Source organism: Pleurodeles waltl, chromosome 8 (genome assembly GCF_031143425.1).
Source record: "Pleurodeles waltl isolate 20211129_DDA chromosome 8, aPleWal1.hap1.20221129, whole genome shotgun sequence".
Classification (NCBI taxonomy): Eukaryota; Metazoa; Chordata; class Amphibia; order Caudata; family Salamandridae; genus Pleurodeles; species Pleurodeles waltl.
This window is the reverse complement of record NC_090447.1, coordinates 1,168,756,151-1,168,900,329: the sequence shown is the minus strand read 5'-3', so window position 1 is coordinate 1,168,900,329 and position 144,179 is coordinate 1,168,756,151.

Here is a 144,179-nt window from a genome sequence, read left to right as displayed (position 1 = left end):
CCTCCATGGCTCCCTGTTGCTGCTCTGCTGCTCTGCTGCTCTGCTGTTTGTTCTGTGTGTTCTGATTAAATACAGGTGTGTTTGCCCAATTTTAACACCTGCCCTGACCCAGGCGTTAATTTTTTACGCAAATCGGGCTGTGCGTCGTTTTCTGGCTCCGCCTCCCGGCTGTGCGTAATTTTTGCCCAAAAGCATAAATACGACGCACATACGTTTAAGCCATTTTTTGGACCGGAACGCCTACCTTGCATAAATTAACGCAAGGCGGGTTGCCGCATCCACAAAATGACGCACACACCGGAATTTTGTCGTCCGCGGGCTCGGGCGTCAAAGTTTAAATACGGGGCAACGTTTGCGCTGATTGTGCATGATTTTTTTTTACGCACAATCAGCGCAGACGGAGTATAAATATGCCCCTATATGACTAGTAGAAGAGCAGTCACAGCATCCTGCTCTTCTGCAGCAAGCTCAGCTTCTTTCTCTTCTTCTACCCCTGCAATATCAGGGGTGGCAGCATCTAGTTTATCTGAAGATTTGGTCTGCTGTCGAAACAATTCAATCACAGATTCACTGCTCTCATCTATGACTGCAGTCATTACAGAAATGAGAGGCATCTGCTCATGTTTTGGTAGTGGTGCCATTGATGAGCCAAAGGTGATCCTCCTCATAGCGTCTTGTTGAAAACAGAGTTCATTAGTTATGCTGGACAAAAAGATGAGGACTTGAGGGCAGTGGTAGCAACAGGCTTATTCCCCTCACTGGCCACTTTCTTGGCTGGAGCCTGCTTCTTTGGGACAATCTTCCTTGCTTCTTCTACTTTTGGCCAGCAACACAAGCAGGAGAACTGAACAGGGAGGTCTCTAGGCTCTGGGGGCAGCTAATCTACAGACTTCTCTCCATCTGTATCCTGTTGTGCATCTGTAGGCAATACAAAGTAAGAAGGAGGAGAATGAGACTTGAACATTCCATAATACTAACTCCAGCCTCCACATTCCCAAAATATCCATCATCCCTCAATCTCACATGGCCTACCAGCACCTTCCTTACTCCAAACTCCAGGCCATCAGCAGCAAACAAACAAAATACAACAAATTAACAGAAATCGTGGTGCCTTGCATCACAAACATTTTGCACAGAACTATGTTAAACGTACTTGATTTTCTAATGACAAAGGAAGGGCCCAAAGATGGATAATGCACCAGAGATGCAGCTCTCCCTCCAAAATCCCAAAACAAAATGACCAGGGGATGGACATAAACCAGGGAGGAGTCTTCATGTCATGAAGAGGAAGGTGATATTCTATGTACAGCAGCTTCTCTCTCTATGGCGCTTGTACTGTAAACAAAAAAATTATTTTGCGCTTAATAATTTCCCAAAGAGTCCACTCAGGTAAAAAGTTTACACAAAATACATTTTATCATTGGATGAATTGTTCCCATGCTGTTTGCTAAGGCAGTGTAATGGTGTAATCTCAGACTACCTGGTTGATCCTAGCAGTAGTATGTAGTTGTCATAAATGTTAAAGGAAGCATGTATAAGTAAACATGGCTGGCATAGTGGAACAGTGAATGCCTCATTAAGTCAGTTATGATTCCTTTGAATGCTCCATCTGTTACTTGGATCTGGAACTGTGATAATACTAGAGCTCATACATATTAAAGAGCACTGACATCCAAGGATGCATGAATTTATCAACCCAAGACCAATTTGGACTTGCATAAGAGTCCCTACCTGGTCGGGAATTTCAACTTTAAAGACTTAGGATTGTGATTAAGATCTGGTACACAAGACAATAGCTAATGTGCAGTCCTTTGGGACATTTTCTAATTGTATGTACAATATGGAATCTAAGTATGTTTTGTTTATTGTTATGTTTATTCACACCCTTAAGACAGAGAAGAATCCTTGAAACATTACTGCAATCTCTGCTAGGCAAAAAAGTACTTAATTTCTGCTGAAGGATTACTTTTGCCAGGGCTGTAATAACTTCTACGCCTGGAGATACAAAAGCCTTTTGTATTCAGTGAAGTTTTCTGGGATAGCATTGCTTATAAGGACTTCAGACCACATTTAAAATTTGGCGAGTGGCATGCAGTTCATTAGGGTGGCAGAGGTATTTCCTTTTAGACCTTCACTGGGCTACCACCTGCCAAATGGGGAACTGACTGCTTGTTGTCATAAGAGACGGTTCAAAACTAATTTGTATTACAGAGATTGTCACAAGGTATACCACACTCCATATTAGAGTTAGTAGATTGGAATTTAAATGGAAAAATACTTAAAGCATTTGTTAGGAATGGGGTTTCTGGTTGGCTAGGATATGCACCTCAGCCATGCAGAACGCACCCACTCTAGTCAGGGCAAGGGAGTTACACGTCTGTTATAACCCCTGCTCACACCCTTGGTAGCTTGGCACGAGCAGTCAGGCCTAACCCGGAGGCAATGTGTAAAGCGTTTGCACAACACACACAACACACGTGACACACTATCTTCACCACAAAGGAAACACAACACCCAGTTATATGAAAATATACTGTTTTGTACACAACACAATTATTAGACCAAACATCACATATCAATAGTATCTTGCTACCTTAGCAGTTGTCAGAACGGTACACATTAGTTACTCTGCAAACTAGCAGTAGTCACATGTAACACATACGTTACTCAGTATTCTGCAACATAAGCAGTAGTCAGGAAACACGTTATTGCACAAAAGCACTTGTCATAAGAATATCATAAACACCCATATTAGCAACATTATAAAACATATGGCAAGTCAGAAAAAAAACATATTAGCATGTTATGCCCGTAAAAGGAACATTGGCATACACATATGCAACACTTCATCAAAGTGGATAGGTTAGCATAACATTTTCAGCATGCCCAGACCAGGAACATTAACAACACATGGGTCATATCAAAAACACAATGTCCCAACCGTCATCATGCAGGGTATGGAACATTCTCATATGCCCATATTATCAGCAGTACCTTCCTAGGAGTGCACCAACCACTACCAGATAAGCACCTGCGCCTATTTTACCAATGGCGTGGCAAACTCCAGCCTCCTTCATGAAGCGCAGGAGCTCCTCTTTGGGGAAATACAGTACTCTGAGGAGCACTCGTATACTGGGTGTATTTCCAGCGGAAAAAGGGAGCTCGGCAGGGACGGGGCCCTCGTGGGGTTTCCTTCCCGCCCTCTGCACTGCCCCGAGTGTAACTTCCGAGAGAAGAGGTGGAAGTTGGCCCTCAACACTGGGCCACAAAGGGGGACCTTGCTCTGCCTCCCCGGTTTCGGGATTCACTGGCCATCAGCTCTGTCACTAGGAGCACTATGGTATTTTTCTGCTGAGGCTCCACAGCTCGGGAGGCACGGCCGGTTGGGCAGCACATACAGGATTCCTCCTGTAGGGGCCCAACAGACGCTCCCTGAGGCCGTGGTGCCCAGCCGGTCCCTGGCAATTCTGGCACCCTAGAGGCGGTGACCAAAGGGCACAATAGGGCCGCCGCCCTCCTCCTTGAGTCACAGGCCACAGCACTCACCATGCGCTGCAGAACAAGGAATGCCCGGTCACTGCGGTGATCTTCCAAGGCAAATATCGGAGCGCGCCTCCCAAGGTGGGGGCCATTATGGACAGAAGACGCTCCTCCAGGCACCATACCCGCCAAGTCAAAGTGTGGCTCCAGGCACGATACAGCCACAAAGAAAAAACTCCTCATGTGCTTGAAGCAGATAGTTGCAGGGGTCAGGGGCCACGGTACCCTGCCCCTGGGGGGCAACAGTGAAAAGAAAAGGAGCACAGGTGGCAGAACCCAGCAGCAGGCCAGCCCAAGGAGAATGCAGGCAGTGGGCAGTTCCTCAAAGTGACCAAGCAGGTCGCAGGTCATCAAAGCAGCAGCAGTCCATGGTGGTTACTGGTGAGTCCCTCCAGCAGCATTGAGTCTCCAAATTGTGGGGAAAATTCCCATGTACTTATACTCAGTCCTTATAGTGTTTTACAATGTAGGTGTGCCTCGCCTCTCCCTTCTCTCAGCCCAGGAAGGCTATTCAGTAAGCAGATGCACCTCTGTGACACCTCCACCCTCCCTGTGTATAGGCTGTCTGAAAAGTATGCACAAAGCCCCAACTGTCACTCTGCCCAGACATGGATTGGAGTCAAGCTGCAAAACACCAGTCATAAGCACAGAGAAATGTGCACTTTCTAGAAGTGGCATTTTTGTAATAGTAATAAAAAATACACCTACACGAATAAGCAGCATTTATTATCGCCATTACAACCATATGAAACATGCCTACGCTAACCCTCATAAATCAGACAATACCCCTTACACATAAGGCAGGGCATTTCTAATGCACTCATATGAGAAGGCAGCACTCACAGCAGTGAGACACCAAGTTAGGCTGTTTGTCACTACCAGGACAGGCCATGCAACATGGCACATGTCCTGCCTTCTACATAAATGGCGACCTGCCCATAGGGCTAGCTAGGGCCTACGTTACGGGTGACTTACATGTAGTAAAAGGGGAGTTCTGGGCCTGGCAAGTAAATTTAGATGCCAGGTCCCTGTAGCAGAAAACTGCACACACAGGCCCTGCGCTAGCAGGCCTGAAACAGGTTTGAAAGTCTTCTTCATTGGGTGGCGCAAGCAGCGCTGCAGGCCCACTATTAGTATTTAATTTACAGGCACTGGGTATAGTGATACCACTATGCAAGGGACTTGCAGGTAAATTAAATATGCCAATTAGGTATAAGCCAATCATACCAACTTTAGATGGGAGAGCACCTGCCCTTTAGCACTGGTCACCAGTGATAAAGTGCTCCGAGCCCTAGAGCCAACAGCGAGAGGTCAGAAAAACCAGGATGAGCTAGGCAAAAAGTCAGGGGTGAACCTGCTACAGGGGCCAGGTCCAACAGCATTATTTTGCATTTTGAATATTAATGCTTTGGCAGATCAGGTTGATACCAGATGTAAGAACAGGCAGAGGTAAGCTATCCATGTATCGGTTTCTCACTCTTACCTAACTCTCTTCTCACCAGGTAAACTGCTCAATTCCATAGTGCTCCTTGTATGGCTATAAATAGGTTCAGAAAATTGAGAAAATGTACATTGCTCTTGAATCCAGATTGCTGGATTAATTCAAAGCGGATCATATCTTCCTTTTGGAGTATTTTGATAAATTGGTATCTGGTAGGGTGGTGTCTTCAAAGTGCCCTTTGAAAGGAGTTATGGTACCTTCAATTGTGTTATTTGTTTGGATTCTTAATTAGAGGTACTTTGATAGCAATTGCACCACAGGATTTGGAACCGACTGAATGATGCATTGGATAAACCCAGCTGTCTTCAAAGTAGTCAAGGAAAGTAAAATAATTATTTGTTGGTTTTAAACTAGGGGAAGTCTATTAATATGTACAATGATTTACTTCTTATGTAGTTGGCTTAAAGGAGCTTATTTAGAGCTTGGTGGATGGAATAATCCATCAAAACATAGCTTATATCTTGTCCACTGTATTATTATCACCATAGACTATAATGGTCTTGTAATATGGAGGATAGAACATCAGAAACAATTTTGATTGAGTATCCCATTGCCAAACTCTAAATAAACCCCACACGGTGTTCAACCGGTTTATTAATTTTGAAGAATTATGGAGGTCTAAATGTGCCCACAAAAGGAAGAATTATTTAAATGGCCCATCCATGAGCAAAAAGAGAGATTGTGTTAAGGTGAGGAGAATATTTACCGTTGAAAATACATTATTGATTTTTCATTGTTTTAGTTTAGTTACTACACAAGATGAATGAAGTGTTCTTTGGAATGTGTTTATGTGTGTGTGTGGGCATGGGTGTATATGTATGTCAGCAAAGGTGTTTGGCACTGGTGCGGCTTGTCTTTCTGTTCTCTTTTCCTATTTAGTGTCAAGTTTTAGATTTATGGCTGTTCACCTGGGAAAAGGAGGGATTCTCTGATCATAGCCTTTGATAATAGATCCAGTGGGAACAGTAGACTGGTTTGATGCTTCATTAAGTCCTTATGATCTATTTCATACTTCTATCTTGGTCACTGAGGTGAGGCAGTTTTTCTTGCTTACATTTTTGTGGTGTTGTTTATAGCAGTGGCTCTCCTATAGCAGTCATTAAATTAATGTTTGGTACATTTTTGAATTGTGCTATTGTTTGTAGTGTTCTCATTAGAATAAGTATACCCCAAATATGCTAAAAAGGTTTCCCTTTTTGAAAAGTTAGAGCACTTGGCTCTATAGACATTTTGGGATGTGTAGAGGATATACATTAAATAAAAATAGGTTTATTGTGTAGGCTTTTATAAATTGGAGATATTGTATCACAATATAATTTTAAAGCTTTGTAAAAAATATTGTTTTTACACTTACTAGTTTCCTGTTTTTGAGTACTTACGTGTTCAGTTAAAGTTAAAATATTCCTTTTGAGGTAGAAGTCGGTAAATTGCTTCATTCAGAGTAATATTCTTCTCTAATATCAGGTGTATAGGAGCACTGATTATTTTGTGTCTCTTTTATTTATTTGCCTTAATTGTTTATAGTGCCTTCAATTTGGTAACTGACATATTTTTAATGTGATTGGTTTGGGAGTTCTTTTGAACTTTTTGGGTTTATTCATTCTAAGTTAGATAATACTTTATAATTTCTATATGGTTTAAGTTTGTTTACTTGGGTTTTAACACACACACACACACTCTCTCTATGTAGATATATCTTTATACATGTATCTTCGGGTGGTGGGGTTTATATTCTTAATGTTTTTTTTCATGTGTTTTTCTCTGTATAGGTAGAAGATATTGATTGTGATAATTTTGGGCCTCATTACAAGTTTGGATGTCGGACCTCCAGACCACCAGACTGCCATGGTGGCGGCCGCCAAAAGACCGCCATATTAGTAGTCACACAGACCGTCGTATTACGAGTCACGTAACCAGGCCCGCCAAAAGACAGCCAACAACCTGACACTGTCTAGACTCATGAAGACGGGAAATAGGCAGTAAGATCACCGGAACTGCCAGCCTGTCAACCTACCTCCGAATCTATTACAAGTTGAAAATTGGGATGGCGGTCATGCCATGGCGGTTTTCCAATTGCGGTGCGAACCCCCGACGGTCGGCGGTCCCCACAGTAATACACTACACCACAATGGTGGGCTTTGAAAACCACACAGCTGGCACAAATTCACACACTCAACACACATACAAATTACACTATAAAACACACCACAATCCTTTGCATCTACAAGGGCCCAAACAGAAGACAGAGTGCCAATTAAAAATACAGAATCATAGAATAGGCATCCCTCCATCTTTCACTGGACACACATCCCACACCCTCACAGCACCCCCACCACACATAATAGCACCTCTAAACCAAATGTGCTCCCAGTCATTCTCTCGCACAAGGGACGACATCAGGAAGAGGTGGAATGACCTTCGGGGGAGATCCGTTCCATGGCATCCAGCCACTAGCTGGCAGTCCACAAGAATGGCGGTGGTCCCCCACCTACTCCCATACAGCTCACATCATATGGAGGAGAAGGTCTTGCCCATCTGCATCCTGAGGGCTTGACCCAATTCCTGGGTGAGTCTTGTAAGTCCCAACAATACAAATGGCACAAAAATGTATTAGCATGCATGCTCATTGATCACCTTTTGCCACTGTAACTGTCACTCCACTCACCACCCCTGTGTCCAACTGTCCAAATACCCCAGCCTAGCATCTCACATGTGAAGTAGTCTCACCTGGGGGCACAACATCTGTGTATGGTTTGTGTAGTACAGGGACTGACAGCACTACACTTTCCAGCATTACAAACACCACAACAGTGTACCACGCTCAAAATCACATTGTTGTGCAAATGACTGTAGTCACCTGAGAGGGTCCCATCTGTATAGTCTGTGGGTAGGACAGACAATGACAGGAATGTTAAAGCTAGCAGGCACTGGGACTCACACTCTACTCAGCAACAACACTGGCCTCTGCTGCTATGACCTTTCTCCCACTACTTAGCTATTGAACTGTACTCATCTGAGGGGATCTCAACTGTATAGTGTATGGGTATAGGACACACAATGACAGGAATTCTAAAGCCAGCAGGCACTGGGACTCACACTCTACTCAGCAACAACACTGTCCTCTGCTACTATGACCCTTTTTCCACTACTCAGCTATTTAACTGTACTCAACTGAGGGTATCTCAACTGTATATTTTGGGTATAGGGCCCTCTAACTCCAATGACCAGGACAGTGTCCATGTGACATTGTGCAGCTGTCTGAGAACTCACAAATGAGGTTTGCGTACCTGGGAGATACCCAGAGGCAGGTAATGCTACACTCTGTGATGGGCTCAATCAACTAAATCCATTTTGAGGAGCTAAGCCAAGAAGAAAATAATGTGGACAGGAAGGACAGCCCGACCGGTGTGCCAAATCAATGAAATACAAATCAAATGTCACAAGATGCAGCATCTAAATGCTTGTGGCAGAACACATATCCACATATCCACAATGCACTGACCACATGATAACAACTAACAGATACAACAACAAGGTTACTGGTCTGCCTGCAACTAGGTCTTAAGATGACCTAAGCCACATCATGCTCAGTCACCATTTTTTACTGCACTTCTGGAATGATATAAGCCTATGGACAGACCTCCAAGTGCCAAGGTACACAGACATCCTATAGCAAGTTGGCTTCAAATGGAAATGGTCTGTTCACCAAATGTCAGCTCTAAACTTTGATAGCAGGTGTGCTTGTCACATTAGGGAAAACTGCAAAGCGAATGTGTACATGGCCCTAAACAAATGTCACTTTTAACTGTTGTTTGTCATAATACAGCCTGCAACATTCTGTTTCTCACTTCAACAGGTCTACCTGCCACTGGGACCATTGAGATGACTCCAGAGACTGCCCCCTTCCCAAGATGAGGCCATCAGTGAGGATAGCACCCCTGGATGTGTGAATGTTGAGGACCCCTCTGGCCCATCTGGGGAACCTGGTCAGACGACACCTGTCAGCTTCACCCTGCCCACATCGACTCCTCCCAGCCCTGTTGCATCAACATTGCAGGCAACCAGTCACCCACAAACCTGTGTCCCAAGGACAGATACAACCATCTTGAGCCCTCCAGTCCAGGTATCGGAGTCACAAGACACCCCTGACAATGAAGGACCTAGAACCAGTGGTAGGGGGAAACCTATGCCAAGGGTGCAGGCACATGGGGGTACCATGTGTGGGAGGGATGCTGTGGGCCAGCGGCATGAGGCTGCTGGGAATAGTTCTGGCCAGGACACCATCACCCAAGTCTTGGGAGCTTACCAACAATCCCAAGCTGTGATAAACCAGATACTCACCATACTCTGGGAGATCCAGAAGCTGCAGAGGGACACCCACCAGGAAATTATGCAACAGTGGGAGGCCCACAATACTCACATGGCCTCCGTAACAGGGCTGCTGAGAGACATCAACACCACCCTGAGCAGGGATCGCAAACAACACCAGACCCTTTCCATTGGCCAACTAACACCAGCCCCTTCTACATCTGTGGAAGGGAGGCCCTGACAGGAAAAGGGCCTGCCTCAGACACCCCTGCCTCTGTAGCTGAAGAACCACCCCATGCAAGTGGGCACATCCACTGAAACATCTAGGAGGTGCAAATGGCAAGACCACATCCACTGCCAGGACATGAGCTCTTACTGATGGAACCCCATTGTGTGCCACACATTCACTCTGTTGACAGTTCTTCAACCACTTTCCATTTTCCTTGATAGGAGGACACTGAACTTTGGACTTCAAATGCTGTGGCGGCTACTCTAATGATTATATCCATCATTACTGACCCCTTTACTGTTTGACAATTCTTTTTCATATTTTCACCCTCATGTCCTGTGCACTTGTACGTAAGTACAACTAATATATATTCAGTGTATATTAGTCATTTTTTATCATTGTGAGATGATCAATGTGAAATTCATGTGATGCTAATGAGGTACTTATAAGGTGGAAGTGTGAGGATGGATATGTCACAGGTAGTGTCATGCTGAGGATCACTACCAACACAATGACACAAGTGACACTCACACCCAAAAATGTATTTACACTGTGCAGCATATAGGCTGCCAAAAAGTCTGGACTGTCATAGCCAAGAATGACAAAACATTGTTGCTTATGGCTAGATATCTCAAAGTACTGTCCCCCTGGCTACAGAAGAAAGGGCTATGTCAAACCCTGTCCCGTAGAATAAGCTAACATATTAGTGGATTTTGTCATCAGCTTGACCCTTATAACATACCAAAACCATGTTTATCAACTTAACATACCCCACGACAGAGAGGACAGCACAACATTTCCACATTTCCTACTCAGAGGTCAATCCTCTTACAATGGCTAGCCATCTGTTGGCATTTTACACACCTATGTTAGTGTTGTGGCATAGGCACTGTGGCCTGCAATGAGTTAACACATTGACAGTTACATAGAGATCATTCAGGATCTTTGTCAACACAATGTGAAGGTAGAGGAAATGGTTTGCACAGGGTGACATGGGACAATGACACATGATCATAAACATGAGACCATTGGACCAACATACCAAGGCAAATAGGTCTATTGTGTAGCTCAGATATCTCCCATGCCCAGGGTGTCCAGGCAGCCTGGGCATAGGACTCATACACCAGAAATCTGCAAATAACAGTCCCTGTCCACTTCACAAGTCAGTCCAGCAACAGCCACCTGCCAATGACACAACTCTGAAATGCCCACATGAGGATGACACGGTGAAGAAACCTGCAAGGAAAAAGTGATAAACAAAGACTTTAGGCCCATAATGGTAAACCTGAGACTGAAAACTCTTCTCAGTATACTGTGTTTTCTCTGACAATGCAATGTGACTGTCCCAAACAAAGGAGATCCTCAAGAGAGTCACATCTTCAAGTCGGATGTAGCCAGCAAACCTTGGCAATATGATGCATAGCATCAGATGCCCTATCTCATGGTGACAGAGACACCCTTCTCCACAAATCCTGACCACTACATTACTCCATGCAGTCACAGAAATCACACAACATCACATACTTACACTCAAGTGAAGTACTGATTGATGAGATCAGCCCGCAAGTCTCCACCCTCATCCTCATCACTGTCATCCTTTCTTGGCATTTCAGGATTCTCACCCGGTGGCACTGCCAGCTCCCTCTCATCAGGGATTTATGGAATGTTTCAACTCAGGGCAATGTTGTGGAGCATGCAGCAGGCCACAATGATCTTACACACTATTGCGGGTGAGTAGAGGAGGGCTCCACCAGTCTTGTCTAAGCTGCAGAATCTTGCCTTCAGGAGCCCAAAAGCCCGCTCCACGACATGCTGTGTCCTTCCATGTGCCCCATTGAAGCGGACTTCCCCTGGTGTGGGTGGGTACTTCACTGGTGTCAACAACCAAGGATTGTTTGGGTATGCAGAGTCCCCTGTAAGGGAATGTGACATGTGTGCAACCATGAGTCCAGAGTATCGTCTCACTGGCAGCAGACATAGCATACAAACACAAATGACATATGTTACTTACCAACTGGCCAGGCCCTTTCTGGGTACAGTCGTGTCATCAGCTGTGAAATAGTGCTGTTCCGCATGATGAAGGCATCATGGACTGAACCCTGGTACCGGGCACATACTTGGAAAATTTAGAGGTCTGTCAAACAAACTACTTGGACATTGATGGAATGGAAGTTCTTCCTGTTCCCATACACCTGTTCATTGCCATGCGGTGGAAGCAAGGCTACATGGGTACCATCAATGGCTCCCACAACATGTGGGATGTGTGACAAACCATAGAACTCTGCCTTCACATGGGAAAAATCCCCACGATGAGGAAAACAGATGTAGCTGTCCAGGTGTTTCAACATTCCTTCAAGACGAGACTGAACATAGGCTGGGACATCCCAGCAGTTAAGGCCATTGTATTTTGGTAGGACCCTGTGGCCAGGATTGCAACACTGACATGACTTGTGCAATAGGTGGTATTCTATTTGTATGATTGAATGCAGGCATCAGATCTGTCTCCAACTGATGACAGAGATCCATGAGTGTCTGCCGATCCAGGCGATAGATCTGAATCACATGCCTGTTCTCCATGGACTTCAAGTCTGCTAATGGACGGTACACAAGAGGTTGCCTGATCCTTCTCCTCCCAGGGTAGCTAAGTGGGACAAAAGGAAGAAATGGCCATCTCTCATTGTATCCCTTTTAATTTACATGATACATGTCATATACGAACTGTGACATGTCATGTGAGTCAGTGAAAACATGATACACAGCACACACCAAGGCTAACAATAGCACATCTATATGACGTTACCCTCTTGCCTTTCAGAAAATGTGTACAAATCATGGATCTTGACTGCAACATTATGTAAAACTAACTTCTAACTCTGCTTGTGAATCAGTGCCCAAGGTCATGGATTGCCCGTTGGCAAGAGGGTGGTGACTGTACCTCCCAAATGTGTTGTACTATATGCTGGACAACATGACAATATAATCTCCGAACCGATAGGCCTACATGACAGGACAAGGTCAGCACCCAAGATTTGGCCAGACAACATTTTCACAATTGTGACCCTTCCAAAATTAGCGCCTAATAGCAATGTATACCTCTAAAATGGAGGCTGCCTGACCTACTCCACTGGACATTAGGAACCGTCCCCGACTGCCAGAGGAAGTCGTCATGGTGGTACGCATATGCTACCGCTGCAGACACTGCCATTAGATAACATTGCTGCCTGTGGTGGTCTTGGACCAATGGCAGTGTCCGCTGGTGGTGATGGCCATGTACGTGGTGGATGTGACCACCATCTTCTGCTGAATCTCTCACTCGACTCCTGACACTGCTGCCAGCAACACCTCCACAACCTGAGTTGCTGTGTACCTCCTCTGGGAGCAATAATGCTGCGATTCTACAGGTGATGGGCCCCTGCCTTCTCACCAGAAGAGCTGGAGAAGCTTGTGGAGGAGGTCCTACTCCTGAATGAACAGCTCTAAGGTGCACCAGAGGAACAGGTAAGTGCACTATCTGCACACCTTTTTTCTGCACCTCCACTTATCTTATCTTTAGTTAGACCAGGCTTAGGCCCAGTTTGTCAGATTGTGTCCTAAATGCCCTGTAGGTGCTCTCAGTGTGTATCAATGGTAGAGTCAATGGGCATTTACCTTTGTGAAGTGACAGGTTTGGAGTCCTGAGGCAGTGTGGTGAGTGTGCATTGAGTGTTTCCTGACCCAACTTGCGTTTGATGCACATGGCTAGGTGAGGTGTCATGACAGCCATCCCCATGCTGATCTTGCCAGATGATGTAGAAAATGTGTGGTCAGTGTGGTTGCATGACAGCAGGAGGGGTGAATGCATGTTGTATTGGTCGGTTGCTCGTAATTTGTGGCCTTAATGTGCTTACACATTGATTTCTGGCTGCATCTGGCCTTGTCAGACTGTTGTTCTGAAGCCAGGCAATGACTCACTATGCCCCTCAGCTCTGCACATAGAGACCCATAGGTAATTGGCTGTGGGCTACATGATGTTCCGTGATGCGTGTCATTTATTGGACATGGTGTATTGTGTAGGTCTGTCAGCTCAGCCTGCAGAGAACGGGCCTTGTCAATTGTTACTCACTGCAAAACTTGAAACCTGGGCTGATGTAGATTCCCATGTGCACTCCAAGTGTGACTCTGTGCCCAAACCTTGGATCTCTGAACAGCATTTGATGCTGTCAAATCATGCCTCACTGCCTATTTGCAGCTTCTTGAGCCTTTGTCTACTGATTACTATGAACGTTGAATGGGGGGCATGGTGTTGATCTGGGACTAATGTGCTCATATCAACTCTGAAAATGTGTGTCACATATCCTTGACAGGTTCCTTGATCACACAGCCCTGTTGTCTCTTTCATCCAGCTGTGATGTGTCCTGTGCATGCTCCTTGCATTTTGGACATAGCAGAACTAAAAACTGTGTGTTGTTCGCTGATGTGCCATGATACTGGACTCTATATCTGCATCTGTATCTGCACATAACCACACATGGACAGGCTTGCCTCTTTGTGTGCTCTACATGTCACTCCCTTCAATGTGGTCCAAGCATAAAGGGTCTGTCTGTAGGCTGGCTGTGACCTGTAGGGACTGTATGCAAAGGGTGACAATCAGAGGTAGTGCATGTTTCTGTGCATTGTTAGCTGTGTGGTGTACCTATCATTTGCCACTTTCTGTGATTTGTTCAATCGTGTTCCAGGTCAATGCCATGTGGTTAGCTCATGTCCCACAAAAGACACTGTGGGGGTCATTCTGACCCCGGCCGGCGGCGGAAGCCGCCGGCCTGGCTGGAACCGCCAGAATACCGCTGCGCGGTCAAAAGACCGCCGCGGGTATTCTGGGTTTCCCGCTGGGCTGGCGGGCGACCGCCAGAAGGCCGCCCGTCAGCCCAGCGGGAAACACCCTTCCATGAGGATGCCGGCTCCGAATGGAGCCGGCGGAGTGGAAGGGGTGCGACGGGTGCAGTTGCACCCGTCGCGATTTTCAGTGTCTGCATGGCAGACACTGAAAATCTTGGTGTGGCCCTGTTACGGGGTCCCCTGCAGTGCCCATGCCATTGGCATGGGCACTGCAGGGGCCCCCAGGGGCCCCACGACACCCCATACCACCATCCTGTGCCTGGCGGCCAAAACCGCCAGGAACAGGATGGCGGTATGGGGGTCGGAATCCCCATGGCGGCGCCGCCATGGAGGATTCCCCAGGGCAGAGGAAAACCGGCGGTACACCGCCGGTTTTCCGTTTCTGACCGCGGCTGTACCGCCGCGGTCAGAATGCCCAAGGGAGCACCGCCAGCCTGTTGGCGGTGCTCCCGCGGTCGTTGGCCCTGGCGGATTTTACCGCCAGGGTCAGAATGACCCCCTGTATTTCTACCTGATAAGTGCAGGGCCTGATCTGGGGTTGGGGGGATGTAGGGCACCCTATTGGGGAGTGTTTGCAGTTCTGTCCCCGGGTCCAAAGACTGTTCTGTGCCACAGTTGGACATGATGATCAAGACAGAATGTTATTAGATAGGTGCACTGACATTTATGTGACTCAGCCATTTTGTGTGGGACTTCTGGACATAATATCTTGTCTTGTCTTTTGCAGGTCAACACCCATCAGAAGAAGGGGATCTGCTGAGCCATTGCCAAGAAGGTGCAGATCTTGGGAGTCCACAGCCAGTGGAGTGCCCACTGTCGGAAGAGGTGGGAGGACCTGAGAAGCTGGGCCCAGAAGACTGCAGAGGGACAACTGGGGCTGTCCTCCCAACGAAGACCGGGTGCCCACAGGACCATGACCTCCCTAATGGCTTGCATTTTGGTAGTGGCCTACCCGGCCTTGGATGTACATTTGAGGGCAGCACAATAGCCACAAGGGGGTAAGTACAATGCAATTACATTATTGGCCCTTCGCCAGGTGATTGAGTGAGGAACAGAATGCTCCCCCTGACAATGTGTGACATGTCATGTGTCACATATCATCTATGATCATGTTGGTGTAGACAGGCCATGTGTTCTCAACTGGTGTGCTCATCCTTTTGGGTCTAGGACCTGACTGGACTGTGCGGAACCCTCAGTTCAATTGTACAGCAGGGAGTGCATATGACTGTGTTTAGCGTTCAATTATTCTGCTTTAACTACCCTGGTGGGTGCTAGCTTCCATCAACAGATAACTCTTCCAAATGTCACAGTACAAAGGTGGGTAAGATGTGGCTCACTGTCCTCTGCCATGTATCTGGGGATATGTCTAGGTTGAATTCTTTAAGTCAGGGGCAGTTTTCTCCATTGTATGTTGGGTGCTGATGTCTCACGGCGGTCTGTGATACATGGGTGTCCATCATACATGTGACATGACTTACATGGCAAAATCTTGACAGCTGCAGCAAGGTACTTTCCCTTGGTAAGTGGGGAATATACTTTGTTATGGATGATGTCTCATAGGTATGGCCAAGATACCTTTTGCACACCTGTGTGCAAGTGCTCCATTTCCATTAGGATACATATGTATGCATTAGATGTAACCTTGTGCTAGCCTTGCAGATGGCATGATGTCTGAAATGTCTCACAAGTATGTCCATGGTGTCCTGTTGTTGGTATGATACTTCTGCAATGATTGCCCATTCACTGTGAAGCACCAAACAGGACTGTGTCACCATCATATGTAGTCAGACAGATACATTCATGCCTCATGGTGTGTACTTTGTCATGTGGAACTGCATTAGCTATGATGGACATAACAGATTGGATCAGAGTGTTGATTCACTTCATGACCTATTGTAATTGTGATGGGGTATGTTGTTGTAGGTGCACAACACCTGTGTGTTGTTTGGGAAATGTGCCCTGACTATTGTGATGCATCATGGAAAGAATGGCAGTGATGTTTGCATTACTTGTGTTTTGGGGTCAGAGATTCTTCCACAGGCAGATGCCATGCTTGTCATGTCTGATATGTGGGTAGTGATGTTAGTTCTTGTTGGACCTGGCCCTTTCTAAAGGGTCATTCCCCAAGCTTTTTGCCTTCTCCTCCTAATTTTTCTGACCCTTTTTGGCTGAAGTTATGACTCTGGTCACTTTATCACTGCTAAAGTGCATGTGATCTCCATTGTAAACGTGGTATGATTGGCTTATGCCTGATTGGCACATTTAATTTACCTGTACGTCCCATGTACAGTGGTATTCCTATACCCAGAGGCTGTAAATTAAATGCTACTAGTGGGCCTGCAGCTTGCACCACCACAGAAGAAGCCCTTCAAACCTGTCTCAGGACTGCTAGTGCAGGGCCTGCATGTGCAGTTTACTGCCACAGGGACCTGGAATCTAAATTAAATTGCCAGACCCAAAAGTCCCCTTTTACTACCAGTAAGTCACCCCTAAGGTAGGCCCTAGCTAGCCCTAGGGGCAGGGTGCTATGTACAAAGAAAGAAGGACATGTGCCTGGTAGTGACGCCTATCCTGGTAGTGACAGCCTATATGGTATCTCACTGCTTTGAGTGCTGCCTTCTCATAGGATTGCATTAAAAATGCCCTGCCTTATGTCTAGGGAGTATTGTCTGATCTATGAGGGGTAACATAGGCATGTTTGGTATCTTTGATATGGTAGTGAGAAATGCTGCTTACTGGTGTAGGTGGATTTTTTATTACCATTATAGAAATGCCACTTCTAGAAAGTGAGCATTTCTCTGTGCTTATGACTGGTGTTTTGTAGCTTGACTCTAATCCAAGTCTGGGCAGAGTGACAGCGGGCTTTGTGCATACATTTCAGACAGCCTGTACACAGGGAGGGTGGAGGTGTCACAGAGGTGCATCTACATATTAAATGGTCATCCTGGGCTGAGAGAAGGGGGGGCACACTTGCATTTGTAAAGTCTGTGCCCTGCCTCACACAAAGGGCTCGTTTACCCCCAACTGATGTCTGGAGCCTGTAATGGAGGAGAGAGGGACACTCCTAGAACCGGTTGCAACTAGTTGGAACCTCCTCTCCTCCTCATTGAAAATGCTTTGCAAAACTGAGTATAAGTACAGGGATTTTCCCCATTTTTTGAGTACTTTTGGAACTGGGACCAAACCTCTGCCAGAGAGGCTACCGGACAGCGCAAAGGACTCATCTGGACTGCCCTTCTCTGTGTTGCCCTGCTGCCTGGCTTCTACCAGGTAGCATAAAGAACTCATCAGGATTGATTTTCTGCTTGTTGCCCTGCTGACCAGCTGCCTTCCTAGTCTTGGGCTGGACTGCCACCGCTGAAATGACTAAAGAGATCACCCCTGCCTTCCTGTGGAGTGCTGGTCCCACTGTTCGCACCCGCCTATCCCTGTGGCCCCCCTGAGTGCCTCCCAGGAGCCCAACACATGAAGGGCACTGCTTTCCTGCTCCCAGGTAGCCCCTAGAACCACTGCATGGTGAGCGATTTATGGCCTGGGAGAAGTGTGACCTGAGTGCTGTTTATTTACTGGCCCTACTGCTTTGAGAAGCACTTTGCAGTGTGACCTGAGGAAATCAGCACCACGACCCGAGCAATTTACAAAAACCTGAGTGCATTGGACAGTGCCCACAGAGCCAAGGAGAGCTTTGGAGCAAGAATGCTATTGAAACTCACAACAGCGGCCCAGGAATTCATAAGAGCACAGATGCCCCAGGTCGAGTGTGCACGAGTGCCTGTGCAGAGGAGGATGGGGCACCCACCCGGAAAGAGGGAAACCTCTTTGGAGGGCCCTCTCCCTCGCTGGGCTGTCCCGGGCCCCTCTAGGCAGGAACCTCGCACCCGAGGTGAGAAGCGTGTCCCCCCCGAGACACAGGTGGCAGAGCGAGTCTCTGCTTCCCCCACCGTGCGGCGTGGATGCCTCAACGGGGGCCACACCCCGCTGACGGTGAATTAGGCAGGAGCCACCTGATTCCCCCGTTTTTTCGTTATGATGGCGCCTTTCGGTGGGTAGCGACCCCCAGGAGAAGAGCAGGGTCGTTACTATATGTCCTGCCAGGTACCATAGACCTGGTGCCACAGCGCACACACGCTACAAATTTCACGTGCAAAGTGTCCTGGTAACTCGCATGATCTATACTACCTAGGAATGTTTCATTTGGATGGCTGGCAGCCCTAATAATAATTTTATTCTGCCTAGTTCCTGGTTAGCGATCTTGAATCGCCCTTGTGTTCTCTGATGTTCTAACGTTCCTTCAGTGGAATGTGTGTTTTCTAGGACAGGGGCTTTTATGCTAATATGTTTTCATGACTTGCTATCCATTTCCTGATGTTCCTGGTATGGGCATTTATGTTAATTTTATGAGAAGTACGTTTCTTTAGTAATGTTTTCCTGACTACTGCTTATGTTGTAGGATAATCAGTAACCTATGTGTTTTATGTGACTACTGTTGGTCTTAGAAGAGCATTAATACTGTGTAATATTCTGACAACTTCTAGGATAGCAGCGTATTACTAACATGTTATGTTTGGTCTAATGATGTTGTGTACAATACAGTTTATTTTTACATAACTTGGTGTTACATTTCCTTTGTGGTGGGGATAGTGCATCACGTGTGTTGAATGTGTTGTGCACTCACTTTACACATTGCCTCTGGAATAGGCCTAACCGCTCATGGCAAGCTAACAAGGGGGTGAGCAGGGTTTATCTTGGGTGTGTAACTCCCTCGCCCTGACTAGAGTGGGTGGGTTCTGCCTGGCTTAGGCGCATACCCTACTCAACCATAAACCCCATTTCTAACGGTTCTCATTGTACAACAATTCAAGAACAGTACAATTGTCAACTACAAACATACTCAGCCGTTGACATGGAAATGGTTTGTGAGACATTGGTGGGGGCTATCCTGGGCCATACAGGTCCATTTTTGTGTGTAATCTGGAGAATTTTCTCCAAGATGTTTTAGACCTGACTTCATTATTGTCCCTTGCAACACAATATGTGAGACATATCTGCGAGACCTTGCTACTACCTCCTTGACTCAATTAGGGTAGGTGTTACTTGTAGAGCTGAAATTTGTTGGGCTGTGTCCATAGTGACATGGATGCTTCCATGTCACCTAATGAAGGAATAGCATGTTGATACCAGTTTTGTCTGCCTTTCCCTCGCAACATCTGTTTTTGTTGATACGTGATATCAGTGCAAGGTAGATGTGTGTATAGGACCGTGTCTGTACAATTGGTTGGGTACCTTACAATGGTATCCAATAGTTGACTATGGTTCCCTGTATTGAGCTGCATGTGGCACAGGTTTGGGGTGGAAAGGCTCCTAGTTGTGGTATGGTTAGTGTAGTAGCTAGACTTCTTCCCTGCTAATGTAATCACCTGTGACCAAGATTTACTCATGTGTTACTTTTGTAATTCAAGGTGGCATGCATGGTTCTGTGTTGGCATATGATGGTTCCACTGTGCTGTTAATTCATCTGGGGGCCATTTGACGTGAAGGTATGTTTTGTCTCTCAGAGTTGTGATTGATATGTTATAATGTACATCTCGTGACCCTACTTCACTTTCTTTTGGCAGCATCAGCACCGACGGGCGAAGGCGACAGGGTCGAGCCAAGTGGGGAAGCATCTGGCCACGAGACCTCAGGTCACGACACCACCAACACAGAGGGGCCCAGTGGCCCAGAGGGCGAGGGGAGTGCCATGGGGGAGACCAGATTAGCCTTTACATCCTCATATTCCTCCTCCAGGGGCCACTCCCTAATCATGGGGGACCCATTGGAAACCACCCCAGCACCATCTCTGTCCACCCCCATTCTATCATTGCCCTCCCTGTTGCTCCCCACCCAGTTGGCCATGCACGCTCACCCAAAACGGTGGGCATCTCCTTTGTCGCTGGCATTTCTGCCCAAGCCCTGTTAACCCTGCTGCTCTAAGTGAGGAGGCTATTAACCTCCTGAGAAGCATCTTTATGGGTCATTCCACCATTTTGAATTCCATCAAGGGACTGGAGACACAACTCCAGCAGAAGAACATGTTCCTGGATGGTATTCACAGTGCAATGGCTGGCTACAGAGAGCTTTTCAGGCTCTGGCTGCCACACTGATGGCAGCCAGGCACCTCTTGTCTACCACCCCCTCCACCTTCCTCTTCCCAGTCCAAATCCCCCTTCCCCGACCCAGCCAAAGCACACATACAGACTTTCATGCATCCACCTCAAGAGACAAGAGAAGCGCAGACCTAAACACAAGCACCACAAGACACACCACTGGCACGCACACAAACAACATCCACCTGCAGACACTGCAACAGTCACAACTTGCCCTGACACCCCACCACCCCCAGCATCACACACACAACATCTGGCACACACACAGACACCACATCACCAGTCACTGACACAGCCAAGACACCCATCCTACCCACAGACACCACCCCAGAGGACCATCAGACATCCACCCTAGTCACTACACCTGCAGGCACACCTACATGCAGCACATCCACCATGCCTGGAGTCACCACCTCAGTAGACACCCACCCACCACAGCAACCCCTAGCACTGCCACCCCGCCTCAGCCCAAAACACATAAATGCCCTCAGTCACCCATCCAACACACACCCACCACACACAAGCACACCTCCCACAAACACACACCCAAGACATCCACACCTTCACGTCAGACAACCACTCCCTCTAGCTCCAAATTCTTACACCCTACAGATTCCTGTCCCTGTGTGTCTACAAACCTTTTCCTTTGTGGCCTTGACCTTACCCTGTGACACACCCAAAAGGACGGTTACCCTCCCAAAGGCCATACCTTCCACCTCCATGACCTCCCCTGATCCCCTGCAAGCACCCATGCCCCTTCCCCACCAAGAAGAAGCCTATCCCTCCCAAGAAGGTTCCCCCCTCCCAAGCCAAAACCCACACCCAAACCCACCCCTCTCAAGCCCAAACCAAACCCCCCCACCACTCCTACCAGATAGTCCCCGAAGTGCCTGCCTGCCCCCTTTGATGCCCCTACCTGAGGAGGTTACATGGCAGTCAGGAGTTGAGTTGTGGCCACTATTGCGCCTTTTTGGGCTACAGGCTTTGGACTGGCCTATGGCCTAGGACAAAAAGTCTTTTAATAGACTTATTTATGATTAAAGCCAACCAGTTGTTGGTTTTTTGGATACACCTTTGTCCTACATTTCCTTCCCTAGGTTTCTGCTGTTCCAGGCTTACATTTTTTGTGTGTCTGTAGTTGTATTTGTTTGTGCTGCTTGCTGCTCCATGTTGTTTTTGGATGTTTGTGAGTTTGTGTGTAGTGCTGTTGTCCCCAAGGTTAGGATGTGTGTTGTGTGATGGACATGTGTATGTAGCTGAAATGTTGGTGTCATGGAATTGTGTTGTATTTGTAGTGGTATGTGTTTATTTTTGTGATGTGCGATGTGGGCATGTATGGTGTATGACTTGTCCCCTGATATGGCAATTGCCTACATGTGGTGTGTGTGTTCTTGAGTTTGTCAGTGTAGACATGGAGTGTGTTGAATTGTGTTAGTTTGCTTTGCATTTGTGTGTGCATGTGTCTATTTAGGTGCGTGTCCCTCTGAGCTGGTTGATGTAAGGGTATGTCCCATGGAGTGTGAGTTGTGTATGCTTTGTTGCCTTGCCCTTCACCCATTGCGTGACTGTGCATGAGAATTCATGTTGGTATTGCTTGTCCCTGGGATCCCTTTGTGGGCAATTCCTGTGCACATGTTTTTTGGGGCCTTGTTCAACATGATATGTGTCCCAGTGCAGACTCCGTCCATGTATGGTCCTGCTACTCCCATTGCAGCTGTGCAGGTCTTGTTGTGCTGGTGCGCTTTGTGTTATTTGTCTATGGGTCTCTGTGTGTATTGTGCATGGCATTGTTCTTTCATTGTGCAATGTGTGTGATGTGTGTATTGACTGTAGGGATGTTAGATGGTCGGGTTATGTGTTCCATGGAACATGGATGTATATGTGTGTTGTACGTGTGGGCAGTTCCTGGCCAATGTTGGGTGTGTGCGTGGAATGTATTTGTATGTGGGCAATAGTTGTGTTGTGGTTGCTGTGTGTATGTTGTGTGGCATTCAGTGTCTCTGAGCCTGTGCTGTGTAGCCGTGTGTATATGTGTAGTATTGCTATGCAGTGTGTGTGTGTGTGTGCTGCCCGAAGTGTGCAAGTTGGGACTGTGTGGGTATCCTTATTGCAGTAACTGAGTGTGTGTGTTTAGAATGATAGGGGTAGCTGCTGTCTGTCACCCTCCCACCCCCCTTGATGTGTTTGCCAGTGCAGCGTGCTGATTTTAAAGGGTTAATGTTACAGTTGATGTTGTCCATGTCGGCGTTGATTTTGTTTTCTTTCAGCGAACAGGAGCAGCAGCTTGACATCAAGGAATGGCTCAATTGCGGTTATGAACGTGTATGGCTGTCTGCAGGTGAGTGTCTCTATTTATGCTGTTCGTTTCCACCTCCTGATACATGGTGGTTGGATCACCACAGTCACATTGGTGGTGTGCAACCTATCAATAGGCCTGGGGGAAACATGATCTCCCCTGGCCTGTTTGTGGATCAGACAGACTGCGGCGATCTGTGCTACCTGGCGGTGGGGGCGGACAACTGGCGGTCTTGTGTTGCCTCCACTGCCAAACTCATAATATGGCGGTCTGCTCCGCCAGCCTGTTGGCGGCAGAACCACCACCACCAACATGGTGGTCCTCGGACCGCCAAATTCGTAATCAGCCCTTTTGTTTTCTACATTTCTGTAACTCAGAATATGGGTTTAATGATATTTTCAATGACAATAATTTTGTTATTGCTATATTGCATTTTATATGGGGTGTTTAGAAAGTCTATATTATTGTAGTCAGTAGTTAGGCAATGGCATTTTTTTAATCACAATATTTTAGTTGTTGATGTTGTGACATACACCAGAAATAATGAAGTATGACCAACTAAGACTGAGTTTTCATCAAAAAATGCATTGAATCCACTATAGAATCCCTTATATAGGCTCAAAAGAAGTCTGAGAAAATAATGTCTAAGTCTATGTTGACATGGGAAAGTAAAACCAGGGATGGAACCCAGATGGAGGAGATTATCGAAGGCAACACAGCAAAGGGTAAACATACTGAGGGGGGATGGTAAAAACTAGGAAGACTACAAGGGATTATAGAAGAGAGGAATGAGAAAATGGGCTGAAAGAAGCAAAAGAAGAATGTTGAAGGGAATGGGAAGATAGGCATGGGGAACATCTGGATAAGAACCATTTGCAATGAGAGGAAATACAACGAAAGGGGAATGGAAGTAGATGAATAGGGCAAAATTAAAGAATGGTCAAAGAAAGTGATGGGGAAACACAAAAAAGTACGGGTTCTCCCAAACCTACGTGAAAGTTAATGCAAATTGATGGAGGTGTTGGCAAAAAGAAGAGGGAAAGTTGGATGAAAAAAGAAGAGGGAAAGGTGAATGAGAAGGACTCTAAACATTTTAATGGACTTTTTTCTAAAACATGATATAAAAGAATGATCTTCGCATAAGGACTTTGCATAATAAAAATGTGATGAAATTGAATTCTCAGCTTGCTTACGTGATGCTGATGAACAACGAAGTAAATAATTATCACAATCAAATTAAGCATTTTTCTCTGGTCTGTACATGAAGAATGCCCGAGATGATATAAACCATGACTATCTACCGCAAGCAGTTTATGAAACGATTCAGGAACAAGATTCACACTATCATACAATAAACAGCCACTGTAACGTAGTTGCATGGTATATTATGAAAGTGTCACTGTTTTCTTTTATTATAAGACAAAATATTGATTATTATTCATGATGTAAGAGATATTTTGATGCATGCGCACTTCACTGTATTAATTTTGAAAGTGAGCCGTTTTCTGAAAATTATACTTTACTCACAGTTTCTAGAGCTTCCGTGATGTACAGGTCTAGGGTAGGAAAGGCCTTAGACACCTGATCACAAAATACACAGATCTCTTCATTCTGTGTATCCCCTTCTTTCTTCTCGGGGTGCTATGGAAATATAAAACATATATTAGGAGTCTGCAAATTTTTTGCATCATCCATCTTTAAAATGTTATGAAGTCTGCGAAATGTCAGTATATTTTAGGGAAGTATGAATGATTGCACATATGGGAACTATGGAAATGTTTAGAGCAGCTTAACATGGAGAGACTCCCTCCGTAAATTCAATGATGGGATCCTGGTGACACGACTAAGGCTACCATGAGCAAAATTAGGCCCTCAGAAAGCTACTGCAAGTAAAATGCTTAAGCAAGATGTAATTCCTGCCTACTTACATTATTATAAAATATATTATTAAATCATGTACTTGTAAATGCTATTAAGGAGCATATGGATTAAATTAGAATACGATTTAAAGATGAACACTATAGGCATTGCAATAAAAACCCTGAATGCAACAATAAAAATAAGTTATTTCAGAGCAAAGGTTCAATGCACTGAACACGTAGGCACTGTGGCTGGGTCATGAAAGATGGAAAAAAGGTCAAAGATCGGAGCAAATGCAAATGTATTTTTGTGCCAAGAAAGGGGTACCAGAAAACCCTGTTACCAATGTTGCAACTAGATGTTCGCGAACTCGAAAAATAATTTATTTTAGACTCACAAATTAAAGCCAGCTACGGATTGGATTTGGTGACCTACACCGAGTCTGGTGAATCAGTGGGTGATTTATTATTTCCTCACTTGAAAAAGAATCAGACTAGTTCCGGATACGCATGGAAATTCAGTAATCACCCTCTCCTCAGGTCCTCATCCAAGTCCTTACTCCGTGAGGAGAGTCCTCACTCCAGAAAGTCGCCCAACTGCCTCCTAACCTGTATTTGCTTTAAATAATGATTTTCTTTATTCATTTTTGTTTCATTTAGCTCTTTTACTATGCCCATAGCCCATAAGGCATTATAATGCACACATAGTTTACCAAAATCTTATCTTCATACCAAGTATAGCACGATGAGGACTAAGCAGGTTTTGACCACAGTGAAGAATACCTTGATACGCAGTAATGAAGAATACTGGTGTGTGGTCCTAGCATTCCTACTCTGCCTGAGAATGGCCTAGGTGGAAATTACGCTGGATCCTGCTGACATAGTGAAGTCTTTATGGAAATGTTTGCTGACATGATTTAAACGCCAACCCGGAGACTGATTCGGCAGTCTGTTGAACACCTATATATTACCAAATTGATTGAAATGTAGAGAAAAAATAGGAACAAGAATGCTTTATTAAAGAGTTAATTATTATAGATAAGACTGGAGGCCTGAAATTGACTCTGACAAAGGTGTCATGCTGACGTGACTTTTTTATTAGTTTCATTACCCTATGATTAAAAAAAAAACAAATATAGAGAAATGATATCAGGAAACCAAAAATAAAGAAGGAAAAATGGGGAAGAGTAGAAAGACTACAATGTCAGTTTCTTTCCTAGATGTCAGGTATACGACGATACGGTAAGCTTTTTCCCAGACTGATGTGGTGGCCATTTACCAACATGTGTGAACAATTAGAAAGTGTTCCGGAAGTATAACACGCAGTGAATTCTGTGAGCAGATATATTCCAATCTGGGTTTCTTTTGGAATCTTTTTCTATCTAGGCACATCATGATTCCAACATAGTATGATTCTTTCTTGCACAGAAGTAGGAACTTTGAAACATTCGCATTTGTTTTTGATAGTTACTATTGGTTGTTTATGTGGAGCAGGGCAGATTTATGTGGATTAACTCTCCTTTAAAGACTACAGCAGCCACTAGAGGTAGGTTTAGACCAGAGGGATGGGACGAGGTGTCTAAATTAAAGTACATATATTAAAGTCTACCCTATTTTCATTTCAGCTTTTTGTGTTATGCTGCCAAATACCCATACTCATTTACCAGGGTCACTTAGAGCTCAGCGGAGCTGTAGCTATGCTAGAAATCCACAGGGATCCCAATCCACTGAATGCTCAGGTCTCCCTATATAGAGATGGAGGAACCACGGGTTTCTAATGATGTGGTATAATCTGGCACTACTGTTGGAAACTCTTGCCCCCCGGACCGCGTGCCCCTTTCAGCGACTCCATCACCGACTTCGTCTCCCCGCACGCCCTCGCCTCGCCGGACTACATCCTCCTAGGCGACCTCAACTACCATCTGGAGCAAAACAACGACCCCAACACCACTGCCCTGCTCGACAACCTCGCCAACCTCGGCCTCAAGCAACTGGTGAACACCGCCACCCACATCGCCGGACACACGCTTGACCGTATCTTCTCCGCCAGCAAACACGTCTCCTTCAGGCACACCTCCGCTCTACACTGGACCGACCACAGCTGTGTCCATTTCACATTCCGACGCGAGACCCGCCACCTCCGCACTCAACCCATCCCTCGTCGACAGTGGAACAAAATCCCCGAAGAGCAACTTTTCTCCGCACTCGTCGTCAAACAACCTACCCTCACCACCTACCCCAACGACGCAGCCCTCAGCCTCTCGAACTGGATCTCCAACTGCACAGACAACCTTGCTCCCCTCAGACGCACGCATCAACAGGCCATCACCAAAAAACCTCTCTGGTTCTCTGACACCCGCAAAGAATCGAAGAAAACATGTCGCGCCCTTGAGAAAGCCTGGCGCAAGGACCACACCGCCGACAACATGACCGCCCTCAAAAACGCAACCCGCGAACACCACCACCTGATCCGCACAGCCAAAAGGAACTTTTTCACCGACGGACTGGACAAAAACAGCCACAACAGCAGAGAACTTTTCAGCATCGTCAAAGAGTTCTCCAACCCCAACGCCAACGCCGTCACACCCTCACAAGACTTGTGCAACTCCCTCGCCACCTTCTTCCATCGCAAGATCAGCGACCTCCACTACAGCTTCGGACACCAGACCCTACCAAGCATCACCGAACTCACACCCCCGGCCATCACCCTCAACGCCTGGACCCACATCAACACTGTAGAAACCAAAACCACCAGGAACTCTATCCACTCCGGCACCCCATCGGACCCCTGCCCTCACTTCATCTTCAATAAAGCCGACGACATCATCGTCCGCACCTCCAGGCCGTCATCAACTCTTCTTTTTCTTCTGCTACCTTCCCCGAAAGCTGGAAACACGTCGAAGTCAACGCCCTACTAAAGAAACCTATGGCTGACCCTAGCGACCTGAAAAACTTCCGCCCCATCTCGCTCCTCCCCTTCCCTGCCAAGGTAATAGAGAAGACCGTCAACAAACAGCTTACCACCTTCTTGGAAGACAACAACCTGCTCGACCCTTCACAAACCGGATTCCGAACCAACCACAGCACTGAAACCGCCCTCATCTCAGTCACAGACGACATCAGAACCCTGATGGACAACGGTGAAACAGTCGCCCTCATCCTCCTCGACCTCTCGGCTGCCTTCGACACCGTCTGTCACCGCACCCTAATAACCCGCCTCCGCTCCACTGGGATCCAAGGCCAGGCCCTGGACTGGATTGCCTCCTTCCTTTCAAACCGCTCTCAAAGAGTTTACCTCCCACCGTTTCGCTCAGACCCCACCGAGATCATCTGCGGCGTACCGCAAGGCTCATCGCTCAGCCCGACACTCTTCAATGTCTACATGAGCCCCCTCGCCGACATCGTACGCAAGCACGACATCATCATCACCTCCTACGCCGACGACACCCAACTTATACTCTCCCTCACTAAGGACCCCGCCAGCGGCAAGACCAACCTTCAAGAGGGCATGAAGGACGTCGCAGATTGGATGAGGCTCAGCCGCCTAAAGCTGAACTCTGACAAAACAAGAAGTCCTCATCCTCGGCAACAGCCCGTCCACTTGGGACGACTCCTGGTGGCCCACGGCCCTTGGCACCGCACCGACCCCCTCAGACCACGCCCGCAACCTCGGCTTCATCTTGGACCCTCTTCTCACCATGACCAAGCAAGTCAACGCCGTGTCTACCGCCTGCTTCCTCACCCTCCGCATGCTCCGCAAGATCTTCCGCTGGATACCTGCCGACACTAGAAAAACCGTGACCCACGCCCTCATCACGAGCCGCCTGGACTACGGCAACACCCTCTATGCTGGGACCACCACTAAACTCCAAAAACGCCTGCAACGTATTCAAAACGCCTCGGCCCGCCTCATCCTCGACGTACCCCGCAACAGCCACATCTCCGCACACCTGAGACTCCTGCATTGGCTCCCAGTCAGCAAAAGGATCACCTTCCGACTTCTCACCCACGCACCCAAAGCCCTCCACAACAAGGGACCGGAATACCTCAACCATCGCCTCAGCTTCTACACCCCCACCCGTCTCCTCCGTTCCTCTGGCCTCGCGCTCGCTGCCGTCCCTCGCATCCACCGCTTCACGGCGGGTGGGCGGTCCTTCTCCTTCCTGGCAGCCAAGACCTGGAACAACCTCCCCACCAGCCTCAGGACCACCCAGGACCACTCCGCATTCCGGAGACTCCTCAAAACCTGGCTTTTCGAGCAGCAGTGACCCCCCTTCCCACTAGCGCCTTGAGACCCGCACGGGTGAGTAGCGCGCTTTATAAATGTTAATGATTTGATTTGATTTGCTATGATCTCGCCAGCAGTGGAGTGTTGGGTGCTCTAGTGGTGGCCCACTGTTTGAGGTGTGTCCTACACCATTAATTTTCCCTGCTTAGGACTGCCATGCAAAATATGGTGGATCCTGGCAGGGAAAACAAACGATGCAGAATATGTCACTTGAGTGAAAAGTAAATCATACTCATGGTATTAATTCAATGAAACCTCGAACCTAGAAGTGCCATCTAGTGGTCACTGTTCTCACACATTCTGTGCTATTTATCAGGAATATGACTCTCAGGATCATAATTCCCCTCATAGTATTTGTTGTTGATGAAAACAAAATTCAATAGGGTGTCCTTAAAATATCTATTGGCTTACCTGCCGAACATCAAAATGATCATGACTTTGTAAAGGCAAGGCAACCTTTATACCATGAACCTTGGGTGGAATGATGGAAAATGAACACCTTCCCAAATACCTTATAATTAAACCTGGGAAGCAGGCCAGTTGTTCCCTGTTATACTGATTTTTCAACTGCTAAGTAATGCCTCTTGCAAGTAACTCAGATGGGATGTGACATTTCTACCATTCCTACTCCTGTATCGCAATTTAAAATCAACCACTTTTTAGATGACACTATTCCTTTCTTTTCAAATCTCAAGTGGCTCTCGAACCGTTTCTCTAACTTTATGAATAACTTTGGATGAATATCGGGATGAAAAAATAATGGCTTTAAATATGAAAGGTTGAATTAGATATTTTTTCATCAGGCAATACCTCTACAACACCGTTTAGCTATTATCTAAGTTTGAGAATGTGTACATGCCTTAAGCTAGGGCAGCCTCGGCCTCACTGGTAGGAACTTGGCAGGACTCAAGTAGGAACAAGTCACTTTCAGGGAAGGTACAGTGGATGTAAACATTACCAGAAGATGACTTCCTTTGGTGGGGCAGTGGTATTACTGTGTGGTATGGGAGTTAGCACTCCATTCCAATACCAAAAAAGCAAACCATTTACACACTTCAACACTATTTACCTCCACCGCAGACATGCAGAGGTTTACAGGTAGGTCAACTCCCACAGCTGAGCTGGAATACTGGTGGAGGTGGAGAGGATAAGGGATTAGTCTAGAAAATCTGCCACTTACTGACAACAAAAGATGGGTGTCATGGACCAGTTGCAGTGCCCCAGTACTCCACAGGGAATATGAAGAAAGGGTGTTTTATGAGAGGCACAGTTTCTCCTCTTCAGCACTGGCTTATCACTCAGTGGTGGGATAGAACTCCACCCCTTGAATCACAAAATCCAATAAGAAACGAAAGAAGGGGTTAAGGGGTGTTTTATATTCTTCAAGGTCTCTATATACAGGTTCCTCTTGACAGTCAGGGATAAGGAGCTGAACAGAGAAGGTAGCGAGTGACGCCCCCTTCTACCTCTTCCCAGGCAAGTGGTGTTGGATTTGGGAGGAGGTTTATGAACTTTCCAAGGGATGGAAAAAAGAGAAGGAACTGAACAGAGAGAACATAGAGGACAGAGATTATGGTAATCTCAGATGACTGCCCAACCTTCTCCAAAGGGTGTCTGGAACTCTACCTATGATTGGAATGTTTTGTGGATTGTCCCTTACTACATGTATCCCTGTGGAAGTAAAAAAACTGGAAAAGACATTGGGCCTTATTACGACCATGGCGGTCTTTAGACTACCCACGACGTGGTCTGACTGCTGCCAGAGCAGAGGTCCGACAGCTTTGCCAGCAGTCTGACCGCCACATTATGACCGTAATGGTTGCACCACAGTTGGACCGCCAGCACCACCAGTTTACCTCCACAGGAAGGGCTGGCGGTGCTGACAGGCTGGCGGTCCTAATCCTCAAGAGCAGCGCTGCTTGCAGCGATGCCCTGGGGATTACACCCCCCTCTCCACCAGCCTTTACATGGCAGTAGAGATGCCATGTAAAGGCTGGTGGAGATGGGGTGCAGAGGGCACTAGGGGGGCCCTTGTACTGCCCATGCACTTGGCATGGGTAGTTCAGGGGCCCCAATGGCCATCCCTATCGCGCTATTCACTGTCTGCAGTGCAGACTCACTGCAGTGACGCCCTGCAACTTTGCTTCCGGCTCAATTATGTGCCGGATTCAATGTTGTAGGCTGTTCCCCACTGGGCCAGCTAGCGAAAACACAGTTTTCACTCGCTGACCCGCGAGTAACTCGAAATAGGGCCTGCAGGAAGGCACCTGCAAGGGCAGCAACCTGACCACGGGAGTTTGGCGGTTGGCTTTTCCGTCCGCCAAACTCATAGTAACCCCATGTGTGTGTTCCTGAGGCAGTAAGCATTCACTCAAGGACACATGATGTATGCATCATATCAGACTGGAATGAAAAGGAGAGGGAGGAATAAAAGGAAACCAGTGGCTCCACACATTTGTGCTAAAAAAAGGACCATAGTAAGCAGTAGGTACGTAGATTTATTAATGGACAATTTAATAATGTTAGGAACATTTTTAAGGCTTGGTCATATCTACCAGTCCTCTTCAATTGATAAGGACCCAACCTGAAATTTACAGACATTGATGTATTGTTGTTCTTATTTACAGAGTTTAGCGGATGGACTGTCATTCATTCGCTCGCCATGGAGGGACTGACCCATTTATTATGCTGGTAGATATCTGGCAACCATATTTAGGGTTTGGACTGAAAGATCGCCAGCTGTTATGATGGAGTATGGTCAATTGGGTGAACCTCAGACCTCCGTAGACCTACCACCGCCACCTCCTGCTCCCCACTGATGGATAAAACTGTTGACACTGGTATAGTGGCCATGAGTCCAACATATTTAGAGTTGTTTGCCATCGGAGTGGTATGTAGGGACCCTGTCAACAGGAATGGCAATGGTGAATAGGGTTTCTGTCAGCAGGAGCATCAGTCAATGTTAACGGATGTGTCCATCACTGCACACCTGACCAAACTAAAATACAACACCAACAGTTCTCACTACAGAAGACACACTTCTCACCACACAACCCATTTATCACTCAAAACACGAACCACTGGCAGCAGGCCTATGCTTTCATTTTCATTCTCTGAAAATTAGTCATGTTTAATGCAATAATTAGAATTGAGGCCCAGTTGTGTGAAGCATTGGTCCAGACAAAAGCCATTTGGGGGGAAGGGAAACATGGGCCAGAATCATGGATAAGGTGAGTCAGTCTCCAATGTGCATGTACCTAATAGACACAACTTTACAGAAGGGGATTAATGGAGTGAAAGGGAATTGTCTAGCATAGATGTATTTGAATTACATCTGCCTATTGCCTAACAAAAAGATTTACAATATAACACTGTTTTATGTCCAAAACATCATAAGGAGTCATCACAAATGTACATTTTTAAGTGGCCTATACCTTAAATGTTGAAATCAAATTGGCTTGTATATTCTCACTAACCTCCATTAGAAAGCTGGGATTATTCAACATTACAATTATTGACCTGGAAGTGTTTGATTGACTGCTTCACACACTGTACGTAAGGTATAGTACCATTGAACCTGTGACAAGAGAGCTAAATCCTAGGTTTGACACCTCATAGACATTAGCCTAGCCCTGAACTGTGAAACCATAAATTGGCTTTCTTCACTCTCTATCAATCTTCTTAAACATTTTGTAATTTAGAATGAATGAAACAAATGTGAGCCTTTTATCAGTACTGTAAAAATACATTGACATGTCAGCATTGTGTACAAAAACCTGTGTTCAGAGCAATCATGCAAAGAACGCACAACATTGGAATGTGCAAAACAAAATAAAAAAAACACTATCAGGAGGCATAATTATAAAGAAAATATGACTTTTACAATGCAATGTAGATAATGATTCCACCTATATGAAAGATATAATCTAAGTGTTTCATTTTATTCGTTACAGCTCCTCCAAATACATTAGCAACACAAATGGTAGTCTTCAGCCACAGATTGGGTTCACAGACATTGTGCTCAGACACAGTCATAAACAAACGTTATGCTCAGGCACAGTCATAAACTACACTATATTTCACCAGATGTGCTACAGCTGACACCATCAATTCACATTACTAGACTTCGCCAAATATACAATGTGCCAGATACCTTGTATGAAATCCATTTACACTGGCTTCACTGAATGATTGAGAGGAAGTGCAGTACATTTTTTACAAACATTTCACAAATGGTCAGACTTGTTGAACTGCTGATCAGTTGATAACCAGTATCTGTGCAACTCTCCAAAGTATCCACCTAGGACCTGCTACTAGCTGAGCAGATGGCTGGATGACATGAACCTAGAAAGAATTAAGCAGACATCTTAATTAATTTTGACTACTTTTAAATTTTTATTTTCAATCTTGTATCAGTTTGAGAGAATCAAACATGAACAGCTGTAAATAAAATTCTCATAATAGCATGATCTTCATGAAATGCAAGATATTGTCAACATGCTAATGTGCTTTTGAAAGAAATAAAGTAAACAAAATAAAGTAAATGAAAGTTAACCATCCTAAAATTAAATTAGTGGATTATAAACCTAAATTATAAAAGAGGATATGTCAAAATGGAATACAAATACATAATTTTATCCTTACATTCACTTACCATCACTAAAAGTATTTTGATGAATTCACGCCTGAAGTCACTGCCTTAATACTCATTACTGTCAACTTGCTGACACACGTCACCAATCTCACAGTTTTTGTCATTCTGGATGAATGGAATATTTCTCCACATGGCAATGTTGTGAATCATACAACATAATGCAACAATCTTGCAGACCGTCCAGGGAGAGTAGAGGAGGGCCTCTCCAGTCTTGTCCAGGTACCTTAACAGGATCTTTAGAAGGCCAAAAGCCTGTTCCACAGATCCCCTCATTGAAACAAGGGCCTCATTGAAGCAGACTTCCTCAGTGTTGTTGGACTTATCAGAGACAATGAAGGTCATGTACAACTAGGGTAAGCTGAGTTTACACATGTGAAATAATGCTTGGAAGAGCAGAAGTTTCCTACAAAAATTCACATCAACAGATTTTTTTTAACTTTCCAGCAAGCCTGGTCCCTTCTTGGTGCAAGGTCTGCCATTTGTTGTGGTATGAAGCTGTTGCATTGTGCTTGTTAGGTCATGGTTGGAACCTGGAATTATCACACATGCACATTGATGGAGTGAAAATGTTTGTTATAGAGGTACACTTGGTGCTGGGTGTGAAGTGGCCCAATGCAATTGAAGTTCTATTTTTTACACCAACCACATGTGGTATCCGTCCAAAGGCATAGAACTTGTTGTTGATTTTGTTCAATGTAGCATTATCTGTTGGAAATTGGATGTAGTCTTTCGCATCCCTGAGCACAGCTTCCAAGATCTGGCTGAGGGCAGCTGAAACATCCCATTGATGTCACTATCTACTGGAAGGAATCAGTAGGATAGAAATGTTGCCAAACAGTTGCATTGAAAATGTTATGATAAAACAGCAATGGTGGTATGGTTCAGCTTGCACTACTTTATGATATGCATTTCTTGCGTGTTTTTTAGATGTGACAATGTTTTTATTCTTTTTCATTACATTGACAAATCCTTCTTCATCTTCCCTTGGGTGGTTGATGAACAGATCTGCAGCATTTGAGTGGTGTGTTAATGCTGAATATTTTCACACACTTGCTAGACACAATAGAACAAGTTATAACATTTGACTATGACATCTTATAACTTTTAAAATATTGAAACAATGTAACGAGGTTGGCCCATTTCTTCCTTTAAAATATATATATATATATATATATATATATATACATATATATATATATATATATATACACACACACACATATATATATCTTACAAAAAAAGTATAAACATGTATTTTCAATACTACAATTTTCAAAACATCTGGCAAAAGACAAAATTAAAACAATAGGTTAAAGAATAAATATTTTCATTGTTATGAACATCTCCTATTTTTTACATTTTTAAAAATATTTAATGCATAGTCATTTTTCAAAATTATTAAATTTTTTCTAAATATTATTTTCTCAAAACTCTGTGAAAGTTAACATAGATTACACAGCAAACACTGTATATCTACTGTTTGTAATGTTATTGGCAGAAGCATTGTCACTGACAATGAATGCTTCTGTTAATGATGCACTAATGGTCTGCCATATTTTCAGGCACACTCTAGGCTGACAATATTGATTTGGGTTGGCGGACCAAACATGGCAGGTGACTGATGTAACTGTCATTGACGACAGACTACGAAATTCATCTGCACTTATCTTTTCCTGCATCCACTGTCTTGCATTGGTTATAATGATCTATGATGGAAGGAATCCTTCGTCTGTAGTCTAGGCATACATTGATGGAAATCCTGTCACATTGGTGTACTAATTTTTTAAGTCCATTAGGTCTTAAACATAAAATGTAGCAGACTTCCTCAACAGTTGCTGCTTTTTTTAATCTGCTGGGACCCACCACGTGTCAAGTAGCAGGTGACTGGGCCCCCAAATTCACTCCTGAGATGTTGGTTAGCCTTGCAAAGGGGGCCCTGACCAACTACAGCCAACTATATGGTCCAGCAAGGTCATATAAGTTGCAAACATGAAATACACTTACATTTATATTCAGTTGCTCATTAATAAGTTTGTGACTTCACCTCCTGACATTTGTTCTAAAAGTCACATCCACCATATCAAGAGCTATTCACAGCCCTATGATGTGGCAATATGTGATTTAAACACAAGTTCCTACAAAACCACATATTAAAAATGTAATTTTTGTGACCATATTTTTTAAATAAAAACACATAGAGCAGGGTGCCTGGGTGGCTGCCAATCTTTTAAAATGAAGACCCAATGCCTGACCAGAAATGCACAGTTTTATATTTTTTATAATATTTTTATTAGGCATATATGTGGCTAGAACTGAAGTCTGGCCTAATAATATTTTTTTAACTTGTGTATGACAGAATCTAGACTGTTATGTATTCTGCAAATGTTAATGATTGCTAAACAAATGTTTTGCCAGACATATCCCACACTTTCCTTATTTGGAATGATGATAAAGGAATATCTTCCATTTATCTTCTTGCTGTCAAACAATTTTTGATTAACTAGTTGAATAGCAGGCCCGGAAGTAGCCTGCTACCCGTAATGAATGTGTGACTACAGAGACCTGCCCATCCTGTCTCCTGTGGCTTTTAAAGGTCACTAGTTGGGAGTCAAGTTGCAAAAACAGCATTTTTAAACAGGTAGTACCTCACTATGCATGCATGAGTGTGTTGCATACTATGTATGTCTGAAACAACACTAGATCAGTGTTCTGTGTCCTGATGAAAGCCCTGGACCCAGGAGACCTTCAATTTAGGGGCTGAAACATGCTGACCAATTATTAGGGAAATAGGACCATTGTATCCTTACCCCCTTACAACAAAATTTGTTATCATACCAAAACCACCATTAATAATTGGATAACTTGGTTGTTTGAGGTATTTTTATTCTTCTTTGGAGACCCCAGCTCCAGAAATATTGAAAGTGCTGTCTGGAACATGGTTGAGCCCATCCTTGTTTTTAGGGAACAGGATAAGACCCGATGATGAAGTGTGCCGCAACTAGAGTAGGTGAGGATCTAACAAAGAAAAAACAAAAATGTGTTTGCCAATCAAGTGATAATTGGAGGATATACCTTTTTCCTTATATAAAAATAAGTTGTGAAGTGTGTATCATATTCCCTCTATATTCAAAGTCTGTCTTCCTTCACAGGTGGGCGAACTTGTAATATCCTTGTTTGGGTCTCTGTTTGATTATTCTAAGCAAGCATTAAATTAAATTGGTTGCCCAAAATACTTAACCAGACTGATATGTTGTGAAGAAAAAATGAATTAGTCAGACATTGGGAAGAGTATACAGGACCTCCCTTTGGCATGGGGAAGCTGTGTGGTCAACCAGGACTTGCAATGAAAAGGGTTTAGGACATGGCACTATCAGAATCGAGTTAAGGGTGAGTGAGAATGAAAATGACTGAGTGAATGCAGGTAAGCGTGAGTGAGAATGAGTTTGACTGTGGTCAGATCTGTTCTCATTGAACTACATAGGCATTCCATCCCTCATGCTCAAGCACTCTGCGGTGGCTTTACAGCAACTTGCAGTGCCTTATTAAAGAACAGTAATCAATAAACAATTGCCATCCATGTTGAAAGATGTTTAAAACTACAGGTGTGTTTAATTACGTTTAAACAGACAAACGACTTGGCACATGGCCATGAATGTTGTCTTTGACTCCTGCCTGGCATGCATTATGTTTAATGACCCCAATAGGTGTACCTTATTATATACGATGGAGTCCTTTACCTCTTCACGTAGCTTGAATATCAATAGTAAAGGTGTCATTTTTGATTGTTAACTCCTCACCGAGGGCTTAACTATTGGCCTACACCCCTAGCAACAGTATAGCCAGACTGGCTAGGGTTACAGACTGGGGATCCATGTTGCTCAAGTAGTGGTGATCTTTAGGCTTGCCTTTCTGTCAGTCATGTGAATGGTACTCTAACCTGTAATCTCCTTTGCAGGAGTGACATAAATCTCCAGTGACTCAAAATAATTTCATCTGTCCCTGCCGAGGCAACTGCTAACAAAACTAAGCAGGGTAAAGAGGAATGGAATCAAAAGACAGAAGAGACTGAAGCAGGCTGCTCTCATCTTCTTTGGTCCTTGACGTGCTGTTAGTGTTCTAAGGGGGCAGAGGATGTTGTATAAATCTTGACGGTTGTTGCCAGCAGGGGATACACAGAGAATAAACAAAATATCATCAATGCCTTGAACCAATGTTCATGACAGGATGTGGCACAAGGAGATAGGATGCGGCGTAATGGCCAGAGTGGCTGACTTTGGAACTGTGTACCCAGGTTTGAGTCACAGGATTGTCTCAACCTCCTGTGGTTCTGGGTAAAACACTTAGGGCCAGATTTAGATGTTTGCGATAATGGTCCCGCCGTTGAATTGGTCCGAGTACCAGATTTAGATGTTGGTGGTCCCATTGATGAAAGACCGCATTCAAAATGCCATCTCTGCCAAGAAAACACCAACCGTGACAACAGCGGGAGAGGGAAAAGGGGATATTCATGGGACCACTGCCAGCCTTCCCACCGTGCAGATTTAGAGGTGCCTTACCCCCAAGGAAACATTTGCGGTCTGACCTCTATTTCTTAGTTGGTGGATTGGGAGGGAAAGGGGGTGAAAACTCTCCTTTTTCCACTTTCCTCCCCGCCTTCGACTGGACATGACTTGACAACACCTGCCATTGCTGCTTCCACTGATCCACGGAGAAAACACAACCCCGTCGATGAACTCCACGTTAGGGACACCGCATTGCCTGGGTATTTTGGGTGGGCACTGCATATACATGTCACAGAAATCGTTTTTATCATTGTGACATGTAAATGTCGGGTACACGAGTGGGACAGACATGGATCACGACACACTGGTACACAATGCATATTGAACACGTACACAACTGTCATTATGGTGCCAGTATTCATGGACAAACGAATGCTGGCACCACAGTGTCAGTACATTCACACCTGCCAACTGTGTTCATGTCTGCACATTGCCAGGGGACCTGTACCTGTCATGTTGTGCTGTGAGTTGTTTGTGTGAGTCAGTACATGTATCTGTGTATGTGATGCGATTGGCTGGTTGAGGGGTGAGCGGGTGTGTGTTTTTTTTGTGTAGCTGAGTGTGTGGTTGGGTTGTTTGTTGTGGGTATGTGTGGGTAGAGTATCAATGGTGTGTATATGTTGTGTCTTGGATGTATGTCAGTGTGTGTTTTCGGCTTTTACGGGTTGTGTTGTGTCAGTCTGGGTAATTGTGAGGATATGTTGTGTTGTGTAGTGTGTGGTGCAGGGGTACACCAATGGTTAAGGGACAGTGTGTGTGTGTGTGTCACACCTCTCTTCCATAGCCCCTGCCATTGTTTGAAGTTTATAGAGTCCTGCCGCTGTATCCTGCAATCAGCAAACCACCGCCATTCAGACCGCCAGCAGAACTGTAACATCTAAATAAGGTGGTCATAGGACAGTCGCTGTGACAGTAGTTTCTAGTCTGCAACTGATGCCACTTGGCGGTATGACTTCCAAGATTTAAATCAGGTCCTAAATCTTCCCGTGCCTACTAAAATTAATTTGTCCTTGTGTAATGTAACTGGTGCCCATGTAAAGTGCTCCAATACCACCGGGTCAAGTTTGCTCTATATAAAACTGCAAAAGAAAACAAAAACACACTCAACATTGGCAATTGTGACAGCTTAGGGGAATGCAATGTTATAGCTGTTGTGTTGTTGTTTGGAGGAATGTTTGTGGATCATGAAACCCTGAGAGAACAGAAGCCCAAATAAAGATGAATTACAAGAACTCAGGCTCCACAACTTCAACTTATATCTGACAAAAGCAATTACTTTAGGTGTCATATTTACATAAACTGAATAAAAGCCTTTGTCTCAGTATGCCATTCAGGTTCCTATGCATTGTTCTCACATATTCCACTATTGTTAGGAAGCTCAATTTATAAGCTATTTCACATGTATTTGGTTGGCCAACACAGTTCACCTTACTTTATAATTTCACAATAGTTGTTAGCGGGTATAGCACTAAAATCTGTTATTTTTCAGGTGTGGGCATGCTGTGACCTGGATGCAGATGCCACTGCACATACAAGTGATTGTTCATAGTGCAGGGCATGGCGTGTGAGGGTTGGGTATACCAATTTATATATTAAAGCCACTACCCCTCAGATTGGTACAGGCCCTTTAAAGCAGTGGCTTCTGACTCCACCTCTATTAACAATAAGTGGCACTGCAGCTTCATGAAAATATTTCAGTGCTTTGACCTCTGACTCAATAGGGACTGCAGTCCATGTAAGAATTTTAAAGTTTTTGCATTTGACTTTTGCGGGACACCTAGTGATGACTAGTGCAACTGCAAATTGATGTAAGAATTTCAGTGCTTCTACATTTGACTTGTGAGGGACACCTAGTAACAACTTGTGTAACGGCACCTTCACAAAATAATTTCAATGCCTTTGCTTTTGACTTGAACTAGTTCAACTGCGGTTTCATAAAAGAATGTCAATGCTTTTGCATTCTGAGGGACTACTAGTGGAACTGCAGCTTTATGAAAGAATCTCAATGCTTTTGTATTGGTTTTTGATGGACACCTATTGATGACTAGTAGAACTGTGGTTTGATGTAGGAATTTCAATGTTTTTTCATTTGACCTGTAAGCAACATCTGGTAACCACTAGTGAAACTGGAGCTTCATGTAAGACTATCTATAAATATATATATATATATATATATATACATATATATATATATTCAATGAAAAAAACAAAGGTTAAACCATTTGTATAATTAGGAAAACTTTATTTATTCTTTCTATACAAACCAAACACCAAACTTTAAAAAATACACAAACATTACAAATTTGTAAGTTATAGTTATACCTTACATTTATGATTTACACACCACCTTGAAATTAATATGCCTTTATTCTTTATCTACCAACAAAATTTAAACTACACAAAAAAGTTGATTTCTAAGCTTATACTTATATTTTTAATTCATCATTTTGCAACACACTCAAATTATTATAACACACACAGCTCCATACACAGTGTATTGAACTCAGTAGCCACAGTACATTTTTGGGTAGTATGTGTGAATAGTGTAAGTACTGTTAAAGTTATAACTTTTTAAAAATGTAGTTATATATTTTTCCGCAGTGTAGCACGGTTATTTTGTAGTATACCATGGTACATGCACATGAAAAGGCAGTTGGTGATTAGTTAATGGCTGTGTTTACCGAAACGTAAAAGGCAGCCATGTTGTTCTCACCACAGTTCAGCTGCATTCTGCATTTCCTTGTGTTCTGGATTAGGGTTTTAGATATAGGTAAGTAGTAGGTATATTGTTGCTACTTAGCTAATACCGCACTATTAAAGTGTAAACAGGGATAGAAATGTATTTATCATTTTTTATATATTTTTACGGCCCTTTAGGAAGAACTGCACATTTTTGAAAAATTTTGTTAAGTAGCATGGTAATTTGTAGGCATTACTGCAGTGCTCTGTAGACTTTTTTTATAATGATTTAAATATGTTAAAAATAGAAAAGTATGCTGCAGTACACTACATTTGTAAAAGGAAGTACCACTTTTTTTTTTAAATGTACAGAAACCTATAAATATGTTTCCCTACCTATTAGCACTTTAATTAAGTGGTGATAAGTAGTGGAAAATTATCAAACCTGATACTTACCTACATTTAAGGGAGAAACCCAGAACACAGCCAAAGTGTACCTAACACGGAAATAGCTGCTTTTAACTTTTGTAAAGGCAGTGATTAGCCAATCACATAATGTCTTTTCATCGCAAGATATTGCGGTACTTCTGCAAAATACTGCAAACGTTTGTGAATATACCACACCAATAGATGTTGCTAAGATAAAATACATTATACCTTAAAAAATACTTACCTGTATTACCCAAAAGATCATCTGCGCACCATGTCTCATCTTGCCAAATTTCATGTATAGCTGTTTACCCGGCTTCGCGCTATGGGCGAGGCTTTGGGGGGGCTTTACATTGCTTCAGAGCTGTTCTGATGAACACCACACCACCTTAAGACTACCTCAAAGGCAGGGCAGACTCATATCTTGTAGAGCCTAGGTCCAGATGGTTCAAGTCTTTGATGTCCATGAGACTTGGAAACAGGAGGCAAGCTAACAAGCCCTTGGAGATCACTTGTAGTAGGAAGGCAGAGTCCTTCCAGCACAGTCAGGGAGCAGCAGGCAGCACAGCAACACGCAAAAAAGCAGTCCTTCCCAAAAAGCAGTCCTGTTGAGTTCTTTGAGTTGCACGGCAGCCCTTCTAACAGAGTCCAGTTGTAGGTCCAGAAGTTTCTGATTTTATGGGGTCACAGACCCAGTACTTATACCCAAATGTGCCTTTGAAGTGGTGAAGACTTCAAAGAGTAGTCTTGAAGTGCACCAGTTCCCCTTTTATTCCAGTCCTGCCTATCAGAATATCTGTGTGGGGTTATCAGTCCTTTGTGTGGGGTCAGGTCGCAACCGTTCAAAGTTTAAATGAGAGCCCCTCCACCCTTCCCGCCCAAGGAGATCCATTAGTATGCGGGTGAATTCAGATGCAGTTGAGTGTCCTGTGCTTATGGCTATCTGGATAGAATGCACAAGGAGAGTTGTCACCCAGCACAGACCAGACATGGATTGGGGACAAGCTGTAAGGCACAGAGAGCAGTAAGAGCAGAGAAATTCCTACTTTCTGAAAGTGGCATTTCTTAAATAGTAATGTTAAATCCAACTTTATCTGTAAGCAGAGTTTCTTAGTACCATTGCAGTCATACCAAACAAGGCAACACCATTCCTTTCAGATCAAAAATTACCACTTAAAAGTCTGTAAGTGAATTCCTGATGCTAACCTATAACCCTCACAGTAGTGAAAAACAAACTAGGCTGTTTGTCACTAACAGGACATGTAAATCTTAAAAGTACACATCCTTATGTGGGTGACACAATTAGTGCTGCTAGTCCACTAGTAGCATTTCATTTACAGGCAGTGAGCACATGTAGTACACCTTGCTAGGGACTTATGGGCAAATAAAATATGCCAATTAGGTATGAACCAATATTATCATGCTTTAAGGAGAGAGCACAAGCACTTTAGCACTGGGCAACAGTGGTAAATGCACATGGTCCTAAATCCAGCACAAACGAGGTCAGAAAAAGAGGAGGAGGAAGGCAAAAAGTCTGGGGATGACTCTGCAGAAATGGCCATTTTCAAAACAGCCCTCCTCCAGCCTAAAGCCAGGGTGGACTAATCAATACCTTGATGGAATTGATGGAAAGGGCCATTTCCAGCAAAGGACATCTAGTAATTACTTAGTTACATGTAGCTCTAGCTATGTGAAAAGCAGATTGATTGGCTTTACCAATGCTTGTCTTTTGTAGGTGCTGACAGAATGACGGTTGTTCATCCTTTGGTGACAAACTGTATGCTTTTCTGTTGGCTGATGATGGAAATCTCATACCAGGAGAATGCGGTGTTGTGAGGCACTAAAGAATATTATAAATGGCAAGTGAGACAGGGTGTTTGGGAATGGCTTAAAAAGGAAGTAGATGCCCAATGCTCTTGTAGGATGCTGACAACATGAGGCACCCCTATGCTCTTGTACATTTGCTTTTCCATGGATTTTGAGCATTGCAGCAACATTGCTTGGGTCTGTTGTATGTCCACTGGGGAAGATGGCCCATTGCCTTTATTCAGCCCACAGTCTATGAGACACAGAAATGCCAATGTAAGGGTCAGTGGTTGAAGTCAGGGGACTGATGGAATGACATTGGGGATAACCTGAGAGCAAGGGTAACCACTGTACGGACACAAGGGACTTTTTAGAGACCAATCTACATATCATGCTCAACTCAGACCTGTCTGTCTACCTACCTTATTGAGGGCATGAATTACATCTTACCATGCTTGTACATCAAGTATTCCTAAAGCATTAAGCAGCTTCATCAGATTGGTAGTGGCAGTTAACAGATTGACTCAGCACTGCTCATATGATGGCTACAGCTACTTATACCACAATGTTGTGTGTTCACCTGTATTTCACACAACTAGGCCTTGGAATGGTCAAAAACATGTCTACTTTCCACTGTGTTGGTTTAACTGTTTCCAAGATGTCATGTTCATTCCCTCCTCTAAAGTGCAACTGATCAACAATTCTAATGAGCTGCTTGAGCCTGATAGTTTCTGCAAGCTTCACACATGTCATGTCAGCAACTTCAACACCATGGTAACATAGCACATTCAACAAACCTTAGAGTGTCCACGGTCTGTACTTACAGTCACACAAAACCTTTGGATGTAGCTTTAACACTTTAACCAATAACATTGTACTCTATTTCTCAACGGGTCAATTTGCCACAGCACCTGGACAGACATCGTCCACCAACCAGACTCTCAACCCACTTCTGGATGAAACCCTCAGTGATGACACCACTCCTGGACATGTGGACATGGATGATGGTCCTGGCCCATCTGGGCAGCCTGGTCAGATGGCAACAGTGAGTCTCATTGTGCCCACAACAACACTTCCTACCCAAGTTACTTCAACATCACAGACAACAAAGTGCCCCCCAACCTGTGTACCTATCAAAGTTGCTACCATCTTGTTCCCCCTAGTCCTGGATCCTGAGCTGAGGTGCAAGCTAACAATCCTGACAATGTTGTTCCAGGACCCAGTTGGAAAGGGCACCCTGTGCCAAGCACACAGGCTCATGGGGGAAGAATCCGTGGGAGGGATGCTGTTGGCCACCAGAGTGGGGCCACTGGGGCCACTCATGACCAGGATACCATCAGCCAAGTCTTGGGGGTCTATCATGAGTCCCAAGGCATGATGGTTCAGGTGCTAACCAAATTCCAGGAAGCCAAGGAGCTGCAGAGGGACATGAACCAGCAAATGGAGGCCCATAGCTTCAACATCGGCACCCTAAAAGGGGTGCTGAGGGACATCCATACAACCTTGAGCAGGGCTTTTCCCCCAACATCTACCCCTTCCTGTGGGCCAACTACATCCAGCCCAAGTACATCTGTGGCAGACACAGGAAGGGAGGCCCTGCCAAAGGACAAACTGCCCTCAGACACCCATGCCTCTGCAGCAGCTGAACTCCCCCCATCCTTGCAAGCGGGGATGTCCATGTAAAAATCCAGGAGGTGGTGATGGCAAGACACCCACCACTTCCAACAATAAACCTCATACTTAATGTTCTCTTTTTGTGTCACACATTCACTCTGTGGACCGATCCCGAACCTCATTCCATTTCTGATAGGAGGAGTACTATGGACTTTGGACTTTCAATGGGGTGGCCTCTAGTCCTATGATTTAGTTCACCATGACTGACCCCTTCACTCTTCCTTAATGTTACTTTTTGCCACAAGTTAATTTTTACCCTTAGCACTATAATAAATTCAGAACTTATTGTCTGCGGTCTTAAATTTCACATTTAGCAATGCAGATATGTAAGAACATGTGAAAAAACAAGCTACTTGAAGTAGCAAAGATATGTTGCACGTACAGTGTCCATGTCAGGATTACAACCATTCCACACAAACACATACATACAAGTGTCTTGTCAAAGAAGGAGAGTCAGACAGAAGGCAGTACAACAGTTTCTGATCGCAGGGTCAATACAATCCAGGGCTTCTGCATCTGGTGGTATGGCCAAGTGATGTGCCACAGACACTTTGGCCTACAATGATGAAACACATAAATAACTACATATCGTTCACACAAAAAGAGTGTTTAGCCAATGTGAAGGGAAACTAACATGAATCCGGCCTAGGACTTCATATGTTCTGACCACATGATGACACACATGATGCATCAGGGCCACCACATAACAAGGAACAAGTCCAATGGAGTCTTCCAAACATCCATCCTGTCACTGTGCAAACTGTCTTGGCATAGGTCTTGTACACCCAAAGTCTGTGACCTACATTCCCAGAAACAATCCATGTCTACTTTGTATGCCCAAACAGCATCATAAGCCTGCCAATGTCATAATTCAGAAATGTCCCAATGAAGATGTCATGGTGAAGGTACCTGAACAAACGCAAAAAACAACCAGTATAGTTAAGCAACCATACATATAACACAATTCACATAGCAAACGTCTGGGAAAAGCAGTCCATTTTATAAATCCCACAGAAACAAAGCAACATCTCCTAAATGTTATTATGTCAAAAGCTTCCTCATCAGACACACTTTGCCAGTATTTGCCAGAGCTTCAGCTACAGAAATGTTCGAAAACATCTACTCCTCACATCATCACAAGAGTTCATTGTACAGTCAAAGTAATGACATCTCATGCCATACTTACACTCATGAGAAGAAGCTGATGATGAGATCTTGTCACAAGTCAGCTCCTTCCTCTTCGCCACTATCATCTTTTTTTGGCATTTTCTGATTCTTGCCTGGTGGCACTCCAGGCTCCCCCTCCTCTGTGATATAAGAGATGCTCCTTCAAAGGGCGACATTATGGAGCATGCAGCACGCCATGGTGATTTAACACACCTTCTCAAGTGAGTTGAAGAGGGCTCACCCAATCCTGTCCCGACAGCAAAATATGGCCTCCAGGAGCCCAACCGCCTGCTCAACTGGCTGCATTGTTTTTCTATGGGCCTTATTGAAGTGGACTTCTCCTAGCATAGTTGAATTTCTCAGTGGTGTTAAAAACCAAGAAGGGTGGGGATATACTATTTTGTAATGAGACATAAGTGCCACAATAAGTCACACACTTCCTGATTACAGCACCTGATGTTGCACATAAAAGATCACAACAGATGTAACTTACCACCAAGCCAGGCCCTCTTCAGTTGCAGTTGTGACATCAGCAGGTTAGGGTGCTGTTCTGCATTACAAAGGAATCATGGGCTAAACCTGGGAATCCGGGCACAGGCATTTGAAATGCACAGATCTGACAAGCAGACAACTTGCAAGTTGATTGAATGGAAGAATGTTCTGTTGCAATAGACGTGTTTACTGTCATGCAGTGGCACAAACGCAATATGGGTGCCATCAATGGCCCCCACAACATATGAGGGTGACCAAATCTATATAAGTCAACCTTCACATTGGCTAAATCCTCATGTCTGGGGAACCTGATATAGCTGTCAATGTGTTTCATCATTGCTAACCATCTTTTAAAACACAACTGACCATAGGTTTTCACATACCACCAGGTATTGCCTCAGTATATTGAAATGACTCTGCAGCAAGGAAGTGTAATACTGGTATGAGTCTCAAAATGGGTGATGTACATGTTGGATTAGTGTTTTGAGGCATGGAATCTAGCTCCAACTGATGACATAGATTTTGGATTGTTTGCCTATTCAGACGGAACTGCTTTATTATGTCACATTCTTCTATAGTCCGGGTCTGAAGCGGATGGTAGACTGGAGGTTGCCAAATCCTCCCTCTCCCAGGGAACCTATTTGTGTAATTAAATGAGTTTGAGCATTAGCCACTGTGTCCAGACCAACATATCTGATGTTTAAGACCTAGTCATGCGACAAAACATTATTGACTGGAAAAACATTACACATCAAAATTGTCTATTACTCAAGGGCCAGCTTTGATCCCCAGGCTGTCCAGACGTGTCTACTACATATATGTGCACATAACACACCTATCTGCTACTCTTGTGCTTCTTAATGTTGTAAAATATGTTCCGACCGCCAAAATAATTGTCACCGGCTGGGTACAGTGCACTGCGGTTCTATGACATCTGCAACCAGCAACTCACTACACTGAGAACTGTGTAGGAGAACCTACATATCAAGGGAGCTTTACATCTGTTGAGATGTTACAACTCATGAATAAATGTTGTGACACGTTTACAATTAAACAAAACTGTAGTTTCAACTGCCTAAATGGAGTATGCCTAACCTAGTTTGTGGGAATTTAGGAACCTCCCACCGCCGACAGAAGTCAATCATACAGTGGGCAGTTCAAACCATAGCTGACACTGTGATGGTTGGGGCCCAATGGCTGTGCCCGGCGACGGTGATGACTGCGTACCTGGTGTACATGTACGCAGCACTTTGCAGAATAACTCACTTGCCTCCTTACACTTCTCCTTGCAACACCTCCTCCACTTCAGCTGCTGTGTGCCACCTCTTGGAGCAATCATGCCAGACCAAACAGGTGAAGGGGTCCCTGCCTGCTCTCCAGAGGAACTGGATAAACTTGTTGAAGAGGGCCTTCCCTTCTATGGTCAGCTCTATGGCTCTATGGCTCTATATGTGTCTATTTTCAAAACCATCCTTTCCTTCCTCACAGGTTAAAATGTGCCTCTGAGTCCCAGTGAGTCATTTGGTTGCCTGTTGTCTCAATCTGTGTTCCATATTTAGAATGTACACGTTGTGGATTGTGGAGTCCTGTACTCTGAGTATTTCAAATGACCATTGTGTTTTCTGATGTGTGATAAACTCTAGATCCTCCTTCGGTTGCATTCAAATATCTATGCAAGTACATTTTACAGCCTAACAATGATTTGTCTGATGATCTGATAATGGTAAATAAAATAGTACATGTATTTGCATTACAGTATGTGCTGTGTCTATATACTGTTTTAGTCAGTTGAGGATGTTATTAGCAAAGTATAAAGTCCCACAAATCACTCAGCCCAGATCAGGCCTTGGCAAACTGTGGTATGAGACTTATGTAAAACTCACTGTTTCCTTCCGAGTGCCACACAACCTTGAACTCACAGATAGGATGGCCACAGGATGTACTGTCATGCATGGAAGTGATGGTAATGTGTTGTTCATGTTGGTTCTGCATGCTCAGCCTGCAGAGAGCAAGGCTGATCAAAGGCTTTTCACAGTATGGAGCATAGCCCAGGCTGGTGCACAGAAACTGTGGCTATGCAACTGAGGCACTAGGTCCACTCCCTGTAGACCTTCTGATCTTTGGATGTGGCTAAAATGAGTCTTCTGAAGGACAATTGGGCCTGCATGCTTTTCCACTGAAAACATTAGGAATTGGGGACTGAGGTAAACACCTGACCTGGTACTTATTTCCATTGACCCTCATTGTCAATGGGTGTCATTGCCTAATGACAGGCTCCTTACTCCCACACGTCTGTTGTCACCTTTCCAGAAGTTATGTTTGTACAGTACAGGCCTATTGCACAAGTGAAAAACCCACAGTGCAGATAGTTGGTTGATGCAGGGGAGACCATTACATGTGAATCACTAGCTTTGTTACATGCAACCAATCTGAACAAACATACATTGATATTTTGAACGTCATCTTTGTAGGAGTGCCACATATAGTAAGAGGTGTTCCCTGTTATACCAATACTTACCACACAAACCCACTCAGAATTAGGATGAGATTCCACTACTGTATGTAGACCACATTTCCACACATCCACAGGGAAGAAGCTTCTGGTGACACCTATGGCAGCCCTTTCATTATCACATAAGCCTTACTGTGTAGTCTGTACCACAGTAGTTGCCTGTATGGACCGTATGCAGAAAGCCAGTGTGGCTGGATGTAAAAGTGTCTATACAGTCATGCACAAATAGTTTATCCTTCCGGAGGTCACAATGGTGTGTTATGTTTCCTAGTGCCTCACATCACAGTACACGTTGCTTGGCTAGTCAGCAGATGACTCCAAAAGTGTGCATTTATGTCCCTGTACTTTTACCATGTGTGCTTTACTCATTTTGTGTGTTGACAATAACAAAATGCTTGTGCTAGCTGTTTAAAAAATGTGTGCTACATAACAAGTTACCCTTAAAAAGTACAATTGTGACCACTTTGTTTGTCTGTTGCATCGATACAGGTCAATACCCATCAGAAGCAAGGTATTTGGAGAGCCATCACCTGGAAGGTGCAGACCCTGGGGGTCTATCACCAGGTAAGCGTCCACTGTTGAAAAAGGTGGGAGGACCTGAGACGCTGGGCCCAGAAAATCACAGAAGACCAGTTGGGTATGTCCTCCCAACGTGGGCATGCCAAAAGCTCTTGTTAAATAGTTTCATATGATGAGTATAAAGTTCACATGTTATCACATACAGGAGTGTGTCAACACTGGTTGTTGGGTCACACATACCCTAACTCATTACTCCCTGTTATTTATCATGATTAATTGCAGAGGCAATGAAGGAGATGAAGGAGATGACAGGTAGACCTCCATATTTACTTGTTCACAATGTGCATTTCCATGCCATTGATGTTGAATCATTTGGCTAAGTGCTTTGCACATGTCAATTATTGGAGGTTCAGGACCTGACTGTTGACATGCATCAGGGAGTGACATGCAGAAATGTTGGAATTATATTTGAGTGTTTACACTCAGTGATCCAATGGAATCTGTTTGCATGACATAAAGGTAGAGAGATGTGCCTTTCCTTTGAGAAACATGTGAAAGGCCACCTTCATATTTTGGAGATTCCCTTAGCCACAACAACCTCCAATGGACTATTGCCTTCTAGTAAAGCAATATTAGAAGGGTGTTCTCAGCAGGCCCAATCGAAACAGGTGATTTCCCTAGGTCTAGCTGATTCATTTTGCTGTGGATATATCTTGAAAATCCCCCAAACATTTTGACCAGATTGTCTCCAGTGTACTTTTCTTTGCAAGATATGCAAAATCAGCACAATTTCCAGTACGCTATTTTGACAATGAACATATTGTGAAATTACCATTGGTGACTTTTTACAGTGTGACATGGGTGTTTCCATGTTACCTTTTTTAGGCTACTGTACTGCAACATGGCTGGATTATTTCATCCTAATGTGGTATTGTGTATATGAACATTTAATGATTGCAGGACCTTGTATGAAATCTGTGAGAATTTCCTTGGCATTTCCATTATATTTGATGTCAACAGGTCCATGAGGGGTGCTACAAGAGCCAAACCATTCATGGTGACAAGGTCTCCTACTTGATCGATGGGTATTGTAATTGGACAACTTCACTCATGCAAATGTAGTTGTCTGTGATACTGATTTTCCTGTGTGCAAATGTTTACAGTTCAGTAGCTTGCATGCATGTGGTGTTGCAAATGTAGGAGGGACTTTGGAGGACATGGTGACTGTTGTTTGTGATCAAAGCTGTTGTTCAAGTGTGCTCAGACTTATGGACTAACCGTATTTGTCTTTGTCATTTCAGCATCAACACAGGCAAGCAGAGGAGACAGGGCTGCCATCAGTAGGGAAGTAGCTGGCCACAGTACCTCTGGTAATGAGACATCTGACACGGAGGGACCCAGTGGCCCAGAGGGTGAAGGGAGTGCCACGGAAGAGACCAGCTCCACATCATCTTCTTTGGAGTCGACCTCCAGTGGACACTTCCTAGTGGTAGCTGAACACTCAGGACTTGCACCTGCTCCATCCTTTTTTGCCACCCCCAGTTCCATCTCCACCCTCCCTGTTTCTCCCCACCCAGTTGGTCGAGTCCACTCCCCCAAGAGGGTAGCCATCTCCTTCGCAACAGGCACCTCACCCTCTGCCCCTGTTACCCCTGCTGCCCTGAATGAGGAGGTTATTGCCCACCTGAGGAGCATCTCTGTGGGTCAGACTGCCATTCTGAATGCCATCCAGGTGCAGGGCACCCACCTCCAACAGATAGGTGCATACCTGGAAGACATTCACAGTGCTATGTATGGCCTACAGAGATCTTTTCATGGTCCCACCACCTCCCTCACAGCAGCCTTCCACCCGCCACAATCATCTTCCCACCACCTTCCTCATCCGCATCCAATTTCCCTATACCCATACCTGTTCGAAGCACACTCACACATGCACATGCACACACCTCTACAGCCACAAGCAACACACATAAACACAAGCATCAAGAGGCACACACGCATGCAAGCACCCAAAAGTCACTCACCCCACTCACAACTACTACCATATCCACCATATCCCCAGACATTACCCCATGACCCAAAGACACAACAACCACATCCACCATACCTCCAGACACCACCCCAACACACACACGCACAGCCACAACATCCACCCTATCTCCAGACATCACTCCAACACCCACAGACCACAGACCCCAGCCACCACATCCACCATACCTCCGGACACCACCCCTACCCACACACACGCATCCCCCACTCCCACTATACCCATTACATCCTCATCAGAGCCCACCAGGAGATGCAAATACCCACACTCACACATGCAACAGACATCAACTGAACACAAACATACTTCAGACACACACACACCAACAACACTCAAAGCGACTCCTGACACAGGCACCTACTCAACATCCCAACCCTTAATTCCTCCTGTACACCCTCCCCATTTTTCCAAGAAAGTTTTATGTTTCCCCTTGCACTTATCTCTGTGGAACCCAGACCGCCTCTCAAAGCAAACAGGATCCCGGCCACACCCCAAACCATCCCTACTATGTCAAAGTCCTCCCCTGTGGCACCTGCCCCCCTGGACCCTGCCATACCCCATCCAAACCCAGCAAGAAACCGACCTCTCCCAAAGTGAAGCTCAACCCTCCCAAGACCAAACCCATCTATCCTAAACCTAACCCTACCCCACCCAAAGGTGATCATTGAGTACCTGGAATGCCCACTAAATATCCCTTCCTGTGGAGGTTTTTGTGGCAGTGATCTCTGAGGTAAGTTGTGAGGCACAGCAGTGTGCTCAGCACACCTTTCACCATGGTCTGGCCATTGACCTCTGCTCCATTTTTGGAGGCCTGTAAATAAAGTTCAGTTGTTTGCTTTGCTATACAGTGGTCCTGCCATTACTGTTCTACCTTTTTGATGTTCATGATTAATATATGAGGTATGACTACAGTTGTGTTTGCTTCACCCTGATTGATGATACTTTTGCTGAAGTTGGTAATATCAGTATGTGGAACCAGTGCTAGAGTCACCCAGGACAAGGGGAAATGTTCTGTGGATGGGTGTGTGGGATGTGATCTAATTGGGTTGGCATTGCATTGGGTGTTGTTTCATATGGTAAGTATGTCTTATGGGCGAGGCCACTTTCAACATCTTTTGGGTTACATTTCTCCCCGAATGTATTGTTGGACATTTGTTTGATGTATGCAGACTAGAGGTTTGTTTGTCCACACATGGAGGGTGTTCGGTTGTGCTACCTTCCTATACACTTGAATGGACATGTCCATTATAATGTGTTTACCTTACACCTACTTCATCTAAGTGTGTGACCCATTCTGTTACTGGTATATTTGCTTTCTAGACTTACACTTACACATTTTCCACATGGGCATTGCACTTGATGATGCTATTGGTTGTTGCTGATATTCATCCGGCCACAGTTCCTGCACAAATAATGTTTTTTGAAGCATGTGCAAAATGAAATGTTCCCAGGACAGCAGCCTTCCCGGGGTCCCCCTGATTCCGCCATACATATTCTGCAGGGATTGTTTACAATGCGTGCTTAGGATGTTTATCACACAAATTACTCTGCATCCCATGTACCTTACATTCTCTTGCAATGTGGGTGATATGTGTGATTCAGTTACAAGGATTTTGCAGGGAAGGTGTGTTTGGGTTCAATGACACATCCATACAGATGTCTGTCTTCTGTCACGACAGGCCATGGCATGTGTACAATGTGAGGGTGTTGCTTCAAATTGGAGGTGTGATATTGATGTGGATCTTCTGTCATGAAACCCAATGTTATGAACACTCCACTGTCCCTGAAACTGAGATGTGAACATATCAAGTTTTGTAGAGTGTGGTGGTGCAGTGTCAATGATCTGTCCAAAGGATGCACCATAGGGCTGTGTTGGGATATACGTTGTGTACAGATCTGAACTGGGCCACCTGAAATATATTTGGGACACAGTGCACAGCACACATACCAGGCCAATGGCGGCCCGTCGAATTGCTGTGGAGTTGGACAAAACAGGTAGGTATTTGACTTACCATCAGTTGCGTCCAAAACAATGCCAATTTTGTTTGCCATCGAGCAGCACAAGCATCGACAGGACAAGTAGGATCAGCACCGTGGTGGCACCAGATTTGTGAGGCTGCCAACAGGTGAGTTTCGGCTTTACATCCCTTGGTTTTTGCCAGCTCAATTGTAATGATTGCACTGCCACGGTCACTTCAGCGTGAAACAACATCGTGATTGGCATGGTGGTTGCACTGGTGGTCCACTCTCCGATAGACACATTGGCCTATCTCATCAACACTGCGGTCTAGTTTTGCTGGTGGTGTGGGCGGGACCATAGCGGTTTTTCAACTATGCCACTGCATGTATCATAATATGCTGGTTGGACTGCCTCCAGGACAATGGTCAGACCGCTGCCACGGCAGTCCCCAGACCGCCAACTCGTTCTTAAGCCATAAATGTCTACATGTTTTGTGTGTGTTTTTAGTGGGCTGGTTCACTTCAATGGACCTGATTATGAGTCAGGAAGGGTGGTATCCCCAGATGGGGTTCCATTCTGCCCTATCACTACTGGTGGTGTTTTCCCACCCAGATTATGTGGATGATGCTGCAAGAGGACCCCAATCTGGATCCTGGCACCTGGCTGACCCCATCTTACACCTGGGCAAAGCATGCAATACTATCCCCATTCATCCCAGACAGCCCTGTTCTACATAAGCTCCATCGCTCCTATTTCTACCTGCTCAAAGCCGGTGGTAAACAGAAACATATATCCCCAGGGAAAAGGGAGTACATTGTGGGATTTAACCCAGAAAAAACAGGTTTACTGTGCAGGTGCGGCTCCTCCGCTAGGGAGTGATGACGCAGAAAAAGAAGGACCAACATATATTCATATATCATGTAACCAAAATCGTATAATGTAGTGTGATTTTAGTAAAGAAAATAATGTACGAGGGAAATTGTGCCCTCGGGGTAGTTCGCCATCATTATAAACGAGCTTTATTAATCATGAAGAATTGAAAAATGTAGTAATCCGTCATAATTGCAAATGTGTGCCATGATTTCTTGTTGAAACTGTTTTATGCTTAGCTTAAATTTAGTGGAGGCTTTGGCCTAGTTGCCTGGTCTCAAATTCTAACTGCGTGGCTTTTCCTTGAACTAATAAAACATATATTTTACTTTAAGGTTGTATTTTTCCAGTAGAGATGACTAATACACTTATCTCCAAGGTTTCGTGCTAGGCCGGTTTCATCCCCTTTGATACAAGGTCAGTCTCTGCAGGTGCGGACAATAAGGGTACTGATACCGAAATAATTGGCAAACCATGTTGCAACTTGTGTTCCAAGGCTCCAAGGACAAGGTATGCATAAATGAGTACTAGGAGAAAGGCATTTTCCATTGGTCAAATTGAACCCACCCTATGAACCCTCCAATGGAAGACCCTGCAGAATTTGGAATGTTTCTTACTTAAACCCACCGGACAAAGAGAAGTCAGCCATTTTTCCTTGATCCCATCTTTGAAGCCAAATGCCAGACGCCATCTTGGACGACATCTTGATGCCCTTTTCTCTATTCCAGAGAAAGAGACCTTAGGAATTCTCACCCCAAAGACTTCAACTTTAATTCGCCCCATCTTGCCCATGGAGTAACTTTGCCCCATTCTCCTTGCTGCTGCAAGGAAACTTGCCCTTAACTTTGCCCCTTTGAAATCTGCCCCATGCTGATCGAACCGGTACCTGAAGGACGAAGACTTTCTTGAATGCTGATTGTATTTGGTAATTATGAAAGGATAATTGTGTTACGCATTGTGTTTTTCCTTTTAGGTACCAACTGCTATTTTGATAGGGCCCAAGCTAGAAGTTTTCCAAATTTGTGTTGACTAAATTCGTTTGCATGAAGCCCCACATGCCAATGCTAATTAGAGGTTAGTCGAGGTATTCATTTGATGCACCATGCTAAATTGAAATCTTGTTATGCTGACCGATGTATGAAATTAGTCAAATTCATTTGCTTATATTAGTGATTTGTATTGCTATAACTGAGTGCATTATAATTCAGATTTTGCGTAGATTGCGTTTCTTCCACCGCTATGGACAGCTAGCAATGTTTGTATACATATATCATTTGGTTTTGAGACTTATATACATTGTGCTAGCTTTGTTAATATAGGGAAATAAATTCACTAACTTTTAATAAACTGGTGTGGTTATTCATGACTGAAAGGTCATGGTGCGCCGAAATACCAACTGTTATTGATTTCTAATGTGTTATTTTGACCTAGTAATAGAGTATTGGGTATCGATTACAATAGTTAGTGATTATTGATTCAAGTGATCCGACTATTCTAGGATGAGGAGAGCCCAACTCGGCTAAAAGGTCCACCGACCTCCAACGTGCCCAGGTACAGGTAATTTATAAGGGCTGGACACGTTATCAGTAGATGGTAGCAGAGATTGATGGTTTCGCCCTTTGGGACCCCACCCGAACAATAGATGGAGTCAAGTTAGAATTTTTTTGATAAAACAAGTTGGAGAGATGATGATGCCCTAAATCCCCAATGACTTTCCCGGAATCTCGGAGCTTGTGAATTGAGGAAATGGAGGTGTGAGAATGTTTCCGGCGTTTCTAGTGACGGTATGAGAGAAGTTAGGGTTTTGCGCTTGCACAGTTTATTGCCGCAGATTAATTGAGAAGTTTGTGAGGATTTTAGGGGATTACGAATTCCAATTAAAAGATTTTAGAGGAGTGTTACTCCAAAGTGTGAGAGTAGGGAAGTCGTCGAACTTCACATGTGTGTAGCGCTTTGTGCAGGAAAAATTGTCCACGTGGTTGTTGATGTTGAGACGGGCCCTGCGAGGTCAAGAGACTCCGGAGTATGTTGAAAAGTGTATGAGACACTTGATTGATGTTGTAATCTGTTCGGTTTAATAGGTTGATCGGGCGTGGTCAACAAGTCGGTATGAATATTGAGGAATGAAAGAAAATTTTCGACTTTGAGATTTGACGAATTCTAAGGTGCACTAGAATAGTTCATTGATCAGTTGAGAGTAAAGTTTGCGGCTCAAATTTTGCTTGCGAGAGCGGGAAACCGAGAAAGATGGAATAACTGCAGAGGCTAGTGAAAAATCCCTAAGGTTTCTGAAGCGATTGTATTACCCTTCCTGTAGTAAATCAACAGCTTTGTTTTCTTCTTTTTGGTTAGTGCTCGCGATATATTGCGGAAATTAGTTTTGAGTGAAGCTGAATGAAGGAGGACAAGCCGCGGGACTTTGTCAGCCGCAGTGTGTGAGTGTGACGTCACTAGGAGCCGCGCTGGGATAGGTTGGTGGGTGAGAAGGGTCGCGCATGGATTGGACGCAGTCCGTGAAGCGCACTTGGTGGGGAAAGGCAAGCGAAGAGTATTTCGGGAATTAAAGTCACTTATTGATTACATATTTTAGAAAAATAAAAGACGGAAAGATGAAATTTTTCAAAGCATTTAAGAGTGCCATGAGGGGAAATGTATATATTAAAGCAAATGTAGGAGAAGAAACACCGCCTGAGGGTACACCAGCTTACATCGTGATTGAAGAAAAGGGTGTAGCACCATGTCTTTGGTTAAAGCAATGGTGCAAATTAACAGAGAAGCATGGAAGTGTAGCGTTCCCTATCCACAGGTCGTTTAATCTAAGAGTTTTGGAGATTGTTTCCAGCAATTACTGACGAAGCAGAGACGGAAGGAAGGAAAGCTACCTATAAAACAAACAGGAGTCAGTCCAGAGATAGAGAAAACAACAGAAATTCGAAAAGATCAGACGAGTCAGACGATGAGTTCATTGTACAATTGCTAAATGATCGCCCGCCACCATATGTGGAAAGCAAAAAAGGCTCAAGCATTAGTACTGCCCCTCCAGAACCAATACAAGGTAATGTGACACCGAATTTGAGAATATCACAGAGACAGAGCAGTTCCGATATGCCTTTCTCACCAAAAATACCACAAATTCAGTGAATATATCCTGACGTGCCTAAATTGAAACCTGTTGATAATTATCAGCCGCAGGTTCAAAGGCACTACTGTGATGAGCATAACCTGGGAATAACTTTTAATTTAGTGGCACAGGGAGGACAAAATTATCAAAGACCGACATTGATTCAAGCCGAATCAACCCAATTTTTGATGCCCCAAAGCAGACACAAGAAGTGCCGAGGTATACACGAGTAACAGGGAGTCAGATAGGTATGCCAGCGATGATGAACCAAAATGTGGGGATTAACATGCCACAGAATTCGGGGAACAGACAGAATCCAGATGCGATATCTCTGCCTATCACTGTAGGTCCGCCAGTACCATTGTATATACAGGCAAACCCAAACGTATGCGATCAAGGGGTGACGACACAAAATGAGGCAGGGAGAAGATGCATAGAAAACACTCCAGAAACGACTCCGATAGCGACACTGCCAAATGGATCTGGGTCCTTGTTGGAATTTAGTCCAATTCCAATTTGCGCTCCATCGACTGTGGTAAGGTCAAATCCACCACTATTAGTGCCGTTAACTTCAAAGACTGAAACGTTACAGCAACCATCAGTAGCAGTTGTTATAAGTGCTACATTGATGGGACTGAACGCACAACAGCTAACACAATGGTTCAACAGTCTGAAGTCTCCTCAGAGTACGTCCAGTGGGAAGGGAGAAGAGTACCTGAATAAAATAAGATTGGGCATGGAAGCAGATGATCTAGTAGAGGGAACGATGGGTTTGAACAGATTAGAATTATACACAGAAGAAGAGATGAGATACATGTGCCCTAGAATTACAAGAGAAGTAAGCAGCATACATAAAAAGTTACAAGAAATTGCAGATAGAAACGAGATCGATATAGGTAAGACCAAACACTTGAGCAGAAGCTACAGGCTAGACTTTGAGACAAAAGACTTTGAACACATGAAATCTGCAGGAATGAAAACACACCTTAAGGAGATACTGCAGAGCGCGAAGGTCTGGAGATGTTTAGACAAGTGGGAAAGTAGATGGATTAAGAAAAAGGACCAAAAAAAAGAAAATACCCCAGATCGGAATGAAAAAGCACAACAGAATGACGACCTGAAAACCATGTTGCCAAAGAGAAACAGCAGTGGGAAAACTTGTACATGTACCATGGCACAGGTGAGATATTCAATCCCTTACGGATGATTTCCCTAAATTAAGAGAGAAACCGATCGAGTGCTATCAACAAACAGATAGATTTGAGAAACTCGCAAAATGTCTCTGGGAAGACCTGAATACCTTATTTGAAATTGTGGTTCCAGCAGATTTGTGGGAAGATTGTAAAAGGGCTGTAGGTTGGCCAACGACTGAACTGGAGAGAGATAGGGACACAGGTGCACCATCACGTACGGTAATGAGCTTATACCATAAGGTGATTGAGCACTTGAAAACCAAGGTTGCGTCGAAAAATTTGGATTGGCAGAGGATTGACAGAACAGCACAAGAGGTTAAGGAGTCGATACATGCATACTATGAAAGATTGTTGAAAGCGTTTAAAAATTACAGTGGTACGGAAACGACTGAGGCAAAGGACATGCTCCATTTTGTGTTCAGATTTGTGGAAGGGTTGAGACCTGAGATTAGCCAGATGATTAAAATGCATTTGATTTGTTGGCAGTCAAAATCAATCGATGAAGTGTTGAACTATGCAAAATACTGCAGTGATGAGATTGAGACAAAGCAGAAAAGGTTGAAAGAAAAGGTGATGGTGATGCAGCTTAGAGCAGCTCAGACTGGTTTGCAAGGTTTGCAAGGTTTTCAACAACAGTTGCCGCAGCAGCAACAGCAGGGAAATGCTATGTTTCAGCCGCAGATGAGAGGCAGAGGACGAGGAGGTTTTGTGAATAATGGTCCTGATTTAAATACTGGTATGATTCCAGATGGCATACAGGCAATGAAAAAGGTGATCCCATGTCACACGTGCGGAATCGTCGGGCATTGGAAACGGGAGTGCCCAATGATGGTGCAGGAAGGTGTAGGTCAGAAAAACAATGATGTCAATGCATTTCAGAATATGAGAGGACCGAAATTGAGAGGTCAAAATCCAAATTATCAAAATAATGTAAATCAGATGCAGGGTTTACAACCCATGCAACCGCAACAGGTGCAAATGCCCCGGGCACAAATGGCACAGTTGCAGCCAATGCAACAGCAGTTTCCTATGGTACCTAATCAGCAAATGCAAATACCCTTAGCACCAATGAATCAGCAACACGTAATGCTTCCTCAACAGGTCACGGGTCAAGGAATGAACCAAAATGACACAGTACACCAATTCCCGTTACATAGTGAGAATGGAATAAACGATGCATGGGAGAGTGAAAGTTCAGATGAGGAAGGAAATTGTATTCTTGCAGCATCTTTGGAAATTGATCAAAAGGGTCCGTATGTGGAGGGAAGAGTCATGGGTCACCGCGTTTCATTCTTGGTTGACACAGGAGCTACACGCTCCACTGTTAGGAGCATCGAAGTACCAAATTTGCCACTTTCAGGGAGAACAGTTCAAGTAGTGGGAGTGGCAAATAGGTACCTGACGAACCCAATCACAGATCCAGTGCAAGTCAGAATTGGTAATTATCACGGGTCACATAAATTTGGGGTGTGTGACTCAAGCCCGATATCACTATTAGGGAGAGACTTATTGTGTAAATTGGGGTGTTCGATTATGTGTTCAAATGATGCAAAATACAGACAAATAGTGATGGGGAAGAAGAGGACAGTGTAGGGGGGATGAAGTGGAAACTGTCGATGAAGAGTATCCCCTGATTACTCTTTATCCAATGCTTGCTGAAGCAGATATTCCTGCTGAATTACAGGAAACAGTCAGAAAGGAAGTGTGGGACATGACAGGGAAAGAAGTAGGATTGGTCAAAGGAGTAGAACCAGTGAAAGTTACTGTAAAACCCAATGTAACTTTTCCCCAGACCCCACAATACCATATGGCGCAAGTCACCCTTATGAATGTCGCCCAACTCATTGATGAGTTTGTAAAACAGGGAGTACTGAAAGAAGTGTTAAGTAGTCCATGCAATTCACCAATCATGGGACTAATAAAACCGAGTGGAAAGGTCCGGATTGTTCAGGATTTGAGGAAAATTAATGACATAATAGTCAAATGTTGCCCCGTAGTACCCAATCCAGCTGTGATAATGTTTCAAGTTCCCTGTGATGCTGAGTGGTTCTCAGTCATCGACTTGTCACAAGCATTCTTTTCTGTGCCTCTTCATGAGGACAGCCAATTTCTCTTTTGTTTTAAATTCTTAGACAGAGTCTACAGTTGGTGTCGAATTCCTCAAGGGTTTTCGGAGTCACCATCAATTTTCAATCAGATTCTAAAGAAGGATTTGGAATCATTAGAATTGCCATTTGAATCAACCTTGGTACAGTACATTGACGATTTGCTGATCGCATCCAAGACAGAAAATGACTGTACAGCTGACACCATTGCCCTAGTGAACCATTTGGTAAGGAACGGACACAAAGTGTCCCCTTCAAAATTACAGTTCTGCCAGAAGAAAGTGAAATATTTGGGTCACCAAATAGAGAAAGGGTCAAGAAGAATTATGAAAGAAAGAATAACAAGTGTACTTCAAATGAGTCCACCGAAGACGAGAACAGAGGTGAGAAAGTTTTTGGGAATGGTAAGCTATTGTTGCCAATGGATTCCCAATTTCTCAACTCTAGCAAAACCTTTATTAAAACTGACCCAGAAAGATGAGCTGGATGAAATAGAGCTAAAAGGAGATGAGATGGATGCTTTTATTGAATTGAAGGAATGCATGTGCAGGGCTCCAGCTTTAGGTATGCCTGATTACACAAAGCCTTTCACATTGTTTTGTCATGAACGTGATGCATGTTCCTTGTCTGTCTTGACTCAAGCCCATGGTGCCGTAAACAGACCAGTAGCATATTTTCCAGCTACTTTGGATCCGGTCGCAGCAGCACTGCCAGGGTGCTTGCGTGGTGTTGCAGCAGTTGGTATCAGCTTAACTCAGAGTGAAGGAATAGTGATGGGACATCCTTTAACAGTCATGGTCCCTCACTCAGTCGAGATACTTTTGACACATTCCCGAACACAGCACATGACCGGTGCTAGGCTTACAAGGTACGAAACAATAATTTTGGGTTCACCTAATGTGCAGCGGAAGAGGTGCACTACGTTGAATCCAGCAACTTTGTTTCCCAGTGAAAATGTCAAAATTGAGAACGCTGAAGACATCGAGCACGACTGTCTTCAGCTGACTGAATTTTGTACAAAACCAAGACCTGATATCAAAGACACCCGATTGGAAGAAAACGATCAAGTTATTTTTGTTGATGGTTCATGTTTAAGAGATGCACTAGGAATATTGAAAGCAGGATATGCTGTATGTACAATAACAGGTGTTCTGGAAGCATCTTGGCTTCAAGGAGTTTACTCTGCACAAGTAGCGGAACTGGTAGCACTTACTAGAGCTTGCCAACTTTCCGCATTAATGAAAGTCACCATTTACACGGATAGTCAGTACGGATTTGGAATAGTGCATGACTTTGGACAGTTGTGGTCACAAAGAGGCTTCATGACCTCTTCAGGATCACCAGTGAAAAATGGCAAAAGAATAAGAGAATTATTACATGCCATCCAGTTACCAGGAGAAGTTGCAGTGGTAAAATGCAGTGCACACTCGAAATCACAAGACTATGGGGGTCATTATGACCCTGGCGGTATTATGACCACCAGTGCCAAAATGACGGGAGCACCGCCAACAGGCTGGCGGTGCCTCCCTGCGTACTTGGACCGTGGCGGTAGAGCATGGGCAGTGCAGGGGCCCCCAGGCAGAGCCCCGTCGCGCATTTCATTGCCCGAATTTCGGGCAGTGAAATGCGCGACGGGTGCTACTGCACCCGCTGCACATCAGGATTGCCGCCGGCTCAATTACGAGCCGGCGGCAATGTTGATGTGACATTTCCGCTGGGCCAGCGGACGGTAACTCTGTTACCGTCCGCTGGCCCAGCGGAAATGTCAAAATAGGGAGCCAGCCATACCGCCAGCAATGGCGGTATTCTGGCGCCTGCAACCTCAGCGGTCTAATGACCCCCTATGTTTCTTTGGGAAATGGGTATGCAGATCAAGTCGCAAGGTTTTGCGCATTGAACTGTATATTGCTTAGAGACGAATGGAACTTGATAAATGAGCCAGAACTTGAGCCAAGTGAAGCTTTTGCTCTAAAGGTTCTAGATACAATTGATGAATTAAAATCCTTACAGAACGATGTTAGTGAGGATGAGAAACTCTCATGGAGCAAACTACAATGTGTAAAGAAACCAGATGATTTATGGGTTTCAAGTGAAGGGAAATTGGTTCTGCCAAACAGTCTTTTGACACAGTTAGCCAGATTGTACCATGGACAAGCCCATCTTGGAAGGGATGCCATGGTTAGACTATTCAAAATTGATTGGTTTAATCCCAAATTCCATCAAGTTGCTGAAGCAGTTTGCCATTGTTGCGTCATTTGTCAACAAATGAACGCAGGGAAGGGAACAGTAGTACATTTGAGCCACATTGGAAGAGCCGGAGGTCCGTTCAGCAGGATGCAAATGGATTTTATTGAGATGCCTGTGCATGGAGGCTTGAAGTATGTGTTGGTGATTGTGTGTATTTTTAGTCACTGGATTGAAGCATACCCTACACGTAGAAATGACAGTCTCACAGTTGCGAAACTACTCTTGAGAGAGCTAATACCACATTTCGGATTCCCGATCTCCTTAGAATCAGATAGGGGAAGTCACTTCAATAACGAAGTAATAAAATTACTGTGTGCAGCGCTGAACATTGAGCAAAAGTTGCATTGTAGCTACCGCCCTGAAGCATCAGGTCTAGTGGAACAAATGAATGGCACATTGAAATCGAGGATGGCAAAAATATGTGCATCAACAAACTTAAAATGGCCTGACGCATTCCCCTTGGTGTTAATGACAATGAGAAACACCCCTGATAGGAAAACTGGACTGTCCCCGCACGAGATCCTCATGGGCAGAGCCATGAGGCTTCCAGCAGTTCCTGCAAATGCTCTTTTGAATATTACAGATGATATGGTGTTAGACTACTGCAAAGGTCTAGCTGATGTGGTGCGCTCTTTTTCTCACCAGGTGGAGGCCACCACCTTGCCACCAATCCAAGGTCCAGGACACGCCCTGAAAGCAGGAGACTGGGTCGTGATAAAGAAACACATAAGGAAGTTGTGTCTGGAACCCCATTGTAAAAGGGCCTTTCCAAGTGATTCTGATGACTACTACTGCTGTGAAGTGTGCGGGAGTTCCCAACTGGATTCATGCCAGTCACACAAAAAGGGTGACGTGCCCCACAGAAGAGGAAGTCGAAGCGCTGAAATCGCCATTGACTGACAAGAGAGTACCAGGCACTGAGACAGCACAACGAGAACCTGGAGGCGAACAAGCAGAAATAGAGGAGGGAGAGATATTTTCTGAAGAAGAAATAGCTGATCCGTTTGAGGAGAACGGAGGAGAAACATCAGAAAGTGACAAAGATCCTGAGGGGGACAAAGAGCCTGCGACAGGTGAAGAAGGAGGAGAGCCTGATCAGAGGAGGGCTTTCCCAGAAGCAGACGATAAAGGAAAAGAAAAGGAAAACCTGATTGACCACCTAGGGGAAGAAAAGGAGGCAGGACAGAGTGAAATCGCTCATCCTCTTCCGGAACCGGTTGCAGGTCCCTCAGGTGAAAACAGTGCAAAACGGAGACAAAGCATATCGCCAGTGAAACTAAGGACTAAAGAAATATCAAATGAAAATGAAGGGCCGAAATTGAAAGAGAAAAGGAAAGAAGTGTCTGTCGCGATAGCAACACCGAGTGAAGAGAAAGACCCAGCCAAGGAAGAAAGTACCAGTGAAAGAGAATCAAAAAGAGATGCAAAATTAAAAAGGAAAAGAATACCGATCAGAAGATATTCTGGTCCGGAGTGGGCATACATAGCCACTAACGATTGGTCAGACGAATTCCTATCTCTCAGTCTTGAGAACAAAGAAGTGGAACTTCACTTTGGTACTTGAAAAGTGAAATTTCATGAACATTACCGAAAAAGACATTAACAACCTGATTGACTTTTGAACCGGCTAAGACATTGCTAACTTGATTGACTCTGAAGCCAATTTGGAGACAAAGCTGCTAACCGATAAGAGACTAAGCTGCTAAAGAAAACAGTGTGAACATTGAACTCGTTCAGCTTTATACATATCTGCAAATCTGATTTGATAAAGTGTCTTCAACTTTCTGATTCTATATAGATCATGACAGGCTACACTACACAGGGACATAAGATGAAGTGTTGTAAATACATGTGTATAGGCCTAATAACTGCATGCGTACTAATCATTGTAGCAATAGTTCTCGGAATGCATGGAAAGAATGAGAGAGAAACGAATGATGCTTCTGCTTCTAAACCTACTACTGAACTAACTCCTTTGAAGAAACTCGAACGAGACGAAAGACATTTGCATGATAAAAAGGAACTTTCGTCTAACGTTTTCTATCGCTTATTAAATGAGTATGCTCAGACAATAGATGCGAAAGATTGTTATGTGTGCACACAGATACCTACCTCAGTAGTGGAAGGAGTGACATATCATAGCATGCCTCTTACGTATGGAATTACATGTAGTTTAATAATGACCAGATTTTATGGCCAGGAGTATATTCACTACTTTTATTCCAATCCGGATGTTACATTTGCATATATCCCCATAATAGAGCACCTGAGTAAAATAGCAAGAGATTATTATATAAAGATAATGAGGGGTTCCTTTGAACCATTATCACCTTTTCACACAGCTTACGCTCACAGAGAAAACCTTACATGCTTGCTTTCACCGATGGAAATAAGTTTTCTGGATCACACTGATGATAGGAGGAAAGCAGGGAAGGAGAAATTAGAAAGGGAATTACACAAAAGGACATCTGTAGATAACTATGCTTTTGCCGCGATAAAGACACAAGGGAAACTAGCTTTAGATACATTCCACGTAGGGAGGTTCTGTGTACATAGACATAATCATATTATGACATTGTTTTTGTGGGAACGAGTGAATGCAAACAAACGTTTTTGTTTCAACCTAAATTGACGTTCATGCTGAATGGACAAGACCCAGTTATTCCAGGGGTATATTATATTTGTGGACTCAACGCCTATTATCGTCTTCCTAAAGGATGGTATGGGAGATGGGAGATGTTATTTGGGAATAGTATTCCCAAAGGTTTATCAACTGGACGACTTAAAGAAATTCCCAAAGCTGTCTGAATCACATCATGTTCAGAAGAGGGAGACAGCTTCTGGTGTGGTAGGAGATATATTTGGAGCCTTGATTCCTTCAGTGGGAGTCATATTGAATTCAATTAAAATACGAAAGTTGTCTACTATTGTGGATAACATGCTGACAAAATTCTCAGGAGCTATAATTCTGATGGATGCTGAACTTGCCGCAGAAAGAGCTGTAACTCTTCAAAATCGGCTTGCCTTAGACATTCTTTTAGCAAAGGATGGCGGCGTTTGCAAAATGCTTGGTACACGTCACTGTTGTACTTATATACCGGACAGCAGCGGGCAAATTAGAAAGATGCCTACAATTTTAACGAGCGAGAGTACAGATTAGAAGGAATTGAAAGAACCAAGAGTATGGGAGAAGGTTGGAAAAGGATTTGCTTCTGTGGGAAATTGGCTCAGCAACGTTTGGAACGGATTGTTACTGAAAATAGTAAAAGGAATATTAATAATATTAATTTGTTTATTAGGCATTTGGGGAATATGGAAAGCTATTAAAATATTGAAAACAAGAAAAAAGAGGAGAAGAGAAGAGAAAGAACAACCCAAAATGGTAGAAATATACAGAGAAAAATCTAAAGGAATTAAAAGAAAGAGAGAGTTGACTGAAGCTTTATTAATCATGAAGAATTGAAAAATGTAGTAATCCGTCATAATTGCAAATGTGTGCCATGATTTCTTGTTGAAACTGTTTTATGCTTAGCTTAAATTTAGTGGAGGCTTTGGCCTAGTTGCCTGGTCTCAAATTCTAACTGCGTGGTTTTTCCTTGAACTAATAAAACATATATTTTACTTTAACGTTGTATTTTTCCAGTAGAGATGACTAATACACTTATCTCCAAGGTTTCGTGCTAGGCCGGTTTCATCCCCTTTGATACAAGGTCAGTCTTTGCAGGTGCGGACAATAAGGGTACTGATACCGAAATAATTGGCAAACTATGTTGCAACTTGTGTTCCAAGGCTCCAAGGACAATGTATGCATAAATGAGTACTAGGAGAAAGACATTTTCCATTGGTCAAATTGAAGCCACCCTATGAACCCTCCGATGGAAGACCCTGCAGAATTTGGAATGTTTCTTACTTAAACCCACCGGACAAAGAGAAGTCAGCCATTTTTCCTTGATGCCATCTTTGAAGCCAAATGCCAGACGCCATCTTGGACGACATCTTGATGCCCTTTTCTCTATTCCAGAGAAAGAGACTTTAAGAATTCTCACCCTAGCGACTTTAACTTTAATTTGCCCCGTCTTGCCCATGCAGTAACTTTGCCCCATTCTCCTTGCTGCTGCAAGGAAACTTGCCCTAAACTTTGCCCCTTTGAAATCTGCCCCATGCTGATCGAACCGGTACCTGAAGGACGAAGACTTTCTTGAATGCTGATTGTATTTGGTAATTATGAAAGGATACTTGTATTATGCATTGTGTTTTTCCTTTTAGGTACCAACTGCTATTTTGATAGGGCCCAAGCTAGAAGTTTTCCAAATTTGTGTTGACTAAATTTGTTTGCATGAAGTCCCACATGCCAATGCTAATTAGAGGTTAGTCGAGGTATTCATTTGATGCACCATGCTAAATTGAAATCTTGTTATGCTCACCGATGTATGAAATTAGTCAAATTCATTTGCTTATATTAGTGATTTGTATTGCTATAACTGAGTGCATTATAATTCAGATTTTGCGTAGATTGCGTTTCTTCCGCCGCTATGGACAGCTAGTAATGTTCGTATACATATACCATTTGGTTTTGAGACTTATATACATTGTGCTAGCTTTGTTAATATAGGGAAATAAATTCACTAACTTTTAATAAACTGGCGTGGTTATTCATGACTGAAAGGTCATGGTGCGCCGAAATACCAACTGTTATTGATTTCTAATGTGTTATTTTGACCTAGTAATAGAGTATTGGGTATCGATTACAATAGTTAGTGATTATTGATTCAAGTGATCCGACTATTCTAGGATGAGGAGAGCCCAACTCGGCTAAAAGGTCCACCGACCTCCAACGTGTCCAGGTACAGGTAATTTATAAGGGTTGGACGCGTTATCAGGGGGCAGAGGACCGTTGCCCCCAACCCACCAGCAGCAGCTGCCAAACTGCTGCAATACAACATTATAAACTATGTTTATTATTGTTGTATTGTAGAAGGGGTGCGGCCACGGGGTTGACTAGCACAGAAGGGGAGTGCTCAGCACTCCCCGCCAGTGCACAAGTATGTTTGGCCGGCCGGCTCAGGCCGGTCAAACAAACATGCGCACTAAGCTCTGTCTAACCTGGCACCGCAGTGAGAGAAAGCAGACAGGCTCTCACAGTCTGCCTGGGAGTGCCCTGGCTGGACGCTCCAACCAATTGGAATTCTGCTGCAAACAGCATGACAGCAGTGTTCAGATTGGCCGCAAGGCTGGCTGGGAGCCTGTGCCTGCGGCGAAGAAAAGAGGAGCTGCGTGGTGGATTCAGGTAACTTTCTTTTTTGTTTTAATATTAATTTCCCTGGGCCGCCCCACCCCCGCCACGCACTGCGAGCTGCTTCTGTGGTCATCCTCAATATTTCACATAGATTTACTCGGAATGGAGATATCGGCTGGAGTTGTATATTTCAGTCACCTGGTATTTCTGCACCTAAATTCGCCTAATCATAATTGGGCCTATACTTGAATAACTTTTTTGTACAAATAAAACTGAAAAAAAAATGCAGTTTTACATAGCAGTATTGCAATGTGTAAGACGTAAATGGTGATTTTCTGTTTAAAATGTTATATGATAGACACTATTTCTGGTAAAATAATGTAAAGTAAAAAGCAAGTAAGAGGAGACGATAAAGTGATGCAGGATAGAACTGACCATACAAACAGTAAAAGGATGATGAATGGAGAACAGAAGTACAATGACGTCATAACAAATACATTAAATAGAAACGTTATAAATGGCCTGAAAGTGCTGTTGAGTTGCTGATCTTAAAGGTCATAAGTGTTTCATTAATAATAAGAGCTGCAGTTGATTTTTACTTTCCTACTCATTAAATTCCTCACCTTACGACAGGAATGTTGCACCTTAGAATCCGACTACATAGTTATAAGGATTCAAAGCCCTGAATGGAGAAAACTGAGAAAGCAAATATTCGGTGTTGCCGATAGAAGCTTTTCATATCCGTGACCGCCAGAAATAGACAACTTTCATAAAATTGATTATTTGATTCAGGGAAGAGGAGTCCCGATTGGTATCTCATTCTGCCAGGAATATAATGCAAACATTCTAGAGCTGCAGTAGGCAACAGTAATTTACATAAATCCCTAAAGGGAGGGCATCACCTGAGGGCTCAGAAAGTGACGGGCAAAATGTTCTTTGAAGTGGGTGGAAAATTCTTCCTTTCATTTTGCGAAAATAGCAGCAACGAAAAAGAGGAATTTCACAAAGCAAATAGGTCTAGCATTTTATATGGGAGGGCGCCTGTTTCTTTCGTGACTGATGAAATACGTCTACACGTGCATTAGCTTTTTTCTTCGCTATAGGCTACATGCAACTGTCTAGCAGTGCAATACGTGAACCAGCCAACACTCACTGGTGGAACACTCCATGTATAAACATGACAGACTCCATGCACTTCCTCACTCATGCATGGAACGAGGGGATTCAGGAACGAGGGGAGACAGGATCCCACAAACAATCTGTTTTTTTGCATAACAAAAAGTGGCTTAACACTGCCTTATAAATAGGGCACAGGGCACAGAGCCACAGGAGTGCCACAAAAAGTACTTGTTTCAATTCAATAGGGTGTGCTTAAAATATCTATTGGCTATCCTGAATGATCGTGACTTTGTAGAGGCAAGGAAACCTCTGTACCCTGAACCTTTGGTGGAATGATGAAGAATTGACACCTTTCCAAATACCTTTCCATCAAACCTGGGAAGCAGGCCGGTTGTTACCTGTTCTGATTGTTCAACTGCTACATGATGCCTCTTGCAAGTAACTCTGATAGGATGTGACATTTCCACCTTTTTATACTCCTGTATAACTATTGAAAATCAACCTCTGTTTGGATGACAAAATTCCTTTATTTTCAAATCTCTCGTCACTCTCGAACAGTTTCTCTAAATTTGGAGGATTATTGAGATGACAAATGAATGGGTTTGAACATGAAAGGTTGAATTATAATTTTTTTCATTAGGCACTACCTCTACAGCACCCTTCAGCTATTATCTAATTTGAGGGGTTGTACATGCACTAAGCAGGAACAGCCTCCAGGTCGCTGGTGGGAACTTGGCAGGACTACTTAGCGGTCTCAAGTAGGAACACGTCACTGTCAGGGAAGGTACAAAGGATGCAAACCATACCAGATCATCTCATAGTTGTACCACACGGTCTTCCTTTTTTGGAGCAGTGGATAAGGAGCTGAACAGAGAAGGTAGGGAGTGACGTCCCCTTCTACTACTTCCCAGTCAAGGGGTGATGGATTTGGGAGGAAGGTTATAAACTTCCAAGGGATGGAAAAAGGAGAAGGAACTGAACAGAGAGGACAGAGATTACGCCAACTTCTGTTTCTTCTCAGGTGACTGACCATCCTTCTCCAAAGAGTGTTTGGAACTCTACCCATGATTGGAATGCTTTGTGGATTGGCCCTTACTACATATATCGCTGTGGAAGTTAGAAAACTGAAAAAAATACAGTGGCTGTTCCTGAGGTAGTAGAATTTATTCAAGGAAACATGATATATGCATCATATCGGATTTGAATGAAAAGGAGAGGGAATACAAGGACACCAGTGGCTCAGCACATTTGTGCTAAAAAAGAACTATAGTAAGCAGAAGGCATGTGGATTTATTAACGGACAATTTAATAACGTTAGGGATAATTTTAAGGATTGGTCATATCTTCCCATGGGGATTATTTGAAGAATTGATGTTTTGAAGATGGTAGACTTTCTGAGGACTATTTTCTTACACCAAGTTTATTCCTGAACATCTCCCCAAAAAAGTCAAAACTACATGGACTTGTATCTACATGTATGTGGCATTTGAGAACACTTCTACAACAAATTAACCCCTTCCCGGCCAATGATGCAATGGTTATGTCCGTGGCTGCGGCGCTGAGGCGCCACGGACGTAACCATTACGTCATGGCACCGGCACTCGAGGGAAGCGCTAGCACTCCCCCGAGGGCCTGGTCAGGGTTGGAAGGGGAATTTCTTCCCCTTCAACCCCCTGACCCCCCTCCACCCTCAAATGACGTCGCTGACATCATCAGAGGGTGCCAGACGCGCTAGAAGCCAATTGCTTCCAGCGCGTTGAAGAACACGGAGGTGAGTTTTTTCCTCCAGGCGGTGGGATTGCAAAAAAAGACGCATCGGGGGAAAGGACCTTTCCCTCGATGTCTCTTTCAGCATTCCTGCTGCCCAATCGTGATGCGGCTGGGCAGCAGGAATGCCCACTAGACACCAGGGAATTTGTTTATGTGTGTTTGTGTATGCAGTGTGGGGGAGCGACTCCTTGGGCAAGGGTAGCTCCCCTTCGGGGGGCAATATATTTATCACCGTTTCTGCCCCTCTTGGGGGCAGATCAGCCTTTTATTTTTAGACCGATCTGCCCCCAAGAGGGGCAGAAGCCACTAGAAACCAGGGATTGTTTTTGTGTCTTTTTTTTGTGTTGGGGCCCCCTTGGGAAAGGGTCACCTCAAGGGGCACAATGCACTGTTGGGCAGTTTCAGCCTATTTTTTTTAGGCCCATCTGCCCCCAAGGGGGGCAGAATCCACTTAGTGCCAGGGATCATGTATGTGTGTGTTTTGTGTGGAGGGGTGGCCTCTTGTGCAAGGGTCGTCCCACAAAGGGGGCAATATATTCTATGCCATTTCTGCCCCCCAGGGGCAGATCGGCCTATTTTTTTAGACCGCCAGAGCTGTTCCGACGGAAGCACCGCTAACATGCTGTCAGTGCTTCCCATGGCATTACAACCGTGGTTGAAGCGCAGCGGTCGCACCGCCGGGACCAGCGGTTTACCGCCACTTCAGTCCCGGCGGTTTTAATCTGCCAGGGCAGCGCTGGGATTACGAGTCCCCCTACTGCCAGCCTTTTCCTGGCAGTTTGAACCGCCAGGAAAAGGCTGGCGGTACGGGGAGTCGCAGGGCCCCCTGACATGGCCTCGTGCAGCTTTTCACTGTTTGCCATGCAGACAGAGAAAAGCGCAATGGGTGCAACTGCACCCGTTGCACAGCCGCAATACTGCCCCGGCTCCATTTGGAACCGGCTCCTGTGTTGCGGCCGTGATCCCCGCTGTGCTGGCGGGTGGAAACCAGGTGGGGATCTCAAAATTACCGCCGTTGGAGTGTGCCTGCATTGGCGGCCGCCCGGCGGTCCGAAGCCGCCCGCCAAGGTTTCAATGAGGGCCTATATGTCTCATCTTAACCATACACAGCGCTCTGCCCTTGGGGGTGTCTGACATGTAAGAAAATGGAAGGTTTAGGCTTGGCAAGTGGGTAAACTTGCCAAGTCGAATTTACAGTTAAAACTGCACACAGACACTGCAGTGGCAGGTCTGAGACATGATTACAGAGCTGCTCATGTGGGTGGCACAACCAGTGCTGCAGGCCCACTAGTAGCATTTGATTTACAGGCCCTGTACCTCTAGTGCACTTTACTAGGGACTTACTAGTAAACCAAATATGCCAATCATGGATAAGCCAATTACATACACATTTTGTAAAGGAGCACTTGCACTTTAACACTGGTTAGCAGTGCCCAGAGTAACAAAGACAGCAAAATCAGAGTCCAGCACACATCAACAACCTGGGGAACAGAGGCAAAAAGTTAAGGGAGACTACGCCAAGGATGAAAAGTCTAACACTGTCCAAGAGAGCTTGTCTCTAAAAAACTTGAGAAGGGACAGTGCAGTGCCTTGCGGAATGATGAGCTGCTAGCTCAGAAATTTGTAGACAGGAGGGATGTGTACATGCTAAATATCATCCATGATGAGAGTACTTCACCTGTGGCTGTTTGAGGTCATGTTGCTGAAGTGCGCAAACCTGTGTGCATTTTAGACTACAATAAGCACATGGGTGGTGTTGATAGAGTAGATCAGAGGTTGGAACCTTACACTGCTACTGGTAAGGCTTATGTTTGGTATAAGAAATTAGCGGTTCACCTGCTCCACTTGGCAAATTTTAATGCTTTTTTTGTGTTCAAGGAAAGTTCTCCAGAGTCAAGGATGACAATTGTGAAATTTCAGGAGTCTATCATAGCGAGCCTTGTTGTGCTGGAACAGGCAAGAGTTCCTAGAGAAGCAGTGGTGGAGGATGTGGCTAGATTGAAAGATCGTCACTTTGCTGAGCACATTCCTCCCACGGCCCAAAAATACTTTCCTGCTAAGAGATGTAGAGCCTGTGCTCGAAGAGCTATCAAGAAGGAGAATAGGATGTACTGCCCTGATTGTCCTTCAAAGCCTGGGCTGTGTGTGGGTGGCGGTTTCAGGAGATACCACACACAGAAGAATTATTGGGAAATACCGTTAGCATAAGCTGCTGTTTTATATTTTCATCTGTTCAGTTTCACGGTTGGCATTGCTGTCATGTATTCAGATAGAGCTTTTGTGTTTGTAGTTTTGTACTTATTTATAATTAGTGGTTTCTTTGTTGTTTAAAAACAAAAAAAGTGGTGACGGTGTGCATGGACTGGCACTTGGCTAGTGGTGTGTGTGGGGTGACACTTGGATTGCGATGTGTGTGGGGTGGCAGTGGGCTGGCGGTGTGCGTGGGGTGGTGTTTGACTGGCGGTGTGCATGGGGTGGTGCTTGGGTGACGGTGTGTGTGGGGTGGTTCTTGGCTGGCGGTGTGCGTGGAGTGGCGCTTGGCTGGCGGTGCCAACCAAACGCCAGTCTACACACTCCCATCAGCTGGTGTGATTGATGTATCAGGCATTTGGGCGTATGAAAGTGATGGGCCCTTGAATGGTGATGTCTGTTGATGCGAGTGTTGTAATGTGCTGGGCCCGCGGCTGGAAGCATGAATGGTCTTGTGCTTGTCATGTATGAAAGGTGTGTGAATGGACTGTAAAGAGGTTGGTGGCTTTACAGCTCACGAGCTGTAAGTCATTGGTTCAGTTTTTTGGCCTTTCAGTTATTAACAGTGTATTTCACTATTGTGAAATCTCTTGTGAATAAAATTTGATCTACTGAACCATCACTCACCCTCGTTCCAAATCCAACCAGTATGTGGGTAAAAATGACAAAACCTGCTCTGTTTAAATCAGGCTTTGCAGCACACCCGTGACACGCGAGGTGTCTCGGGTGGGACCGTGATGATGAAGCATGCCACCAATTTGGTTGGTGAGTGAGGGGTCCTTTTAACATAACCTAAGTACGTTTCTTTTCACAATTCTAGTGTTTGGAACATCACAGAAGTACGTGGACATATCAAAATGATCTATTGCAAAACTACCTGTGTTTTTGGTCCTGGGTGTGGCCTTCATCTAGGGAAACCTACCAAACCCAGACATTTTTTTTTTAAACTAGACACCCCAAGGAGTCCATCTCCCTAGGTGTGTTTCTTGCCTGGATCCCCCAACAGTTTCTTACCCAGACTCCTTTGCAAACCTCAAAATTTGCTTAAAAAAGCATATTTTCCTCACTTTTCTTTGTAGGATCCTACCACCCAGCATTCCCCTCAGTCTCCCAAGTAAAATGATACCTCACTTGTGTGGGTCCCCAAAGCAGAGTCAGCCTAAAGGTGTATAAAAGAAAAATATGTGTTATCAACTCGCTGTGCTATCCCCTCAATCTCTACAGGTTTTTGGCCTTTTTCTGTTCCAGGCACCTGGGCCACCCACACAAGTGAGGTATCATTTTTATCGGGAGACTTGGGGGAACGCTCAGTGGAAGGAAATCTGTGGCTCCTCTCAGATTCCAGAACTTTCTGTCACTGAAATGTGAGGAAAAAGTGTTTTTTTAGCCACGTTTTGAGGTTTGCAAAGGATTCTGGGTAAGAAAACACTGGGGGATCAATACGTGTCACACCTCCCTGGACTCCTTCGGGTGTCTAGTCCTCAGAAATGTTTGGGTTTGGTAGGTTTTCCTATATGGCTGCTGAGCCCAGGACCAAAAACGCAGGTGCCCCCCTCGTAAAAACAGTTAGATTTGTAGTTCATCATTTTGATGTGTCCACATAGTGTTTTGGGGCATTTCCTTTCGCAGGCACTTGGCCTACCCACACAATTGAGGTACCATTTTTATCAGGAGACTTGGGGGAACGCTGGGTGAAGGAAATTCGTGGCTCCTTTCAGATTCCAGCTAGGGACTTTGCAAAAAACAAGTCAGATTTCAATGTAAAAATGTGATGTGTCCATGTTGCATTTCCTGTTGCGAGCACTAGGCCTACTCACGCAAGTGAGGTACCATTTTTATCGGGAGACTTGGGGGAACACAGAATAGCAAAACAAATGTTATTGGCCCATTTTTTCCTTCCAAAGGTAAGACAATGTATAAAAAAGATGTCTATTTGAGAAATGCCCTGTAATTCACATGCTAGTATGGGCCCCCCTGGAATTCAGAGATGTGCAAATAACCACTGCTTCTCAACACCTTATCTTGTGCCCATTTTGAAAATACAAAGGTTTTCTTGATACCTATCAAATGAATGGCTGTATACCCGATACAGAATGAAAACCCATTGCAAGGTGCAGCTCATTTATTGGCTCTGGGTAACTAGGGTTCTTGATGAACCTACAAGCCCATATATCCCCACAACCAGAAGAGTCCAGCAGACGTAACGGTATATTGCTTTAAAAAATCCAACATTGCAGGAAAAAGTTAGAGTAAAACGTGGAGAGAAATAGCTGTTTTTTTCACCTCAATTTCAATTTGTTTTTATTTCAGCTGTTAAATTCTGTAGGAAAACTTTGTAGAATGAACACAAATTACCCCTTGATGTATTTGGAATGTTGTCTACTTTTCAAAAATGTTTAGCTTTCTGGGCTCCGGCATTGGTTTCACACCCATTTCTGTCACTAATTGGAAGGAGGCTGAAAGCAAAAAAAATATTAAAAATGGGGTATGTCCTAGTAAAATGCCAAAACTGTGTTGAAAAATTAGGTTTTCTGATTCAAGTCTGCCTGTTCCTGAAAGCTGGGAAGATGGTGATTTTAGCCACAAACCCTTTGTTGATGCCATTTTCAGGGAAAAACTCACAAGCCACCTTCCGCAGCCCTTTTTTCCATTTTGTTTGAGAAAAAACGAAATGTTCGCTGTATTTTGGCTATTTTCTTGGCCTCCTTCAGGGGAACCCAAAAAGTCTGGGTACCTCTAGAATAGAAAAAAAGGATGCAAATTTGGCATGGGTATCTTATGTGGACAGAAAGTTATGAGGACCTAAGCATGAACTGCCCCAAATAGCCAAAAAAAGGCTTGGCACCTGAGGGGGAAAAGGCCTGGCAGCGAAGTGGTTAAAAATCTTTTTCTTTAAATAGTACCAGGTGGTTTATGATTCCCACAATTTTAATTCAGTTTTTGTAGAAAAATTAAACATTTCCTAAATCTCAGCTGAGACAGTCCTACTCTCAAAAACCTCAAAAAAGTAAAACCCTCCTCTTCAATTGATAAGGATCCATACTGACATTTACAGACATGGAAACATTGTTGTTCTTATTTACGGCCTGATCAGAGTTTAGCAGATGGACTGTCATTTGCTCATCCTGGAGGGACTTACCCATTCATTAGGCTGGCAGATATCTGTCAGACATATTTAGGGTCTGGGCTGAAGGATCACCAGCTGTTATGATGGAGTGTGGTCCATTGGGTGACTCAGTTGACATACCCCTGTCACCCCACACTGATTGATAAAACTGTCAACATGTGCATGGTGGCCATACATCCAACATATGTAGAGTTGTCTGCCATCAGAGTGGTACATAGGAACCCTGTCAACAGGAATAGCAATGGAGAATAGGGTTTCTGACAGCAGATGCTACAGTCAATGTTAAAGGACATGTCATTTAATGCACACCTCATCAAACTAAAAAACAACACCAGCAGGTCTCACTACAGAAGACACACCTCTCACCACAAAAACCATTTGTCACTCAAAACACAAACCACTGGCAGCAGGCCAATGAGTTATATGTCATGTTTAATTCAATAATTAGAATTGAGGCACAGTTGTGTGGAGCACTGGTCCATACAAAAGCCATGTGGCTGGGAAGGGAAATATGGGCTAGAATCATGGATAAGGGGAGTCAGTCTCCAATGTGTATGTACCTAATAGATACAACTCTACAGCAGGGGGTTAATGGAGTGACAGGGAATCAGCTTGCATAGATGTATTTGAGTTAAATCTGCCTATTGCCTAACAGAAACGTTTAATAATAAAACACTGTTTTATGTCCAACAAATCAAAAAGACTCATCACAAATGTACATTTTTAAATGGCCTACACCTCACATGTTGACATCAAATTGTGTTGCATGGCCTCACTAACCTCCTTAAGAAGGCTAGGATTGTTCAACATTACAAATATTGGCATGCAAGTGTTTGATTGACTCAGTGTAATTAAGGTATAGTACCATGGTCCCTGTGACAAGAGAGCTAAATCCTAGGTTTTACAGCTCATAGACATTAGCCCAGCCCTGAACAGTCAAACCACCAATAGCCCCTATTCACTCTCTATCCATCTTCTTCGATATTTTGTAATTTAGTATGAATGAAAGAAATTTATGAGACTTTTATCAGTACTGTAAAAATACATTGATGGCATGTTAGCATGGCCCCCTGCACCCTGTCTCTGCCAGCCAGTTCATGGCAGTGCTAACGCCATGAAACCGCTGGCGGAGAAGGGAGTCCTAATCCCCAAGGCAGCACGGCTCACAACGCTGCCCTGGCGGATTAGGACCACCAGCATGCCACATTTGTGTCGATGAAAAGTGGCGGTGCTGGTGGTCCGACCCTGGTGCTACAGCCTCTGTCATAATGTGGCAGTCGGGCCGCCACATTGGCGGCAGTCTGACGCCCACCACGACCCTGTCAGTCATTGGACCACCAGGGTCGTGATAAGGCCCATAATGTAAGTGTTTCATTTTGTTAGTAACTGCTCCTCGAAATACATAGCAACACAAATGGTAGGCTTCAGCCACAGATTGGGTTGTCCTCATGTTGTACATGCACAGTCATAAACCACAGTATATTTCACCAGATGTGCTACAGTTGACACCATCAATTCACAGTTTTAGACTTTGCCAGATACACGTCTGATACCTTATATGAAAACCATTTACAATGGCGTCACTCCATGATTGAGAGGAAGTGCACCACATTTTTACAAACATTTCACAAAGTGTCAGGCATGTTAAACTGCAGATCATTTGATAACCAGTATCTGTGCAACTCTCCAAAGTATCCACCTATGACTTGCTACTGGCTCAGCAGATACCATAATAACATTAACTTATAAATAATTAAGCATAAATCTGAATTAATTTTGACTACCTTTACATTTTTATTTTCAGTTTATCATTTTTAGAGAAACAAACATCAAAAACTGTAAATACATTTCTCATAATAGCATGATCTTCACATTATGCAAGATATTGGCAACAAGCTACTGTGCTTTTGAAACAAATAAAGTAAACAAAGTAAACGAAATAAAGTAAATAAACATTAACCAGTCTGAAATGAAAAAAAAATACATTGTTAAAGAGGATATTTCAACAGGGAAGACAAAGAAATAACTTTATCCTTACATTCTTTTACTATCAGCCAAAAGTGTTTTAATGAATTCATGCCTGAAGTCACTGCCTTACTTAATATTCATCACTTCACTGTCAACTTACTGTCACAAAGCAGGGCATACTCACAGCTTATACAACCCAGCTGCAGATGGTTCAATCCTTTGATGTCCCTAAGACTTTAAAACAGGTGGCATGCTAACAAGCCCTTGGAGATCACTTGTGGTAGGAAGGAAGAGTCCTTCCAGCAGAGTCAGAGAACAGCAGGCAGCAGGGCACCAAGCAGAAAAGCAGTGCTTCCAGAAAAGCAGTTCAGTTGAGTTGTTTGAGTGGCTCAGCAGCCCTTCTGATAGAGTCCAATTGTAGGTCCAGAAGTGTCTGAATTGATGGGGTCAGAGACCCAGTACTTATACCTAAATGTGCCTTTGAAGTGGTGGAGACTTCAAAGAGTGGTCTTGAAGTGCACCAGTTCCTTTTTCATCACAGACCTGTCTGCCAGAAGATCTATGGGGTATTATCAGTCCTTTGTGTGGGGTCGGACCACAACCCTTCGAAGTGTAAGTGAGAGTCCCTCCGCCCTTCCTGTCCAAGGAGACCCATCAGAATGCAGATGAATTCAGACGCAGTTGAGTGTACTGTGTTAATGGCTGTCTGGATGGAATTGATAAGGGGAGTTGTCAGACAGCACAGACCGGACTTGGATTCGAGACAGGCTGTAAGGCAGAGAGAGCAGTAAGAGCAGAGAAATGCCTACTTTCTGAAAGTGGCAATTCTAAAATAGTAATTTTAAATCCTCCTTTACCAGTAAGCAGGATTTCTCACTACCATTCCAGATATACCAAACATGGCAACGCCATTCCTTTCAGATCAAAAATTACCACTTAAAAGAATGTAAGGGAATTCCCAATGCTATCCTATGAGATGACTAGCCCTCACAGTAGTGAAAAGCAAAGTAGACGGTTTCTCACTACCAGGACATGTAAATCACAAAAGTACATGTCCTTATGTGGGTGGCACAATTAGGCCCTCATTACAACCCTGGCGGTAAATCCCGCTTACCGCCGTGCCGACAGCCGCCAACATACCGTGACGGTATTCCGCTACGGGTATTATGACCCACACAGAGAAATCCGCCACTATACAGACACCCACACAAGTCTGCCACACCAAAGGTCAGTGACAAATTGGTGATAGTAAAACCCACACCGTCACGCCAACAGGAATACGCCCACAGTATCACGACCCACAAGACACTGCGGTGGTCTTACAACCGCGGTAAACCATTGGTGCTACACACCGCCGCGTTCAAAATACACATACATAAACAAAACACAACCACATTGGATAATTCAAACTACACACACCTGACACACATACACACACCACACCCTCACCACTATAAAACACACACCCACATTACCCACAACCCTTTCAACGAACAAATTAGAACAAGCAGAGAGAGAAAAGCAAAGACCACACCTTCACCCAGAGGCACAGAACACCATCACACATACACCATCCACGCACATCACATTATACATCACAACACAGCACCCACACATCACCTCACACATCACTCACACCACATCATAGCACCTCAAAGACACCCCAGGTTTTCTGAGGAGGAGCTAAGGGTCATGGTGGAGGAAATGATCCGGGTAGAGCCACACCTATTCGGAACACAGGTGCAGCAGACCTCCATTGCAAGGAAGATAGAGCTATGGCGGAGAATCGTCAACAGGCTCAACGCCATGGGACAGCATCCAATAACCAGGATGCCATCAGGAAGAGGTCGAACGACCTACGGGGGAAGGTACGTTCTGTGGTTTCAAGACACCAGATTGCTGTACAGAGGACTGGCGGTGGACCCCCACCTCCTTCCCCACAACTAACAACATGGGAGGAGCAAGTCTTGGTGACCATGCATCCTGAGGGTCTCGCAGGAGTATCAGGAAGACTGTACTCTGGTAAGTGAAATCTTTACTATTTTATCCCGCCTACCCTACCTGCATGCCATCACACACTCCTACCCCTACCCTCACTTCCATCACTCCAACTCCTCACATATATCCCACTATCACAACCCACCCATCCCAATTCCAAGCCCTGCATGCAACATCAATGCATGGACACCCATCACAGACCTGCATGGACACCCATCACCACAGCATGCACACTAGATAGACTCACCCAGCACAACTAATCAGCAATCACACAAGGCCAAGGCGACAGTGCAAGCACCTTTATCCAATGTCACCGGACAGGAGGTGCCAGCTATATCCAGTCCCCCCACAGAAGAGGCCCACAGTGATGACAGCAGCTCTGCACGCCTGGATCAGGATGACCATCCTGGCCATTCTGGGACCTCTGGACAGTCCGTTCCCCTGCCACAGTCCCAAACCACCACAGAACCTCCCCCCTCTGGAAACCCCACCACAGCACCCACCCAGCGGGCCCACGCCACTGTCCCCAGGACACGTCAATCAGCAGTGTGTCCACCACTACAGGGACCCCAGGCAACCCCACTAACCCATGATGATCAGGGACCTGGGGTCAGTGGCAGTGGGCACACAGTTCAGGGGACAGATGCACAGAACAACAGGGAAGCTGGGAGGACTGCTGTGCGACAGGAGGAGGACAGGCCCAGGGAACCCACTCTCCACGAGGCACTCTCCAACATCATGGGAGCATACCACCATTCCCAGGAGACCATGGGCACAGTACTGGCCAAGTTTCAGGAGACCCAGCGGCTGCAGGAGGGACAGTACATGGGGATGACCTCACCAAAATCTACACCATCCTGGTCACCATAGCAGGGGTGCTGGCTGATATGGGTAAGACCATGAGGGAGGCTCAACAAACGGCCCCTGTTACTAGCCAAACCGAGTAACAGCCTTCCACCTCTGCCGGCGCTAGTGGACAGAAGGCCCCGCCACAGGACAAACAAGCCACCAGCACCCCACCCACTGCAGAAGGAGAACCACTCCACCAACGGTCCCTGCGATCCAGGCAGAAGACGGAGAACATTGCCAAGACCCCCCCCAGGAAATAGGACCCTCCTGATTGTCACCCTTCTGCCCCACTATGTCACCCTGTCCACCTTGAACTGCCATTGCTTCCTTTCCTATGCCCCACTGGACAATGCACCTGTGATACCACGAGACTGGACTCTACCATGGACCTTCCTCCACCATCACTGCAGCTCCTTGCACATACCACTAAACCCATTAGCACCGAAATAAACACCCTTTAATCAGAAAACAAATCTGGAGTCAGTCTGATCTTTCTCAAATGTTTTATCACAACATTAGCAACAAATTGCAATGTAAATGTTACTTTGTTACCAATGTATGACAGTTGTTGGGCAGCAGTACACATAGCAGAAGGCAGAATGGGGTACCCAGATCTGCAAAAAGGAAATCCAAAGGGAACAGTCAGTGTCCATAGACAGAGGTTAAGAGGCTGCCATGTACAATGTCCTAAAGTATACTGAAATGTGAAGAGGAGTTACAGTCTCTGACCTGTGTGTCACTGGAAGTACTGCATGATGATGTTCGTTCTGTTGTCAATATCTTCTTCCTCTGCCTCCTCTTCCTCACTGTCCACAGGCTCCACCGCTGCCACAAGACCATCACAAGGCTCATCCTCCAGCAGAAAAGGCACCTGCCGTCTCAATGCCAGGTTGTGCAACACACAGCATGCCATGATTATCTGGCACACATTCTTCCGTAAGTAGTACAGGGAGCCACCTGTTAGATGGAGGCACCGGAATCTGGCCTTCAGGAGGCCAAACGTCCTCTCAATAATACGCCTAGTTCGCCCATGTGCCTTATTGTAGCATTCCTCTCCCCTTGTCCTGGCAGTCCTCACTGGGGCCATGAGAGGGTGGGGTAACCAGAGTCACCTGCAAATTTCGAGGGATACCTGTTAGACACACACTAACCCTTAGGGACTACCCCATACCCAGAAACCTACTCATACTGTGTGGGAACCTTGGGCTCACCTATTAGCCACAACCGGTGCCTCTAGAGTTGGCCCATCACATAAGAGATACTGCTATTCCTCAAGATATAGGCATCATGCACAGAGCCAGGATACTTGGGCCCATATTTATACTTTTTGACGCACAACTGTGCCAATGCAGTTGTGCGTAAAAAAATTTACCGCCGGCTAACGCCATTCCAAAGCGCCATGCGGGCGCCTTATTTATTGAATGACGTTAGCCGGCGCTGCGGACTGGTGTGCGTCAAAAAAAATGACTCACACCAGGCAGCGCCGGCGTAGGGGAAAATGGAGGTTGGGCGTCAAAAAATGGGGCAAGTCAGGTCTGAGGCAAAATTCAGGCCTCAACCCGATTTGCGCCATTATTTTTGATGCCCAACCTCCATTGACATGACTCCTGTCTTAGCAAAGACAGGAGTCATGCCCCCTTGCCCAATGGCCATGCCCAGGGGACTTATGTCCCCTGGGCATGGCCATTGGGCATAGTGGCATGTAGGGGGGCCCAAATCAGGCCCCCCTATGCCACAACAAATAAATGAAAAAAATACTTACCCCAACTTACCTCAACTTCCCTGGGATGGGTCCCTCCATCCTTGGGTGTCCTCCTGGGGTGGGCAAGGGTGGCAGGGGGGGCCCCTGGGGGCATGGGAGGGCACCTCTGGGCTCCTTCTGAGCCCACAGGTCCCTTAACGCCTGCCCTGACCCAGGCGTTAAAAAACGGCGCCCATCAGGCTGGGCACCGTTTTTTAAGGCCTGCCTCCTCCTGTGCGTCAAAATGACATCAGAGTATAAATATGGGGCACAGGCCTTAAAGTCATTTTTTGGAAGGGAACGCCTACCTTGCATATAATTAACGCAAGGCTGGTTCCCCCTTCCAAAAAATGACGCACATGGTGGAACTTTGACGCCCGCGGGGTCGGACGTCAAAGTATAAATATGGGGCAGGGTTTGCGCCGATTGTGCCTCAAAAATGTTGACGCACATTTGGCGCAAACAGAGTATAAATATGCCACTTGGCATTCACATGGGAGATGTACTGGTCCGCCAAATACACCATTTGCACATTCATCTAATGGTAGCTCTTTCTATTTCTGTACACTTGTGCATTTCAGCAGGGGGGACAAATGCCACATGTGTGCCATCAATGGGCCCAATGATGTTGGGGATATGTCCCAGGGCATAGAAGTCCGCTTTCACTGTGGCCAAATCATCCACCTGGGGGAACACGATGTAGCTGCGCATGTGTTTCAGCAGGGCAGACAACACTCTACTCAACATGTTAGAAAACATTGGCTGAGACATCTCAGATGCCATGGCCGCTGCAGTTTGGAAGGAGCCACTTGCCAGGAAATGGAGAACTGACAGGACCTGGACTAGAGGGGGTATACCTGTGGGCTGGCGGATAGCTGACATCAGGTCTGGCTCCAATTGGGCACACAGTTCTTGGATTGTGGCACGATCAAGTCTGTATGTGATTATGATGTGTCTATCTTCCATTGTCGACAGGTCCACCAGGGGTCTGTACACCGGAGGATGCCACCATCTCATCATCTTCCCCAGCGGTTGTAGCCTATGGAGGAGAACGGTGAGCAGAGGGTAATTTACCACATAGGTAGCACAACTGTGCCTGAAGTAATGTTAGAGAATCCGTGTGTGAAATCATGAGTCCGTATATGTGCCAATATGTGCTGTGATGCAGTTAGGTGCCATGCCATGTGCACCCCTGAAATGGCGGCTGCCTGACTTGTGAGGAGGGACAATGGGAAAAGAGGTAACTGTGCTGGCGTTGTACAGCATCGCGGTAGGCGGTCGAAGACCGCTGCGAAACTCCACATTGGTTATCATTGGGCCCTATGGGTTCGAGGAGCCAATGGCGATGTAGGGCGGTGGTGACGGTACGCACCGCCGCGGACGTGACTGACATTTTCTATCTGTTCATTCACTTGATATCTGACCTTCAACAGGAGAGGACCTACACTGCAAGTGCTGCTGTGACCTGAGTCTGGAAGCGACAATGGCTACAGTGTCTAGGGAAAGGGCCCCTGCCTTCACTGGGGAGGAGTTGGACAAACTGGTGGATGGGGTCCTCCCCCAGTACAGCTACTCTACGGTCCTCCAGACAAACAGGTGACTACACTGTGAGCATGATGCGTGGGCAATGCCTGTTTGGAGTGGTGTGGATGTAAGGCCCATGTTGGGGGGTGGGCTGAGTGCTGCATGTGAGGATGGTCAGTGTATGTGCGTCAGGGCATGGGTGGGAACTGGTGGGCAATGATTATGACATTTCGGACGTTCCGGACGGGTGAGTAATTTCCTTTCCTCCTGTACGTTCCCTCTAGGTCAGCGTCCACCAGAAGAAGGGTATTTGGTGTGCCATTGCCAAGGAAGTGCGGACCCTGGGGGTCTATCATAGACGGAGTACCCACTGCCGCAAGAGATGGGAGGACCTGCGCTGCTGGAGCAAGAAGACGGTGGAGGCCCAGCTGCGGCTGGCCTCCCAACGTGGAAGGGGTGCCCGTCGCACTATGACCTCCCTGATGTTCTGCATCCTGGTGGTGGCCTATCCGGCATTGGATGGGAGCTTGAGGGCATCACTGCAGCCACAAAGGGGTGAGGACAGTGTCATAAAGCTGACTCTGCACGGTTTAGGAACTAGCTGGGTGGGGGCTATGGTTGCCCCTAAGCCAGGGCGGTAATGCCAAGGTATGTCCCTTGTTTACAGGCTCAGAAGCAGCCCTACCCCAATGGTACAATTGGGCAGCTACTAGTGTGCAAGATCCTGTGGGTGTCAGGTGTGCATGTGCTGGTGTTAGGCATTGTACCCCCTGGGCTGGTGACTACCGTAGTGACTGGTTGGGCAAGGCCTAGTGCATAGGGCAGCTCAGTGTGTGTTGTGTCCGCCAACGGTAGTGGTGTTGATGGCATTGACTATGTGTGTCCTCTGTCTTTACCCCCCTTCTTGTTTTGTCACCCTGTCCTTGTGTGCATTAGCATCATCTGGCGGAGGAGCAGAGGCACCGGCGACAGAGGGAGTAGCATTCCACATGGGCCATTAGGGTGAATTCATGGAGGGTGAAGGCACCAGTGGGACGGAGCACGAGGGGAGCTCCATGACGGGGACAGGAGGGGATGGCAGCGACAGGGACTCCTCCTCTGATGGAAGCTCCCTGGCGGTGGCAGACACCTCTGTGCCCACCCCAACTACAGGTACATCCTCCACCCCCGTACCAGCACTGCCCTCCAGGCAACCCCTCAGTGTGTTTCCTGTGCCCGCTCACCCGGGAGAGTGGGCATCTCCTTCACCCCAAGCACCTCAGGCCCTGCCCCAGTCAGCCCTGCTGCCCTCAGTGAGGAGGCTATTGACCTCCTGAGATCCCTCACTGTTGGGCAGTCAACCATTCTGAATGACATCCAGGGTGTTGAGAGGCATTTGCAGCAAACAAATGCAGACCTGGAGAGCATTCATTCTGGTGTGGCGGCCCAACAGAGAGCATTTCATGCTCTGGCCTCAGTACTAATGGCAGCCATTGTCCCTGTGTCCAGCCTCCCCCTCCAACTTCCACTACCCTGACCCAATCCACTCTACCTCAGCCTATCCCAAGCACATCTTCAGGCCAGCATGCACACACATTAACAGACAAAAGTGGCTCAGGAAAACATAAGCACCACACATCACACAGGCACTCACACAAGCACTATACCCATGCACACATACCAACATCCACTTCCTCCAATGTGTCCTCCTCCTCCTCCACGTCCTCCACCTCCTTCACAGTGTCATCTCCACTCACACCTGCGTGCACTACATCATCAGCCACTGCCTTCATCACCAGCACGCCCATCACAACACAACGCTCACACGCAATCACCCACTAACATTCACACGTCCCCTGTGTCCTCTCCCAGTGTGTCTTTGAGCCCTCCTCCCAAAGTACACAAATGCAGGTGCACACCTATTCAATAGCCATCCACCTCACAACAGCATCCAGCCCATTCACCTTCACCCAAACTCAGCAGACGTACACCTCCTACAACCACCTTCCTCCACTCCCACACCCCCTCCATCTTTTCATCCCAGTGTGGCTAAAAAAACTTTTCCTAGCCTAGCTAACTTTAACCTCTTCCCTACACCTCCCCCACCCCGTCCGTCCCCTAGGGCCAGGAGGTCTAGATCCCAGCCCAGCACCTCAGCCACCACATCTGCGTCTGCTGTGATCTGTGCAAGTCCAGGTGGATCGAAAGGGGGCACCCGTCAGAACTGCCAGTTTGCTAACTACAGATGTGAAGGACCACCCAATTCCGCCACCTGCCAAGGTCAAAAAGGGTCCGGCTTCCAGCTGGGGAAAGTCGCACCACCCACCCAGAAAGGCCTCACCCAAACACAGAGAGGACAGTGCCAAGGTCCCAGCAGCGACTGCCAAGGTGGGGAAGGGACACAAGATAAAGGGCATGTCACCTCAGGCACGATGCCTCCTGGTGAGGGGTTGGTGACTACCATTTCCTCAGGGAAGCCAGCGACCTGTACCACAGTGACCACCACTGCAACGACCGCCACCTGCACCGCCGCTGCCACAACGTCAGTCTGCAGCATCCTCCCCAAGGATCAGAAATCTGAGGCTGCCGGAGACGGTATGGTGCACAACGCCCCCTCCAGGAACAGTGGAACATGTCACCGACTTGAGAGACTGTGGCTTTGCATTCCCCAGGAGCAAGCAGTGGGCAAACCATCCACTTGAGAGACTGTGGCTTTGCACTCCCCAGGAGCAAGCAGTGGGCAAACCACCCACTTGAGAGACTGTGGCTTTGCACTCCCCAGGAGCAAGCAGTGGGCATGGAGGCCTCTCAAGGGGCAGTGGCATCGTACCATCTTCTGGCTGAAGTGCCCCCCCTCTTCTTCCCCCTGAGGTGCCTGTGTTTTTTTCGACCTGATGCCACTGCAGTGTTCTCCCCGTTTTGAGTCAGGTGTCATGTGTGGCCTTTGCCCATGCTTTTTGGGACCACTGGTCCACGGACATTTACAAGGGAGCGTGTACAGCCTTGTGTATATAATGTGAACTTTTGTATATACTGATTATTTGATTTTCTCTTCCCATATCTGAATGTTCCAATATAACACTGGTTAGACTCATTTCCTTTTGTCCTTGTGTTCTTCCAGGGGGTGACAGGGTGTATCAGTATTGTTGTTGGATGTGTTTGTGTGTATGTTGTTGTGGGTGAGGGTGGGGGGTGGGGGTGTTGCGTGCCACGTGTGTGCGTCACTCTCTTTTCCCTCCTCTCCTCCCCTGTGTGCCAGGTGCCGTACTTACCATTGTTGCCGCCGCGGCCTTCTTTCTACTTCCTGGTGTATGAGAAGATACACCAACATGGGTAGTGTTAGAAATGGGGTTTCTGGTTGGCTAGGGTATGTACCTCAGCCAGGCAGAACTTACCCACTCTAGTCAGGGCAAGGGAGTTACACGTCCAAGATAACCCCTGCTCACCCCCTTGGTAGCTGGGCACGAGCAGTCAGGCTTAACCCGGAGGCAGTGTGTAAAGCGCTTGCACAACACACACACACACACACATGTGACGCAATATCCCCACCACAAAGGAAACACAACACCAGATTATATGAAAATATACTGTATTGTACACAACGTAATTATCAGACCAACATCACATAACAGTACTATCCTGCTACCTTAGCAGTTGTCAGAACGTTACACATTAGTTACTCTGCAAACTAGCAGTAGTCACACATAACACACAGGTTACTCAGTATTCTGCAACATAAGCAGTAGTCAGGAAACACGTTATCACATTAGAACACTTGTCATAAGAATATCATAAAACGCCCATAGTAGGAACATTAGAAAACCTATGGCAAGTTAAGCAAACATATTAGCAAGTCATGCCCATAAAAGGAACATGTGCACACATATGTAAAAGCATCATGGAACAGGTAGGCAATATATCATGATGGCAAAAGTCTGTAGAAAGAACTTTAGATTATAATTATATTGGTTTCTTTAAACAGTACCTTTTTTGATGAGGAGGCATTTCCAGTGCCTAAAACAACCAATGGGGCCCCCGGCGCTCTTCTGCGCAAAACGGGGGCCTCCTGACAATTGTGGGAACGAGGGGGGTAGCACACACCCCCTCAGTACTCCTAACGGGCCCCTCCAGGGCCCCCCTAGACCTCCACCGGCCCTCCTGAGGGGGGCCCTGGTCGCCCAATACGTTTTATGGGTAGAGGGGGCGATCGCGCCCCTAGGGCAGTGACCAGGGAGAAGGGAACTCCCGTTCCTCCCCGTGTCCTGCGTGCCAGGGGGCAGCCGCCCTTGTCCGCGGTGCGGCTGCCCCAAAAGGAAGTATCAGAAGCAGGGACCTCCGTTGAGGTCCCTCACCGGCTTCCTGCGGCAGCTGCACCCGGTCTGGTGCACGGACCGCTCCTCTGCCGTCCCTCGTCCACGAGGGAGGCAGTTTTGGAACCGGGTGCCGGCATGTGCCCCGGGGGCGCTCCGCAGAGCGCGCGTCACCCGGGGGCACAACAGGAACAGCCCCGCTCCTCTCTGCACTCCAGCAAGTGCCCCGGGGGCACAATGAATAGCTCGGTCCCTGCGACCGTCCCGATGCGGCGCCCGGGCCGCGGCGGTGATTTTTCAACACAACAAAAAGCTGTAGGAAGGCGCAACGGTCCTCCTTTATGCCCGGGTTGCGGCGGTGATTTCCTTGGGCAAAAGAAAAGCGCTTTCAAAGCGCTAGGACACCTCCAAAGCCCAGGCTGCGTCAGTGATCTTTTTCCAGCAATTGAAAGGATGCCTTTTTCTCTTAAAGCATCCTGGGCAAAGGTGTAAAAGATCATTGCAGGGGTCAGGGGCCACAGCACCCTGCCCCTGGGAACAACTACACAAGAAGGAGCACAGGGCTGGTGGGTCCAGCTACAGGCCAGCACAAGGGATGCAGATGGTGGCAGTTCCTCCTAGTGACCAGGCAGGTCACAGGTCAGCACAGCAGCAGCAGTCCATGGCGGTTTCCTGGTGAGTCCATTCATCAGCGTCTGTGTCCAGTTTTAAGTTCCAAGAATGTTCAAATTGTGGGGAAAATTCCCCTGTACTTATAGTCCTGTTTTTACAGTGTTTTACAATGATAGGGAGAGGAGGTTCCAGCCAGTTACAACTGGTTCTGGGAGTGCCCCCTCTCTCCTTTCAGCACAGGCTCCAAACATCAGTGGGGGGTTAACAACCCTATTGTGTGAGGCCAGGGCACAGCCTTTACAAATGTAGGTGTGCTCCGCCTCTCCCTTCTCTCAGCCCAGGAAGACTATTCAGTATGCAGATGCACCTCAGTGACACTTCCACCCTCCCTGTGTGCAGGCTGTCTGAAAAGTATGCACAAAGCCCAAACTGTCACTCTGCCCAGACGTGGATTGGAGTCAAGCTGCAAAACACCAGAGTCATAAGCACAGATAAATGCGCACTTCCTAGCAGTGGCATTTCTGTGATAGTAATAAAAAATACACCCACACCAGTAAGCAGTATTTATTATCACCATCACAACCATACCAAACACGCCTACGCTACCCCTCATAAATCAGACAATACCCCTTACACATAAGGCAGGGCATTTCTAATGCAATCCTATGAGAAGGCAGCACTCACAGCAGTGAGACACCAAGTTAGGCTGTTTGTCACTACCAGGACAGGCCATGCAATATGGCACATGTCCTGCCTTTCTACATACATGGCACCCTGCCCATAGGGCTAGCTAGGGCGTACTTTAGGGGTGACTTACATGTAGTAAAAGGGGAGTTCTGGGCCTGGCAAGTACATTTAGATGCCAGGTCCCTGTGGCAGAAAACTGCGCACACAGGCCCTGCGCTAGCAGGCCTGAGACAGGTTTGAAAGTCTACTTCAGTGGGTGGCGCAAGCAGCGCTGCAGGCCCACTAGTAGTATTTAATTTACAGGCCCTGGGTATAGAGATACCACTGTACAAGGGACTTATAGGTAAATTAAATATGCCAATTAGGTATAAGCCAATCCTACCAACTTTAGATGGGAGAGCACCTGCACTTTAGCACTGGTCAGCAGTGATAAAGTGCTCAGAGTCCTAGAGCCAACAGCGAGAGGTCAGAAAAACCAGGAGGAAGGAGGCAAAGAGACTAGGGATGACCATGTGTATGGCCAAAAGTCCAACACAACCCCCTACCAGCCAAAAGCCAGGGGAGAACAATCAATACCTTGATGTACTTCCCTGATTGGGGCGATAGAACAAGGACCCAGGCCCACAACAGCAGGGGCATGTTCCAGTTCTACGCCTTCCTGACTCCACTGGGATCTCTCTGTCAATGCGTCCCAGGCAGCCTAGACCACCCCACATGGATTCTCTAGCTGCCAATGGCCAGAACCAGGCCCCAGGCCATGTAGGAGCCTCTGGTCTCAGAAACCATAATGAGTGGGGGGCGGTAGCCCCAGGTGCAAAGCAACCTGTCTCCACTCCATTTCCGATCAGTTCAGGGGCTCTACCCTGCCACTGATCCACCAACCTAGGGTCCACACCCATAGGTTCTACAGGGGCTAGAGGTGAGGCTCTCCTCCCTCTACCCCTCCTTCTAGGATCCCGCCCTCCTCTCCTAGGAGGGGTATCACCAGAATCCACACTTGCCAGGGTGCTGGGTACAGCAGCCCTGCACAACTTTCTCGCCAGCCCAGGATCACTACCTGGCGACTGACCACCCAACCTAGGGACAACACCCTTGGGTTGCACCGGGGTCCTGGGCGGGCTTCCCCCTCCCTGAACCCCACTTCCAGAGTCCTGCATCTCCCTACCTTGGGAGAAGCCACCAGAAGTTTCACACGGGGGGTGAGCACACTAACCGCCCCCCCAACCAGATCAGAGTTTACACCCTGAACCTGTCTATCTAGTCCAGGGACGACACCCTTAGACTGGACCATTGCCCAGCGAACCAGGACTTCCTTGGGAGCCCACCTACCCCCTACCAGATCAGAGCTTACCCCCTGAATCTGGCAATCCAACCCAGAGTCACTACCCAGCGGTTGAACCACTGCCTGGCGCACCAGGACTTCCTTGGGAGCACACGTACTCCCCATCAGGTCAGAGTTTACCCCCTGAACCTGATCATCCAACCCAGAGTCACCACCCTGCGGTTGAATCATTGCCTGGCGCACCAGGACTTCCTGGGGGGCACACCTACCGCCCCACCAGGGAAACACTTTCCCCAAGGGCCACACAAGAGTCTGGCTGGCGCAGGTCTCCTGACCTTTGCCCATCGGACAGAGTCTGGATTCCCCCCAGCCCAGAAATGGTCTCACCAAGGTCATTCCTGGGTGGCTCTGCTCTCAGAGCTGACCCCTGACCCTCCAGGTTCTCCACTGGGGCCGCAGCCCCCTCTCAACCCTATGCCTGGATTTCCGCCTCCTCCGCTGTAGAGCGAGACTACCAGACACCAGGACCGGCAGAACGCTATCACCAGCCACCCGCCTAAGTCCTAATGACAAAATGGGATCCTTCTGAACAGCTGGCCCTACGGCACAGGTTAGGCTCACCTCCTGGCGTTCACTCATGGAACCTTCAGGGGCCTGGGACGGGATCTCGGGCACCTTGGGCCTCAGCCCAGCCCCATTCCCTCTCCTCAGAGACGGGACATGGGGTCCCTCACCCATCCCAGTCCACTGGGGCCTACCTGGGACACTCCATTCCTTTCCCACCACACCTTGTTGGGAAACACCTAGACCACTCTCATTAGGAACACCCCCTAATGCCACACCAGATCCTCTGGTACGCAACCAGAAGTCTGCCTCCTTTGCGAGCTCCCTGGGGTCAGAGAGCTCACACACTGACAAGTGTTGGCGTAACTCTGAAAAACAACGAAACAGGTGCTCTCTGAGAATCAGATTAAACAGCCCTTCAAAATTGTTTATTGTGCTACCCTTCACCCATCCATCTAGTGCAATACAGCAATCCTCCACAAGCTCCTCCCAAGACTGGTGGGACAGTTTCCTACCACCCCTAAACCTTTTTCTGTATTCCTCAGGGGAAAAACCATACTTCACAATCAGTGCGTTCTTCACAGCGGAGTACCCCTCCCTGTCACTCTCTTCTAGAGTCAGTAGGGCATCCCTCCCCTCCTCAGGAATAAAACTCCCTAGGCCAGTTCCCCAATCCTTCTCAGGGATCCTGCGCTCTACCAGAGCCTTCTCATATTCCTTTAACCACTGACGTATGTCACCCCCCTCTTGGAACCTAGGTACCAGATCTATGGGTATGTGAGGAACATCTTTGCTACAGCACCGTACATTGCTGCCACCACTGGACTCCACCTGCAGCGCTGGTGAGTCCAGAACCTTCAGACTGCGCTCTAGAGCGAGTCTTTCTCTGGCAAAGGCCCTCTCTGCCTCTGCCATTCTCTCCTGTACTAAGGCCTTCTCTACCTCAGCCCTTCTCTCCTCAACAGCTAGGCGCGCTAACTGCAACTTCAGGTCCCTCTCTTCCCGCCTATCTCTTAGCTCATCAGGCGTCAGGGAATGAGAGGTAGCCCTGCTTCTTACACTGGACCCAGCAAGGGACTCTCTATCACTGGGGCCTTCCCTGTCAACTGGCGTCCCCAACCAGTCATTCTCACCCTCCTGATCAGTCTCTCTACCACTCTCTAGGGATGAGGTCTGGGAGCCCTCCCATTGGGAACCCTCGCTACACTCAGGATCCTCTGGGTACCCCCTAAGCACACTCCCTCCCTGGGTAAATGTCACAAACCTTTCAAAGAAATTCAGAGATCTCCTGAGGTCCCCTTCTACAGGCAGCCCTCTCTCTCTACAGAACCCCTCTAATTCCCCCTGTGTGTAAAACGGCAGGTCCTCTAAATCAAAGGTAAGTCCCATCTTATAAAGGTACAAATAACTCAACTGTGACAACCACAATACCCAAGCGTGAGAACTGAAAACAGGAAAAATGACCAAAGAGAGAAAGTTAAGAGAAGCCAAACATGTGATGGTCTAAACGCAATCCTTGTAGTGAAATAATGAGTCACAATGGTATTGTGCAAGCGCAAGTCCTATCCTCACCGCTGACTTCCAATGTTAGAAATGGGGTTTCTGGTTGGCTAGGGTATGTACCTCAGCCAGGCAGAACTTACCCACTCTAGTCAGGGCAAGGGAGTTACACGTCCAAGATAACCCCTGCTATCCCCCTTGGTAGCTTGGCACGAGCAGTCAGGCTTAACCCGGAGGCAGTGTGTAAAGCGCTTGCACAACACACACACACATGTGACGCAATATCCCCACCACAAAGGAAACACAACACCAGATTATATGAAAATATACTGTATTGTACACAACGTAATTATCAGACCAACATCACATAACAGTACTATCCTGCTACCTTAGCAGTTGTCAGAACGTTACACATTAGTTACTCTGCAAACTAGCAGTAGTCACACATAACACACAGGTTACTCAGTATTCTGCAACATAAGCAGTAGTCAGGAAACACGTTATCACATTAGAACACTTGTCATAAGAATATCATAAAACGCCCATAGTAGGAACATTAGAAAACCTATGGCAAGTTAAGCAAACATATTAGCAAGTCATGCCCATAAAAGGAACATGTGCACACATATGTAAAAGCATCATAGAACAGGTAGGCAATATATCATGATGGCAAAAGTCTGTAGAAAGAACTTTAGATTATAATTATATTGTTTTCTTTAAACAGTACCTGTTTTGATGAGGAGGCACTTCCAGTGCCTAAAACAACCAATGGGGCCCCCGGCGCTCTTCTGTGCAAAACGGGGGCCTCCTGACAATTATGGGAACGAGGGGGTAGCACACACCCCCTCAGTACTCCTAACGGCCCCCTCCAGGGGCCCGTGATCACTGGGGGCCCCCCTAGACCTCCACCGGCCCTCCTGAGGGGGGCCCCGGTCGCCCAATACGTTTTATGGGTAGAGGGGGCGATCGCGCCCCTAGGGCAGTGACCAGGGAGAAGGGAACTCCCGTTCCTCCCCGTGTCCTGCGTGCCAGGGGGCAGCCGCCCTTGTCCGCAGTGCGGCTGCCCCAAAAGGAAGTATCAGAAGCAGGGACCTCCGTTGAGGTCCCTCGCCGGCTTCCTCCGGCAGCTGCACCCGGTCTGGTGCACGGACCGCTCCTCTGCCGTCCCTCGTCCACGAGGGAGCCAGTTTTGGAAGCGGGTGCCGGCGTGTGCCCCGGGGCGCTCCGCCGAGCGCTCGTCACCCGGGGGCACAACAGGAACAGCCCCGCTCCTCTCTGCACTCCAGCAAGTGCCCCGGGGGCACAATAAACAGCTCGGTCCCTGCGACCGTCCCGATGCGGCGCCCGGGCCGCGGCGGTGATTTTTCAACACAACAAAAAGCACTGGAGAGGGCGCGAAGGTCCTCCCTCAAGCCCGGGTTGCGGCGGTGATTTTTCAACACAACAAAAAGCTGTAGGAAGGCGCAACGGTCCTCCTTTATGCCCGGGTTGCGGCGGTGATTTCCTTGGGCAAAAGAAAAGCGCTTTCAAAGCGCTAGGACACCTCCAAAGCCCAGGCTGCGTCGGTGATCTTTTTCCAGCAATTGAAAGGATGCCTTTTTCTCTTAAAGCATCCTGGGCAAAGGTGTAAAAGATTGTTGCAGGGGTCAGGGGCCACAGCACCCTGCCCCTGGGAACAACTACACAAGAAGGAGCACAGGGCTGGTGGGTCCAGCTACAGGCCAGCACAAGAGATGCAGATGGTGGCAGTTCCTCCTAGTGACCAGGCAGGTCACAGGTCAGCACAGCAGCAGCAGTCCATGGCGGTTTCCTGGTGAGTCCATCCATCAGCGTTCTGTGTCCAGTTTCAAGTTCCAAGAATGTTCAAATTGTGGGGGAAATTCCCCTGTACTTATAATCCTGTTTTTACAGTGTTTTACAATGATAGGGAGAGGAGGTTCCAGCCAGTTACAACTGGTTCTGGGAGTGCCCCCTCTCTCCTTTCAGCACAGGCTCCAAACATCAGTGGGGGGTTAACAACCCTATTGTGTGAGGCCAGGGCACAGCCTTTACAAATGTAGGCGTGCCCCGCCTCTCCCTTCTCTCAGCCCAGGAAGACTATTCAGTATGCAGATGCACCTCGGTGACACCTCCACCCTCCCTGTGTGCAGGCTGTCTGAAAAGTATGCACAAAGCCCCAACTGTCACTCTGCCCAGACGTGGATTGGAGTCAAGCTGCAAAACACCAGAGTCATAAGCACAGATAAATGCGCACTTCCTAGAAGTGGCATTTCTGTGATAGTAATAAAAAATACACCCACACCAGTAAGCAGTATTTATTATCACCATCACAACCATACCAAACACGCCTACGCTACCCCTCATAAATCAGACAATACCCCTTACACATAAGGCAGGGCATTTCTAATGCAATCCTATGAGAAGGCAGCACTCACAGCAGTGAGACACCAAGTTAGGCTGTTTGTCACTACCAGGACAGGCCATGCAATATGGCACATGTCCTGCCTTTCTACATACATGGCACCCTGCCCATAGGGCTAGCTAGGGAGTACTTTAGGGGTGACTTACATGTAGTAAAAGGGGAGTTCTGGGCCTGGCAAGTACATTTAGATGCCAGGTCCCTGTGGCAGAAAACTGCGCACACAGGCCCTGCGCTAGCAGACCTGAGACAGGTTTGAAAGTCTACTTCAGTGGGTGGCGCAAGCAGCGCTGCAGGCCCACTAGTAGTATTTAATTTACAGGCCCTGGGTACAGAGATACCACTGTACAAGGGACTTGTAGGTAAATTAAATATGCCAATTAGGTATAAGCCAATCCTACCAACTTTAGATGGGAGAGCACCTGCACTTTAGCACTGGTCAGCAGTGATAAAGTGCTCAGAGTCCTAGAGCCAACAGCGAGAGGTCAGAAAAACCAGGAGGAAGGAGGCAAAAAGACTAGGGATGACCATGCGTATGGCCAAAAGTCCAACAGGTAGGATCTGCAATTCGGGCTCCATGGCGTCCTGGTTCTTTGTGGAGTGTCGAAAGGTGAGTGGTTCCCCTTCGATGTACTGTTTCCTCCGTGCTTTTGATGTCGTTGGTACCACCCCGGAAAAGCAGACGGATTGGCCTCTGATAATAGTGTGGGTGGTACATTGTCTTCCACCTGTCTGTTGGCGGTAACCGCCGCGGTGTTTGTTGCTACTGCTGTGGCGGTCGGAGTGTTAAAGTGGCTGTCTATGTTGGTGGTTTCCACCGTGGTCGTGATCTCCTTTTTTTTACTGCCGGCCTGTTGGCGATGTTTTCTGATGGTTGAACACCAACTGCCAGGGTTGTAATGAGGGTCTTAGTGTTGTAGGTCCACTAGTAGCATTTAATTTCCAGGCTGTGGGCACATGTAATACACTTTACTAGGGACTTATAAGTAAATTAAATACGCCAATTAGGTATAAGCCAATATTACCATGTTTTTATGGAGCGAGCACAAGCACTTTAGCACTGGTTCGCTGTGGTAAAGTGCACACTGTCCTAAATCCAGCAAAAATTAAGTCAGAAAAAGAGGAGGAGGAAGGCAAAACGTCTGAGGCTGGCCCTGCAGAAGGGGCCATTTGCAATACAACCTTCATCCAGCCTAAAGCCAGGGTAGACTAATCAATACCTTGATGGACTTGATGGAAAAGTACATTTCCTCTAGCTATGTGAAAGGCCAGATAGATAGGCTTTGCCAATGCTTGTCTTTTGTAGGTGCTGACAGAATGATTGGTGTTCAACATCCTTTGGAGAGAAACTGTATGCTCTTCTGTTGGCTGATGATGGAAATCTCATACTGGGAGAATGCGGTGTTGTAAGGCACTCAAGAATGTTATGAATGGCAATTGAGGCAGGGTGCTTGGGAATGGCTTCATAAGGAACAACTGCAGGCTTTTTTCTATTCCTACTGGGGAAGATGATCCATCACCTTAATTCTCCCCACAGTCAAAGGGACCCAGTCTATGGGACAGAGAAATGTCAATGTAGGGGTACGTGGCGGAAGTCAGGGGACCTTTGGAATGACATTGGGATAACCTCAGAGCAAGGGTAATACGAGGGGCACTTTAGGGAGCTCTGATACTCAGTTCTTCAGACATTGTTGGTACAATGGGAAACCTGGGTTCAAATGAAGGTAACCCTTTCATTGATTGTTTCACACTTTGTTTTAAAGTTCATTGTCACCCTGTTACCCTCCTGGGATCCATCATTCTTTATCGTCATGCTCACTCTGAGCAGTAGGAGGAAGTATGCATGACTTTATAACTTTAGGCTAATAAGAGTAATGAACATTCTCTCTCTCTCTGACTGAAAACCTTTTTATATGGAGCATATTGTTCATCTTTGGCTTTTCTTCCATTACTGGCCATTGTTACTTTTTCTACACAAAGCTTTTTTGTTGCAGGAATGGTCTGTGTATCACAATGGCAAAACTCACACATCAGTTCATTCTACACAGATTCTCTGTATGTTTTCCAGACTCAAAGGACAAAGAAGAGCTGCAGCTTTTTTTAAAACTGGTACATTTTGTGTCCCTTGTTGTCTTACCACGTTATGAAGTTGGCTTAATTTTCCATATTCTCCTGGTAACCCTGGTCCAGATTCCTTATTCACATTATTTTTAATAGATGCAGTTTGTAGGATATAATGAACATCTTGGGCGGCCCTCATAGTTGACTTCAGTAATATCTCATTGGGACTTATGGCCTGGTTTGTAAGTGTGCGCCCCGCATGCTAACTGTTGCTTGTTGTCATCTTGACAAGCAGTTAATGTTCATGCATTGTCAAAGTTAGTCCCTGCTCTACAAAGTGGACTGCAGAATGACATAAAGCAGAAGGTGGGACTACTACTTTATTAGTATGCAGGTAGACACCTTGACAATTGAGAATGGTCCTGAAAGTCTCCCGTGAGTGAGGGTCATCTGCCATCTGTTCTCATAAGGGTTTGGGAGAATCACTGAAGTGGACTTGGGGCCTACATGTAGACAGTACCTAGCAGGGCTACTGCCACACATTTAGGGGGTCATTACAACCCTGGCGGACGGTGTTAAAGCGGTGGTAAGACCGCAAACAGGCCGGCGGACAAAAAAAGGGGATTATGACTATGGCGGAAACCGCCAACAAAGACAGCGCGGCGGTCACCGCCAACAGACATGCGGGAGACAATGTACCGCCCATAGTATCAGAACACACCAATCCGCCACCTTTTCCGGGGCGGATTCACCGCGGATAAAAACACGGCGGAAACAGCTTTTGCTATGGGAAAACGCTCACCTGAACACACTCCACGAGGAACGACGACTCCATGGAGCCAGAACTCCAAATACTACCTGCCCTTGTCTTTCTGCTCCTCTACGACCAACAGCGACGTAGGCGCCGAAGATACCGGTGAGTACTGCACCTACGACACGGGGGAGGCAAAAGTTAGGGGGACACCCTCCAAACACCCCCACCCTCGCATATCACAACATACACACCAATGCAGTCAAAAATATCACATGAACAACCCACAATCCCCCCGGAAGAATGCAAAGACAAAGCGAATTGCGGTCAAACATTGTAATGTGCCAATATACATGTCATACAAAAATATACTGATATATATCTCGAAATCTGTCATAATTATATATACAATACAAGAAGTAGTGCAGATATGTACACAACAATGTCCGTGCACCAACAGTCCAAAAATGCATGGGCGAGGCCCACAATAGATACCTGACCAAAATCGGAGAGAACACTGCCGGGGCATCAGATAGAAACACTACAGGCACCTCAGGGGGAAGGGAAGGTGGGGCACCTCAGCCACATGAATGCGAAGCCAGATCCACGACGGGGCTCCATGCCCATTGATGTATCCTGGGGAGTGCAAAGCCACAGTCTCTCAAGTCTCTACAGTGGGTGGGTTGCCCACTGTGCCATCCTGGGGAGTGCAAAGCCACAGTCCCTCAAGTCTCTACAGTGGGTGGCTTGCCCACTGTGCCATCCTAGGGAGTGCAAAGCCACAGTCTCTCAAGTCTCTACAGTGGGTGGGTTGCCCACTGTGCCATCCTGGGGAGTGCAAAGCCAGAGTCTCTCATGTCTCTACAGTGGGTGGGTTGCCCACTGTGCCATCCTGGGGAGTGCAAAGCCACAGTCTCTCAAGTAGATGCAGTTCTCTACTGGTACTGGGTGGGACTGGTGCCCAGACTGGATGAGTCTCCCCGTGAAAGTTCCTGTCCTGTCACTGTCCCAGCTGCACATGGGATAAGGATGCCTGATGTGGCGGCCTATTCATACCTACACGGTCTTTGCTATGTTCAGCGGTGCTTTGCCATGGGGGTCTTTGCCCTGTTCAGCGGTGCTTTGCCATGGCGGTCTTTGCCCTGTTCAGCGGTGCTTTGCCATGGCGGTTCAGGACTGTTCAGCGGTGTTTTGACATGGCGGTCTGTGCCCTGTTCAGAGGTGGTTTGCCATGGCGGTCTGTGCCCTGTTCAGCGGTGCTTTGCCATGGCGGTTCAGGACTGTTCAGTGGTCTTCACCATGGCGGTCTTTGCACTGTTCATCGGTGCTTTGCCATGGCGGTTCAGGACTGTTCAGCGGTGCTTTGACATGGCGGTCTGTGCCCTGTTCAGCGGTGCTTTGCCATGGCGGTTCACGACTGTTCAGCGGTGCTTTGACATGGCAGTCTTTGCCCTGTTCAGCGGTGCTTTGCCATGGCGGTTCAGGACTGTTCAGCTGTGCTTTGCCATGGCGGTCTGTGCTCTGTTCAGCGGTGCTTTGCCATGGCGGTTCAGGACTGTTCAGCGGTACTTTGACATGGCGGTCTTTGCCCTGTTCAGCGGTGCTTTGCCATGGAGGTACAGGACTGTTTAGTGGTGGTTTGCCATGGCGGTCTGTGCCCTGTTCAGCGGTGCTTTGCCATGGCGGTTCAGGACTGTTCAGCGGTGCTTTGACATGGCGGTCTGTGCCCTGTTCAGCTGTGCTTTGCCATGGCGGTTCAGGACTGTTCAGCGGTGCTTTGACATGGCGGTCTTTGCCCTGTTCAGCGGTGCTTTGCCATGGCAGTTCAGGACTGTTCAGCGGTGCTTTGCCATGGCGGTCTGTGCCCTGTTCAGCGGTGCTTTGCCATGGCGGTTCAGGACTGTTCAGCGGTGTTTTGACATGGCGGTCTTTGCCCTGTTCAGCGGTGCTTTCCCATGGCGGTTCAAGACTGTTCATCAGTGCTTTGACATGGCGGTTCTGATACAGACATTGGTGTGTGGCATGACGATCTCCACACTGGACATTGGTATGTGGCATGACGTTCCATCATTGCCCAGCGGGGCTGTGGCATCCTGGCCCCTCCTGGACTGTGACTCCGGCGGTGGTGTCTGGACCAGTGACGATACTTGGGCCCTCCTGGGTTGTGACTCTGGCGGTGGTTTCTGGACCAGTGACGATACTTGCGCCCTCCTGGGCACTGACTCCGGCGGTGGTCTCCTGACCAGTAACGATACTTGGGCCCTCCTGGGCTGTGACTCTGGTGGTGGTCTCCTGACCAGTAACGATACTTGGGCCCTCCTGGGCTGTGACTCTAGCGGTGGTCTCCTGACCAGTAACGATACTTGGGCCCTGCTGGGCTGTGACTCTGGCAGTGGTCTCCTGACCAGTAACGATACTTGGGCCCTCCTGGGCTGTGACTCTGGCGGATGGTCTCCTGACCAGCAACGATACTTGGGCCCTCCTGGGCTGTGACTCTGGCGGTGGTCTCCTGACCAGCAACGATACTTGGGCCCTCCTGGGCTGTGACTCCGGCGGTGGTCTCCTGACCAGTAACGATACTTGGGCCCTCCTGGGCTGTGACTCCAGCGGTGGTCTCCTGACCAGTAACGACGGTGCTGGCGGTTGTGTCTGGACCGCCGGAAATGATGGCGCACTTCTCCGCCGTGACACTCACAACAGGCTGGGGAGACTTCCTCGGGACCTTCCCCACCTTTTTTGGAGTTACAGCTGACTCACCAATCGCCTTCGATCCCATTTCAGTTGTAGTCCCACCAGGAGTCTTGACACGGTCCCGTCGTCCACTCTCCAATTTCAGAGCCTTTACAGGGGGTGGGCTGACAGTGCCTTGGCTCCGGGTCCTACTGCCTGCCCTGGTGGACGGTGCACTCCAAAAACCTGGAACACGCACCACTGGTACTGGAGGCTTTTTGGCTGTGGCGCTACAACAGGACTGATGAATTGGAGGGGGGGCAAAAAGGTCAATTTGACATAGGGACAGTTTCTGACGGACACTGGGATGGGTAGTTGGAGGAGGTCTGGGAGTGGAGGAAGAGGAGGTGGTTGTAGGAGGTGTCACTTTAGGTGTTTTGGGTGCAGGTGCAGGTACTGGAGGCTGTCGTGAGGTGGATGGATGTTGGGTGAGTGATTGCCGGCATTTGTGTACTTTGGGAGGGGGCTTCACAGACACACTGGGAGAGGACACAGGGGACGTGTAAATGGCAGTGGGGGTGGTGAGTGCAGGTGAGCGGCTTGTGGTGCTGGGTGTCCTGGTGCGAGTCCTAGTGCCTGTAGATGTGGTGCATGCAGGTGTGTGTGTAGATGAGACTGGGAGGGAGGAGGGAGAAGAGGAGGAGGGGGACACAGTGGAGACAGTGGATGTTGCTGTGTCTGTATGGGTGTGATGCTTGTGTGAGTGCCTGTGGTGTGTGTGGTGCCTATGTTTGCTTGAGCTACTTTTGGGTGTTGACTTGTGTGCATGCTGGTCTGTAGGTGTGCTTGGGATGGGCTGGGGTACAGGGGATTGGGTCTGGGTGGAGGAAGTTGGAGGGGGGAGGCTGGACACAGGGACAATGGCTGCCATCAGTGCTGAGGCCAGAGATTGCAGGGTTCGCTGGAGAACAGCCTGACCAGAATGAATGCCCTCCAGGAATGCATTACCGTGTTGCAACTCTCGTTCTACACCCTGGATGGCATTTACAATGGTAGACTGCCCAACAGTGAGTGACCTGAGGAGGTCAATGGCCTCCTCACTGAGGGCAGCAGGGGTGACAGGGGCAGGGCCTGAGGTGCCTGGGGCGAAGGTGATGCCCACCCTCCTGGGTGAGCGGGCATGGGGCAAACACTGAGGGGCTGCTGGGAGGGCGGTGCTGGTAGGGGAGGTGGCGGCTGTACCTGTAGAAGTGGGGCGCACAGATGGTGCCGCCACCACAGGGGAGCTCACATCGGCAGACGAGTCAGTGTCGCTGGTTGGTGATCCTGTGGCCGACGTGAAGCTCCCCTCGCCCTCCACCCCACTGGTGCATTCAGAGTCTGTGGTGTGGCCCTGCATGGCCATGTGGGATGCAGCTCCCTCATGCTCCGGTGCCACTGTACCTCCGCCTGATGATGCTGATGTACAAAAGGACAGGGAGAGCAGGAAAAGGGGGGGAGACAGAAGAAAGAGAGTTTTAGTGCATGGCATACCGCTACCGTTGGCGGACAAGACAGACGCAGCAGCCCCATGCATTACGCAGTGCTCCTGCCCTCTGCACATGCAATTTCTGGGATATGGCCTACATGGCAATGGTAGAAATCTGCGCACATGGATGGCAAAGGGGCAACTATACATCAACTTGCCACTGTTCTGAGCTGGGGTAGAGTGCCACATGGCCTACATTACGGAGGGGCCTTGCCTACCTAACTCGCCCTGGCCTAGGGATACCCACAGCCCACCTCCCCCACCCAGACACCTCCACTGCACGCAAAGTCCACAGAATGAGGTTGTACTCACCCCCTTGTGTCTGCTGTGATGTCCTTAAGCGCCCATCCAACTCCGGGTAGGCCACCGCCAGGATCCGGAACATCAGGGGGGTCATGGTGCGACGGGCACCCTTCCCACGTTGGGAGGCCATCCCCAGCTGAGCCTCCGCCGTCTTCTTGCTGCAGCGGCGAATGTCCTCCCATCTCTTACGGCAGTGGGTGCCCCGTCTCTGGTGGGCCCCCAGGGTCCGGGCTTCCTTGGCGATGGCACGCCAAATATCCCTCTTCTGGTGGGCGCTGACCTACATGACATGCACAAGGAAAGAGGAACAGTCATTACCTACTGCACCGTCAATGTGAGTGGCCCCCTCCCTACTCTGGCCATGTGGCCCATTCATTCCCATGCATTTATGTTCTATGAACTCTGCACCCTTCTCTCTTCCAACCAGCCCTCTCCACCCAGGCATAGCCCATCCAACGTGCTCCCTGTGTACTGACCTGTTGGTCTGGAGGACCGTAGAGTATCAGGTACTGGGGGAGGACCCCATCCACAAGTTTCTCCAACTCCTGTGCTCCTGAGCCATCGTCGCTTCCAGACCGAGGTCACAGCAGCACTAGCAGTGTAGGTCCTCTCCTGTCGAAGGTCAGGTATCTAGTGATTGAAGAGATAGAAAATGGCGGTGACGTCCGCGGCGGGGCGCATCATCCCCGCCGGCGCACCTGTTCATTGTCTCCTGGGACCCAAAGGGTCCAATGTTAACCAATGCAGCATTGCGCCACGCTCTACGATCGCCTACCGCGACGGTGTCCATCGCCAGCGCAGTTACCCCACAATTCCATTGTCCCATTTTAGAGGTCAGGCTGCCGCCATTTCAGGGGCCCACATGGCTTCATTTACTACTGCGTCACACATAGCTAGGCCTATAATCAACACACATACAGGAAGGGGTTTTGTGAGTGGTGTAGTCTTGTGTGTAACTGTGGGTACATACCTGGAGGAATAGTGACTGGTTCTTCGCTGTTGTCCTTCTTAGGCACCGTCAGCTGGGACATATGAGAAGATGGCGGAATCCTCCGGTGTACCGACCGCTGGTGGACCTGTTGACAATGGAAGAAAGACATTTGATCGTGACCTACCGGTTTGACCGTGCCACAATCCAGGAACTATGTAGCCAGTTGGAGCCAGACCTGATGTCACCAATCCGCCATCCGACTGGAATCCCCCCTGACGTGCAGGTGCTGTCAGTGCTCCATTTCCTTGCAAGTGGGTCATTTCAGACTACTGTGGCCATGGCATCAGGGATGTCCCAGCCTATGTTTTCCAACGTTTTGTCCAGAGTGGTGTCTGCCCTGCTGAAACACGTAAGGAGATACATGATTTTCCCTGAGGTGGAGGATTTGCCTACAGTTACAGGTGACTTCTATGCCCTTGGACATATCCCCAACGTCATAGGTGCTATTGATGGGACCCATGTAGCTCTGGTCCCCCCCCAGAGGAGTGAACAGGTGTACAGGAACAGGAAGAGTTATCATTCGATGAACGTCCAGATGGTCTGTTTGACAGACCAGTACATCTCGCAGGTAAATGCTATATTCCCTGGCTCTGTGCATGACGCCTACATCCTGCGGAATAGCAGCATCCCTGATATGATGGGTCAACTCCAGAGGCACCGTGTATGGCTGTTGGGGCACTCTGGTAACCCCAACCTTTCGTGGCTATTGACCCCAGTGAGGAATCCCAGGACCAGGGCAGAGGAACGGTACAATGAGGCCCATGGGCGGACTAGGAGGGTGATCGAACGCACCTTCGGCCTCCTGAAGGCCAGGTTCAGGTGCCTCCATATGACAGGTGGGTCCCTATTCTACTCACTGAAGAAGGTGTGTGACATCATCATCGCCTGCTCCATGCTCCATAATTTGGCATTGCGACGCCAGGTGCCTTTTCTGCAGGAGGATGATCCAGATAACGGTGTTGTAGCAGCTGTGGAGCCTGTGGACAGTGATGAGGATGAAGCTCAGGAAGACGAAAACGACAACAGGGAGTCAGTCATACAGCAATATTTCCAGTGAGACACAGGTGAGTACATTTTCAGGTTTAACATTACATTAACTTTCACATGTCTACCTCTATCCTGTACCTACATTTCACTCACTATTTGTTAATTGAGTTGTCCCCTTCCATTTCAGTTTCACAAATGTGGTAACCTACGTGTCAACAGCTTGCACCCTTGAAAGGCTTGTGATGTGTGACATTGGTATGTTGGCCTTCCAATGGGTAACCCTTTTTGACACTGTAATTGACAATACAAAGTTCAAAATCATAGACTGACTCCAGTTTTATTAGTGTTTCAAGGGTGTTTATTTAAGTGCAGAAAAATGAAGGGGGGTTGTGAAATCGGGATGGGTTATGGTGGAAGAATGTCCATGGCAGAGTCCAGTCTATTAGTCTCACAGGTACATTGCACATCTGGCCATTGGAAGTGGAGCTGGGGCAGTTCCAATCTGGACAGGGTAACAAAGTGGGACAGTGGGGGGACAATCAGGGTAGTCTTATTTCCTGGCGGGGTCTTGCCATCTTGCTCTGTCCTGTTCCTGGATCTCAGGGACCGCTTTCGTGGTGGTTGTCCGTCTGCAGGGGGTGGGGTGCTGGTGTGGTGGTCCTGTGGCTGGGCGTCCTGTCCACTAGCACCGGCGGAGGTGGTGGGCATTTCATCGTCGTGGCTAGTGTCAGGGGCCCCTTAGAGTGCCGCGGTGTCCCTCAAAGTCTTTTGAATGTCCGTCAGCACCCGTACAATGGTGCCCAGGGCGGAGGCGATGGTCCTGAGCTCCTCCCTGAACCCCAAATACTGCTCCTCCTGCAGACGCAGGGTCTCCTGCAACTTGTCCAGGACCGTTGCCATCGTCTCCTGGGAGTGGTGGTATGCTCCCATGATGGAGGAGAGGGCCTCGTTGAGAGTAGGTTCCCTTGGCCTGTCCTCCCTCTGTCGCACAGCAGCCCTCCCAGTTCCCCTGTGTTCCAGTGCCTCCGTCCCCTGGACCGTGTGCCCACTGCCACTGCCCCCAGGTCCCTGTTGTTGTTGGGGTGGTGGGTTAACCTGGGTGCCCTGTAGTGGTGGACACACCGCTGATTGACCTGTCCTGGGTAGGGAGGTATGGGCCCGCTGGGTGGGTGCTGTGCTGGTGTTACCAGAGGGTGGAAGTTCGGTGTTGGGCTGTGGCTGGGCAAGGGGAACCGACTGTCCTGAGGCCCACGATGGTCTGGGCTGGTCATCAAGATCCAGTAGGGCAGAGCTGCTGTCGTCACTGTGGGCCTCTTCTGGGGGTGGAGTGGTGTTGTCTGGACCCTCTGGTGTGGTGACGTTCCTTCGGGTTCCTGCGGGGGTATAAGTACATGATTATTGCATGTGTGTGTTTCATGGTGTGCAAATGGTTGGGTGTGCGTGTACCCCAGTGCAAGCATTCCTGTGTGGGGGCTTGTGTGCTGATGGTTGGGGGGTGTTCTGGGTATGTGCAGTGGGCATGCTTTAGTGATGGGTATCCATGCTTAGTTGTGTCATGCAGGTCTTGGGGTTGGGATGGGTGGTTGGTGTTATGGGTACATTAGTGAGGAGTTAGGGTGATAGGGGAGGGTGTGAGGGTGGGGGTATGTGATTGCATGCAGGTAAGGTGGGGGATATGATAGTTAAGATTTGACTTACCAGTGTCCGTTCCTCCAACGACTCCTGCGAGGCCCTCAGGATGCAAGATGGTCAAGACTTGCTCCTCCCATGTTGTTAGTTGTGGGGGAGGAGGTGGGGGTCCGCCGCCAGTCCGCTGTACCGCGATGTGGTGCCTGGATACCGTGGAACGCACCTTCCCCCGTAGGTCGTTCCACCTCTTCCTGATGTCCTCCCTATTTCTTGGGTGCTGCCCCGCAGCGTTGACCCTGTCCACTATTCTTTGCCATAGCTCCATCTTCCTGGCTATGGATGTGTGCTGTACCTGTGAGCCAAATAGCTGTGGCTCTACCTGTAGGATTTCCTCCACCATGACCCTGAGCTCCTCCTCAGAGAAGCGGGGGTGTCTTTGGCGTGACATGGGGTGGTGTGGGTGAGGTGTGGGGTGGTGTATGTGTTGATGAGTGTGGTGAGTGTAGTGGTATGTGGTGTTTTGTGTGTGGATGTTGTGTGGGTGATGGTGTAGTGTGCCTCTGTGTGATGGGGTTCTCTATTCTGTGCTGTCTCTCTATGGCGTTCTCTCTAATTGTGGGTCGTAGAGGTTTGTGGGTGATAAGGGTGTGTGTTTTATATTGTGTTGGATGTGTGGGAGTGTTGTTTGTATGAGTATCAGGTGTGTGTATTTGGAATTGTCCAATGTGGCGGTGTTTTGGAGCTGTGTGTGTATTTTGAGCGCAGTGGTGTGTATCGCCAATGGAAAACCGCGGTTGAAAGACCGCCGCGTGTATTCGTGGGTCGTAATGGCATGGGCGTGTTTCTGTTGGCGTGGTGGTGGGGGATTTGTTTCCGCATGTTTATCGCTGACCTTTGGTGTGGCGGTGTTGTGTGGGTGTCTGAATTTCGGCGGATTCCGTGATGTGTGTCATAATAGCTGTGGCGGGCTCCCGCCGCCGCGGCGGTGTGTTGGCGGTCTTCTGCACGGCGGTAAGCACCTTTTACCGCCAATGTTGTAATGACCCCCTCTGTGTCTGCACATGGATACCAGCCTGCCTTTGAAGATGGGAAGGTCAAAAAGCCTAGAGAGCCCTGTGCATGTGGGGGGAGCATTTTTTAACTGTGGTTTTATGGCACATCAGTCATTTTTTAGCATTCAGAATGAAGGCCTGGGGGCCCAATGACGAGTTTGGTGGTCGGACCGCCAAGGCGGCAGTCCCAAAAAGACTGCTGCACCAGGGGTCTCCAGACTGCCATATTATAGATATATGTAGGCTGAACCACCGACTGCCAAAACAAATGTTTGCCCGCCTTCAGGTGGTGGTCTGTAATCTTGGCGTTGCACACTCTGTTGCTGTCATGGTTGCATGGAATGGCTGAGCCAGTTACAAGAGTCCACGTGGTGGTCTCCTCGAGGTGGTCAGCTGATAGCGCAGTACGCATTCAGCAAAGCAACAGGCAAGTGCCCATTGGATGGATTAAAAAACAACACAGCTGACATATATTGGCCCACCGGACCTACCTGCAAAACACACAATAAAACATACCTCTTCCCACACGATGATCCTTTGCTGCTTCACTGCAAGAAAGAGACCAGAGCCCACAGATTCTCACATCCCCAACAGATAAGCCACACCGTTTTTCACAATCTCATTCAACACCTTTCACACAATTTTGTCCATGTACTCCCTCTATCACTTTTTTGTTAAGTAAGTCCCTGCCACCCACTTCATTTTACACCCATGTCACGTTTCAAAAATCCTAATTTTTCTGATGATGAATTGAGAGTCAAGGTGGATGAAATCGTAAGAGTAGAGCCACAATTGTTTGGAGCCCAAGTCTAGCATACTCCTCTCAGTAGGAAAATGGAAATGTGGCAAAGGATAGTCGACAGAGTGAATGCTATAGGCACCACCCTTCGCACAAAGGAGGTCTTTAGGAAGAGGTGGAACAACCTGAGGAGGAAGGTGTTCTCCCTGGCCTCCAGGCAACATATACAGGCCAATAAGACTGGTGGTGGCCATCCCAGTGCCCTATTACAACTCTTTCCCTGGGAGGAGAAGGTCTTGGCCATTCTGCATCCTGAGGGCTTGACAGGAATAGCTGGGGAAGTGGAGTCTTGTAAGTCACAATACAAAACTGTCCCAAATCTTCAATGTCCTGCATGCTCATATCTTACCTTTTTCCACTGTGTTGTTCATCTACTTTCCTAACATGCAATACCCAGATTTGCAGAGATGTGAACTTGTCAATGTGTATTGTCACACATAATATCACACGTATCAATCCCCATTACATGCCATATGTTGGAATGGTGCCTGTAAGTGTTTCAACATCAAAAGATCATCCCAGGATCTATGGTATATGTCAACATGTAAATGTATGGGCCAACCTAACTACAGTGTGGTAACAGATATGTAAGACTAAACATTTGTCAAGCGTTGGGAAGTACAGATAGTGACATGACTACAACTACTAGGAGGCACTGTTTCCGTACCTATAAACATCAGGTCTTCCTGCACTTGTCCAAATACACCTGTGTGTCATCTCACAAATGATGTACTCTCACCTGGGAGTTTAGCATTTGTGTACTGTGGGGAGGCAGCAAGTGACATGACTACAACTACCAGGAGGCCCTGTTTCTGTATCTCTAACCAAGAGTGCTTCCTGCACTTGTCCAAATACACCTGTGTGCCATCTCTCAAAAGGCGTACTCTCCCCTGTGAGTTTAGCATTTGTGTAGTGTGAGGGGGCAGCAATTGGCATGACTGCAACGACCAGGAGGTCATGTTTCTGTACCTCTAACCACTAGGCCTTCTTGCACTTGTCCAAATACACTGGTGTGCCATCTCTCAAATGATGTACCCTCCCCTGTGAGTTTAGCATTTTTGTAGGTTTGAAGGCAGCAAGTGGCATAATTACACCTCCCAGGAGGCCCTGTTTCTGTACCTCTAACCACAAGGCATTCCCTGTGTGACATCTCTCAAATGATGTACCCTCCCCTGGGAGTTGGAAATCTATACATCATGCTCAACTCAGAGACGTGTCTGTCTACCTAGCTTGCTTTGTCCTGGTATCCCAAAATGAAACTACTGAGGAGAGGAATGACACCTTGCCTAGTGTGTACATCAAGTATTCCTAAAGCATTAAGCAGCTTTATCAGATTGGTGGTTAGATTGGTGGCGGCAGTTAACAGATTGACTCAGCACTGCTCATATGATGGCTACAGCTACATAAACCACTAAGTTGTGGGTTTGCCTGCATCTCACACAACTAGGCCCTGGAATGATCAAATACACATGTCTCCTCTCCACTGTGTTGGCTTAACTGTTTCTAAGATGTCATGTTCATTCTCTTATCTACAGTGCAACTGATCACCACATCTAATGAGCTGCTTGACTCTGATGGTCTCTGCAAGCTTCACAGATGTCATCTCAACAACTTCAATACTGTGGAAACATAGCACAATCAGCAAAGCTACTACTTAAGAGTGTTGAAATTCTCTACTTACAGTCACACAAAACCTTTGGATGTAGATTTCACACTTCAACCAATAACATTGTACTCTATTTCTCAAGAGGCCGAGCTGCCACAGTACCTGGACTGAGATTGTCCACCAACCAGACTCCCAACCCACCACTGGATGAAGCCCTCAATGATGACAACACTCCTGGACGTGGATGATAGTCCTGGCCCATCTGGGCAGCCTGGTCAGATGGTGACAGTGAGTCTCACTGTGCCCACAATAAAACCTCCCACCCAAGTTTCTTCAATCTCAACATGCCCCCCAAAACCTAAGAACCTAGCACAGTTGCTTCCATCGTGCATCCCCCCAGTCCTTGATCTTGAGCTGAGGTAGAAACCAACAATCCTGACACTGAGGTTCCAAGTACACAGGCTCATGAAGCTAGGGTCTGTGGGAGAGATGCTGTGGGTCACCAGAGTGAGACCACTGGGGCCACTCACAACCAGGATACCATCAGCCACGTCTTGGGGGTCTATCATGAGTCCTGAGGTGTGATGGGCCAGGTGCTAACTGAACTCCAGGAAAACAAACAGCTGCAGAAGGACATGAACCAACATATGGAGGCCCATAACTCCAGAATGGGCAACCTAACAGGGGTGCTGAGGGACATCCATACAACCCTAACCAGGGCTTTCCCCCCAACATCTACCCCTTCCTGTGGGCCAACTACATCAAGCCCAAGTACGTCTGCGGCAGACACAGGAAGGGAGGCCTTGCCAGAGGACCAACAACTCTCAGACACCCCTATCTCTGCAGCAGCTGAACCACCCCCTTCCGTGCAAGTGGGAACTTCCATGTGAGAATCCAGGAGGTGCAGATGACAAGACACCAACCACTGCCAACAATAAACCTCATGCTTAATACTATGGACTTTCGACTTCCGATGGTATGGCATCTACTACTCTGATTTCATTCACCATGACTGACCCCTTCACTTTTTTATGTTACTTTTAGCGACAAGTTTGTTTTCACCCTTAGCACTGTGAAAAATTCACAAGTCACCAACCCATTGTCTGCTGTCTCAAATTTCACATTTAGCAATGTAGATATGTAAACACATGTGAACCATACAATAAACAAAAACAAGCTACTTGAAGTAGCAGGGATATGTTGCAAATGCACAGTGTCCAGCTCAGGATTACAACCATTCCACGCAAACACATACATACAAGTGTCTTGTCAAAGAAAAAATGTATTACATTGTTCAGCTCATAGGCTGTCAATGTGTCTGAAACTTAGCAAATCACACATGATTGAATCATACAAGGTAAATATTGAAATTTACAGTTACAGACCTCCAGGCCATGGAATGAAGGGATATATCAGACATTGTCCTGTAGAATAGGCAAACATGAAATTGGTTTATGTCATCAGCTGGAGCCACATCGCCTACCTACCAAAAGTAATCCAACATCACATAATGCAAGAGTCAGACAGATGGCAGTACAGTTTCTGATCACAGGGTCTTTACAATCCAGTGCTTCTGCTTCTGGTGGTATGACACAACCAAATGTCAGTGATGTGCCACAGGCAATTTGGTCTACAATGATGAAACGCATAAACAGCTACAAGTAGTTCACCCAAAAAGAGTGTTTCGCAAATGTGAAGGGAAACTAACATGAATTCGGTCTAGGACTACTTCTTTTCTGACCACATGATGACACACATGATGCATCAGGGCCACCACACAACAAGGAAGAAGTCCAAGAAAGTCTTCCAAACTTCCATCCTATCACTATGCAAGCTCTATTGGCACAGGTCTTGTACACCCAAAGTCTGTGACATACATTCCCAGAAACAACCCATGTCCACTTTGTATGTCCAAACAGCATCATACCTGCCAATGTCACAACTCGGAAATGTCCCAATGAAGATATTATGGTAGAGGCACCTGTACAAACGCAACAACAAGCAGTATTGTTATGAAACCATACATATAACACAATTCACATAGTAAACATCTGGAGAATGCAGTCCATTATATAAATCTGACACAAGCAAAGTAATATCTCCTTAATGTTATTGTGTCAAAAGCTTCCTTATCAGCCACACTTCGCCAGTATTTGCCAGAGCTTCAGCTTCAGAACTGTTAAAAAAAATCTACTCCTTATATCATCACAACAAGAGTTCATTTTACAGTCAAAGTCATGACATACTTACACTCATTGGAAGAAGCTGTTGATGAGATCTTGTTGCAAGTCAGCTCCTTCCTCTTCACTACTAGCATCTTCATTTGGCATATCAGGATTCTCGCCCGCTGGCACTGCAGGCTCCCCCTCCTCTGGGATGTAAGGGATGTACCTCCGCAGGGCGATGTTATGAAGTATGCAGTATGCCATTGTGATTTGACACACCTGCCCAACTGAGTAGAGGAGGGCTCCACGAGTCTTGTCCAGACAGCAAAATCTGGCCTTCCGGAGCCCAGAAGCCTGCTCAACTGGCCGCAGTGTTCTCCTATGGCCCTCATTGAAGCGGACTTCTCCTGGCATAGTTGGATTCCTCAGTGGTATTAAAAACCAAGGACGGTTAGGATATGCTGAGTCTTCTGTTTTGTAATGAGACATAAGTGTCACAATGAGCCACACACTTCCTGATTGCAGCACCTGTGGAGAAGTGTGGCTCAATGGTTAGAGCGGCAGACCCTGAAGCAGAGATCTGGCTCAAGACCAGGGTTCAAGTCCCACTTCGGCAGGTCTTGGGCTCAATTCCCCTTGACCAGATAATTCTCGCCTCGGTGCCTAATCTAATTCATGGGTCCCACTCTGCAACTCTGGGCAATAACTTGCTTAATCTCCACAATGGCCCCAACAGTGCTTGGATGCCTGGCTTCACCCTGGGGGTGCTCAGGAGTGGGCGCCTCACAGGGAAAAGCCAGGAGGGGTTCCATAGCGGTATGAGTACAGCGCCTTGAGACCCTAACGGGTGAGTAGTGCGCTATACAAGTGCTAATTTACATTTTTTTTTTTTACACCTGACGTTGCACATACAAGATCACAACAGATGTAACTTACCAACAAGCCAGGCCCTCTCTGGTTGCAGTTGTGACATCAGCAGGGGTATGATGCTGTTCTGCATTACAAAGGAATTATGGGCTGAACCTTAGAACCGGACACAGACATTTGAAAAGTACAGATATAACAAGCAGACAACTTGCACATTGATTGAATGGAAGTGTGCTCTGTAGCGACAGAATTGTTCACTGGCATGCAGAGGCACAAATATAATATGGGTGTCATCAGTGGCCCCTACAACATGTGGGGCGACCAAATCCATTGAAGTCAACCTTCTAATTGGCTAATCTTCAGGTCTGGAAAACCTGATATAGCGCCAATGTGTTTCATCATTGCTGATAGCACAACTTTTAATACACCACTGAACATAGGTTGTGACATACCACCAAATATAGCCTCTGTATATTAAAATGACCCTGTGGTCGAGGAAGTGTAATACTGCCATCAGTCTCACATTGGTAGTATACATGTAGTATTAGTGCTAGCGCAGGTGTATTAAGAACAATTATTAATGAGTGTTTATGTACTTTGAATAAATGATTTGTGCAAAAAATAAAATAACATAGAAAAATAATGCAAACATTTGAAAATGTGATTGCAAAGAGTGGCCGCCAATGTTCACAGAGTATACTTATTAGTGAATTAATATTATGAAATGTTGAATATATGTTTGACTATTGTTGTAATATGTCATATTAAGGGTTATGCATTTTGCTCTAGCTGTATTAATTTTAGGCCTTAATTTAGTAAACGTCTTGGCCTAGGCTGCCAACCCTTATGTCAAAGCTGTATTTCTTAACGTTTAATAAAATGGCTGTCCTAGAGAGTTAAACTGTGAATTTAAATTTTTGCATTACCTGCTCGTAGCTGAGAATTGCTTCTCATGAGAGCCGACTGCTAGAAGATGCTTTTCCTACTAATGTAACATTTTGGGCCTCATTCCGACCCTGGCGGTCATGGACCGCCAGGGCCGGGGACGGAGGAAGCACCGCCAACAGGCTGGCGGTGCTTCTGGGGCAATTCTGACCGCAGCGGTAAAGCCGTGGTCAGAAAAGGGGAACCAGCGGTTTCCCGCCGGTTTTCCCCTGCCCCAGGGAATCCTCCACGGCGGCGCTGCAAGCAGCGCCGCCATGGGGATTCCGACCCCCTTCCCGCCAGCCTGTTCCTGGCGGTTTACACTGCCAGGAAGAGGCTGGCGGGAACGGGTGTCGTGGGGCCCCTGGAGGCCCCTGCAGTGCCCATGCCACTGGCATGGGCACTGCAGGGGCCGCCTAACAGGGCCCCATTCAGATTTTCAGTGTCTGCAAAGCAGACACTGAAAATCGCAGCGGGTGCCACTGCACCCGTCGCACACCAGCAACTCCGCCGGCTCCATTCGGAGCCGGCTTCATCGTTGCTGGGGCTTTCCCGCTGGGCGGGCGGCCTTTTGGCGGTCGCCCGCCCAGCGGGAAAGTCAGAATGACCGCAGTGCGGTCTTCTGGCGGTCTCTGCCCGGCGGGCGGCGCCCGCCGGGGTCGGAATGACCCCCTTTGTGTGTAATGTGTGTGAAACAGACTTGCCCAGAAGAACAGTGGAGATACCTACTGGAGTAGAAGCTGCAACAATATTATTACCTGACAAGCTGGATGATGAGGACATTGTAAGACAAACCAATCAATGACATGTGAAGGGAGTAATAGTAAAATTCATAGATTTGGAGTTTTAGTTTTATTGGACAAAGTGTGAACATGTGATTAACTGACCAATAAGATTTGGGAAGTAATTTTAGTAGTTTTAATTTAACAATGCTGCATGGAAAGAAGATAACCCCATTGCCCATTAGCGTGCTGGCTGTACGGTCAATATTTCTTGTGTGCCTTGACAAAAGGCGTGCTTAACTTTAATGCTTAAAGACTTTGCGCTTTCTGAACTTTGGTGCTGAATCCTTATGCCTTGCTAATTGACTGATGTCCTGAGAACAAAGACTGACTCTGCTTGCTGATCCACACTGAGGATAGGTATTATAAAAATGAGACTGTTGATTATTGTGCATATTCACTTTTCCTTTCTAGGTACCAACTGCATTGTTTTGATACAGCCATAGTTAGATGTTTTTTCAAATTTGTGTAACTAAATAGTTTTGCATGAAGCCCAACATGCTGATGCTAATCTGGTGTTAGTTAAGTATCCTCCCTAATGAAATCATGCTAATAGGAATTAATGCTCAGTGAATTTATTTGCTAAACTTTTATGTGATTACATTGATGCAGTTGACTTTATTACTGATTTTCACCATAACCTTAGAATGTGTTGTAGTTCAAGCTTTGATTAGATTACGTTTCTTCCGCTGCTTTGGACAGCCAGTATTGTTTCTATATGTGTTTCAATTGATTTTGAGATTAATCTACATGACCTTAGCATTGTTAGTATAGGGAAATAAATATTCGAACTTTTACTAAAAGCTGTGGTTATTCATGACTGAAAGGTCATGGTGTGTGACAATTACTGACTCCTTTGATTGTTGATGTTATTGATTGTTGTTGATTGTTGACTATTGATTATGTACTGGAGCTATGGTAAGAACATCTTAATTACGAGTCAAAAGGTTCATCAACCTATACGCGTCCCCTTGTAAGTTTACTTTTTAAGGCCAGACACGCTAACAGTAGTGTTTTGAGGCATGAGATATGGCTCCAACTGATGACATAGATCTTGGATTGTTTGCCTATTCATACAGTACTGCTCTATTCTATTATGTCAAATTCTTCCAAATTATGGGTCTGGAAATCAATGGTTGACTCCTCCTCTCTCTCCCAGGGTTCCTATTTGTGGAATGAAATGAGTTGGAGCATTAGTCACTGTGTCCAGACCAACATATCTGATGATTCAATCAATCAATCAAAAAAATGTATACAGCGCGCTACTCACCCGTAAGGGTCTCAAGACGCTGGGGGGTGGGGCGGGGTGGACTGCAGTTTTACTGCTCGAAAAGCTATGTCTTGAGGTATTTTCTGAAAGACAGGAGGTCCTGGGTCTTGTGGAGGTTGGTGGGGAGGGAGTTCCAGGTTTTGGGGGCAAGGTAGGAGAAGGACCTGCCTCCGGAGGTGGTGTGGTGGATGCGAGGAACTGTGGCGAGGGCGAGATTGGTGGAGCGGAGGTGGAGGGTGGGAATGTGGAAGTTCACTCTTTCGTTGAGGTAGGCTGGTCCAGTGTTGTGGAGGGATTTGTGTGTGTGGATGAGGACTTTGAAGATGACCCTTTTGTCGATAGGAAGCCAGTGGAGGGATCTGAGGTGGGTGGAGATGGGTTCATGGCGTGGGAGGTTCAGGATGAGGCGTGCAGCTGCGTTTTGGATCCTCTGGAGTTTCTGCTGAAGCTTGACTGTGGTGCCGGCGTAAAAGGCGTTTCCGTAGTCTAGCCTGCTACTGATGAGTGCACGGGTGACCGTCTTTCTGGTTTCTATGGGTATCCATTTGAAGGTTTTTTGCAGTATGCGGAGGGTGTGGAAGCAGGAGAAGGTGATCGAATTGATTTGCTGGGTCATGGAGAGAAGAGAATTTAAGATGTTGCTGAGGTTTCGTGGGTGGGTGCCGGGTGTTGGCGGTGGTCCTAGGGTGGTGGGCCACCAAGAGTTTTGCCATATTGTTTTGTTGGGGCCGAAGATGATGATTTTGGTTTTCTTGGAGTTTAGTTTGAGGTGGCTTGCTGTCATCCATTTGGCGGTCTCTAGGAGTCCGGTGTGGAGGTTGGTCTTGGCGGTGCTGGGGTTCCTGGTGAGGGAGATGACGAGCTGGGTGTCGTCTGCGTCGGATATGATGGTGATTCTGTGTGGGAGGAGGGTGTTGGCGAGTGGGCCATGTAAATGTTGAAGAGGGTGGGGCTGAGGGAGGACCCTTGGGGAACTCCGCAGATGATCTTGGTTGCTGGGGATTGGAAGGGAGGGAGGTGGACTTTCTGGGTCCTTTTGGTGAGGAAGGAGGCGAGCCAGTCCAGGGCCTTGTGTCGGATTCCTGCGTTGTAGAGGAGTGTATGGAGTATTTGGTGGCAGACAGTGTTGAAGGCTGTGGAAAGGTCCAGGAGGATGAGTGCGACGGTCTCGCCATTGTCGACTCTGGTTCTGATGTCGTCAGTACAGGTGATGAGGGCGGTCTCAGTGCTGTGGTTCCTGCAGAATCCAGAGTGGGAGGCGTCGAGTTCGTTGTTTTCCTTTAGGAAGTGAGACAGGCGGGCGTTCACTAACTTCTCAGCGACCTTGGCGGGGAAGGGGAGAAGAGAGATTGGGCGGTAGTTCGTGAGGTAATCAGGGTTTGCTTTGGGTTTTTTCAGGAGTGGGGTTACTTCTGCGTGCTTCCAGGAGTCTGAGAAGGTGGCATCATCGAAGGAGCTGTTGATTACAGCGCGAAGCTTGGGAGCGATGGTTGGGCTGGCCTTGTTGAAGATGTGGTGGGGGCAGGGGTCCGAGGGGGAGCCTGAGTGGATGGAATTCTTGGTTACTTCGGTTTCTTCGTCGTTGGTGGGGGGCCTAGGTGTATGGTAGATTGAGGAGCGGGGTGTGTTGTTGTTGGTCGTGTCGGTGTTGGAGGTGGTGGGTGCTGGTGGTGTGAAGCTGTTGTGTATGTCTAAGATTTTGAGGTGGAAGTGGTTGGAGAGGGAGTTGCAGAGGTTCTGTGTGTGAGTGGGGTCGATGTTGCAGGATTTGGGTTTGGTGAGCTCTTTGATGATGGTAAAGAGTTCCTTTCTGTTGTGTGAGTTATTGTCTATGCGTGCCTTGTAGTAGGCCCTTTTGGTGGTCCTTATGAGTTGGTGATGTTTGTGTATGGTGGTTTTGAGGGTGGGGAAGTTGGTCATTAAGGGTTCTTGGCGCCAAGCTTTTTCTGTTTTGCGACATTCACGTTTGGAGGTTTGGAGTTCAGTGGTGAACCAAGGGGCGTTCTTGATGTTGTGGGTGGTGATGTTTCTTCTAAGAGGGGCGAGTGAGTCTGCGTAGGTTGTAATCCATTGTGTGAGGTTATGGGCAACAATGTTGGGGTCGTTGGTGTTGGGGGGGCGTTATGTGCGAGCTGGACATTCAGGTGTTCTGCGGGGATCTTGTGCCACATGCCGTAGGGTGTGGTGTGTTGGTGGTGGTGTGTGGGTGGTTTTTGAGAAGGAGTAATGGACGCAGTGGTGGTCGGTCCAGTGGAGTTCGGTGGTGTGTGTGAAGGTTATGTGGTTTGCTGGAGGTGAAAATTGCATCTAGCGTGTGTCCTGCTGAGTGGGTGGGTGATGTGACTAATTGTTTGAGTCCTAGGTTCATGAGGTTGACTAGTAGGGATGCAGAGTTCTGGTCGTGGTGGTTCTCCAGGTGAAAGTTTATGTCACCAAGAGGATGCAGTTTGCGGAAGTGAGGGTGTGGGGGCTGATGGTGTCAGCGATGGCGTCACAGAAGGGGGGGTGAGGTCCTGTTGGTCTGTAAATTAGGGTTCCTCTGAGGGTGGTGTTGGCTTTTATGTGAATTAGGAAGTGCAGGTGTTCTGCGCTGTCTAGGGTGTTGAGTATGTTGGTGGTGATCTTTGTGGTGTTTTTATGTACAATGGCGATGCCACCTCCTGGTTTGTTTAGAAGATCTCTACAATGGATTTTGTAGCCTTCTGGGATGGCTGTGGCTATGTCGGGCTCAGATGAGGGATTCATCCAAGTTTCCGTGAGGAAGGCAATGTCCGGGGAGTGTGACGTGATCAGGTCCCAGAGTTCGATGGCATGTTTGTGTATGGAGCGGGTGTTTAGGAGAATGCAGTTAAGGTGATTGCGGGGGCTGTTGTTGTTGTTGTGGTGCGTGATGGTGTTGTTGAGGGGGGTGTTGGTGTTGATGTGGGTTGTGGTAGTGTTGTTGTAGAAAGTGCTAGCGTTGTTGTGGGGCTTGTTGGGGTTGGCGTGTGGGTGTTTTTGTTGTTGTTGTTGTTGTGGTGCTTGATGGCGTTGTTGTCGGGGGTATAAGTGTTGTGTGTTGGGGTATTGCTGTTGTTGTAGAGCGTGCTAGTGTTGTTGTGGGGCGTGTTGGCGTGGGGCGTGTGGGTGTTTAAGGTGTTTGTGGGGGTGCTGGAGAACCGGCAAGCATAGCATTTAAATGGTCCATGTGCGTGCTTGGGGTTGGCTTGAGCGCAGGTGGGGTGTAGACCTGGGTTGAGGGTGTGTAGTGTGGTGGCTGAGTAGAGTTGTCTGGGGGGGTTAGGGTTGAGAGGACAAGGGGCACCGGCGCTGGGCGCTGTCCAGGCGCAGGCGGGCTTGCCTTTGGTGCACCAGCAGTGTGTCCGCACAGCGGCCGTCATTAAGAGGGGGAGGTGGGAGGGTGAAGCAGCTGGGAGGCGAGGGACCAATGGGTGCACGAGGAGGGTGGGGCTGTAGGGGACGCAGAGGCAGGGGCGGGAGAGCGGAAAGAGCTGGCTGAGCTGGGTTGGGTTCAAAAACAGACACAGAAAAAGAAACGGGCAAAGACAAAGGCACAAATGTAATTTTTAGCGGTATCGTGAACGAAATAACAGTTTTACACAACGAAAAGGCTAAAAGCAAAGCAAAGATACAGTGAGCCTACCACTAGGCACCATGGATGAGGTGCTGGTGTTTGCCTGCGGGTGGTGGAGGGCCTTGAACTTCTTTTAGCTGCAGACGGTGGGGTCAGGGGCACGGAGGCAGGCTGGTGGAGCCAAAGTGGACTCCTGGCCAAGAGCCGGTCAGGGGGTTACACAGGGCTCCGCGCAGCGGCAGCCATTAAGATGGGGAGGTGGGAGGGAGGAGCAGCTGGGAGGTGGGAGGCGAGGGACCAATGAGAGTGCGAGGGGGCGGGGCCGCAGGGGACGCAGCGGCTGGGGCTGGAGAGCAGAGAGAGCTGGCTGAGCGGGGTCGGGTTCAAAAACAGACACAGAAAACGAAACAGGCAAAAACAAAGGCACAAATGTAATTTTTAGCGGTATGGTGAACGAAATAACAGTTTTACACAATGAAAAGGCTAAAAGCAAAGCAAAGATACAGTGAGCCTACCACTAGGCACCAGGGATGAGGCGCAGGCGGGTGCCTGCGGCTGGTGGAGGGCCTCAAAAATCTTCGGGCGCAAGGACGCAGGCTGGTGGAGCCAAAGTGAACTCCTGACCAAGACCATAGTCACGTGACAAAACATTACTGTCTGGAAAAACATTACACCCATTACACATCAAAACTGTCTACTACTCAAAGTCCAGCTATGATCCCCATGGTTGTCAAGACATATATCTACTACATATATGTGCACATAACACACATATCTGCGCCTCTTGTGCCCCTTGATATTGCAAAGTATGTACTGCCCGCAAACAAACCTGTCGCCAGTGGTGTACAGTGCACCGCGGTTCTATGGCATCTGTGACCAGCATCACACTACACTGAGGACTCTGTGGGAGAATCTACATCTCAAGGGAGCCTTACATCTATTGAGGTGTTACTACACATGAATAGATGTTGTTGGAAATGGCAAGACCCCATTTCTAACATTGGTGATCAGCGAATGGGACTGGGCTTGTATTTGTACGTGACATACAGTGATTAAGTGTACACTACTATTTTCAATGCAGACCACTACGTGACCACATACTATTCGTCTTGTGATTTTAGTTTTTTGTCTTGGGGACTTCTTTTTGTTCTACTTCCATGTTTTGGCTGATCCCTTAATTGACTTTTCTTTGAACTTCTTTGGTAACTTGTTTCTGCCTTTGGAACTTTGCACTTGTTTGCCATCATGTCTCATTAAGTGCTCCATCAGGAAGGGGAGCTGCAAAAGCCACTAAGGGCCTGGGTGACAGCCAAGGAGGCTGGGGAGCACACAGAGGAGGAGGACGTGGATGAGGAAGTGCATAGGGTACACAATAGTGTAGTGGAGGGACCTGTTATGCCTGGGGGGAGGGTCTTCGGGATGGATAGCAGTATGTCCTCTGAGGGTCTGACTCCTAAATAGTTACAGGACAGACAGGCAGAGAGGGAGTACCAATTGGAGCTGAAGAAGCTGAATCTAGAGATAGAACAGAGAAGGATGGCCTTAGAGGAGAAAAAGATAATCTTGGTTTATGAGCTAAGATTGAGGAAGCTGGAAGCCATGAGAGCTGCGTCCAGCTGGAATGCTGAACAACTCTACAGTATATCCAGTGCTGCTGAAGAAGTGCACATGCCCAGAGACGTGGTGTCCTACTTGAAGGAGGGGGTGAACACACACCAGGAGGTTCAGGGGTATGAGGTAGATCCAGTGATGCACAGGGTCCCTGAGGTGGATTGGGGAACTGGCATGGGGAGGCATATTCCTACTGGTGGGAGGGACACTCTACTGACTCTAGGTGAGAGTGACAGGGAGAGGGGTTCCCCCAGGTAGAAGTCCTGGTTATGTAGTGTGGAGACATCCCAGAAGAGTTTGGGTTGAGTGTCAGGGATAGCCAGGTACTGTCTCACCAGTCTCAGGAGGGTGATGTGGGGTGCTTTTTCAAGGCTGAGTCACTGGATGGTTGGGTGAAGGGTAGTTTGGTTAATTCATGTGAGGGGCTGAGTGATGTAATTGCTGGAGAGCATATGTCTAGTCCTTATTTTCCAGAACTACGCCAACACCAGGTGGAGTGTTAGTTATCTGACCCCAGGAAACTTACACTGGAGGCAGACCTCTGGGTGAGTACCAGAGAGTCTGAGGAGGCATTTGGGGGTGCTCTTGAGGGGAGTGGTCTTGGTATTATCCAACCAGGTGAGGTAGGGGAGGATTACAGTGTCCTAGGTAGGTCCCAGGATAGAGGGATGGGTGAGGGACCCCATGTCCAGTCTCAGAGGAGAGGGAATGGGGTTGGGCTGAGGCCCAGGGTGCCCGAGGTCCAGTCCTAGGAGGGTTCCATGAGGGAACACCAGGAGGGGAGCCTAGCCTGTACCGTAGGGCCATCTGCTGAGGAAGACCCCACAGTTTCAGGAGAACTTGAGGGGGGTGGCTGTAGTTCTGGTATCTGGCAGTACCACTCCTAGTGAGGGGGTGCAAAAGTCCAGACAGAGGGTTGAGATGGGGTTGCGGACCCCAGTGAAGAACCTGGAGGGTCAGGAGTCAGCTCTGAGAGAAGAGCCCCCCAGGAATGACTTTGGTGAGACCATTTCTGGGTTGGGGGGAATCCAGACTCTGCCAGATGGGCAGGGGTCAGAAACCTGTACCAGCCAGACTCTTGTGTGGCCCTTGGGGACGGTGTTTCCCTTGTGGAGGGTAAGTGCCCCCCCCAGGAAGTCCTGGTGTGCCAGGCAGTGGTTCAACCGCAGGGTGGGGACTCTGGGTTGGATGGCCAGGCTCAGAGGGTAAACTCTGACCTGGTAAGGGGTAGGTGTGCACCTCAGGAAGTCCTGGGTTGCTAGGCAGTGGTCCAGACTGAGGGTACAGACCCTAGACTGGAGGTTCAGGTGCAGGGGGTAAACCCTGACCTGAAGGGGGGGGGGGAGTGGTCTGCCCAATTACCTCCCCGGTGTGATTTCTAGAGGTACTCTCCCTGAGGAGGGGGGGGCAGAACCCTGGGTAGAAGGCCAGGTTCAGGATGTCCCCCCTGACCTGGAGGGAGGGGCTACTGCTAACAGTGCCCCTGCCATGTTGTCTTCTGGGGGGCACTTCTAGTTAGGGGGGGCAGGACCCCAGAAGGGAGGGTAAGGGAAGGGAAGCCTCAGCCCTGGCCCTAGTCCAACTTGAAGGTACTGACCCCAGGTTGGAAGACCAGTTGCAGGTTAACATCCCTGCACTGGTGGGAGAATTGTGGAGGACTGCTTCTACAAGCATCCTGACAATTTTGGACTCTGGGGGTGCTGGTCCTGGAGAGAGGGTACAGAGCCCCAGAGGGGAGGGCCAGGATCAGGCTGTCATCCCTGACCTGGTGGAAAGGAGAGTGGTCAAAGGGTGCCAGGCACCTGGGGCTACCGCTCCACACTCTCCACAGTCACAGTGGTTGGAGAGTCTTGAGAGGCCTGGGGCCTGGCTCTCATCACTGACAGCTGTCAGTGGCCACTGTGGCTTGCTGTCCTGATGGACAGAGTTGCCCCTGGGGGGGAAGGGGGACAAGAGTCACACCCCAGGGGTAGAGTGGGCAACACTACTGTGTTGGCCCTGGTGGTACTATCTACCACCTGGGATACATCTGTGAGCAAAGTAAAGTTAGGTGCTGCACAGATGGTATCGGCAGATGAGGAGAAGGGTTCCCCATGGGGTAGCTTAGTGGGCCCTGAGAGTATGGACAGAGTGACCCAACTGGAGTCAGGAAGGGTGGAGAATTGGAACATGCCCCTGCTGTTGTAGGACTGGGTCCCTGTTCTATAGCCCCAATCAGGGAAGCACATCAAAGTATTGATTGGTCTCCCCTCACTTTAGGCTGGTGGGGGGTTGTGTTGGAAATGGCCCTTTTGCAGGGTCATCCCCCATCATTTTGCCTCTTGCCTCCTATTTTGTATGACCTGTTGCTGTTGGCTTTTGAACTATGAGCCCTTTACCACTGCTAACCAGTGCTAAAGTTCATATGCTCTCTATGTAAATTGTATTGTTGATTGGTTTATCCATGATTGGCATATTTGATATACTGGTAAGTCCCTAGTACAGTGCACTAGAGGTGCCCAGGACCTGTAAATCAAACGCTACGAGTGGGCCTGCAGCACTGGTTGTGCCACCCACATTAGTAGCTCTGGAAACATGGCTCAGACCTGCCACTGCATTGTCTGTGTGTGCAGTTTTAAACTGCCAATTGGACTTGGCAAGTGTACCCACTTGCCAGGCCTAAACCTTCCCTTTTCTTACATGTAAGACACCCCTAAGGTAGGCCCTAGGTATCCCCATGGGCAGGGTGCAGTGTATGTTTAAGGTAGGACATATACTAATGGGTTTTATATGCCCTAACAGTGAAATACTGCTAAATTCGGTTTTCACTGTTGCAAGGCCTATCCCTCTCATAGGTTAACATCAGGTATGCCTTTAATTATGATTAAAGTGCAGATTCCCTTTGGGAACGGATAGACATGGAGTTTGGGGCCTCTGAGCTCACAATTTAAAAACACATCTTTTAGTAAAGTGGATTTTAAGATTGTGTGTTTGAAAATGCCACTTTTAGAAAGTAAGCATTTTCTTGCTGAAACCATTTTGTGACTCTGCCTGCTTGTGGATTCCCTGTCGGGGTCAGTTTGACAGTTGGGCTGTTTACATCTCTAGGCAGTGATTCAAAGGGACCTGGGGTGTAGCCTGCATATCCTGTTGAGCCATTTGTGCTAGGAGGGAGGGGTGGAGTGGTCACTCATACCTGAAAGGGCTGTGCCTGCCCTCACACACTGCAGTCTCCAACTACCTGGTGTGTGTGGGGCCTGGCCTGGGCAAGGCAGTATTTCACAAACAAGAGAGACTTTTCTTTTAAGTAAGCCTACTTCAAAGGGCAAAATGGGTATAAGAAGGGCACCCAAAACCACAGACTTTAGATCACTTCTGGAAACCAAGAGGAACCTCTGCCCTGAGAAGAGCTGAAGAGCTGAGAAAGAAGAGCTGCCCTGTCTGTGACTGTGCTTTGTGGAGCTATCCTGCAGTTGCTGCTTCTGCCTGTGCAAGAGGATAAAGACTGGACTTTGTGTGCCTTCCTGCTTGTGAATAATTCTCCAAGGGCTTGAAACCGAGCTTGCCTCTTGTTGTTGAAGTCTCAGGGACAGCAAAGACTTCTCTCTGCCAGCACCTGGAGCCTCTGCTGAGACCCCTGCCCTGCCAAATGGCACCCTATCCAGTTCCTGGGGCCTTGACAGGTGAAGCTGGTGGACCAAGGTTGGAAATCCACGCACAGATCACTGTGCGGGGAAATTTCCAACGCAACCTCCGAGAGCGGCTAAAGAAACGAAGCACCGCTGGCTCTGCGGCTGAAATCGGTGCAGTGCTTGCAGCGCGGTTGTGAAATTGATGCACGTGGCTGGAGAAAAGACACTCTGCATCGCTGACAGAGGCTGCAATTACGCAACATCGCTGGGCGCGGAAAAACAACTCAAGCCTGCCCGGACCCAAGGTGTTTTGTCCAGATTGACGCATCTCTCTCCAGTGGGGAAAGAAATGATGCACGCCGATCGGACCGGAGAAGGAGAAATGACGCATGACCTCGCTTGTTGGTGAGAAATCAACGCACTGCTTACCTTTTTTGATGCACACTCGCGTGTGCGGGTTATTTTGACGCAACCCAGGTACATTTTCATGCTAACAGCGTTAGCGTGGTGTTTAAAAGAACAACACTCTTTTTGCATTTTAATTAATAACTTGACTTGCGTATGGTGGATTTTTGTTGTTTTGGCCTTGTTTTGTTTATATAAATATTCTCTATTTTTCTAAGCCTGTGTGGGTCATTTTGTAGTGTTTTCATTAAGTTACTGTGTGTGTTGGTACAAAAACATTACACCTAGCACTCTGAAGTTAAGCCCGCCTGCTCGTGCCAAGCTACCATGGGGGGGAGCAGGGGTTAGCTGAGAATGATTCTCTTTTACCCTGACTAAAGTGAGGGTCCTTGCTTGGAGAGGGGGTAACCTGACTGCCAACCAAAGACCCCATTTCTAACAGATGTTGTGACACATTTAAAATTACACAAAACTGTAGTTTGAACTGCCAAAATGGTGGATGCCTGACCTCGTTTGTTGAACTTTAGGAACCTCTCACTGCTGGCGGATGTCAACCCAGTTCAAACCACAGCGAACACAGCCATAGACTGATGTTGTTGACTGTGATGGTCGTGGCCCCAATGGCTGTGCCCGTCGATGGTGAAGACCGTGTACCTGGCGCACATGTATGTGGTGCTTTGCAAAATAACTCACTTGCCTCCTGACACTGCTCCTATTAACACCTCTACCACTTCTGTTGCTGTGTGCCACCTCAGGGAGCAATCATGCCAGGCCAAACAGGTGAAAGGACCCCTGCCTTCTCTCCAGAGGAACCGGATAAACTTGCTGAAGAGGTCCTCCCCCTGTATGGTCAGCTCTATGGCTCTTACATACACATTTGTCTATTTGTAAAACCATCCTTTCCTTCCTCACAGGTTACAATGTGCCTCTGAGTCCCAGTGAGTCATTTGGATGCCTGTTGTCACAATCTGTGTCCCATCATGGAATGTACAGGTTATAGACTGTGAAGCCCTGTACTCTGAGTATTTCAAATGACCATTGTGTTTTGTGATATGTGATAAGCTACCGATTCTCCTTCTGTTGCATTCATATATCTATGCAAGTAAACTTTACAGCAAAAAAATGATTTCTCTGATAATCTAATGATGGTAAATAACACAGTACATGTATTTGCATAACATCATGTGCTGTGACTGTATACTGTTTGAGTCAGTTGAGGATGTTGTTAGCAAAGAGTAAAATCCCACAAATCACTCATCCCAGATCAGGCCTTGGCAAACTTTGGTATGAGACCCATGTAAAACCCACTGAGCCCTTCAGAGTGCCACACAACCCTGAACTCACATATAGGATGGCCACAGGATGTACTGTTATGGATGGAAGTGATGGTGATGTGCTATTCATCTAGGTTCTGTATGCTCCACCTGCAGTAAGCAAGGCTGGTCAATGCCTTTTCACAGTATGGGACATATCCCAGGCTGGTGCATAGTAACTATGGCTATGCAGCTAAGGCCCTGTAGACCTTCTGATCCTTGGATGTGGCTAAAATGAAACTTCTGATGCAAGATTTGGCATTAGGAATTGGGGACTGAGGTAAACACCTGACCTGGTACTTATTTCCATTGACCCTCATTGTCAATGTGTCTCATCACCTATTGGCAGGCCCCTTACACCTACATGTCTGTTGCTCCTTTCCAGAAGTCATGTTTGTACAGTACAGGCCGATTGGACAAGTGCAAAATCCACAGTGCAGCTGGTTGGTGTAGGGGAGATCATGACATGTGAATCACTAGCTTTGTTGCATGCAACATCTCTGACCAAACATACCTTGGTGTGTTGAATGGCTTCTCTGTAGGAGTGCCTTATGTTGGTAAAAGGTGTTTCCAGTGATATCAGGACATACCACACAAACCCACTCAGAATTGGGATGAGATTCCATGATGTAGACCACATTTCCACACATCCACAGGGAAGAAGCTTCGAGTGACACCCATGCCAGCCCTTTCATTGTCACTTAAGTCTTACGGTGTAGTCTGTACCATGGTAGTTGCCTGTATGGACCCCATTTAGGGAGCTAATGTGGCTGGGTGTAAAGGTGTCTATACAGTCATGCACAAGTAATTTATCCTTCTGAAGGTCACAATAGTGTGTTGTGTTTCCTAGTGGCTCACATCACAGTACATGTTGTTTGGCTCTGGGCTGCAATATGTCAGTGAGCTTGCTTAGTCAGTGTAGGACATGACCAGGTTTATGGATAGTCAGCAGATGACTCCAAAAGTGTGCATTTATGTCCCTGTGCTTATCACTATGTGTACTTTACACATGTTCTGTGTTGATAATTAAAACATGTTTGTGCTAGGTGTTTACAAAATGTGTGATACACAACCAGTTACACTTAAAAAGTGCAATTGTGACATCTTCATTTGTCTATTGCATCCATACAGGTCAACGCCCATCAGAAGCAATGTATTTGGAGAGCCATCACCCACAAGGGTGATCCACTGTTGAAAAAGGTGAGAGGACCTGAGACGCGGGTCTGGCAGATCTCAGAAGCTGGGGTTGTCCTCCCAATGTGCGTGGGGTGCACGCCAGACACTGACCACCCGATGGCCTGCATACTGGCGGTGGGCTACACAGAGCTTCATGGGCATTTGAGAGAAGCCCATGAAGCTCAGGGTAGGCCTCCACCAATCTGACCGTCAGGACTTCGGCGGATGATGTAAACTGTCCGCCAAAATCATAATGACCCCATAAGTGTCTAAATTCTTTGTGTGTGTTTTTAGTGGGCTGGTTCACTTCAAAGGGCCTGATTATGAGTGAGGCAGGGTGGTATCCCGAGATGGGATTCCATTTTGTACTTTCACGACTGGCAGTGTTTCCCCACCCAGATTATGTGAGTGTTGCTGACCGAAGAGCCCAACCTCGATCCTGGCACCTGGCTGACCCCATCCTACATCATGGGCAAAGGATGGGCACTGGAATTTCCCCGTTCATCCCTGACAGCCCATTTCCTTTCATATTTGCTGCCAGCCTTCCTACGCCATCCTCCTGTTCTACAGGACATCCACTGCTCCTATTTACCTCCTCCTCAAAGCAGGTGATAAACAGAAACTTAAATCCCCATGGAAAATGGAGTACACTGTGGCATTTAACCCAGAAAAAACAGGTTTCCCGTGGTCATCCTCATTATTTCATATAGATTAACTTGGAATGGATGGATTAGGTTCGGAGATTTTCTATTTAAAACTTTATATGATAGACACTATGGGCCTGATTACAACTTTGGAGGACGGTGTTAAACCGTCCCAAAAGTGACGGATATACCACCTACCGTATTACGAGTTCCATAGGATATAATGGACTCGTAATACGGTAGGTGGTATATCCGCCACTTTTGGGACGGTTTAACACCGTCCTCCAAAGTTGTAATCAGGCCCTATTTCTCGTAAAATAAGGTAAAGTGAAAAAGAAGTTAGAGGAGACGTTAAAGTTATGCAGGTTAGAACTGACCAGACAAACAGTAAAAGGATGGTGAATGGGCAACAGAAGTACAATGACGTAATAACAAATCCATTTCATAGAAAAATTATAAATGGGCTGGAGGTGCTGTTGAGTTGCTGATCTTAAAGGTCATAAGTGTTTCATTAACTAGAGGAGCTGCAGTTGATTTCTACCTTCCTACTCATTAAATTCCTCACCTTACCAGAAGAATATTGTACCTTAGAGTCAGACTATTAGTTATAAGGATTCAAAACCCTGAATGGAAAAAAAATGAGAAAGCAAATATTCGATGTTGCCGATAGAAGCTTTTCATAACCGTGACCTCCAGAAGAAGAACACTTTCATGAAATGGATTACTTGATTCAGGGAAAAGGAGCCCAGATTGGTATCTCATTCTGCCAGGAATATAATGCAAACTTTCTAGATCTGCAGTAGGTAACAGTAATTTAAATAAATCCTTAAAGGAAGGGCATCACCTGAGTGCTCAAACAGGGAAATGCAAAAATGTTCTTTCAAGTGGGTGGAAAACGCTTCCTTTCATTTTGCAAAAAATAGCAGCAGCGGAAAAGAGGACTTTGAGAAAGCCAATAGGTCTAGCATTATATATGTGAAGGCGCCTGTTTCTTAATTTGTGACTAATGAAATACGTCCACACGTGCAGTAGCTTTGTTCTTCACTATAGGTCACATGTAAGTGTCTAGCAGTGCAATACCTGAGGCATCCACCACTCACTGGTTAAACCTATATGAAGGGAACATTCCATGTATAAGCATGACGGATGCCATGCCCTTCTCACTCATGCATGGAACGAGGGCAGACAGGATCCCACAAACAACCTGTTTTTCGATAACAAAAAGTGGCTTACGGCCGCCTTGTAAATATGGCGCAGGGCACAGAGCCACCAGAGCATCACAAAAAGTGACGATCCGGTGGCACTAGGGGCGTGTAAATATCCCCCTTAGCTGTCCTCCAGAGCTGGCGTAACAAGTATAGTGCAACTGATAAGGAAACTGTTATAAAATGCTGCAGATGTTTGTTTAATCTCTAGGTTGGGTGTGATTTCTCAAAAAGAGCAAGTATCGCCTCAGGTACAATCATAATTTGTATACATGCACTAATAGCTTGAAATACATCTAAAGTTGTGTCAACTTGAGACAAAGGAAAATACATGAAGCCAGTCACCGTTATCATTTTGTGCATATCTAAAACATTGATTAAGGATGGCAGGAAACATTTTATGTATCGCTTGTGGAGTATAATATGCCATCAACCTTGAGAAAAATGCCATCCTTTTAACGTTAGCTGCCCTGAGGGACTTATACTATAACAAAGAGATACATTCCCACTCACCAATGGTCATTCCACATCCAGTTCTCTTTCAAGTTTATCTAAATAATCTGAAATCAGAGACATGTCGGAGTACTTCTTCAAGGGCTTATACCAGTTACCTACCCCTGTTGGTTATATGATGGAACAACGAATCCTTGAACCATGCATGCCTGAACAACACGGTTGGAACAGCTTAACAATGATTTTTCATTGTAAAGGCATGAGTAGTAAAGGCATGTGTGGGACGGCATGCATGGTTCCAGAATGCAACCCCCCCACCTGCCCTAATGCCCAGAAGCACCCTACCCCTAATACTAAAACCACCCTGACCCCCTGCCCCGCCTCTAAAAACTAATAGAACCCAAACCCCCAGCCCCAATACTAAAACGACCCGACCCCTACCCCTAAAAACAAAACTACCGCACCCCGCCTCTAAAAGCAAAACTACCCTGAACCCCAACCCCGCCCCCAAAAACAAAACTGCCCCCACCCCGCCCCTAATACTAAAACTACCCCAACCCCACACCCCGACCCTGAAAGTAAAACTACCCGACACCCCACCCCGCTGTAATATGAAAACCCTGACCCCCCCAAAAAACAAAACTACCCTGACCCCCCACACCTCTCCTCAAAACATAACTACCCTGACCCCCACACCCTGACCCTAAAAGTAAAACTACCCGACCCTCCACCCCGCTGTAATGTGAAAACCCTGACCCCCACCCCTAAAAACAAAACTACCCTGACCCCCCACCCCTCCCCTCAAAACATAACTACCCTGAACCCCCACCGCCCCTAAAAACAAAACTACCCTGACCTCCACCCCTACCCCTAATACTAAAACTACCCCGACACCCCACCCCGTCCCTAAAACCTAAAACTACCCTGAACACCCACCCATAAAAACTTAAACAACCCGACCCCCCAACCCCACCCATACAAACTAAAACAACCCAAACCCCACCCCAATACTAAAACAACCCGACCACCACTCCTAAAAACAGCACTACCCTGACCCCCACCCCAAAAAACAAAACTACCGCCATCCCTACCCCTAATACTAAAACTACCCTAAGCCCCCACCGCGCCCCTAAAACTACCCCAACCTCCCACACCCCTAATACTAAAACAACCCTGATCCCACCTCTAAAAACAAAACTACCCTGACCTGCTCCTAAAAACAAAACTACCTTAACCCCCCACCCCCTAAAAACAAATCTACCCAGACCCACCACACTGGCCCCAATACTAAAAGTACCCCAAACCCCCCACTCCTGCCGCCCCTAAAACTTAAACTACCCCAACCCCCACCCCTAAAACTAAAACTACCCTGACCCCCACCCCACCCCTAAAAACTAAAATTACCCTGACCTCCCACCCCCCTAACACTTAAACAACCCTGACCCCCACCCCTAAAAACAAAACTACCACAACCCCACACCCCGCCCCTAAAAACCAAACTCATTGACTCCCCACCCTGCCCCTAATACTAAAACTACCCGACCCCACCCCTAAAAATAAAATTACCCATCACCCCACGCCAGCCCCTAAAACTAAAACTACCCGAACCCCACCCGCCCCTAAAAACACATCTACCCCATCCCCCCAACCGACCCCTAAAAACCAGAACTACCCCATCCCCCTACCCCTGACCCTTAAAAACCAGAACTTCCCTGACCCCCCACCCCGTCCCTAAAAGCAAACTACTCCCACCTAAAAAAACTACCCCCAGCCCTGCCCCTGCCCCACTTACCTGACCACGTCCTCTCTTGACGCTGACTCCCTTTTTCTCTGCCTTAACCACACATGTGCCTTGTTCAGCACATGCTTGGTTAAGGCACAGAAAAATGAAGTTGTTGTTCACGCAAGCGTTGTTCCACTTTCATTGTTCACAACTTCGTTGTTCCAGAGTCATGATTCCAGATGTTTCCCACCCCTGTTAACTCTGATATTGGTAATAGCTGCATTAGACCCAGAGTCGTTGAGTTCATCTCTTGGCAATTATTGGACAAAAATCCGGTAATCTGCAAAAAACTATGGGCTAGATGTATCAAAGGATTTTGCATTCGCAAACGGTGCGAATGTCTGTTTGCGAATGGAAAAATGCGTTTCACGATGTAAAAAAAAAATTTTTTAATTTCGTACTTGTATAGCGCACTTCTACCCTGTAAATCGGGCTTCTTGGCGCTGTAAGCATACCGCTGTGGAACCCTTTCTGGCTTTCCCTGTGAAGTGCCCACTCCTGGGCACCCTCAAGGTGAAGCCAGGCATCCCAGCGCTGTTGGGCAGATTAAGCAAGCTATTACCCAGAGTTACAGAGTGGGACCCATGATTAGATTGGCACCAAGGCGAGAATTATCAGGTCTGAGGAAATTGAGCCCAAGACCCGCTGAGGCAGGAAATGAACCCTGGTCCCAGGCCAGACCTCTACAGGACGGTCTGCCGCTCTAATTATTGAGCCACACTTCTCCACTGAATGTATGAAACGCATTCGCAGTGTGAATTTTAGAAATCACAAAAACTGCGAATGAGAGATGAATTTGCGTGTCGCAAGCAGAGTATCGCAAATAGCAACATGATTTAACGAATCGCTGTTAGTGAAGCGCTAATTGCAATACAGATTAGCGAATCGCAGATAGCGATTTCCAAAATCATGCCGCTATTTGCGAGATGCAGATTGCGACACGCAAAAATGGATTCGCAATGCGATGTAGCAAAACATCGCAATTTGCGATTATTCGCGGAATGGCCGTTTGCACATGCAAATTACCACGAACTGAAACCCGGTGATAACCAGGTGCAACCTATATAAAGAGGCCCAGAATGCCTCAGCCCCCCTTCCACAATGCCTGCACTCTACGTCATGGTGAGGAGAATGAGAATCTTGGCAGGTTTGAGGAGAGAGAGGAGGAGACAGGAGCACATTTTCAGAGTGCGCATAACCCTTTTTGACCAGAATGAGGAGGACATTTTGGATAAGTACAGGTTAAGCTCAGCCATGATTACTTGACCTGATAGGTGAGTTACAACCCATGCTGCAGCTCACAACACACAGGACCAATAGCATACCCACCCATGTGCAGGTATTATGCTCCCTGCACCTACTAGCGTCAGGGAGATATCAAGGGGTCATAGCAGCAGCTGGAGGGGTATCACAGAGTGTCCTCTCTAGATTTTTCAATGCATTTCTCAATGCCATGCCGAGCAGAATACAGCTGTACATTAGATTCCCCAACACCCCACAGGCAGTACAACACAATAAAGTTAATTTTTACCAGATAGCACAGTTCTCACATGTGCAAGGTGCCATTGATGGGACACATGTAGCAATCTGTCCACCATAATTTTATAGTTCACAATAATGCATTGATGTAAGCATAACGTCAAACAGCAAATGTACTCATTGAACTCTCTGTGCATTCATGAGACAGTGCCTATGCAGTGCACACCTATATTATAACGCCCTACCTGAGCCCTGCCACCCCAGCAGAGAGGAGGTACAATGCTGCACATAGGGCTACCCGCAACGTGGTAGAGCGCACTTTTGGGCTGCTGAAGAGTCGTTTCAGGTGTATCGATAGGAGTGGAGGTGCGCTACAGTACAGCCCTGAGACGACATGCTAATTTGTGGCCACATGTGTTTTCCTGCACAATATAGCAACCACCATGGCATACCAGTGGAACTCACGGAGCCAGACTCAGATGAGGATGATGATCCCTTACCACCCCTTCCACCAGCCGACAGGACCAGTGCAGCAGAAGGCAGGCAAAGACTGCTGACATCATATGCAACCATTTTTTACGTAAGTAATGACAAATCCACTTCAATAATATGTTTTTCAGTAGTTAGCATCTTTATTACCTTGACTTCAGGTAAACATTGTGTCAGTAGGACATAGCTATTGACAATGAGCAGATATGATCTATTAACAGTGTCACACTATTAGCATCGTAGCATGACTTAATTACACATGTTGAGGTGGTCTCCAGTAGCCCTCAACATCACATCTTTCGTCCACGCACTCCACTTGAGTGCTCATTGCCCTCGCTGGCACCTCTAGTAGCAGGTTCACCTGCAGTACTGTGTCTGGTACTGCGACGCCTTGGATCAATCACAGGGACTGTCAGACTGCTGAGGCTAGAGGACTCCTCACTGTCACCAACACCCAGTTTGCTGGTTGTGGCACTGTGTGTTGTTTGCATGGCATCCACTAAGTTGGTAATTTGCACAGTCCCTGTGCAATGTCCCTACTTCAATGTGCCATCTCCACCTGTGTGGCAACGGCACGCCGTGATAGCAGGGCTGTTGAACTTGCAAGCCGATTGACTGATCTACAGAAGCTGCCATACTTAGCCAAATATTGGTGATGGCGCCTGCACTGGCTGACACGCTCCTGCCGAATCTCTGTGCATAGTTCCCCAATGGCCTGTGTCAACTCCTTGGTGTTCTCAGCAACTCTTTGCTGTCCCTCAATCAGGGTCTACAAGTGCTTGTTTTGTAACCCCATATTGTTATTGTGAGACACAAACTGTCTGGGAAGTGACTTCAAATGTTTGCATTGCAGGCGCTGCACCTTCAGCATGGAAGCTTCCAGGCCGCCAAAGATTGATGGGCCCACTCCTTCTTCTGTGCGCTGTCTGCCTGCATTGTGACGCCTCCTGAGAGGAGTAGACTGGCGCTGGCGCTGGCGCTGGTGCGTGGACTGCTGTCTTCCTGTGGGACTCGGCTCTGGTGGTGGTGTGGGTTCATGTTCTGGGATCTCATCTGAGACCAGGTTTTACTCTGACAGTGGTAACACCCTTGCCCTGCGTCTAGTCAGGACAATACTGTAGGACTCACTTGTATTTGAGTCGGGCTGTGTCTGTGTTTCTGCTTCCCCTACTTTTTCTGATCCTGCAGCAGCAGGGACCGAGTCATCTGCAAGGATACTGTGCAGCATGTCAGTTCTAGCATTCATCACAGATTTCCAGAGTGTTGCTTTATATGTACAAATAAATTGTGTCACCCTGAGTCATTTGTGGGGTTTCTCTATGTGGCTGCCCACTATCTTGCTATTTATGTTGTGTATTCACCTTAGGGTTGTGTACTACCACTCCCAGAAGGCACTGTTGTGTTGCATGTAAGATGTGACATGGACTACTTTTCATTGTGCATCAAGCTAGGTTCTATTTCCTAAGGGGCATGTGTACATGCAGATGTTGGGATACACATAATCACTGCCCTTATCTTTGCTGGTGCTGGGTGTCCCTGAGGTGTCGATGTCAGTTACACCACTGACAGCTTCTGGCAGCAAAGTGGACTCCATCAGGTCTTCCATAGGGGTGGAGGGTGTGTGGGTGGATGGTCCACCTCCGGTGCTCCTTGCCTCCCTAAACCTACTGGCCACCCTCTCCTTGGCACGGACCACAATTCGTACCATCGCTTGCGTATCTCCTCCACAGAGTGCTGCGCAACACCCACTGTGCATATGTTTGTCTGCATGTCAGACCAGAGTTTCCGCTTCTCACTCTCAGGTACTTGGAGTGAGTTCTTTCCAAAGAGTCTGTCATGGTTCCCAACAACCTCCTCAATGAGCACCTCCAATTCTTTCTCACTGAATTTCAGCTTCCCCGCCTGTCTCCCTTCTCCTTCCCATTGCCAGCATTGGCCATGTTGCAGTTTGATCCTGGCTTCCAGACAATGTTGACTCCCTTGTGCTGGGCTGTGTCTCTCTCACTGCGCCTTTGGGTGTGGCTCCTGGAAACAGCATGGGTTGATTCACTTCCTGTTTGTGATGTCATCAGGCTGTTCCGGCTTTGCCGTTTTCGCTATTTGCAATTTTCATTTACCAAATCGCAAATTATTTTGCGATTCGGTATTTGCATCTCGCAAATTGCGTTTGCGAATTTTAAGAAATCGCTATTTGCGATTTTCAAATTTGATACATCGCTTTTTGCATTTCTAAAATTGCGATTTCTTAAAAATCGCAATTTGGAAACCGCTAACTGAAATCTTGATACATCTAGCCCTATGCCACTAGCGATACCACTGCCTCCAAACGCAGTTTCATTTCCTTCCAGGTTATCAATCTGCTACCTACATAAAAATCACCCATAACTCAATACTCATGGGAATTCTAGAGATGAAGCACTGGTTTGGATACACATAAACCTCAAACTTTAGAATAACTAAGAGTCGCATATCTATGGCAAGACAGATTTCTATCTCCAATAACACCTTATATCTTGTTGTTTTCGGTAGTCTAGCCATTCTTAAAAAGGTAGGTAGTTATATTTCTGATTCTTGAGCCATTCTAGCCAATAGGACATTTGCAAGCCCCTCCCCCCCAAGAGTTCTGTCCCCTACAAATAGTGATATCCAAATGAGAGGCCTAATAATAAGAGAAAACATCTGCTGGAGCCAAACCTCCTTGTTCCCTTTCTAGATGCAGTTTGGAGCATTCCAACCTTGAGGGTTTGCCATTACATTCGAATATAGTAATTTGGGAATCTAGCTTTTTAAAAAAGGCTTTATTTATTTTAATGGGACAATTAGAGACCAGGAATAAAAATAGAGGCAGAATAGACACTTTACGTAATATAACTCTGCCTATTACTGTCATTGGAAGTAAACCCGATCTAGCCAGCAGAGTCTTAACTCAATAAACCACAGTTTTAAAGTTCAGCTGGAACAGCTGAGAATAATTATTCAGTAAAAGCATCTCTATGAAACGAATTGGTCGCTGGTCATTATATAGGCGCTGAAGGTCCGGGGCCAAAACCTAGGACGGAATGTTAAATTACATGGACTCGGTTTTGCTAGGATTTATCTTGTGTTCACCTCTCCTCGTATACTCCTGAATTAGGTTTATGACTCCTTCGAAGTTGGGCTCTCAAATAAAGAATCATATTGACCGCAAACAATTTGATCTCAGACATCCCAGCTATCGGTGGGACTATCGTTTCCTCACAATGAATTCTAGCTGCCAACGGCTCTATAAATAAGGCAAAAAAACACGGGTGACATCAGGCAGCCTTGGCGGGTGGCCCTATTCATTTTAACAATACCACCATTAATTGCATTGATGATAATGCGCGCTTCGGCTCACCAAACCTAGTAAGTGTAAAAAACAAGGCATCCCTACTCACCAAATCGAATGCCTTCTCGGCATCGAACATTACCATTGAATGGCCCCTAAATGGTTGCAGAAATAAATCTATAGATTTTATCAAAAATACGTATTGGCCACGATCAACCTTTTGGGCAAAAACCCATTCTGAGCATTAGGAACCAGAGGTTGGCCTGCTGTGATGATACATGTTGCCCAAACCATCACACACAATTTATAGTCTGCATTTAGCAGACTTATTGGGCGGTAGGATTTCACATTCAAAAAGGGTTCATCTTTTTTCAGGAAGCTTACAATTACAGACTCTTTGAAAGTGGATGGTACTTCTGCTCCTTCACTGATTAAATTAAATATTTGCGTCAAGAAGGGAAGGAGCTCTTTCGCAAACACCTTATACACCTCCGTTGGTATTGTGTCACTGCCACCAAGCATTGGGCATTTTCTGCACGGCCGCTGCCACCTCTCACGTCGAGATGCAGTTTCTGCTCAGAGGACAACTGAGGGAGGTTAATAGAGGCAAAAACCACTCGAGGCTCGATACTGGAACAGAATGGACTCTTTCATATACATTTTTATATTGCTGGAGAAACACCTCAGTGCTTTCCTTATCATCCATTTGGACTATATTAGACACAGGCTTTTCAATCTTTGAAATACAGTGAGAATCCCATTTAATCCATGTGGACCAGGCATAGGACTTGCTAATCAGCTGACTCTCCTCACATTGCTTCTGCAGGTAAGTCCTTAAATTGTGTATCTCCTCAAGGACGAAAAAACCCTTATGTTACACTTGGCCAATACTAGCTGCTCTTTTAATGCAGCACTTTCAGCCAACCTTGCCCTGTCTAGGGCTGCGAGGACTACCTCAACAGCCAGGTGTAGCTCCTGTATTCTGGTGGTAAGTATTTTATTCTGCTTAGACTTGTATGCTATCACCTGACCTTGAAATGTTGCTTTAAAGGCCTCCCATATTGCAAAGGCTGGGTCTGATGTCTTGGACAGTTGTTGCAAAGTTGAAGTGGGTGGTCAAAGCTGTCCCGGTCCTTCACCAAAAGGTGCCTCTGGCCACTAGGGAGGTTCACCTGACTGTGGGACTTAAAAAACGGTGTTTCTGTTGTGGTAAGCTGAAAGGTAGTAGCAGGTTCCTCTCCCTAGCCAACAGTTTCATCAGGTTGTCCAACTTTGGTTGCTCAGAAAGGGAACATGAGAAGAGAATATTGTGGAATGCTTTGATCTTTCGTGGGCCCATCTATATGTGATTAAAGTCACTGAGAGAAGCTCTTGTTGCAGTTGCAATGGCCCACAATTTATGGAACGAGTGCTGGAAAGGAACCAGGCAAGCAATGCCATGGAAGACAAGAGTGTCAAACATTTATGACTAACTTGCATGGCTGAAAAAATCACTTGCAAGACGTCATTAGTATATGCACCTGTTATGTCATTAATTGTGTTTGACCACTGACTTTGTGTTTCACCACTGCGCATATTAGTTGTTCAATGTTCACCAGTAGCACATTACATGTTGTATTCAGTTTAGCTGCCTATTGGCTTTAACGTGGCATTAGACATTACACTTTGTATTTAGGTTAGCTGCCTATTGACTTTAACGTGGCATCAGTTTGACTGCCTATGGGTTTTATCATGGCGTTAGACATTGCAGTTGAGACATTGCAGATGAGCTGTGTTTTTCCACATGGTAAACAAAGCTTGTGTTTTTCTCTCACTGTACACGATAGCATGATAAGGAAGCGCATATTTTGGTGTTTTTCTTTAGTGTAGAAAACAGTCTGACCTTGAGAGGCGTGTCTCGAAACGGTGGCCAACTTTCGACACATTCCTGTCAAGGTTTACCTAAACAAGCCAGCATTTTTTTATAATTAATCTATAAAAGGTGTCCCTGGGCAGCAGCGAGGGGGGAATTTTCCTAGACTTCAGTCAGGAGCGGACGTCAGCTGCCTGACCTCCCGTATTCATAGAAATCTCTTTCTCGCAGTTGAACAGTAGTCATCAGCTTGCAGCCATGAGAAAGATGAAAAGCAGTGATAGGGCCTACGGTGATGAATTTTGACTTTTATTCTTTGTTTTGAAGTTATGCTATAATATAACCACATATAGTTGCTCTGTACATTGCAATTGAGAATCACTTTGATATATTTTCCTTTCATTGCTATGACTACATTTAATCGTGTGCCTCTAACCTACTAATCTCTTCTCTCAGGAACCTCGTGGTGAAGTAATAATAAATGTCTTCTTTAAACTAAGAAGTGCATTCCAGAGATTGTTTTCAGCTCGGTCATTAGTGAAAGCAAAACATTTTGGCGTAGTCGGCAGCCTGGGAGTGGAATTGGAGATTGGAAGTGCACGATTTAAAAGTGTAATTGTTTTTGTTGTTGTTTAGAGATTTAAAGGAAGCACAGCAGACCATGTTTGAAAATGCATGTGAAGTTAAACTGCCTTATGGTGCTGTGAGAAACATGTTTTCTTGTTTATCAGGACTTTCTAAGTCTTGGGATGAGTGCTTTGATAAAACAAAAGTGTTTTCATATTTGGAAAATGTGCTTTTTGAAAGAAATGATGTTCCTTTTGTTCTTGACAGAAAGGTTTGGATACTTTTGTCTGCTTACAGAAAAATGCATGAGAGATGTAAGCAGCTAGAACATGAAAACAAGAATTTACGTGAGCAAATTAGCCAGAACAAATTGTTGTAAGACAAAACTGAAATCTACAAAGTTGTTGCCGGAGAATCTGGCTTTTCACACTCCAGTAATGAGGAGGGTAAAAAAGGTGGGGGCCAGTGTGAGTCTCATGAGCAGAGCGTAGATCTCCGTGCGCAGAGCAGCCCACAGTTTTTGGCAGGAGTTGAAGTGCATTCCTTAAAAGATTACACTGAGCACGAAGTTGACGATGTTATATTCAGACCACTTTTGCAAAGTACGATGTGTAAAATTAATTCAGACAAGGCAGAGGTACTGTCGCAAAATGTGCAGTTTCTGGGAATTCAGTTGAATCCAGAAAATAGACAGATGTTGTCACAGGTAAAACAAAAGATTTTAGAGTTTCTTACTATTTGCACTAAGCAAGAGACACCAAGTTTCATGAGCTTGTTTGATTTTTGGAAAGAGTATAGCCCTCATCTGAGTAAAATTTTAACCCTTTGGTACAAAGTACCTAGGAAAAAACATGAGTTTGAAGAGGGTGAGAAGCAGCTGCGTGCTTTTGATTTGGCAAATGAAATAGTTCAACATACTTTAGATTTGTGCACAGTGCAAGAGGGAAATGCTGATTTACGTGTAAATCAGGAACAATTTGCCACCTTAAATATGTGGCAGAAACAGGGGAGGACAAGTGTGTCCCTGGGGCTTTGGATTAGAAAACTATCTGACTTTGTGGAGCGCTGTACTCCTTTTGAAAAACAGTTTTTGACTTGTTATTGGGCTCTAGTGAATACTGAGCAAATTACATTAAATGATAACGTAATTCTGAAATCTGAAATATCAATCATGCAGTGGGTGATGAGTTCACCTAAATCTCACAGTATAGGCTAGTATCATACTTTGGATCTGGTACATACAAAACAGGGCTCAAGTAGGACCTACAGGCACTACAGCCCTACATGAACACGTGTTACAAGTCCCTTTCCAGGATGAGGAGATAGTGCAGAAGGTACCACAGGCAAAAGAGTCACTAGTGAAATTGAGTGCACCATTTGAATTCTTGTCCCCTGAGGATAGAAAGCGTGTTTGTTTGACTAATGATTCATTGAAATGCATGGATAGTAAAAGACAATGGAGAGCAGTGTTATACAATCCAGTTACTGAAAAGTTGTTGTCTACCAAAGGAGGAGGAAAAAGTAACCAATATGCAGAGTTGTACAATGCGTGTCAGACTTTAAAGCAAGAGCTGCTTGAGACGTGTCATTTTTACACTGATTCTTGGTTCACTGCCAATGGATTAGCCGTTTGTTTTTCCACATGGCTTGTACATGACTGGTTCATTTATTCAAAGGGGGAGAGGAGCAAAGAGTTGTGGTAGGAAGTTTGGGAAATGTTAAAACACAGCATAGTCATAGATACTAATTGTCCCATTGACTCATTAGAACGCTGGTTCAATTCCATTGCAGATGTTAAAGAGAAAAGTGCAAAGACAGAAGTGTCAACCCAGAATTCTGACTTGGTGGGGATGACTAAGTGGGTGCACCAGAAATGTGGACATCTAGGAGAAAAATCCACTTACAGGTGGGCAGAGATTAGAGAGATGCACATTCCCCTAGATTTGATAAAAACTGTGATTTTGCAATGTCCTATTTGTCAGCACACACAACAGAGATCTGTCCCACAAACAGTCAAAGATCAGTTGGGGAGAGGAAAGTTACCAGGACCGATATGACAAATTGATCAGGTTTTAGGGGGGGTGATTGCTGCAGATTACCAAGGAGAAATCCAAGTTATTCTGATAACTAGAAGAGAATCTGATTTATTCATACAGATTGGAGACAGAATTGCCCAACTTGTCATAAGTGCAGTGAATGGAGGTTTGGTAAGGAAGGAGTCTGCCCCAGCCCTTCTGACAGTGCAAGGAAAGGGAAGCTGTGGTGCAGCAGATAAAAACCTCAGAGCTAAGGTGTGGGTTGAATCCCCAAATGACCCTCCAGAACCTGCAGAAATCATAACAAAGGCCCCCAATAACATCCTGCTGATTATAAAACAAGGAAAAAAAGAAAGGAGGACACATTTCAGATGACAATTGTTATTTGCTCGAAAAGTCATACTTTTTTCTTTTGCAGATCCTACTACGACTCGCCACTGACTATGAGTGTGCTGTGTGGTCTCCCTTCGGGTGTTTGCGTGTGGGGTCGGGGGAGGGACCGCACCCCTAACCTGAACCTGATTGATTAAAGCACAAACCCCATGGATCCATTTTGCGCAACTGGCGCCTTCAGTTCAAGTTCTACATGGGATCAATACAGGGTACCATTGCAACTTGTTTGATTACATTCTTCCACTGGAACTAAGCAACATTGCCAGTTAACTGTCTGTGTTTCGTGTGGAAACCTGACTTTCACTTACACTCCAGCAAACCTTTCAGGTGGACCGTGTACCTTTACATGAGTAGAACTCATGCTACATCAACTTGCTATTTTAGAGACACTATTCAATCAGTTATTATCCCAATCAGAGTATATAAGCTTCAGTCTTTTCATTGTAGATGTATCTGATTTGAAAGGTTATGAGATCAATACGTTAATCCACTTCCATTGCTTTACAGTGATTGCTTTTATCATTCAAACCTGATTTGCTTATAATGTTTTTTGTTTTTTTGTTTTTTCTTTGAAATAAGAGAAAAGTAAACAAAAGCCATTGGTCAGAGGGTAGAGATGTTATGCCATTAATTGTGTTTGACCACTGACTTTGTGTTTTACCACTGCGCATATTAGTTGTTCAATGTTCACCAGTAGCTCATTACATGTTGTATTCAGTTTAGCTGCCTATTGGCTTTAACGTGGCATTAGACATTACATTTTGTATTTAGGTTAGCTGCCTATTGGCTTTAACGTGGCATTAGACATTACATTTTGTATTTAGGTTAGCTGCCTATTGGCTTTAAAGTGGCATCAGTTTAGCTACCTATGGGCTTTATCATGGCGTTAGATATTGCAGTTGAGACATTGCAGATGAGCTGTGTTTTTTCACATGGTAAACTAAGCTTGTGTTTTTCTTTCACCGTACACGATAGCATGATAAGGAAACAAATATTTTGGTCTTTTTCTTTAGTGCAGAAAACAGTCTGACCTTGAGGGGCGTGTCTCAAAATGGTGGCCAACTTTCAACACATTCCTGTCAAGGTTTACCTAAACAAGCCAGCATTTTTGAATAATTAATCTATAAAAGGTGTCCCTGGTCAGCAGCGAGGGGGGAATTTTCCGACACTTCAGTCAGGAGCGGACGTCAGCTGCCTGACCTCCCGTATGGGTGGAAAATCTCTTTCTCGCAGTTGAACAGGAGTCATCAGCTTGCAGGCATGAGAAAGATGAAGAGCAGTGATAGGCCCTACGGTGATGAATTTTGACTTTTATTTTTTGCTTTGAAGTTATGCTATACTATAATAACATATATTTGCTGTGTAAATTGCAATTGAGAATCACTTTGATATATTTTCCTTTCATTGCTGTGACTACATTTAATCATGTGCCTCCAACCTACTAATCTATTCTCTCAGGAACCTCATGGTGAAGTAATAATAAATGTCTTCTTTAAACTAAGAAGTGCATTCCAGAGATTGTTTTCAGCTGGGTCATTAGTGAAAGCAAAACAGCACCAAAGCACATAGCCTGCAAGGAAGGTTTTTTGGTTCAGAAGAAACTTCTGAGGTCCCCTCCACCCTGCAGCTCACTGTTTGAGAAGAAGCAGAATCTTCAGGGGCCATAGCTTTAAAGCTACTTTGAATTGCCAGAACTGAAATGACATTGAGGAAGGTGGAATCTGCAAGCCAAATTCTTTCAGCTAATAACATGTTATGTTTAGCAGTACCTACAAAGCTCACGTTGACTCAAAGGTATAACAGAGAAAAGGTTAAAATACAAGTGTGCAGATCCGACATTGGGAGTGCAACACAAAAGCTTTGCTAAAAAGCCAGGTTTTAA